Raw genomic sequence first — 144,179 nt, forward strand, 5'->3', positions numbered from 1 at the left:
ACATGTACCCTTGTAAGATGCACTGCAGGTGTGGTCCCACCAATTACCCTCCCTCCACTCCTCCTTCCTCCTCCCCGTCCCTCCCCTCTCTTTCCCCTTTCCCCATTCAGGCTATAATTGGGTAATAGCTTGCATATGAAAGCTATAAATTAGTTTCATAGTAGAGCTGAGTACATTGGATACTTTTCCTTCCATTCTTGAGATACTTTGCTAAGAAGAATATGTTCCGGCTCCATCCATGAAAACATGACTAAGACTTAGGTTTATGGGAGAGTGTACTTGGACTATTGCTTTATGTGTCGTAGTGATTTCTATATTGAATAAAATATCAATTCTGGAAAAAATACGAATTGCAACACTATTAGTTAAAACACAAGAGGTCTAAAATTTGGGATAATGTTCAACAGATATTTACTATTAGAGTTACCTGAAAACAAGTTGCAAAATGAGTGTTTGAAAAGAATGTATCTTCTTCCCTATGACTTTTTCTTTTCTTATATACCAGAAGGCCAATTATGTGACAGCACCTGCATTAGGACACAGATACGCAAAATTGTTCAATTAGCTAAGTGTTCTACTTATCACAATAAGGGGTCTTGGGATAAGTTTTATTTCTTTAACCAACAACACATCAAAGAATCCTTAAACCTGTCTGTAAGTTGTAAGGCCCCACTGTGATTTGGCCTGCATTTTTGTGCCAAACCAATGTATACCCTTCATGTACTGACTTAGGGAAGTGTAATTCTTGTCTTCATGAATGTAGAAAATGAAACTATAACCAGCGGCTGTGGGCCCAATGTTTTCAGGACCTCTTAAGGCTCCAGATAATCACACACATTTGGCTCAGAATAAACCTCTTCAAATTATTTTACAGTGTTTGTGTATCTTTTGCTGTTGTTGTTGTTGTTGTTGGTGTTAACAAGTACCACACAAAGAATAAAAATATCTTGTGTAGTAACAAAGCTCCTTTCTTGATCTTTTGCCAAGCTATCTTTCAAATTTGAAATGAGATCCCGGTATATTTCCCGTCTAATAAAGATCTCATTGTACTGGGGGAAAAAAAAGCTGGATTTGTCTTTCCAGGAGATCAAAAACGTGGAGATCGATTGACTGATATCTCTCTCTCTCTCTCTGCACTTTCCCAAAGACTAAGACTTCAAAGCAAACACAAAGGGCTACTATGGGCATTATTATTTACACTCCTTAAATGCCACCACAAGAACCCTCTAATGCCTTATAACCCCCTCTTGTGTTACTGGTAGAAATGAGAATGTAAAATGCACATGCATGCTCAGAGCAGCACTCTTTGTAATAGCCCCGAAGAGGAAACAACTCAGATGTATATCAATTGATAAACGGATAAACAAAATGTGGTATATCCACACCATAGACATTATCCAGAAATGAAAAGGAATAAAGTACCCATACCTGCAACAGCCTGGGTAAACTTTGAAAACCTTACTCCAAGTAAAAGAAACCAGATGCAGATGGACAAATATTGTCTGATTCTGTTTGTATAAAATGTTCAGAATAGACAAATTCATAAACATAGAAAGTAAATTACTGGTTGCAAGAATAAGGGGAGAGGAGAGTGGCAAGGCGAGTGACAACTAACAAGTATATAATTTCTTTTTGGGGTGAGGAAATGTTCTGGAATTAGATAGTGGTGAGGATTGCATAATTTTGTCAATGTACTAGAAAACACTGAATTGTATGTTTTAAAAATGTTGACTCTTATGGTGTGTGAATTACACATCTGCGAAAAAATCCTACGTTAGCTAGCTTAGGTAGAAATTCATAAAATAGATTAGTGATTCACTGAAATTACACAAGGGCTAGAGAGTTAGGATGGCAGGCTATGTGGCTAATTACCTTGTGGGAGATTCTGCTGCTCTGCCTTTAGCACCCATCTGTCAGCTTATGCCCCAGTACTGAACGTAGGATACCACCATGCTTGTCCCTGCTGCCTCTTATACATGCTGTGTCTCTAACATCCTGGATTCCACATACCACCTCCTTCTCCATGCTTACTTTCAGATCTAAATAGCTCACAGGCATATCTGATTGGCCACACCCAGTCCATGTGCCTCCACCTTGGCTAAAAGGGAGACTGTGAAAGGGAATTTCCAGTTGCTTCTTTTGGAAGACAGAATTCTCAAGCTAAGAAAGAAATTCTTTAAGTTAAATATAATAGGAGTTATTGAAAGGTACTGAGCCATCAAACACACGACAAACATCCACTAGAGGTATCTTGTCACACGTAGTTTCTGTTTTAACAGTAACTCACTTATTTAGAAAACTGGGTAGAAATGCTTATTCGAATTAATGAGTTATGCCAAGAGAACTTTTGAGGACAAAAATAGAAAGGAACAATTTGGTGAACCAAGAGCTATTCCTTGTTTTATTTACTTATTGAACAAATAGCTATACATTTTAAAATATCTATTCATATTTGGAGGAATGAAGAAGATGGACAAGACTTTAGTTCTTGAACCCTTAGGCTGCCAGGACAGACAAGGAAGCATAATATAATGTGACAAACAGGGACACAGAGGTGGGATGATTATGAGAAGACAAAAAACCACACCTTCTTTTATAAACAAATGGAGCTTTCTCCTGTGTCACAGGGAGAGCAAGGTCCCTTTTATGGTCTGTCAGAAAATGCACTCCCCTCCTCCAGTTGCTGTCAACTTTATAGCTCCATAAATCAATTGTGGCAGGAGTTGTCTACCTGGACCCAGTCACCTTTGCTCAGTGTTCCTTATGGGTCACTGAGAGAGACACAGCAAAGAAAAAGACCAGGCTATGAGGTGAGTACTGTTCCCCTTGCAAGTGGCATCTCTTTCTCGTCACAAGTTTTCCTCTCTCCTGCTCTGCTAACTGGTCTGGATGCCCCTACTTTCCTTTGGCATCTGATATTTTTTCCCCTTTCTGTAGAGGATGAGGAATGAGAATGAGATAGTGCATGAAGAGAACAGAGGGGTGTGTGTGTGTTTGTGTGTATCAGTGTTTGGAGGACAGGTGGGAAGGATTTAGTGTGAGATGCTCCTCTCTCACTGGGAGAAACCAAGGACGATGAATGATGACTATGTCCAGGAAAAGTTAATATGTCCCAGCTTGAAGCAGGGGGGTTTCTAAGGGGAAGAATTTCTACCTTCAGGAATACCTACTCTTCTGTCTGAATGGCATAGCTCTTATGGCAGGAAAATGCATGAGGTTGTCCCCAGAGTGTTACTGAACTTCCTGAGTTATGGTGTTGGACCTGCTCCCTCAGGAGGGTTAAGGAGCTGTAAAAGAGGTGCCTACTTCTGATTTGTGGAGTCTGGAAAAAAAAAGTTTCCCTGTGGAGAGAAACAATACTTGGAGAAGGAGGCTAATTGATGGAAAAAGTGTTTGCTGTGGCCTTGAGCCATGGCTGCATGAAGAAGAAACGAAGTCTTGTACATACGTACATACATACACAGACCATTCCAGGCCTGGAGTGGGCCACTCACACTTCTTTCACTACCTGAAATTCTACCATTGGAAATTTATCCTCTCGGTCTTTAATCTTTGCAGTCTAGGAGATGTGTTAGAGAGAAGACTCTAGTACCAGCTTAAAAAGTAGTGGCTATTATTGTTTGCCTCAGTCTCACCACTAACCATGGTTAAACAAAATCCCTTAATATTCATCTATAAAATGGGGTCACAGCTCAGAGCAACCTCCAGCTCTCGGGCTTAGGTGATTCTCTTGCCTCAGCCTCCTAAGTAGCTGGGACTACAGGCGCCCTGCTATTTTTTTTTTATTGCAGTTTGGCTGGGGCTGGGTTTGAACTCACCACCGTTGGCATATGGGGCTAGCGCCCTACTCACTGAGCCATAGGCACCGACCTTCATCTATAAAATGGGAACCATGAGCTCTGATCAAATTTGATGCAAAGATGTTATGAGAATATAGTAATATGATATATATTTTATGGGTCGAGTAAACCTTTTAAATAATTAACTGTAAGACAGACATATGATAGATTTAAGTAAATAGGAAAGAGTAGCCAACAGACCCCAATTTCAATCCCAAACCCTTGTTTCTCCAAGGGTGAAGGGTTCTTCCTAAACCCCTCTTGGGAAATTATCTATAAATCCTTGTTCCTTACCCCTATTTCAACATTAAAGTATAAAGTCTTTCTTTTCTTTAATTATTACATAGTCCTAAAGGCTGTCTCAATTAAAATTGAAGCTATATACCTATATAAAATGTTTGTAGAAATAGTCATGGCATTGAGGAAGAGTCGAGAAGAGCAGAAATGCAGAAAAATGTAAAATAATAGGAGAAGCAAAATAAACATTAAAAACAAAAGAAGGTACTTTGGTTGACTTTACATCTTTGCAGTCATGAATTGTGCTGCAATAAACATTTGAGTGCGTATATATTTTTGATTAAAAGTTATCTTTTCCTTTGGGTAAATCTTCCCAATAGGAAGATTGCTGGATTGAATGATGGGTCTAATTTTAGTTCTTTGAGGAATCTCCATATTGTTTTCCATAAGGGTTTTACTAATTTGCAGTCCCACCAATAGTGGACAAGCATTCCTTTCTCTCTGCATCAACATTGGCATTTACTGTTTTTAGACTTTTAATAAAAGCCACTCTAAGTGGGGTTAGGTGATATCTCACTGTGGTTTTAATTATCATTTTCTTGATGATTAATGACACTGAACATTTTTTCATATGTTTATTGGGCACTTGTCTTTATTCTTTTGAGAATCTTCTGTTTACGTCTTTTGCTTGCTTTTTAATATGATTGTTTAGTATTTTTCCTTGCTGATTTTCTTCATTTCTTTGTAAATTTTGAATATTAGCCCTTTATCAAATGTAAAGCTTGAGAATATCTTCTCTTATTCTGTAGGTTGTTTATTTGCTCTGTAGATTGTTTCCTTCGCTGTGCAGAAGCTTTTTAGTTTGATCAAATTTCATTGATTCAATTTTGTCATTGTCATGATTGCTATTGGGGTCATAGCCATAAATTCTTTGCCTATGCCATTATCTAGAGGAATTTTTTCTACATTTTCTCTAGAATTCTTATGGTTTCATGCCTTAGATTTAAGTCTTTTATCTGTCTTGAATTAATTTCAGGGAGTGGTGTGAGGTAGTGGCTCATGTTTTATTTTTCTCCATGTGGCTATCAATCTAAGTGCCCATCAATTCATGAGTGGATTAATAAAATGTGATATACCATGGAGTACTATTCGGTCACAAAAAGATGAATCAATACCTTTTGCAATAATCAGGATGGAATTCAAGAATGGAAAAACAAATACCACTCACTGCTAAAGTGGAAGTGACTAATGAGCTTGCGTGTTCACAGAAGGAAGTAAAACCCGGTTGAAAATCACCGGGGGTGGGGGGGTGGGGAGAGGAAGTGACAGGCAAAAACCTACCTAATGGGTATGGTGAACACTATTTGGGTGATGGGTGCACCTATAGCTGGGACTAAAGCACTACAAAAACAACCCATGTAACCTAAAACATTTGTACCCCTTTAATATTTTGAAATTTTAAAAATGGCAAAAAAAAAACTAATGAATAAGAAAATTGTGATATAATTATACATGGGAATAATATTTGTCAATAGAAAGATACAACCTACCAATATAGTCAATAACATGCATGAACCTTAAAAACACTGTGTTGAACAAAAGAAGTAAGAAAATAAAGAGTATATATTTTAGGATTCCATTTATATCAAGTTCAAGAATAGGCAAAACTAATTTATGGTGATAGGAATCTGAATACTAGTTGCCTCTAGGGCAGGGGTAGAGCAGGAATTGACTGGAAACAGTTAGGAAAACTTTTTGGAATAAGGGAAATAGTTTGTATCTTGACTGGGGTAGTTATTGAATTGTTATATGCATTTGTTAAACTGTAAACTTAAGATCTGTGCATTTTATGTAAATTTTAATCCAAAAATTTTAAATCACAATCTGGGAAAAATATTTGCAATATATACAAAAATGAAGAATTAATATCCCTAATGTATAAAGAACTTTTATGAAACAATTAAAAATGTGTAAGCCAGTAGAAAAATTAAGCCATGAATAGACAAAAAAAAGAGGGAAAATCATTTGTCCACTTCTAGTTTGTTGCTGCATTCATGTTGGTTTAGTATGGCAGGAATGTTAGTATGGCAGGAATATGGGGAATAGGGAAGGCTGAGCAGCTGGGCTTAGGAAGTATCACAAAACTTACAGGTTCAGGGATTATTTAGAGTTTCATTAAAGATTTGATTATAGGAGATCCAAGTGACCCTGTTGGTGCTGGGCCATTTGGAAAATAATGCAAAGATACCAGGAAAGTAGTCTGAACTGGAAACTGGCTGTGAGGACTGAAGAGAACAAATGAGTCAAAAAAGATTCCTAAGGTGATGGCTATGTTAATCAGTTTGATTTAAGCACTCCACATTGTGTATCAAATCATCATATTGTAGCCCGTAAGTGTATACAGTTATGATTTTAATTAAAAATTAAATTTAAAAAGTAAATAAATATTTATATGATTAAAAAAAAGATTCCTGGGATTATATTTTTAATTGTGTCTATCTCCCCAAGGTAGTAATTACTTAAGGAGCAGATAATTGGGTGGGATTGGCACAAGTAGGGATAGGGCTATGAGGAGAGATAATTTTATGTTGCATTTAGATGTCCATGGGACATTTGATAGGTAGTTAAACATATAAATCTCAATCTCTGGCCTAGAAATACAGGCTGGATTATTGTCAGGTGTTATATAAAGTCACATGAGTAAGTGGAAATAAGTGGAAATTGCTTAAGGAGAGTGTACAGTTTAAAAAGAGAGCCTACCTATATGAGGAATATCCACTTTGGCCGAATTAAGATACTACAAAGAAAAGTGAAGAGAAACTAGGAACGTAAGTGAAAAACCAAGACTGAATGTTATCAAGGAATTCACAGGTAGAAAGTTTCAAGGAGCAGGGAGTGGCTGATAGTGCTAGATGATTAGGTCGGTGTCCATAGTGTTCAGCCACAAAGTCACTGATGGCCTTGGCAGAAGCCATGCTAGTGGAGTATAGGCCATATAATCCATGCCAATAATAAATGAGGAAGGGAATACAGATGGTGTGGAGTCCGCTTTGTGGAAGGTTAGCTATGAAGGGGAAAAAGAAATTATAATGATACCTAGAGAAGCACACAGGGTCATCAACAGAGTCTGGGGTGACTTGGGACATATTTACGAGGGGGAAAATACATTCAGAGGGACAGATTAGCAACACAAAAAACAGGAGAAATAATTGGTGGACAAGATTTTTGAGAAATTCAATGGCTGTGAGATCCAGAGAACAGATGCAAAGATTATGTTTAGACAAGAAGAGGAAAAACTCTTTCACTGACAGCAGAGGGGGAAATACAAGAATTTACCTAGATAGGAAGAGCTTGCAAGATCCTCAATCACCTTGCAGGCCCAGTTTATTTGGGAGGTTATGGGCCCTGGTGACATCTACATTGAGTGGGTGCATAAGCACAGAAGGCAGATATTTGGCTGAATGGTTTCATCGTATATGTTCTGTTATTAGATAAGGGGCCAAGGAAGATGGGAGCATGGCAAATTAAATCAAAATTACTGAGGCCTGAGGATAACAGCTCAGAGGGGCTAAGAGATTAAACATGAATGGAAAAATAACAGAAGGCTTCAGGTCATCAAAGAATAAGAAAAAATGAAGCAAGACAATGAGAGTACAAAAAATAAATAAATAAATAAGCTTATGACCAGTAAATGAGAAGTACAGATTAAGATGTAAAAAGTGGAACAATTATGAAAGATGATAAATCCAGGATATGCCTGACAGATGAGGGAGATAGGAAATAGCAATGAAGATCACTGAAGTTGAGGGGGGTCATGCAACTGCGAGGCATGTGATAATGCTAGATTCACTATAATTAGTGAATATTATAATTAGGGCTGGAATCTTTTATAGGTTGTTCCATTCCCTTTCTCCCTCCAATGCTTTATGTCTGATATTTTTTCCTTGCACATTACTCAGTTTTTTCTTTCTTTTTTTTTTTTTTTTTGTTGTCCTCGGTATAGTGCCGTGGCGTCACACAGCTCACAGCAACCTCCAACTCCTGGGCTTAGGGGATTCTCTTGCCTCAGCCTCCTAAGTAGCTGGGACTATAGGCGCCCGCCGTAATGCCCGGCTATTTTTTTTTTGTTGTTGTTGCAGTCTGGCCGGGGCCAGGTTTGAACCCGCCACCCTCGGCATATGGGGCCAGTGCCCTACCCACTGAGCCACAGGCGCTACCCTACTCAGTTGTTTCTGTAGACAAAAAAGGCAAGAGCCCAAGAGGTGTTGGAGGTACAGACTGGAGTTAATTAGAGACATGTGATGAGTGGAAACAAATGTTCTCTGGATAAGTAAAAAGGAATGTTGATAATCAAGGTTATCTTGCAAACAAGTCCACATTTTAGTCACAGTTACTACCTGTCATCTTAGACTGGTGGGGCCTTGTGTTTTGCTTTAATCCACTTACCTTTGTGCATCCAGATGGCGAGGAGGTTCAGTGTATTGGAAATCCTTCTGCTCGTCTTCTTTGTAATTGTGCTGCTCATGGATATCTCCTTGCTGTTTCTTGTGTTGGAGAAAACTTCAGGTAAGAGAGATGCCTGTAGCTGCTGGCTTGGAAGCCTGGGTAGAGGAACTCCCTCTGGATGCCAAAGAAATCATTTTATTCTTTCAAACTTCAGCTTTCCACCATATTGCTGTATTCACAGTCTATATCCACAATTAGTTTAAGTCAATCTCAAAAAAATGTCTTCTTTTTCTGCAACAAAACCTTGAGTGTTAGTGATGCTCAGGGTCTCTCAAGCCCCTTGTGGTTCATTTTTTAAAAGATGCAAAGTTAAGGTCACCAGATGCCTGCCCTTACACCAGAGTCATGAAGCAATATAGCCATCAAAGCAAAAGAATAGTCATAGGTAACAGTGCTCAACCCCCATTACTCTATGGAAAAGGAAACGAAGTTACAAGGGAAGTTGAGGACTGATTAAGCTGGTCTAACTGTATCGATTACAAATACCTTCCAGCCCATATCATGGCTGACATGACTATACTGCCTTTGAAACTGTTCCCCCTTCTCGTTCTCTCTCTTTTTCACAGATGCTCAGACACGTCAAACAGAATACTTTCTCTTCCATGCACACATTCCATTCTATGTAGCAAAATAACATTGCAATACAAAAATCTATTTTTAATTAAAACTGAAATTTGGATTCGTTCTGCTTGATAAAGCTCATTTAAGATTAAACATACTGTGAAAAGAAGCTGCACTAATTTCAGAACCCTGCCTGCCCTGTCCCTTTTCACCTGTCTTCACAGCAAGCATTAAGGCCATTTCTAAGGACTACTATAATTATGAAAGATGATTTGACAATTATTGATATAAACAATTTTGAGCCTATTCCCACTTCTCTAGAAAACTTTTCCTAGGTAAAAAGAATTGTGAAATTATCATCCAGTGTACATAAAGAGAGCAATGTTTTTTACTTGATATAAATCTAGATCATTGTGACCGGCTTATTTTGCTCAGCCTAATATATCTTCAAGCTTCATCCATGTTTCTGGTTACTAAGGAATTTCTTCTTTTTTCTGTCTGAATGGTATTCTACTGTATGTACATACCACATTTTCTTTAAACACTCATCCTTCAAATGACATTTAAGCTGCTCCCGCGTGTTGATTATTATGAATAGTTAACATGAGGGTAACAAACACCTCTGTGAGACTCTGATCTCAATTTTCTTAGATAAATAGCCAGAAGTGGGATTTCTGGATCATATGGTATTGTATTTTACTTTTTGAGGAACTTCCTCACTGTTTTCTATAGTTGCTGCACTATTTTGCATTGCCATCAGCACTATACAAGGGTTCCGATTTCTCTACATCCTTGCCAACACTTGTCTTTTTTTATTTTTTTTTAAGTAGTAGCCTTTATTTATTTATTTATTTACTTATTTATTTGGGACAGAATCTCTGTCACCCTGGATAGAGTGGCAGTGGCATCATCATAGCTCACAGCAACCTCAAAATCTTTTGCTCAAGTGATCCTCTTGCCTCAGCCTCCCTAGGCAGCTGCCACAGTCAGCTAGCTTTTCTAGTTTTAGTAGGGATGGGGTCTCAGACTCCTGAGTTTGAGACCCACGTCAGCCTCCCAGAGTGCTAGGATTACAGGTGTGAGCTACCACCCATGCTGGTCATAGCCATTCTAGCCGATGTGAGGCATTAGCTTATTGTGGTTTGGATTTGCAATTCCTGAGGATTCATGAAGATGGGAATCTTTGCACATATCTGCAGGCTATTTGTTTATTTTCTTTAGAGAAACGTCTGTTCAAGTCTTTAGCACATTTTAATGTCAAGTTGGTTTTCTTGCTATTGAGTTCTGAGTTCCTTATGTATTTTGGAAACCGACTTCTTGTCAAATATACGGCTTCAAATATTTTCTCCCCTTCCATAGATTGCCTTATTATTCTGTTGATTATTTTCTTTCCTATGTAGGAATGTTTTAGTTTGCTGTAGTCCCAACTTGTCTTTTTTTGATTTTGTTGCCTCTGCTTTGGGTGTTAAATTTGTGAAATCATTGGCAAGACCAACGCCGTGAAGCTATTCCTCTGTTTTCTTCTAGAAGTTTTGCTATTTCAGCTCTTACATTTAAACCTTTAATCCAGTGTTAAAAACAAATTTGTATTTAAATATATACATATGTCCATAAACAAGTGTGGAGCCATAAAGGTAGTAGAGATACTTTGAGATCTTTTTTTGGATGAAAACAAAGGTATTATGCCCACAGCGGCTGCTGCCTCAACCTTCACCTGAGACCCTGACTTTCAGATGGCTCCTGGGAGCCCACTGAACCACTCTGCCTTTTACTGTTGTTATGTGGGGGAAGGTTCCACAAAGTTGATAAAGGCAAAGGTAAAATGGCCAATCTTGAATGAAGGTGTGTTTTTCAAACAGGGCCAATAGTATCTTCCTAGTCTACAGTAGAGGTTGTTGCAAGTGAATGGAACAACTCAAAACAAACAAACAAATAAACGAAAAGAAATGTGTGGGACAATGGATATCTACATGTAATAGGATAATGTTGGATTTCTACTTGACAACTTATATGGAAATGAACTTAAAATTGATCAAAGATTTAAATGTAAGAGCTAAAACTATAAAAGTTTAAGAAGAAAACTTCAGCATAAATAAATGTGACTTTGGATTAAATAATGGTTTTCTAGATGATACTCAAAAGCACAGCAAACAAAAAAAGGATCAAATTAGATTTCACTGAACTGGAAAACATTTGTACTTCAATGATATCAAGAAAGTGAAAACCAACCCACAAATGGGCCACATATCTGCAAGGGACAAATCTGATTAGAGCCTAGAATCTAGGATATATAAAAAATTATAATGAAAAAAACACCTTGATTCTTAAAAGAGCAAAGAGTTTAAACAGTCATTCCACCATAGAAGATCTAAAAAGGTCAGTAAATCCGTGAAAGGATATTCAACCTCATGTTATTTGGGAAATGAAAGTCAAAACACCAAGCTACCACTTCACTTCCTTTAGGATGATTATAATAAAAAAGACAGATAATAAGTGCTGTTGAGGATATGGAGAAATTGGAATTCTCACACATTGAGACATTGTTAGTGGGACATAATTGGTGTAGTCACTTGGAAGAAAGTTTGGCAAGTCCTCAAAAGTTAAAGATGGAGTTAACCATGTTAATTAGCAATTCCGTTTGTAGGTAGATAGCAAGATAATTCTCTTGTATGAACCTATGTTCACAGAAAAATTTCTAAGTAAATATATAACCAAGAGTATATATGTTTGCCAAAAAATTTTATGTGAACGTTCATAGTAGAATTATTTACAATAACCAAAAAGTGGGTTGGTATTACACTTTGTAAAAAGTTGGTATTACCACTTTGTAAACAACCAAAAGTTGTAATACAATTGTAATTATATTTGTTATTGTAATTGTCCAAATGTGCATCAATGAATGAAAAGGTAAAGTAAAATGTGTTCTATCCATACAATGGAATATGATTTAGCTATTAAAAGGAATAAAAACACTGACATGAGCTTCAACATGGATGGACTTTGAGAAAATATTATGCCTCCCAACACGAACAACCACATATTTTATGATTCTGTTTATATTAAATGTTTAGAATAGATAAATCCACAGGGATAGAAAATAGATTAGTGTTTATCAGGGATTAGGAGAAAAGGAAAATAGGAAGTGACTGCTAATGGGTATATAATATTTGGGGGAAAGTGATGAAATTGTTCTGTAATGAGATGGTGGTGACTGGTTGCATAGCTTTGTAAAATACTAAAAGGCACTGAATCATACATTTTAAAAGGATGAATTTTTATCTTCTGTGAATTATATGCATTTAAAAAGAAAACCAATAAAAAGCAAATATGTGTAACACTTGAGAAAGTGTTCCACATAGTATGTGAACGTAGATACCAGTTACCGGTGATATGCTGATTCTAGAATTGGCTTCCTTCCTGGAACTGTGATTACACTACAAACTTTCAACTTTATCCATTCATTCCTATGCAGATACTTCGTTTACTCCAGAGTGCCCTGAGATCCCCCAGTCAGAAAGGATAGACTGCATACCTGGCCAACTGGTGACAGAGGTAAGAGAAATGGAGTCCCTATTGGTGGCCTACTGGGTTTAAAACCAGTAGGTGAAGTAGGGAGAGGGTGGTGGTGTGGTTGATGGGCCTCTGCTTTGTTTGGAGTTATTTCTTTGTTTCTTGCCTTATTGAAATAAACAACAATACAATTATAGAAGTGAGGGAAGCGAGATAGAAAAAAGGAAGAGTAATAGGTGCTAGTAAGAGTGTTGAGCTAAAAAACTTAATGTCCAAGTGGAGCGTGATTATAGATATCACTAACCATATGTTAAGTGTGATTCCAAGGATAGCCATGGATAGGTCAAATGTTTGTGGGCTGGACTATGCATTAGAGGCCACCAAGCACATGTAGATGACAGAGCCACAGGTAGAACTCGGAATGCTTATTATAAAAGGAGACCTCTGGAACTATGTTATTGGCAACAGAGATCTCAATGAACACATGCTAAAAACACAAGTTTTCTCCCTAAGTTGCTTTCCTAAGAATATCAGCTATTTAGCCCTGCTTAGTTGTAACTTATAACTTTTTCATGATGTTGTATATGTTTATATATTCATTTTTATTTATTTACCCCAAAGTCTACATTCTATAACTTATTATGATGATAATAAGGGTTACGTTGAATTTTAGTTTAAATTTTAAACATTATTGAGCTCTTGGTAATGTTGAACCTTCCTATTTGAAAAATATAGAAGTCTGTTTCAATTCTCTCTTTATATGTGTATGTGTAAGTATGTAATTTATTAGCTGATTTTTATGTTTCTCATATATTTTATTGCATATGAATTATGACATTTTCTCCTAGGTATTTCATATCCTTTGTTTCTCTCATAAATATAATCCATTATATTTTCTACCTGGTGCTGCTTTTATTGCAATGCTTCTTTTCTTATGAATTATTAACTTATATTGATTATTTTATTTTATATTTATACAGTACATTTATATTATATTTATTATTTAACTGGCCAACCGAAATATCCTATTATTTCTAATAAAGGAGTTTTTAGTTCTTTGTCTTGAGTTATTAAGTACATAGAGTTACATCTAGGCAAATAATGATAATTTTGGTTTATATTAATCTCATTCATTCACATATTCAGTTGCATTATCTAGTTCTTCCAGAATAAAATAAACGAAATGATGGTTGGCCACACTTATTTGTGCCTGGTGTTAATGGAATTTCTTCATTTATAAAGTAATAAGCACTTTGTCAACTTCTGGTGGCTTGAGAATTGTTTTCTTTATATTAGGGACCATGTTTATATCCCTATTTCGAAGAGTTTTGTTTTTTTTTTTAAAGAAGTGGAAAGTGTATTTTTCCACCAGAAATTTAGTATTTAACTTTTTATACATACAGAAAAGTTGACAGAATTTTAGAGTAATCCTTGCTAGCTACCTCTTAAATTTCACTGTCAATATTTTGCCCTGTTTTCTCATATGTATCAGTTTATCCATCCATCAATCCATCATATTTTCATGTGTTTTAAAGTAAATTCCAGAAACCAGTTCACATTTCTATAAGTTCCTCACCATGTATATCACTAGAGTTCAATATTTGATTATAGCTGTTTATCTTGAGATATTAGACTTACATGCAATGAAAATTCAGAGTTGTATATTTTGCATAACTCTAAGGAGTACATTTGTCAAACTGTGGCAAATGACATCTGTGTAACCAAAATCTCTATCAAGCTACGAAATGTTACCATCACTACAGACAGTTCCCTTGTGGCATTTTCCAAGTTATTCCCACTTGTACCCCTTAAAAGATAATCACTGATGTGATTTCTCTCCACCATAGTTTACTTTTGTTTTTGCAGAACTTCATATAAAGAAATCATATAGTATAGTGTAAAGACTCTTTAACTCAACACATTCTTGAGATTCATCTATATTATTGCATATGTTATTCTTTGCCTTGTTGAGTAATATTTCATTTTATGAACATACAACAGTTTAGCCATTCTTACGCGTATACCAGAATGTTCACAGCAACACTACTCACAGTTTCAGAGAAAACTGTACACTTCATCCATGTTTTTAAATTTATGAACTTGAAGTTATACTAAATATACCTTAAATGCAATATTATTTTTGTGGGACTTATTCTATTGTTAGGTGTGGTTTTAGATCACTCATCCTTTTTTCTATATCCACTCTACTTTTGATAGGCATTTCTGAGTTTTCATCTAAGATGTTTTTTAAATCATGCTGCTATGAACAGTATAGCATATGTCCTTTAGTGAACATATGAAGGAATTTTTATTAGTTCTATACCCAAGAATGGAATTTCCAGTTCATAGGATATGTACATTTTATCTTTAGCTGATACTACTACAAAATAGTTTTATGAAGTATTTGTACCAATTTACATTTCCTTTAACAGTATGTATAGTTACTTTACATCCTAACCAACTGTTGATACTTTCTACAGTTTTAATTTTCATGTCCCTCATGATTAATGAAGTTAAACACCTTTACATATATTTCTTTGCTAGTTAAATTATCATACTTGTGAAGCACACTTCCATGTTTTATCCAGTTCTTTTCTGTTGGGTTGTTCACCTTTTTAAAAATTGCTTTGTAGTAGGTATGTATATATTCTGAGTATAAGTCTTTTGTTAGATACATACATTTGAAACACATAATCTCAGTCTGTGGTTTACCTTTTAACTTTCTTAATTGTGACTTATGATGATAAGTAGTTCTTAATTTTAATATAGTTCACTTTATCATTTTTTCAATGGTTAGTGCATTTGGTGTTCTATTTAAGAATCCTTGCTTACTCCAAGGACAGAAAAATACATTCTTATTGTTCCTCTAAAACCATGATTGTTTAATTTTTCAAATTTAGGTATTTAGTCACTATAGTATTGATTTTTGTGTATGGAATCAGGAAAGACTCCAGAAACGTTTTTCTTCTTGAATTTTCAGTAGATTCATTACCACCTACTGAAATAACCATCATTTTCCTTCTGTATTACTTTCACATTAACTTGACATAGTCATATGTTCTATATGTGTAGATCTGCTTCTGAAATCCATTTTGTTCAACTCTAGTTTGCTCTTTTGCCAGCACCACCCTGCCTTAATTACTTTTGCTTTATAATAGGTCTTAATAAGTCTTCCATATCTTTCTTATTTTTCTTCAAGATTGTTTAGCTTATTCTTTGCCCTTTGGATTTCTCAATAAATCTCAGAATCAGCCTGCCAGTTTCCTCACAAAACCTGCAGTAAAAATGATTGTGATTGCATAAAATTTACAGGTTAAACTTGGGAAAATTACTATATTCTTAAGAGTGACCATTCCAATTCATAGATATTGAATCTCGTCCATTTATGAGGGCTTTTATTTTTGAAATTTTTGGTGTAGAGATCTTGCACATTTTTATGCTAAGTTTCCTATGTTTGATATTTGATTCTATTTAAATATTTTTTTTAAATTTTATTTGTTTATCTGTGTTGATAATATGAATTTAAAATTTATTTTTGAATATTGGTTTTATAACCAGAAATCTTCTTAAATTTATTTATTCATTATCACAATTTGTCTATAGAGTTTTTTTGTTTTTTCTGAAATGGTATGGCACATAATGACAATGTAAAGGTTTTTTTATTTTTATTTTTTTGCCATTTTTGGCTGGGGCTGGGCTTGAACCCACCACCTCCGGCATATGGGGCCAGCACCCTACTCCTTTGAGCCACAGGCTCAAAACCCCAATGTAAAGTTTTTTTCAATATGCATATTATTTCTTCCTCGATTTGTGACATTGTTCCTTTTTCATTATAAGGTTTTAATATAGTTTGAGACAGTTTATCTAAAAGGCAAGATACAGCTATAGGAGATGTTAGAAAATGGAACTTTTTGGAGACTTGTTTTGACCAAATGTAAAAAATAAAAATTATAATAAAATACAAACTATTAAAGTGAAATTTCACATTTTTGGAATAAGTTGACTATACATCATTTACAGAATTTAAGCATATATCAGAGACGATATTGAAGAAATCTCTGCATGAAATAGAAATTGCACTGAATAATTTCCAAGTTGATTTTCAATTCTTTTTTTTTTTTTTTTTTTGTAGAGACAGAGTCTCACTTTATGGCCCTCGGTAGAGCGCCGTGGCCTCACACAGCTCACATCAACCTCCAACTCCTGGGCTTAAGCGATTCTCTTGCCTCAGCCTCCCGAGTAGCTGGGACTACAGGCGCCCGCCACAATGCCCGGCTATTTTTTGGTTGCAGTTTGGCCGGGGCTGGGTTTGAACCCGCCTCCCTCAGTATATGGGGCTGGCGCCTTACCGACTGAGCCACAGGCGCCGCCTGATTTTCAATTCTTAAACTGTATTAGTCAGTAATTTCTTATTTTTAAAAAATGACATAAATCTATTTTCAAGATAACTGGAGAATACTTTTTAGAAAAGTTTGGTGTTAAAATAGAATAGAGACGGGGAGTCTTGTTGTGAGTTAACACTGTAGTTTAGGCCTGAGTTTATGAGTGTCTGTGTCATGGTGGTGGCAATCAAAATGAAAGGAAGGAAAAAAGATTACTTTTATTTATTTATTTATTATTTCAGATTAGTATGAGCATACAAATTATTAGGTTATGTTGTTTGCATTTGTTAAGTAAAGTTCAAGTTGTAGTTGAGCCCTTCACCCAGGGAGTGTGCTGAATACCTTTACATTGTGCCCATAAGGTGAGAGCTTACCAATCCCCCTCCCTCCTTCCCTCTCTCCTTTTTTACCTCTCCCCTCCCCCCAACTTGATTTGAATTATGTTTTTCTCTCATGTGCGGATATAGTTGTTCATCTATGGGCTTCATATTAGTATTGAGTGTATCAAATACTTGCTTTTAACATAGGCTATGTTAACCACTGTGATAAAAATGTGTCAAATGGTTTATGAAGCGAGTGTATGATGCCCCATGATCATATCAATGTATACAGTTATGATTTAATAAAAAATATATATAAATAAAAAAAATAAGAAATAAATAAAAAGAAAACAAATACTTGCTTTTGCATTCTTTAATACTTTACTAAGAAGAATGATCTTCAACTCCAGGTAAATACAAAAGATGTAAAGTTTCCATCTTTTTAATGGTTGACTAGGACTCCTTGGTATATGGATACCACAGTTTATTAATCCATTTATGATCTGATAGGGACTTGGGTTGATTCCTTGTCTTGGTGGTTGTAAATTGAGCTGCATTTCCATTGTCACCACTATAATACAGACCCTCATTAACTCAGGCCTAGATTATACTACACAGCAGGTGATTGACAGCAAGTCTCCCTGTCCCCATGCTATGTGGGAGAGAGAGGGATTGAAGAATTAGGGAGTAATTGCCTCTAGGCTTTGACCTTTAGCATGTGGGATACTGGTAATGACTTAAAATTAAAATAGGAATGTTAGAACAGACCACATATCTCTTTGTTTATTACTTTTTATTGAGGTCTGTAGACTTTGAAACAATTTATGGCAATGAAACTTCCCTTTTGGACTTTAATGATGTCAGCTTGAAAGGTAGCAGAGGTACTTAATGTTTGCTTTGGCCTTAGGAAAATCAGTTATCTGGAGGCCTTGTAGAACCCCAAATTCTTTCTCCACTGATTCCTTCTAGGTTTTTTTTGTTATCTAAAGAAAATGAGACAGTAATGTCAATTAGATCTATGAAGAATAAGTATTTATTATTATTATTAATATAGTATAATTATTTTTTATAATAAGTAAAACATTGGTTTAAGTTATAATCATATCGTGACTTTTCAGGGAAATTACATCAGATTAACATCTAAAATACTTTTCAGTACTATACATTTTCAAATGAGTAATGTCGTGACATGTTCTTTTTTTTTTTTTGGTTTTTTGGCCGGGGCTAGGTTTGAACCCGCCACCTCCGGCATATGGGACTGGCGCCCTACACCTTGAGCCACAGGCGCCGCTGTGACATGTTCTTTTTTTGTCCCGCAATCTATATTGAATACATTCTTTTAATAAGAAAAATTCAGACATTATGCTTATGCACAGAATAAAATGAGGAAGTGCTTCTTCATGTTTTCTCTCTGTCTCCAAAATTCCACCCTTAGAATCAAGTCAATCAAACCCTGCCCTTCATCTTTCAATGCTTTGCTCATATATATGCACATAGTATACTTTTACCTCAAATTGGATTATACTATATTTTTGATTACACTATATTTTTAAACTTGAATTTAAATTTATTACATTATTATATTTTAAAAATAGTTTGCTTCTGTTCAGATAATCATATGAATAAAGATTTCTTAATTTTGACCATTCTAGCTTTTACTTGATAAAGCCCTGCTTGAATATTACACAATTCTTTTAATACACTAATGAATTAAATTGCTAAACTTTTTCACATCTATGCTCTTTGAGTGAAATTACCCTAGTATTTTTGTTTGCTTGTTAATTTGGACTATCCTATTCAGTTTATTACCAGAATTATTTGGTTTCATCAAATGAATCAGGAAAATTTCCATTTTTTCCCTATGATCTGAGTATATGGTATGTATAATGTGAGCATATTTTATTCTCTAAACCATCTGGGCATAATACCATTTTTTTCTCCTTTTTTTTAGAGACAGAGTCTCACTTTATCACCCTCGGTAGAGTGCTGTGGCGTCACAGCTCACACCAACCTCCAACTCCTGGGCTTAGGTGATTTTCTTGTTTCAGCCTCCAGAATAGCTGGGACTACAGGCGCCCGCCACAACTCCCGGCTATATTTTTTGTTGCAGTTTGGCTGGGACTGGGTTCGAACCCACCACCCTCGGTAAATGGGGCTAATGCCCTATCCACTGAGCCACAGGCACCACCCCCAAGATAACGTTTTTTAGGGAAAATATCTTTCACTATTTCTTACAGTTTTTCATGATTATTAGTCATTCTAAGTTTTCTATTTTATCCATCTTTGATTATTTAAAATTTGACTATGTGAATATTAATTTAGAGTTTCACTTTTATTGGCAAATATTTGTACAAATAATTTTCTTATAATTCTTACTTATGTTTAAATATTCTGTCTGTTGTCATTTTCCAGTTTTCTTTTTAACCTTGTTTGCCTTCCTCTCTTTTTGTCAAAATAGGACTCAATATTTTTATTTCCTTGTTCTGTCAGGGAGTCTTCTTCAGATTGATTGATCTTCAAAACTAATATCAAAACATATCCTGATACTATAGTAATAATCAGTGTGGAATGACAGCAGGAATTGATATACAGCCATTCGAATAGAATAGGGTGCCTAAAAATATATATTCATATTTGTGCACTTAAATTTAGTTTATAATAAAAATGACATTTTACATCAGTGGTAGAAACAAGGTCAACTTAATTAATGATGTCTGTCTCCCCTGTGCTTGCTGACTGCACTGTGCCATTCAAATCTAGTTGAGTTCACAGAACAAAGCACTCCGTGTCTTGAAATGATGAATGTAGGTTCTTGCTTCTTTTCTCTTTAATTATTTTTTTATTATTTAATCTACTTTTTATGAGTTTATTTTGTTGGTTTCTAGTTTCTTTCTTTCTTTTGTATTTTGAGACAGAGTCTCAAGCTGTCCCCCCTGGGTAGAGTGCCGTGGCGTCACAGCTGAAACTCTTGGGTTTACGTGATTCTCTTGACTCAGCCTCCTAAGTAGCTGGGTTTGAACTCAGCCCCTGCACCTGCCACGATGCCTGGCTATTTTTTTTTTTTTTCTTGCATTTGTCATTGTTGTTTTAGCTGGCCGGGGCTGAGTTCGAATCCACCCGTCTTGGTGTATGTGGCCGGCACTTTACCTACTGAGCTACGGGTGCCGCCTTGGTTTCTAACTTCTTGGTTGGTGCACTGAGTTGTTCATCATCTGTTGTCTATCATTCCTTTCTCTCTATCTTTGATTCCCCCTTTTCTCACTGTCCTTTTTCTCCTCTGGAGTCTTAGTTGAGTGTTGCTGTCAGAGCCTGTTGGTCACTTCGCTTACTCTTTCTTACATATTTTCCATTTTTTAATCTTTTTGCATTATATTCTGGAATAATCTTAAACTTGATTTTAAAAGTTCTTTTCTCCTTAACACTTCTCTTTCGCTGTTTTCTTCCTGTTATTCGTTTTAAATATTGAGTTTTAAATCTTGTTCAAAATCTTATTTTACATTCCTTGTTCCTGTTTTGAATGGAAGCAATACATGCATGCCTCTTTGTGAAGATAATAATTATACTTGATTACCTTTATTTCGAAATTTTATATTGTTTTCTCTATTAAATGTTTCCTCTATTCTTTCTCTTCTGTTTGTTAAGTTTGGTGACTATCACGGTGTTGGATTCTTGCAAATGTTTGGTGACTGTTGACTATTATCTTTGCACTTGGTTATCTATGACTGGCTGTCCTACATACCTTGGCTCATACTGGGTATTTAAGAGCGAAGGAAAGATTTCTGAAGAGAATGTGGATACTTACCTGAAGTTGGTGACAGTGGGGCTTTAACTGGCACATTGCCACACACTCTGGCTCCCAGCATCTGTCCTCACTCCCTTAGCCTATGAACAAATACTATGGGATTTCCACCAATCTGCAAAAGCCCAGAAATAGCTACAAGGAATGTTGGGTTGGGCTTCCCAACTAAGTATTCAAAATTGTTCTTGAGCTCTCTTCTGGTACCACACACTGGCTCCGGAACAGTTATCTTCCTCCTCTTGTATTTTAGGCTATGAATGTATTTTTCTTCATAGCTCATAAAGTCTATTTCCCATGTTTCAGGAGTTTTATAAAACTCTTGATTGTTATATTGTATTATATTGTACCATTTTATAATGGATTTGTGTTTTTTATTTCACTTTCCTCCTTTCAGTTAGTGGTGTGAGGAGGTGGATGCCTGTGTTTATTCCAACATATTGATTCTATTTTCCATCTATTTTATCTATCATAACAACACAATTTTTTTATTATTAAATCATAGCTGTGTACATTAGTGCAGTCAAGGGGTAAAATGTGCTGGTTTCATATACAATCTGAAATATTTTCATCAAACTGTTTAACATAGCCTTCATGGCATTTTCTTCGTTATTGTATGAAGACATTTGTATTCTGCATTTAGTTAAATTTCGCCTGTACCCATTCTAAGATGCACCGTAGGTGTGGCCCCAGCCATTACCTTCCCTCCAACCCCCCCTCCCTTGGCCCTTTCCCCATATTCTTGCGCTATAGTTGGGTTATAGCCTTCAAATGAAAGTTATAAATTAGCTTCATAACAACATAATTTTGTATAATCTTAAAATTATAGGACCTTTAGAAAATAAAACTTGCTAAATAATAATACAAGAATATCTATAATCAAGCCACTCTAAAAAACCAGATGTGATTTGTTACCTTATAGACATTGTGGATTTTTAATGTCACCCCCCTCACCGTTTTAGTCTTACCTTAATTGTCTCTATTGTCCTTTGCTTTATCTTTCTTTCTTTTTGAAAATGCATTTCTTTTTGCTCTGTTCTTGGCCACTTTTATAACTCTTCCTCATGAGAAAATCCAAACCACTTGGATTGGCATCCAGCCTCATTTCTCCTACTCAGCGTTTTTGGTGCAACAAATTTTTGTTGTTTATTTGAACCTGTCATGCATTTCTGATCTCTCTGCCTGAAAGGCTGCTATGCTGTTCACCTGTCTAACCTCTGCTGGTGTTCTAGGACTGGCATTGCCTTTCCACTATCTGCAAGACCTCCAACCCCACTCCCAGCCTCCCAGGCTGAGTACAATGTTGTGTATGTTCCCTCACTCCTGGGCACTCTTTTTAGGAGCACTTGTCTCATCATCCTGTACATAATTGCTTTCTTAGTATCTGGATTTACTGTTAGACTGTTAAGTTTGCTGAAAGCACAAGCTATGTCTTATTTATCTGTGTTTCTGTTTCTTTGCCCGGTAGATAATAAATGCATATTGGATGGTTGGATAAATGTATAAATATAGAGTGAATAAATTAATAAATGTAATAATTATCTGTCTTAAATTCTCCTTGTAATAAAATGGGTTATAAATAAATAATTCTTTTCTTCGCTCATCTCACGTAACGCTAACTCTGCCATTGTTACAGTATATGTGCAGATGGCAGCTTAAGTGCTGCTGGAATCCTGTGGCAGATCCCAATATCCCTAGGTGCTTCTTTCCTAGGAACTGGGGCTATGAAGTCAGCAGTGGCCGTACAAATACAAGCACAGGTGAGTACTGCCCTCATGTTGCCCCAGGTAATAACGCCTATGGCTCAGATAAGTTAGATTAAGTTCACTGCAAAATAAAAGCTGAAGGTCTCACTTTCTCTCCCTATCCCTCTCCTTCTCTCTCTCTCCCCTCCCCACCTCCAGGGTTTACTGCCCGGTTGAAAAGGTTGCCATCTCCATCTCTGTTTGGAAATGATGTTACCAGTACCCTCTTCACAGCTGAATATCAGACATCCAATCGGTTCCATTTTAAGGTTGGTTTGGGGGTTACCGCTACATACATCTCTGAAGAATGCAGTGTCCCCACACTGCGTTAGAGGTCCAGAGGTGGAAGTTATCTCTCTTCTTCTCTACTCGAATTTCTGGATGGGATGTGCAGGTTCATTTTTATTTGATGGGGCACATGTGATTGCATCATTTCAAATCAGAAACCATTGGGTCAAGAAGTAAAAGCTATTCTGATGGGGAGCTATTTTTGAGGTAGCATCTTTTATAGCTCTACAAGGAAGTGGTCTTATGTCTTTCATGTTTTCTTTGGACAGATCACTGATTTCAATAACATACGCTATGAAGTCCCCCATGAAAATGTGAAGCTGCTTAATGAGACTGCTAAGATCTCCAACATGAGCTATTATATAGAAGTCATCAGTAAACCCTTCAGCTTCAAAATATTGAGGACGAGCAACAAGAGAGTCTTGTGAGCTTTTTAATGCTTTTTGTACATCTTTGAAGTCCCATGATCACTCATTCTGACTTACTGTGGGACGACTTGGGAAAATGTCTGAACCTCAGACAAATGTCAAAGCTTCTACTGTCAATTAACAGTGGTAATCTGTCATGACTATAAAGCAAAGGATACTAAAATATAATGTACTAGTTTGTTAAGTTATGTAATACATAGAATATAATAATATGTATTATAACAAATATCCTATATAATACATTATATAGTATAAACTATTATATAATATAAATATATTTCACACACATATACAAATATACTTGTAGTTCACAAGTATATTTAAATGATCATTCATACTAGAAGTCAAACTTCTCTATTTATCATTCCAAATTTTATTTCCTGTGAACCTTAACATCAAGCATTCAACACAGTTTGAGCTTATTTCATGGACTATACTGGAGAAATACAAGCATGAATATCAACAAAATATGTATTCAAATCCCATCAATGTCAGCTATGTGATATTAGACAAAGTACTTCACTCATCAGCATCGATTTCCTTGTCCATCAAATGGGGATCAAAGTATCTACTTTTGTTAGGGCAATGAGATTCTGTTCACAAAGCATCCAGAATGGTGCCTGGCCTGCAGTGAATGCACAGCAAATATGAGTTCATGTCTGCTGTCTTTCCCTAACCATCCAAGCTGAGCTCCTGCTGTCCCATCACTAGTGCTGTGTTCCTCTAGAAAAGCCTTCAAAGGTGGCATGAAAGCTCACGATGACACGTGAAAGAACTGATCTTTGTACATGGAAAGGAGCAGATAACTACCTGGCAGAGAAAAGGGCCTTGTTGGGTGACTCCTGCTCTTTTCCCATGGCCTAGGCTGGACACGAGCATCGGGCCCCTCCTGTTCGCCCAGCAGTACTTGCAGCTGTCTTTCCGACTGCTCAGTGCCAATGTGTACGGGCTGGGAGAACATGTGCACCAGCAGTACCGCCACAACATGTCCTGGAAGACTTGGCCCATCTTCACCCGGGACGCCACCCCCACGGAGGTGAGGCCTTCCTCCTGTTTGGTCCTCACAGCGAGGAACATGCTCCCTTCTTTCTCAAACTAGTCTGCCATGATACATCTGTTTCTTATTTTGCTCCCTTCACATGTGTTGGTGTTGAGGAATACTTGTTCTCAAGGTGTAGAAACTCAAAAGTATAGCAGTATTAGAAAGAGAATATTTTGATAAAACTATCAATTTTCTAGCATTTTGAAATACAGCATTTTTAAAAATCTCACTTTTAATTAGGAAAATAAAATTTCATGATTACAATAGAGCCTAGTATACATATAGTTTAGAAGCTATTTCTGCAAAATTACTATGTCTGGCTTTGCTAATGGAGAGTGCAGCAGGGGCTGCTCTGCAGAACTTTGTGGGATAGAAGTGTCTCTTTTGACAGTTTTTATTTTGTCCTAGAGGTCTTTCCTAGTCAAACTATGTTTTAGAGACAGCAGTATTGGAATCACCTGAAGGGTATTACAAGTGCAGAATCTCGCTCAGGCCTTAGCCCAGACCAACCAAATCCAAATCCAAGTTTTCACAAGGTTCCCAGGTGTGTCACGTGTTAAATCGGGAGAAGAGCCGCCCTGGACAAGTGCCTCTCAGCTTGTGTGCTGGGAAGGATTAGTTTCTTTGATTAGTCCATGGACAGTATTTTTGTAAACTACAATTAAAACATTTGTATTACTGTGAAAATAAAATTAAAAACACCCAAAGGCATGCAAAATATAGGCCCAGATTTGAAACTGACAAGGCATAAAATTACCCTTTTAAGTTGCGAGGAAAGAATTTCTAACTCTTCTGATTTTTGTATTTATCATTTTCTGACTGAAAACAGAGGATTTGGGGAGGTGTCATCCACAGACAGCGCTGAATAGCATTGGGCTGCAGCGCATATCCTGAAGGCTGCAGTGTGCTGTTTCTCAGAGCTGTGCAGGAGCTGCACGCTGATGTACAGAGCCAGCAGGGAAGGGACTGACTTTGTGATTCATGTTCTGTGGGAGATGAACAAAACAAGTAGGACACTAACTTGTAGCCCACCTACCGGCATCTGCTGTAATGTAGGGAGTGCGCTCACTGAACTGAACAAAGAGAAAAAAGCACTGGTCAGCATACTCACTAACATCACGGTCAAGAATCTTGATAAGTATGGAATAGAAAACATTACGTTTGACTTTCTGCAGCTCAAATTCCAGCTGTGTAGTCACAGATTCTATTAAATACCTGCCTAATCTATTTTCTGTCTCCTTAGATTTGTCCTTTTCATTGCAGACACTTCATATAAATGGAATCATGCAATATGTAGTATAGTACATGGTCTTTCGTGTCTGTTTCTTTCATTTAGTGTAATCCTTTTGAGGTTTATTGATGTTATAGCGTGTATAAGTATTTCACTTCTGATTGTTGCTGAATCAAATTTTATTGTATGAAAATGCATATTTTGTTTGTTCATTTGCTGGTTAATGATATCATTCAATAGTCTTTTGGTACAATATCAACCTACATCAAATGTTGAACAAGTACATCTGATAGATGGCTTTTGATTTTAGAGTGAATAAAAAAATCTCAAACACCTAATACTGTTCGTTTTCCTTTTTGCTGATAGGGCGTGATTAATCTGTATGGTGCTCATACGTTCTTCTTGTGCCTTGAAGACACCAGCGGCTCCTCTTTTGGAGTTTTTCTGTTGAACAGTAATGCCATGGGTAGGAAGCATCTTATTATCTTCTATGGGTAGGAATAATGTTTTGGGATTCTGCTTTTATAAAAAATACTTTTATGGTGAGATAATTGTCTAATAAAAGGCAGGGACCTAAACCACTTTTATTGAAATTGGGACTGGAAAGTAGGTTAACCCAGTGGTCCCCAACTTTTTTGGTACCAGGGACCACTTTTGTGGAAGACAATTTTTCCACATTCCAGGGCAGGGGAAGCATTAGATTCTTCTAAAGAGCATGCAACTTAGATCCCTCACATGCACTGTTTATAGAGGGTTCATGATCCTATGACAACCTAATGCTGCTGCTGATGTGATGGGAGGTGGAGCTCAGGAGGTGATGAGAGCAATGGGGAGCAGTTGTAAATACAGGTGAGGCTTTGCTTGCTCACGGGCTGCACAGCAGGAGTTCCTAACAGTCCAGGGACCACTACAGTTCTGCGGCCCAGTGTTGGGGGACCACAGGTTTGACCTGTTTAAATATCTAGTTCATACTTAAAGCTGTTTTTATTGAAAACTTCAGGATTCTCCTTTGGTGTAAGGTTTCTCCTAATATTCTGTAAAGAATGAGATTCATTGGTGGACATAGTTCCAAAGACATCTGTAGATTTAAACATGTAACCCATCCTGTCTGTCTATCTATAGGCTGTGTGTTGTAGACTGTTTCTCAGAGCCTTCCCTTTCTCCACTCCAGCATCCTCCTCCTCCAGCTTCTGTATTAATGGTATCTTAATAAATATTTTAAATTTTATTTTTAATTTGTAGTCCAACTCACCTAATATGGTCTTAAAAATGTTATTTAAGGTCAAATAACTCATTAAATTCAAATATTTATTTTTTTACATGGCCAGCTAAAGATAAAATGTCTTTTTCCTCTTGACAATATAAATTTAATTTTTCTTTGGTGTTTTATCCACTCACTATTTTAATAAACTTCAATGATCCTCTGATAAAAGGAATATGTGTAATTTTCATCCCTTTCAAAATGAGACTGAGGTTGTTTGGAATGGGTTAGCTAGTCATACTCGAGGGATAAGTCTATTTTCAACACTGTGATTCTAATAACTTTAATTTGAATCTTTTCAGAGGTCACCCTTCAGCCTGCTCCTGCAATCACTTACCGCACAATTGGGGGTATTCTTGATTTTTATGTATTCCTGGGAAACACTCCAGAACAAGTGGTTCAGGAATACTTGGAGGTACGGCTTAACATTTAGATAGTCATTATTTATTGCTATTATCTCACACATTATAAAACAAAATAATATATAATATATTAATACTCATAAATGTAGGAGAGAAATAAAGTTATTAGCAAACCATGTGGTTTATAAATGCTGGGATTGTGACCATTTTCATCTACTGTTCATTTACTTTGATCACATTTATTGGACACTTTCTGGATGCTGAAGATGCCTGCACAAGGCTGGGGAAATGCAAAACAAGTCAGACATCATCCTGTTTGCAAGAAACTCATAGTCCATCCATGTATGATCATTCCAAAGACCTAAGGCCACAAAACAGCAAGGTTTATTTATTCATTTATTTATTCATTCAATAAATTAAAATTCAATGAAAGGGGACTATGTGAAAGGAACTTTGCTATTTATTTGTGATTCAAACTGTAGGACAGGAAGGAATTTCAGACACGATTTAGCTTAAACTTCCCACTTTACAGGTGAGAAAACTTGAGGACAGAAAGATGAAGTGGTTTGTTTAGAATGACATGTGAAGACATGTGAAATGTGGTCCCAGATGCTAGTGAATTTATGACCAAATAGGAGAAATATGACAGAGCCTATAATAATTGCAGGAGGAAGTACCTTCTAATAAAACGTCATGGCTGAGGTACAGATAAATGGTATGAGACTTCTGAGGCCTGAGGGGAAGTACCCTCCCATCAGAGGGGAGCACTCTTAGGGACAACGTTAAGACTCTGTCTTGAGCCTTCTGGGAGTGTTGGCTTGAAAAAACTTGGAAAACTGGATTTTCAACTTTCCTGTATTTTGTCACTCATTCCTCTCCTAATCCCATCAGCCTTTATTTCTTTGTCTTGAGCACATGACACTATCTGAGATTAGATTAGACATTTATTCCCTTTAAGATGTGTGAGGGCAGGAACTGCATTTGCTCTGTGCCACTGGGTACTAAGTGCCCGCAGCAGCCCTTGCCATGTTGTAAACACTCAGAAAAATACTTTCTAAATAATGAACATTTCTTCTCCCCTCCTCCAAGATGACACCATTATTGAAGTATTTTCTGTAAATTTTATCATCTCTTGATAGTGCAGTTCTTGGAATTACCTTTTGGTACTTGGTGAAGAAAGATGTGATTGTGGAATTTCCCAAAGTAGCCCAGAAGCTGACTTTTGACTCTGACATTTTAAACTCTGAGAACTCATAGAAAATAAAACAGAGCTAATGTTTCCAGTGCTGGGCACAGTGTTACAGACAGCATTTATGCTAGAAGCTTAGGCATTTCTTTACTTGTCTTTTCAGGTTGTTGGACGACCATTCTTGCCTTCCTACTGGAGTCTTGGGTTCCAGCTTAGTCGCAGGGATTATGGTGGCCTGGATGGATTAAAAGAGGTTGTAAACCGCAACCGTTTAGCCAAGATCCCATATGTATGTTGAAACTTCTCTTATCATGCCTTCAACACCATTTTCCACCTTATGTCTTTTGAATCAAATTCAATTTATTAGGAAAAATATAGACAGACTGATGGGTCAACACACGGTCAGACACCTGCATGCTAAATTACATATCTGGTCATGGAAAGTGTACAGTTTGTGGAATCAAATAGATATGGCTTTGAATTTTAGCTTCATACGTCTAAGCTAGTTAATTTAACACATCTGAGTCTTAACTGCTACCTTTATAAAATAAGAATGTAAGACTTTGATGAGCGAGTAGTAAAGCACACTTCATGCTATGCCTGCAAAGCATCTAGCACAGAGAATGGAATCCATAAAGTTAGCTATTTTATAAGAGACAGCAGCACCTGGGGACACATGATGAACAAGACCTGATGATTCCAATAATGACTTATATTAGTAAATGAGTTTATTATGGTGACCTTGTAGTCTCCTCCCAGATCTGGCAGACTCTCTAATTTTGAAGTATTATGGTTCCAAAGTATTTATGGTAGTCAATGTCCATCAGCAAAACAAAAGATAATTAAGTGTAATATTTGATAAGCTTCTCCAGGAAATGTATCATGTAGTTAAGGAAGTTACTCTTTGGGACTTTAGTGTAAACATGTACGTGTTAACATCTAAAGAAATACTGTGCAGGTGACTTGAGTTTGGTATTTTTTTTCCTCAGTTGTAATTCTTTTTATTTTTTTGACATTTTGTCAGATTTTTTAAATTTTTATTAATTTTTTATGAAAATCATAACTATATACATTTATGAGATACCATGTGATGATTTGATATGCAATGTGGAATGCTTAAATCAAACTGATTAACATTACCATCATCTCACTTATTTATTTTTTGTGCTAAGACATTTAAAATTTACTCTTAGTTATGTTGAAATACATCCTTGCATTGTGCACATAGGTGAGATCCCACCAAATGCCCTCCCTCCTCCTACCAATTGCCTGTCCCCCTTCCTCTCTCTGAGTAATTATGACAGCAGGCAGGGGCATTAATTTTTCCTGTGATAAAATGTATGCCTTGTTGTTAAAGGGATATTCATTGTGTTTAATTTTACTTCTCCCATATCTGATATTTGCAAATACCCAATTCCAGGTGGAATCAGATCAAATGTTGTCATCCTATTATTTTACAAAGGGCTTTCAGGTTCATGATTATTCTCCATTTATCATTATTTCATAATTGAAGGTCTGGAGTTACTATGTGGTTAATAGCTTTCACAGCGTCAGGCAACTAGCTAAATGGTAGAACCAAAATTCAAATATAGTTCTTTGGTTCTATATGTGGTATTGGTTTCTCTGGCTCTGATAGGAAGGGCTTTATTGAGGTGTTGACAGTTCAGAAACAAATTTTTCTTCCATGGATGGGATTTCTCCCTAAATATGTCGTGAAGGACAGCTGGGTTCTACATGCCTGTGCAGTATCAGAACAGAGGATGCCACATTGAGCAACAGGCCACAAGTCACATTTTCCCTCAGGTCTGTAAGCAGACTTTTAATGCATGATACCCGAGAAACACTTGGAAGACTTTTGGATGTCTTCGAGGTGTGTAGCAGACTGAGAAGAACGGAGCACCTGGAGCCAAAGAACCTGACCCCAAAGCCCCATTCAGCTACCTGCCTCCCATACATGCGACTTGCCCCTCAACCTACTCTAATCCCTTCCCTCCGCCCCTGTAGGTTGGTGTGCAAACACAAGCAACAATATGTGCATGAGAGTCTTGGTTAATTAAAGCTCTATCCCTTTGTTATTGATCTTTGTTAATCATTACTTTAGAAGTTTTACAGTGCAAAAAGACCATTTTCTCCTCCTATGATAAATTCTGGCTTGATATTTGGGTTAAGTTAGTAAATGGTTATAACATTACTATTATATTTATTCAAATAAATGTTTAGAGAACACCTGTTCTAGGTCAAGCTTCCAAGCTCTTAAGTTGAAGAGATGAACAAGAAGCAGTTTCTACCCTCCAGTTCCTCCCAATATCTTATTTTTTTGCATCTTTTAGGACAAGGAGGTAAAACTGCAGCCTAAGAGAACTTCATCTTTCAAAGAGGGCTTATTTATTCCTAAGGAAGCTGAGCCCTGGAAGTTCCAGGATCATTAAGAAATATGGCCTCCATTTCAATGATCAGAGCTGTGATACTTTGGACCAGCATGGTGGTATTTCCTAGCCTCTAATTGGCCAGAGCTGTCTTTCAGGATGTCCAGTACTCTGACATAGACTACATGGATGGAAAGAAGGATTTCACCACTGACCAACAGGCTTACTCTGGTCTCCCAGATTTTGTCAAGGAATTACATGACTATGGACAGAAATATGTGATTATTATGGTATGTCCAAATATTTACCCTATTGCCATTTTTTCATAGTGATAAAGAAGTTTATAAAAATAATATTTATATCATTTTTTAATTAGAATCCTGGCATCGTCAATGACTCTGAATACAAGCCCTATAATAATGGAAGCAGAATGAGAATATGGATCTTGAGCAACAATGGGAGCTCTGCTATTGGGGAGGTAATTTCTCAAGAAAATCAGGATAAATTACTGTCATTGTGGGAAGTTTTTAGTTTTGGTATAAAGATGGGGGAAAGGCAAATTACATATTATTATTGTTTTAATAGTTTTATAGGTTTCTTTTCTCACAATTTTTGAACCAGTAGATGTAATAATAGAATGATTAAATTTTGAAGAATTTATAATAAAAAGTTAGGCCCCATCCCTTACTACTACAGATAATTGAGAATCAGTATATAATTAGAAAAAAATTAATGACTTAAAGCTCTCCTGCCTCCAAATTTCTATCTTTTCCCCCAAACAATATATTCAACTACAATAATAGTGAGATGCTAATATATTGATGTGGAACCGTCAGCTAATTTATTTTTAATTTACACAAGATTTATAGACACAGCCCAGCCTTTATTCTAAGGTAGAAGTTTTAGACATTGAAATAGTATGTTCTTCCATTTGTTAATGTCTTCTGCTACTTCCTTTCTTAGGGTTTCATAAATCTCTTTGTAGAGGTCCTTCACCCCTTTTGTTAGGTATATTCCTAGATCTTTCATTTTCCTTGAAGCTATCATGAAGAGAATTGTCTTTGATTAGCTTCTTGATTTGCTATTATTGGCTTATGCCAAGATTACTGATTTGTGGACATCGATATTATACTCTGAGACATTACTGTATTTCTTGATCACTTTCAGGAATCTTATGGTTGAGTCTCTGGGGTTTTCGAAGTATAAGATTATATCATCAGCAAAGAGCAAGAGTTTGACCTCCTCTGCCCTCATTTGGATGCCCTTTATATCTTACTCTTACCTGATCAGTTTGTCTAGAACGTCCAAAACTATGCTGAATATAGCAGTGGTAATAGATGACATCCTTATCTGGTTCCAGTTTTTTTTTTTTTATTGTTAAATCATAGCTGTGTACATTAATGCGATCATGGGGCACCATACACTGGTTTTATAAACAGTTTGACACATTTTCATCACACTGGTGAACATAGCCTTCCTGGCATTTTTTTAGTTATTGCGTTAAGACATTTATATTCTACATTTACTAAGTTTCACATGTACCCTTGTAAGATGCACCGCAGGTGTAATCCCACCAATCACCCTCCCTCCGCCCATCCTCCCCCCTCCTTCCCCTCCGTCTCCCCCTTCCCCATATTCATAGGTTATAACTGGGTTATAGCTTTTATATGAAAGCCATAAATTAGTTTCATAGTAGGGTTGAGTACATTGGATACTTTTTCTTCCATGTTTGAGATACTTTACTAAGAAGAATATGTTCCAGCTCCATCCATGTAAACATGAAAGAGGTAAAGTCTCCATCTTTCTTTAAGGCTGCATAATATTCCATGATGTACATATACCACAATTTATTAATCCATTTGTGGATCGATGGGCACTTGGGCTTTTTCCATGACTTAGCAATTATGAATTGGGCTGCAACAAACATTCTGGTACAAATATCTTTGTTATAATGTGATTTTTGGTCTTCTGGGTATAAACCTAGTAGAGGAATTATAGGATTGAATGGCAGATCTATTTTTAGATCTCTAAGTGTTCTCCAAACATCTTTCCAAAAGAAATGTATTAATTTGCATTTCCACCAGCAGTGTAGAAGTGATCCCTTTTCTCCACATCCACGCCAACATCTCTGGCCTTGGGACTTTGTGATTTGGGCTAATCTTACTGGAGTTAGATGGTATCTCAAGGTAGTTTTGATTTGCATTTCTCTGATGATTAAAGATGTTGAGCACTTATTCATATGTCTGTAGGGCATGCGCCTGTCTTCTTCAGAGAAGTTTCTCTTCAAGTCCCTTGCCCAGCCTGCAATGGGATCACTTGTTCTTTTCTTGCTTATAGGTTTGAGTTCTCTGTGAATTCTGGTTATTAAACCTTTGTCAGAGACATAACCTGCAAATATCTTCTCCCATTCTGAGGGCTGTCTGATGGCTTTATTTACTGTGTTCTTGGCTGTGCAGAATCTTTTTAGTTTGATCAGATCCCAGTAGTGTATTTTTGAAGCTGCTTCAATGGCCTGGGGGTCCTCCTCATGAAATACTCGCCCAGCCTGATTTCTTCAAGGGCTTTCCCTGCACTCCCCTCTAGTATTTTTATAATTTCATGTTTTAAGTTTAAATCTTTAATCCAATGAGAGTCTATCTTAGTTAATGGTGAAAGGTGTGGGTCCAGTTTCAGTCTTCTACAGGTTGCCAGCCAGTTCACCCAGCACCATTTGTTAAATAGGAAATCTTTTCCCCACTGAATGTTTTAGATTGGCTTGTCAAAGATCAAATAACGGTAAGTAGCTGGACTTGTATCTTGGTTCTCTATTCTGTTCCAGACATCTACTTCTCTGTTTTTGTGCCAGTACCATACTGTTTTGATCACTATCGATTTATAGTATAGTCTGAGTCAGGTAGCGTGATTCCTCCTGCTTTGTTTTTATTTCTGAGTAATGTCTTGGCTATTTGAGGTTTTTTTCTGGTTTCATATAAAATGAAGTATTATTTTTTCAAGAACTTTAAAGTGTGACAGTGGAGCTTTAATAGGGATTGCATTAAAATTGTATATTGCTTTGAGTAGTATGGACATTTTAACAATGTTGATTCTTCCCAGCCATGAGCATGGTATGTTTTTCCATTTGTTAACATTTTCAGCTATTTCTTTTCTTAGAGTTTCATAGTTCTCTTTATAGAGATCTTTCATGTCCTTTGTTAGATAAACTCCCAAATATTTCATCTTCTTTGGCACTACTGTGAACAGAATACTGTCCTTAACTGTTTTTCAGCTTGACTATTGTTGGTATATATAAAGGCTACTGATTTATGAATGTTGATTTTGTAAGATGAGACATTGCTATATTCCTTGATCACTTCTAAGAGTTTTGTAGTAGAATCCCTGCTGTTTTCCAGATATACAATCACATCATCTGTGAAGAGCTAAAGTTTGATATCTTCTGACCCTATATGGATACCTTTGATCTCCTTTTCTTCCCTAATTGCGATGGCTAAAACTTCCATTACAATGTTAAAGAGCAGTGGGGACCATGGGCAGCCTTGTCTGGTTCCTGATCTGAGTGGAAATAATTTCAATTTAACTTCATTCAATACGATATTGGCTGTGAGTTTGCTGTAAATGGCCTCTATCAGTTTCAGAAATGTTTCTTCTATACCAATTTTCTTAAGTGTTCTGATTGTGAAGGGATGCTGGATATTATCAAAAGCTTTTTCTGCATCAATTGAGACAATCAAATGGTCTTTGTTTTTTAATTTGTTTATGCGCTGAATTTTACTTATAGATTTACGTATATTGAACCAGCCTTGAGACCCGGGGATAAAACCGACTTGGTCATGATGTATAATTTATTCGATATATTGCTGGATTCTGTTTGTTAGGATCTTGTTGAATATTTTTACATCTATATTCATTAGTGATATTGGTCTATAATTTTCTTTTCTTGTTGGGTCATTTCCTGGTTTGGGGATCAGGGTGATATTTGCTTCATAGAATGTGTTGGGTAGTTTTCCTTCTTTTTCTACATTTTGGAACAGGTTGAGTAATATAGGTACTAGTTTCTCTTTAAAGGTTTGGTAGAATTCTGATGTGAAGCTATCTGGTCCCAGGCTTATCTTTTTTAGGGAGATTTTGTATGGTTGATGCTATTTCAGAACTTGATATTGGCCTGTTCAACATTTCCACTTGATTCTGGCTAAGTCTTGGAAGATTACGTGCTGCCAAGTATCAGTCAATTTCCTTCAGATTTTCATATTTCTGAGAATAAAGTTTCTTGTAATGTTCATTAAGGATTTTTTTAATTTCTGAGGAGTCTGTTGTTATTTCATCTTTTTCGTTTCTGATTGATGAAATTATAGATTTTACTACTTTTTCTGATTAAGTTAGCCAGATGTTTATTTATTTTATTGACCTTTTCAAAAAACCAAAATTTTGATTTATTGATCTGTTGTGTGATTCTTTTGTTTTCATAAGAATTTGGCATTTTCCTTCTTAATCTCATCTCTGACCCAGCTATCATTCAACATAAGATTATTTAACTTCTATGTTTTTGTATGAGTAGGCAGATTCCTGTTGCTACTGAGTTCAATTTTTATTCCATGGTGTTCCAAGAAGATGCAAGGAATAATTTCTATTCCTTTAAATTTACTCAGGTTAGACTTGTGACCTAAGATGTGATCGATTTTGGAGTATGTTCCATGATCTGACGAGAAGTATGTGTGTTCAGTTTTGTTGGGATGAAATGTTCTGTAGATGTCTGCTAAATCCAAATGTTGGATGGTTAGGTTTAAATCTAAAATTTCTTTGCTCAGCTTCTTATTGGAGGATCGATCCAACACTGCCAAAAGAGTGTTGAAATCTCCGACTATTATGGAGCTGGAGGAAATCAAGTTGCTCATGTCTGTTAGAGTTTCTCTTATAAATTGAGGCTCATTCTGGTTGGGTGCATAAATATTCATAATTGAAATCTCATCATATTGAGTATTACCCTTAACAAATATGAAGTGACCATTTTTATCCTTCATTACTTTTGTTGGTTTAAAGCCTATCATGTCTGCAAATAGAATTGCAACACCTGCTTTGTTCTGATTACCATTTGCCAGAAATATGGACAACCATCCTTTCACCGTGAGTCTATATTTATCTTTTAAGGTAAGATGTGACTCTTGTATGCAGCAAATACGTGGCCTAAGTTTTTGTATCCGGTCAGCTAACCTGTGCCTCTTTAGAGGACAGGTTAAGCCATTCACATTAATGGAGAATATTGATAAATCTGGTAAAATTTTGGGTATCGAGTTTTTCGAAAGTCCAGTGGACTTTTTTAATCCTTTCGCCACTGTGGAAGTTGGAGTTTGATCAAAAGTTTCTGAGTGAGTTTACTTTTGTGGTAGAGGATTGGGCTGGTCATTATGGAGGATAGGTCTGAGAATATCCTAAAGAGCTGATTTGGTTATGGCAAATTTCTTCAACATATGAATGTCATTAAAGTATTTAATTTCTCCATCATAAATGAAACTCAGTTTAGCTGGATACAGGATCCAGGGTTGAAAGTTATTTGTTTTAGGAGATTAAAAGTCGATGACCACCCTCTTCTGGCTTGAAAAGTTTCAGCAGAGAGATCTGCAGTCATACTAATATTCTTCCCTTTGTAGGTAATGGATTTCTTACGTCTGGCTGCTTTCAGAATTTTCTCCTTCATATTAACTTTAGTGAAGTTAATTATGATAGGCCTGGGGAATATCTTATTCGGATTGAGTTGTGCTGGGGTTCTGAAACTGTCTTTTATCTGAATTTTGGAATCTCTTGGCATGTCTGGAATATTCTCTTTCATAATTTCATGGAGAAGGGCCTCTGTGCCTTGCAAGACCACTTCATCATTTTCAGGGATTCCAGTGAGGTGGATATTAGCCTTGTTCGAATTATCCCAGAGCTCTCTGAGAGAATGATCCATTTTTGCTCTCCATTTCTCTTCCTCTTTGTGAGTTTGGGAGCGTTCAAAAGCTTTGTCTTCAATGTCAGAAATCCTTTCTTCTGCTTGCTCCACTCTGTTACTGGGGGATTTTACTGTATTTTTTAGATCTTTGAGGGCTGCAAATTATTGCTTCAGTGTGTCAAAGTCTTTGTTGGTTTTGTCTTTAAATTCATTAAATTCTTGAGACAACTTTTGGATTTCTCCTCATATTTGTAATTCCGGCTTTTGAATTAGAGGGACCTATGTCTTTTCATCTATGTACCCAGTTGTTTTTTCTTTTCTTTTTTCATCCTTTTGTTCCTTGCATACATGTTACTGCTAGTTTTTGTTAGGGGGATATAAAAAATTGTTTTTAAAACGTAGGTGCTTCTAGCAGAAGAAATTGTAGTCATTGGTAAAGGAATTACTGATCTTTAGAACAAACTAATTGTGCCAGCCTTCCTCTTTGTTCTCCAGGGCTACCCTGGGCTAACAGTCTTTCCTGACTTCAGCAACCCAGAGTGTACTCAGTGGTGGACAGGCCAGTTTGCTGAATTTCATGATTACCTGGAGTTTGATGGAGTGTGGATTGTAAGTTATTATTCTAGCATCAAATTTTCTTTAGAAATAGATATGACACATTTTCCAATGAATGTTGGCCTTGATCTATAATCAAATAATTTGCTTGATATAATAGTATTTAAAATTATTTTACTTAATGTTGAGTTTATACACAGTGAATCATGCTCCTATAAAAACTGGGGTTCTTACTCTGAATCTTACACTAACTGGTTATTTCATTCCAATAAACTCTTTTGCTTTCTCTAATGATCTCAGATTTTTCCTTGATTAATTTTCTTTTAGCTTAAAAATGCTGCTTTATGAAAAGCTACAATTGCTACTTTTTTAGCATTGATTTATACAAATTTCAAGTTATCATTAGAGAATCATTTAATGAGGACTTTGTGTTATCTGTGGGTGAACAATAAAGGGTTTCTTTGAAATTTGATAAAATTCTTTGTTAGCAGGATTAGATATGACTTATTTTTAATTCATTTTAAAGAAATTGATTTGATAGTAATTACATTCTCTTATTGTTCCTCACTTGGAGGAATTATAAAATAGAAATGTTACTCTATCTTAGGTTCTTTTGAATAATACTGAAACAGCAACACTGATAATAAAATCTTCACAATTTGTAAGGCAAGGGTCAACTTTTTAAACGATACTACTTAATTAACTGATTGAAATCAACTGATAAAAGTTAAAATGTGTCCACTGTCATTTAGATATAGAACATACCTTAGATATAACCTAATCCAAAACAATTTTATAAAAACATAAAACAGACAAAAAATAATAAAGAGGGGAAGAAAAGTTAAAGAGATTCTTTAATACCCCCCAAAAAAAACAGTTAATAAGAGATCTCAGGTTGCCTGGCTTCTAGATCAATGGCATTTTACATTATGTGTGTTTTGTGTCTTTGAAGGAAATGGATGAAGTATCTAGCTTCCTTCAAGGTGCTGCCCATGAGTGTGAATCAAACAACCTGAACTATCCTCCTTTCACTCCTAGTAAGTGCTTCCCTGTTTGCTAACTATGTTGACACAGACCTGCTTAAAACAACCTCAATAGTACTCAGTGCATCAAGATCAATTTCCCTTTTCAGGCCAAGGTGCCCCCAGACATGCTGAATGTTCCTCTATTTGAGTCTGTTGTGTTGTTTGGTCTCTGATTACCTTTCTGCTGCCATAATCCAAGGGTAAATAAATGTGTGGTGAAAATCATTAGTCTGAGCCTGGCTCCCTCCTCTGGATGAACTTTCTGTCTCCAGTTTCAAATACTTTCATGCTTTTTAGTTCGTTCAATTAAGGGTGATGTTCTCAATGTACCAACATTCCTTTGCCAGAATCAGTCACATAGACTCAGTTTAGTAACTTCAAGGGACAGTGTAACCTTCAAGTCTGATCTTTTTATATTCCCTGGAAGAGAAAACTGGGTTGGTGGGCATCTGGATAGTCTCTGCCAGTCTTTTCTCATTTGTTCACTTTGTTTACACTTTTGAGACTAAGGTTTAGCTGTTTCTTTACCCTCTTTTGGTTGCTGAACCATTTAACTTCTTGTAAAATCTACTAGTTTTCTTCTTCAACTTATGCTTTGTTCTCTTCTTTGTCTGTATTCCTCCCCTTTTTTCTCATTCCAGATCAATTTATCATGTTTTATTCTTAATCTTCTTCTTGGCCAAAACTATGTTTTATTTTTGACTTTATGCTTTGTTCTGTTTTTTTTTTTTGTTTGTTTGTTTGTTTGTTTTTGTTTTTTCCCTACAGAAAACCTCAATCCTATCACCACTGCATGCTTCTAGCTAGCCCTTCTCACTAGGACCAGCTTCTTTCTTTTCTAGCTGGAAAGTCTCTCAGCCTTCCAAGATTGAATAGTACATATTAGCATGATAGAGATCCTTGAAGTGGTCATGAATGTCATCCCATAAACCAACCAGGGAAAGAAATATAATTTTCTTGATGTTATATAACCCAACTTAATTTCTGACTCCGAACTTTGATCTTGTTAGGGTGGTGGGGAAAAACTCAATCTCAGTTTTCCCTGGTTCTACCATTTTCTAGAATTGTGCCTTATAATTAGGTCCTGGGAATGGACAAGGCTTCATGAACAAAAGCAGGTATGGCCCAGGTATGGGTCCACAGGGAGAGAAAGAGGCAGAAAAGGTGACTATTTTAGGCTTGAGAAAGGGAAAATATGATAACAAAACAGAAGCAGGATCAGAATTCTTATTTATAAAACTACCCAATTGGGTGGCACCTATGGCTCAGTGAGTAGGGTGCTGGCCCCATATACCAAGGGTGACAGTTTCAAACCCAGCCCCGGCCAAACTGCAACAAAAAAATAACCAGGCGTTGTGACAGGCGCCTGTAGTCCCAGCTTCTTGGGAGGCTGAGGCAAGAGAATTGCCTAAACCCAAAAGCTGGAGGTTACTTTGAGCTGTGACACCACAGCACTCTACCAGGGTGACAAAGTGAAATTCTGTTCCCCTCCCCCCTTAAAAAAACCCCATCCAATTCTCATATCTTATTTTTTTAAAAAAGTGTGGTGAAGTATTATAAAATTATTCCATTTTACTACCCTCATACAGTACATTGTATACTCACTTCTTCTTGATTAACAAATAAAAACATGTTCTTCATATTTAATCTCAGATTAACTGCCCATTGCTCTGAGTGCGTTTATCAATTGCTGCCACTCTCCACCATTCTTGGCAAGCTTCAGGGAATGCAAATTAATTTTAGTGATCCATCTCCCCAGGGGCTCACTGCAGATCTCAGGTAGAATTTGACATTTTGGATAGAATTTAAAATCTGGAAAGGTTTTCTCAGGTTTCCTCAATCTCAAAGATTGGTGAGGAAGTTGCAGTAATCAGGAAGAAAATAATCAGGTGGCCACTTTGTGAGATGAGAAGTTCCTCACTGATGGGTGTTTCCCTCCAGGTGTGCTAAACAACTTACTTTTTGCAAGAACCCTCTGCATGGACACAGAGTTTCACCAGGGCCTTCACTATGACGTCCACAGCTTATATGGATACTCCATGGCAAGAGCCACAGACTCGTAAGGACTTGGTTTTTCTCAGATTCCAGATTTAGAAAGGTGGGAGGTGAAGGGTCTCTCTTTTCTTCTTTAAATATGATGTTCAAGTATTTTTTTCCATTACTAGGGATATAGAAATGCTATTCTTACAGAGCATTTAGAAGGTCCTCTCATACAAATCCTTCATTTCTATGTAAGATTATATTTGGTTCACTTATGGCAAAAGGGCTTCATTAGCTCAAGTAGGCAATAATATGTAAGACATTTAGAGCCCCCTACTGGAAGAAGAGCCTTTCTGGGTCCTTTTACTGAATGTGCCATGTTCACTACAGTAGAGTGCTTGATTTTAGCAAATAAGAGCCCAAGACACCAAGTTAAATTCGCACAGGACATACTTATACTAGAAATTATTCATTGTTTATTTGAAATTCAAATTTACCTGGATGCCTTGTATTTGTTTGGCAATGATACATCACACCCTACTATCTTCCCTCCCAATATTTTATTCTTTTCTCTCTCAATTCTGCCCTCTGCCTACATATGTGCACATACATGTGCACTCACACAAACACAGCCATTGTTACCACCACCCATTATGAAAGTCTAACAAAGGGACATAGGTGTCCTGCAAAGAATTGCATACTTTCCATATTTTGTCACACGGACTTTTTTTTTTAACTTATGACTTTATAGTTTAAGGAATGGCTGTCCCCCTCAGTGCCAAGTTTCTTTTTAGGAGATAATAAAATATGATCACTATATTGGACCTTGCCTCCTTTGGTCTGTGCAACAGACTCTCCCTGGCTCCTACTTTCTCTCTGGCTGTCCCTTCTCACCTCTGGGTCTGGATCTTTTCTTCTGTTTCACTATTGACAAGTCTTAAGGCTCAATCCTCGTACTTCTCTTCATTCTATGGCAACACATAGGTAATATTCCTTTCCATGGTTTTGACTATAATTTGTTCTAGTGATTTTTAACACCTAGTTGATGTCTTTCTTTGATTTTGGACACAAAGATTCAAAACTATTTCCTGATATTTTTCTCTTGGATGTTTAGTAGCACCTCAAACACCATCTGCCTTGCTCACTTACCTACTTTTAGGTAACCTCCACATCTTGGCTAGTTATTGAAACTCATGACTCGCCTGTTGTGGTTGGTAGTAGCATTATCCTTAGCTCTCAGACTCCCAAATGAGAACCCTGGCACCGTCCTTTCTTTCTGTCACACCCTCAAATGCAGTCAGTCCTTGATCCTTTGGTTCTACTTTTGAAACATTTCTACAATTCTCTCTCATTTTCCTCCTTACCTGTGGTCATCATCATCTCACACATAAATTGTTACATGAGGCCCACCACTGGTCTCCTGGACTTAGCCTTATCTCCCAGTAATCCACCCTCCACCCTTTCTACTCCCAGTGTGGTCCATGGACTAGCAGTTCCGCATTGCCAGGAGACACATTACAAGAACAGCATCTTGGGCCTCAACCCAAAGCTTGGGAATCAAAATATGCATTTTAACTATATTTCTGGCTATATTGAGTGTGTTGAACACGTATTAAAGTTTAGAAAGTTGTCATCTACACTGCCAACAAAGGGATCTTTCTAAGGCATGGGGTTGCTAATTTCTCTTCTCGATGTAAAATTATTTGTTGCTTGCCATTTTCTCTACAATAAAATCCAATTGCCTTAGCACAACTCTATGTTACTTTGTAGTCTTGCCCTTTCTTGCTATTTTTCTCTCATCTTTGCTGTGTTTCTCATGCTTTATGCTCTGACAATACATAATTACTTGTTTCTGATTCCAAAAGCTATTCATTCTTCCACATCTTCCACGTGCTGTGTGCCTTTCACAAGACAGCCTTCCTTGCCCTTTTTTGCAAACATATAATTACTTATAAAATCTCACCTCAGATTTCAATTCTAAAAACTTTCCTAACAGTTCTAGGAAAAGATCATTTTCCCTTTTTGTGTGTTATATTTGTTTCTTTCCAATATGTTCAATATGCAAAAATATTATATTATAACAATTTTGGGATGCTCATTTTTTTCTCTTGCTAGACTGTAAGTTCCGTGATGGGAAAATCACCCTCAAATTCTTAGCCTTGTGAATGATGTGTATACTGAAGACATTTTATTTGGTTAATACCTGCCTGAGAGGGTGGGCACATAGGGCCCTGAAGACTTAGAGATTGTCTGAATTTGCTTTGTTTTCTAGCATTATTTTGCCCTTGTGGCTTTTCATTATGTTGGGTTGTCCAGATGAAAGAGAGTTCTTGTTCAGGTAAAGGTAAAAATTTGTATTTAAGTAAAAGAAAAGGTCTAAGAAAGAGGACACACATTATTTATTTATTTAACTTCTATTTTCTGAGTTCTTCCTCCATCTCCTTTCTCTTGTTCTGTATTTTCTGGGAAATAAAATAGATGAATAAGACTCAGTTTTGTCATCTCTGAAATGAGAGTCTTGGATTGATGCTACCATAGACTGTTCCTGTTCTGATGTATTTTGATTATTGGATACTTACCATCTGAGAATGGGGTGTGAGAGAGAGAGTGAATAAATGATCAGGGTAAAAAAAAAAGAATAAGGAAGGGTTGAAAGAGGGAAAGAGGGTTTCAAATTGATTTATTAGCTAATATCTCTACTCCACAAAAGTGTTATAAAGTCATGACTCATGAATAGGTTGGTTCATATTCTAATAGTTACGGTTAATAGCTAAAGGTATCCATGACTGAATAAGCTTCAGGTACCTTCCCACTTCTCCGGGTCAGGCAGATCAGCTTAAGTTTACAAAGAACAGTAGAGATGAGTGGAACTCGGCCTTTGGGCATGAGGAAGAATTGGGTTAAAAAGCAGATAATGGTTTTATTCAGTGAGATCTGGACATCAGGAGAACTGAAGCCATAGGTCTGATGAATATTTGGCTCTACCTTAACTGGAAATATAGTTTGGGGACAGTGGTTACTGGGATAACAAGGGAATAACCTTTACCTCTCTATAGGCTAAAAGCAGATGCGATTATATCCTGTCAGAGATTTTGACCTGATCATAAATTAGCCAGATCTGGGGTATGTAAAAGAGAAACATAAGGGTCTGTGAGAAAGACTTTTCCTTTCAGTTGGAAAAAAACCTGACAGTTATCTAATCTGTTTTACCCTGATGGCCTCTCAGTGAACTGTAATTACAGGTATCTTCATCCCTGTTTTGGTTTCATGTTATATAAAATGAATGTTTTTATGACTGATAATTGCAGAATGCAATAAAGCTCCAGGCTCTGGCAATAAAATGACAGTGTCTTAGTCTATGTCAAAGGAGAACTGAGGATAAATGAGGAGTGAATTCTCCCCTCCAACTTGTCCTGTTTTGTTTTTTTTTTCTTTTTTGTCAATGAAGTGTCAGATGGAGAACTTCACTCTCTTAAACCAGTCTTCTACTTTAGAATTTTCTCTCTGCCATTATAAGGGGAAGGGCAGAGAGTTTGAAGACTGTGTTTGTAGAGTTCTACATTTATAGATTCCTAACATCTCCTAGGAATATGAAATGGGGAAGAATTCATGGCTGTGATAGTGTCTTGAGGAACTGCTTTGTGTATGCTGATAAAAATTTGCACAGAGAGTTTTTAGGAACAGATATACTTGTCTCCAACCATGTATTAGAAGGAAAGAAAGAAGAGCTTGCCTGCAAAGTGCTAGCAGCAAAGGTGACTGAGGTCTTACTGTACTGTAGTTGTGTTATTGTTCTATTTTTAGACCTGGGCTGGAAGGCGTGAATTGTTTAGCATAAGAGGAGAAGGGATAGAGAGGCATTTCACTAAAGTTCCTATAGAAAGGAATGTTTAGAACAAAAGCTAGGAAAACAGCTTGGGTCCAACCATATGTCATCACACCTTACATTCCTTGCCTGCCCTCAAAGTAATTATTATCCTAATTTTATGTTTTTAATTCCTTTGCTTTCATGTCTGTATAGTTTGACTTGATAGTTCATATTTTATTGCTACTTGTTTTTAACTTTAAAAGGTTTCATATACTATCATTGAGACTAATTCTTTTTAATTGTTATTTTGCATAGATTATATTTTGCTAACAATGAGAATTACTAAGAATAAGCCTGAAGTTTCAGAGGAAACTAGGAATAAGTTCTTCAGTCTCAAAGGTATACCAGCTGGTGTACGAACTCTTCTCTTAGTCAAGCAGAGGGTATAGAGTTCCAATATCATCTTGTGCCATGCTAAACAGGATTGTGCATGACAGCAGGCATGAAACCAAGGGACATTAGGAAAACTTTATCTAGAGAGAGAAAATAGGCCAAAAACCCAAGACATGGTTTCAATATATTGTCAACCCACAATTAGATCTGATCAGATGGAGAAAACATAATCAGGAGGCTATGGAGGCTGGAATAAACATAATCTATGGGGGCTGGAATTTAGTGGTTTGTGCTGTCTTTTATGAGATCCCAAAAGTGAGAAAGAAGCTCATAAAAATGCTTGGCAGTCAGTGGTTCTCAACCTTCCTAATGCCACGATATATTTTCATTGTTACAAAGGGGTTACAACCCACAGGTTGAGAACTGCTGGCTTAGCTTGTTTGCACACCTGGTTTATGAAACCTTGATATTTTTTCTCAACTTGTTGGAGAACTGTGAAATGAGTCCTAGATGTTCACAGCTCACCTCTCATTCAACTGTCTGTATTTTCTTTCAGAGCCTTGGAGACTGTCTTTGTCGATAAAAGGAACTTCATCTTATCTCGCTCTACTTTTGCTGGATCTGGTAAATTTGCTGCTCATTGGTTGGGGGACAATGCAGCCACATGGGATGACCTCCGGTGGTCCATCCCTAGTATCCTTGAGTTCAACTTGTTTGGCATCCCTATGGTAAGCTTCATTCTACCCAAAGAATTCAACTCTTTGTACTTTGACATTCTTTCCATTACCAGTCTTGGAAGGTGTCTGAAAAACCAAGGAGCATATGTCCCATTGTGATATGTTTTGAAAAAAATCAACGTTATGTATGATGTGAGCTGCCTTCTGAAGATAGAATGGTAGTACCCTTATCATTAAGCTGTTGTCCGTGCGGTCTCCAGAGATAGGAAGGAGACACTATGTGTAAAATGTATTACTATCACAGGAGAATTGCATCAGGAGAGCATCAGTGAATGGGAAAATATGAAATTGGGAACTGAATATTGAGGTAGAACCCTTAGGTATGAACCATGGAGTCTTCCCCACCTCAGTTTGTCTTGGGATGCATGCTAGCTCATTTTTCTCATTTGGCCTGGGGCACGCTCTGGGACTCTGGGATCTCCTAAAGCATGGAATGAAGTGAATAAGAGATTTTCTTTGTCCCTACCATTTAAGTACACATTCCATGACTTTGCTCCATCAGTGACCACTGTATTTTATGTGTTCTAATTCTCTAGGTAGGTGCCAACATCTGTGGTTATACAAAAAATGTCACAGAGGAGCTTTGCAGAAGGTGGATGCAGCTTGGAGCATTTTATCCTCTATCAAGGAATCACAATGGCCCTGGGTTTAGGGTAAGGTCGCCAAGAGAAGGGATGGAAACTTCTTGGATTAACTAATCTATTTCTTCTTAAAGAGGGGTTGAGGATAATCCTACAGGTTGGCCCTAACTGCAGAAGAAAGAGAAGTATAATAAATCTTAAGTGATAACCTTAAAAAGCAGAGTAAAGAGTTGAGGATTGGTGGCAAGTAGTTTGTATATATTGAATAATTTTATTGTTGGAAATTCACCAACAAAGGTGAGAAGATCTGGAAAAGTTTCTATGGTACTACTGTCATTTCTGTAACCACCTTACATAAGATGCAGCAATTAGAGGTTAACAATATTTTATTTCAATTAATATAAGGTAAACCAGTTATGATATGAAGGAGCAAGGTGATAGAATCTTGAGAGGTGCAGGCCAATGATCTGAAAAACATTTCACCCTGTTACAGCATTCTATTTTTCTCTGCATAGTGTGGGAGACTCCTAGACTAATTCTCCTGACTCATCCTACTTTTATCCTCTTCCATCAAAAAAAAAATTTCTTTTGGTAGGAAAGTATGTAGAAGTGGATTTAAAGTGCTTCCTAAGGAGGTATGTTTAGGGACAACAGGAACAAGAAAGGTGGGATGTCCTTTTATTGAATGAAGCAATCTGCAATTGAAATATTTCAAATGAAGTGGCTCAGCTCTTAAAAAGCTCATTAGAGTAACTTCCTGATGATCATTTTAGTTCTAGCTCTACGCTTTGTCTTTAATCCAGGATTAACAGACAAACCTTCTAAGTACTGTACTCCTGAGTTTTCCCAGATGCTTGTGATTGAGAGAGAAATGAATTATTTCTGAATGTCCAAGTAGGACAGGGCTGGGAGCAGATAGGACAGGTGCTCTTTAGGAAGAGAATAATGTCCTAGGAGGAAATTATATAGTAAGGGCACTCATATCTCCCAAGCAACCAGGTTAAAGGGCTTATTTTCTTTTCTCTAAACTAGTTCTTTTTGACAGAATTGTGAGAGCCATATATGTCACTTTAAATTTAAATTTAAAAAGCGAAAAGAGACAGAAGACATTATTTTAAATATATTTCATGTGACTCTATATATATCCATAACATTATCACTTCAACCTGTGTTTAACACAAAATATTATTTATGAGCTATTTTATATTGTTTTCATTCTACCAAGTCTTCAACATTCAGGGTGCTTTTTATAAGTACTGAACCTCTCAATTTGCTTTGCTAAATTTTTAGCAGTTGACATACAATGTAATCCTAGCAAAACAACAAAGTTGTGTTTAGTGGAAAAATATTTTACATTGACTCAGTTTTCAGATATATATTTAAATTAACTATAGGCAAATAAACTTAAAAATTCAGATTCTCAGTCTACTCAATACATTACAGATGTCCAATAGCTTCACGGGGTTCATGCTGTCAGAGAGGGCAGCTCTGCTCTAGGCCAGTGTGAAGGAGGCTGTGGGGTGTTATTTTCTTTGGTGTGTGGCTTTAGGGTTTTCATGAGCCTATACTGGGAGCATAGAGTGGTCTTCTGGAACACTTCTATTTAGAGGGAAAGAAAGGGTCTCTTAGGGAGCAAAAGAAAGGAATAGATTCAGGTAACTTTATCCCAAGTTCAGTCTCAATAGTATAATACAGGATGACATGTCTAAATATGACATGAGTATCATTCACATCTTCCAAATTACATGAAAAATAAACCAAATGAGTGTTGACCATTGATGGGAAATTTTCATCTGTGTTTTAGGAAAATAAGATTTCTCCCCCAAAAGTTTCTTTCTTTGCTCTTGGATAAAAATCTTCTATTATAAAAACCACCTTCATGATTTCTTTGCCCATTGTGCATCAAAGAACAAGTCAAAGTTGCTATCTTTGGGACAGAAAAAAAAAATAAAACAAATTTTGATGGTGAAAACATTATAGATAACATTGGACATAAAATTTTTAAATTGTGAATTCATATAAGTACCTGTAAATGAAAAGATGGATTATAGGCCATCATGGTAGGCAATGTAGCTTATAAGGTAAATAATTTAAATACCTTTTCAGTAGTAGTACAGCTTAGCATTATTTTCCAAATAAAATATTATGAGAAACTACAATATATAAAACTAATTAGAGGACGTCTTGAGGGAGCAGGGTCCACTTTTTGGCTCTGGAGACCCTCATGGGACTGGCCTAAATGGCCAACTTTACAACCAGTTGCTTGCCCACAATTCTACATTGGGAAAATTGTATAATCTTTGGTAGTGTTTTCTCTTCTATAAAATGAAGAAGGTCCAAGAGCCTTTCATTTTAGGAGATACTTTGACATTCTCCAACTTCATCTGGGAGAGCTTCTTATCATAGAAAACTTTAAAAAAAGTTTATATTAATGTAAGAATACATATGATGATTGGGTCACATTGTTTACATGTGTTAGGTAGCATCTGAGTTGTAATTGAATTCTTCACCCAAGAGGTGTGCCTTACATTGTACCTCTTGGGTGGGAGCTTACGGAGCCCCTCTCTCCTTCCCACTCCCTCCTACTTGAATTTAATTGTTTTTCTGTCATGTGGCCTGTAGTTTTAATCTACTAGTTTCAAATTAGTACTGAGGACATAGGATGCTCGCTGTTCCATTCTTTTTTTTTTTTATTACTGTTTTTTTTTTATTTTTATTAAACCATAGCTGTGTACATTAGTATGATCATGGGGCACCATACACTTGGTTCATAGATCGTTTGACACATTTTCATCACATTAGTTAACATAGCTTTTGTAGCATTTTCTTAGTTATTTTGCTAAGACCTTTACATTCCACATTTACTAGGATTCACATATCCCCTTGTAAGATGCACCGCAGGTGTAATCCCATTAATCCGCCTCCTTCCCCCTCCCTCCCCCCTCCCTCCCCTCCCTTTCCCCTTTCTGCCTATTCTTAGGTTGTAACTGGGTTATAGCTTTCATGTGAAGGTCCTACATTAGTTTCATAATAAGGGTGAGTACATTGGGTACTTTTTCTTCCATTCTTGAGACACTTTACTAAGAAGAATATGTTCCAGCTCCATCCATGTAAACATGAAAGAGGTAAAGTCTCCATCTTTCTTTAAGGCTGCATAATATTCCATGGTGTACATATACCACAATTTATTAATCCATTCGTGGGTCGATGGGCACTTGGGCTTTTTCCATGACTTAGCAATTATGAAAAAATGCTCATCATCTTTAATCATCAGAGAAATGCAAATCGCTTTTCCATTCTTGAGATACTTTATTGAGGAGAAAATTCTTCAACTCCATCCAGATAAATATAAAAGATGTAACATCACTATCTTTTTATAGCTGAATAATATTCCATGGTATACATATACTGCAATTTTAAACCATGATGGGAAGAAATATTCATCAATTGCTTCTATTTCCTCCCAGGACCAGGATCCTGCTGCCTTTGGTGCTGACTCCCTGCTGCTGAATTCCTCCAGACACTGTCTGAACATCCGCTACACCTTGCTGCCCTACTTATATACCCTCTTCTACTATGCTCACACCCGGGGGGACACGGTGGCGAGGCCCCTCATCCATGAGTGAGTTTTCTGATCCTAAAAGACTCCCTTTCATGTGGTAGTTTCACTTTACGTTGTTTGGGGTAATAAGATTAGTTAGGATCTTGTTGCTACATAATGTGCTATTGTCCTGTTGTGGGGGGGCTCCACTTGCCTCACTGGGCTCACCCTGTTTTCTAGGTTCTATCAGGACTCAGCCACGTGGGAGGTGCATGAGCAGTTCTTATGGGGGCCTGGACTCCTCATCACACCTGTTCTGTATGAAGTATGTCTATAATAGTGGTGTTGGATATTGCCCTTGTTCTCATGGCTTGATAGCTGAATAAGATGGACCCTGAATATCTGTGGCTGCATTTAAATCTAAATATGAACATAAATGAAAGAGATCATGAAAGTTTGAAAACTGGAAAAGTAGTAGTTCTTGGTCTTGCTGTCCCTGAAAGAAATGGTCTTTCTGTCCCGGCAGGCAAAACATTTTCCATCTTACAAAATTGCCTTAAAATTAAAACCTATGTCTTCAGGCACATGGCTGTCGCATTGACAGGGCTTTAAATGCCTTGTTGTTGGGGTGCTCACCATTTTTCTGTGTTTCTTATTGTCCAGGTGGGCTGTGCTTTTGGGTTGGACTGGGGAAAGAGAATGCCTGTAAAGAAAAGAAGAGAGGGAAAGAGGGGTTCTGGGTAAGAGAAGGATGTTGCTCTGAAGTCGTTTATGAAGGTCCATGTGTATCCTACCTAAGTGTGATTTGGGGTAGAGGTGATCCGGCAAGTGTGAGGGAAGGGTCAGGGTCATGCCAACCCACTTGTAAACATGAACATTGCCAACATAGTCATGTTCTAGGCCCTTTGAGCTGGTGTTTCATCCACACCATCCTATTACAGGTCCCACTAACCAGCCAGTGGCCGTGCTGGAAAGCCTTTCCCAGGGCCTTGGCTGGCTGGTTCTCCTCCCAACTATTAGATTATATGACTAATTCAGTAAGTGGACTTTCTTTGCTTCTCTTAGACACTGCAGCAACAGTGAAGCAAAAAAAATTTTATCCTTAACTATGCTCAGCTTTGGATAAACTGCTCAACCTGAGTATTTTCGTTTGTTGACTGAGATTTCCCAACAGTCAATCAGGATTGTTGAGATGAGCTCATGCCATGACACCTGAATATGCTTTGCAAACTGTAAAGGGATGTATTACTGTTACTCTTTGTTGTTCCCCTAGGGCAGGGAGCACGTGGAAGCATACATACCGGATGCCACCTGGTATGACTACGAGACAGTAAGTGAGGCAGCCCTGGCTGCCCTAGAGATCTGCCTCTAGCAAACAGCAATTCTAAAGCAGCAGGCATGGGTTCCTGGGGCAGGATAATAATACAAGGTTTTGTATTTAGTTGTTTTTGGGTGCTTTTCTATGAGAAAAGTGTCTTAGTCCACTCAGGATGGTATAACAAAATACCTTATAGAGGGTAACTTATAAACAACAGAAATTTATTGCTCACAGTTCTGGAGGCTCCAGCACATTCAGTATGTGGTGAGGACTTCATTAATGGGGCCTTCTTGCTCCACCCTCAAGGCTTAATCACTTATCCCAAAGGCCTCACCTTTTAACACTATTGAGTATTGAGTATTAGGTTCCAACATACAGACTTTGGTAGTACAGCAGCATTCAGACTATAGCAGAAGGCCTTTCCAAATGTCCAATGAAACAATAATTGGGGTAGGTTTATGGAATAATTGGGGTAGGTTTATGGAAACTTATTATATCTGTGCAGCTATCAGGAGTCTGCTGCCTTTGGCTGTGATAACATAGAGAACGAAAACTCAGTTGTGGAACTGCAGCATGGTGTAATGTAAAGAAACGGGAGTGGTCTGGTGTCTCAGCTCTGCTCTGTATTACCTTTATGCCTTGGGCAAGTCACATAACTTTTGGGTTCTTCATTTTTCTCTTCTTTAATGTGAGGCAAATGAACTAGATGATCACTAAAGTCTCTCCTAGCCCAAGCAGTCCATTGTCTGATCTATTTCCCCCTTGTTGATTAGGGAGTGGCCATCCCATGGAGGAAACAGTTGGTGAATATACCACTCCCACCTGATAGGATAGGACTTCACCTTCGCGGGGGCTACATATTTCCCACCCAGAAGCCAAACACAACTACTGAGGCCAGGTGAGTTCCTCACTCTTATAAAGATGTGACTGCCCTGGTGCTCTAAGGGGGCAGAACATGATGGGCGAGACAAACAGAGACTGAGTGTAGATATGCCAAGGGAAAGGGAAGAGTCAGCAGTCAGTAATCTTCCTCCTCTTCTTCCAGAGTTGTCCAAAATAGGCATCTTAATCTTTGTTTTATAGGGAGTAAATATTCCATTATATTTTTATAGTACTTAGCTTTTGGATCGAATCAGAATAGAGAAAAAGTCAAAATAATCACTGATAAGACTTCCTTATGGCAGAGATTATCCTCAGATAAATCTCCAAACGTGTGGGAGAATGCAAGTTAAATGCAAGTTATCCTGGGAACGTCAGCCTAGCTTGGGGGTCAAGTGCTGAGACCCTGGAGACAGATAGTTTGGGTTCACATCTTGTCTCTGCTACTCAGTAGATGTATTTACCTTGGGCAGATACTTCTCTCTGCTTCTTCATAGTATGGGTATAGTGGGGTTGATGATAGCTTGACTTCTCAGAAATATTAGGAAGGTTAAGTAGATTAATGTTAATGATAATTCTAGGTAGAACACTTGAAAGAGGGCCCAATGCATGGTAAGCACCTAATGGTAAGTGCTAATTGTTAGTGCTCTATATTGCAGCCTGAATGGTTTTCAGCAGAACTCTTTCCATCCACCCTTCTCAAACCCACTCATTCGTACCCTCTGCGGCCTGCCCACATTCAACTCTCAGGTTTCCACACAGTGTCAGATTCTGCTCAGTTCCTGGGATAGACTCTAGCAGGGGTCCTCAAACTGCGGCCCGCGGGCCACATGAGGCGGTGTGATTGTATTTGTTCCTGTTTTGTTTTTTTACTTCAAAATAAGATATGTGCAGTGTGCATAGGAATTTGTTCATAGTTTTATTTTTTAAACTATAGTCCGGCCCTCCAATGGTCTGAGGGACAGTGAATTGGCCCCCTGTGTAAAAAGTTTGAGGACGCCTGCTCTAAAGTTATCTGTTCCTGTAGCATGAAGGGGGCTGGTTTCATATAGTCCGACCTCTTCATTCTGTGGTGCTGAGAACTGCTCTTTTACAGCCGGAAGAATTCTTTGGGACTCATTATTGCCTTGGACTATAAAAGAGAAGCCAAGGGGGAGCTGTACTGGGATGATGGCATATCTAAAGGTGGGTTTCTTATGGCACCATTGCTGTGGTTCTCCTCGTGAATCAGTTATCATAGACTGTCCACTATGGCAGTACCCCCATTATCATTGTTGTTTATTTCCTTAGCTTGTGATCAATGGCTTAAGACTCATTCTAAAAGTTCTGTTAGCCAAGCACAGTGCACTAAATTAGACTTCAGACATGCAACTTGTGTGTTATTGACTTTACCAAAGCAACAGATGTTATTGCATGGGCTTAATTATTTTCTCTGGAGATCATTATTAATAACAAATAATATACAGGGTGGCCATAAAGTGGATATGCTTTATGGACACGCTATATTTTGTTAATAGCTTTGCAAAATACTGTTTTGGTTATTATTATGGGAGCAGTATCCACTTCGTGTAGTGTTTCTTTCTCCATTGTAAGATTTCCATAAAAATATCTCACATAAGGGCGGCGCCTGTGGCTCAGTCGGTAAGGCGCCGGCCCCATATGCCGAGGGTGGCGGGTTCAAACCCGGCCCCGGCCAAACTGCAACCAAAAAATAGCCGGGCGTTGTGGCGCGCGCCTGTAGTCCCAGCTGCTCGGGAGGCTGAGGCAAGAGAATCGCTTAAACCCAGGAGTTGTAGGTTGCTGTGAGCTGTGTGAGGCCACGGCACTCTACTGAGGGCCATAAAGTGAGACTCTGTCTCTACAAAAAAAAAAAAAAAAAAAAAAAATCTCACATAAGCTTATGCTTTATAAGCTTACATATAAAAATCCTGCCCTGCAGAGAATTAGTATGTATGGATATTTATTTGCTATTTATTAGTACACTACACACATGGGATACGAAGGTGGATAAGACATAAGCATTACCCTCAAGGAACTCATGGTCCAACAGGATAGACATAGTGCGCGAAGTTATCTGTAGTGTTTAAGTCAAAAATGTTTTAAGAGCCAATAAAATAGCTCCTCCCACCATGGAGGGCTGTGGGAGTTCCGAGGAAGTAGTTGGGGGAACCTATGCCGTAGTTTGACGAAAATGGACAGGACTCAATGGAACTTGCTGATAAAGGTGCTGGTTCCCTGCGGAAGAGAAGAGCATGACTGTCCGGTTTCTCTGCTTCCCCTAGTAATGGGAGTTCCTCTCCCTTTCTCTTTCAGATGCTGTAACTAAGAAGAAATACATTCTGTACGATTTTTCTGTTACCTCTGTAAGTAACGTTTTTGAGGAATGCACAGTGTATGCACCTTGGTGTGGCTGCTTTTTGAGTTATTGGTCTGCTGTACCTGCATGGTCACATGTAATAGGTTCAGCATTTGAGTGTAATGGACTCAGAAAGGATTCAAGTGAACACTCAAGTGGTTACTGTGTCAGATTGTATGCCTATAAATCTTCAGTATGCATCTTGTGCAGAACTCCTTTCTTTCTGGGAAATAAAAAACATTGCCTTTGAGCAATATTATTAGTCCTGGCTTCCAAGACGTGCCCTTTCATAAGGGGCATGTGTGTGAGGTGGGGGTGCAGGTAGGGAGTGGTATAGTGCCTTTTAGAGGTTCTTCCGTCACAGCTTTGCTTTCTCCTCCCTACATCTTGGTCTTGGGTGCAGGCATCAAAGGGTGGCTTTTGAAGACTGTCAGAGACAGAATATCCTTGCTTCATCTTTGTCTCCAGAGGATCCTAAGAAGACCAGAAGCAGCAGGGCCAACAGAGCATAGGAGGGTTCTGCTTGGTCTTCTTATAAGTCTGATAATGTATGGCCAGAACTTTCTTTTGTGGGAATCTCTTTCATTTATTTATTTTTCTTTTAAATGCATATTTTTAATTAACATTTTTATTTTGAATTAAAGATCCTCATGCAGTTGTAGGAAATCATACAGAATTGCCATATGTCTTTTACTTGTATCAGTTTCCCCTAATGGTAGCATGTTATAAACCTATTGTATGATTTCATGGCCAGGAGGATATTGGCATTGATGCTCTCAAGATATAGAACATTTTTTTGAGGAAGGACAAATGAACATCTCTGTGCTAGGATGAGCCACCACCCATGGACACCAAAGTTAAAATTGTTACTTTTCAGCTTCTTTGGGTTTACTTATATCATTTCTTATTAAGATGCTTCTGAAAGAACTGTGGGGAACAGGAGAAAGAGGGAGCAAGGAGGGGTTTTGGGGGGTCACAGTGTATGGCACACTCCTGAGGGTGGGACACAATTGTAAGAGGAACTTTACCTAACAAATGCAATCCGTGTAACCGTTCCCTCAATGAACCCCAAGCAATAAAAAAATACAGTTCCAACACACTGTGAACTCAGCTCACCCAGATCGTTTAGGTGAAATAAGATAAATAGCCATTGTTAAGTAAATGAGAGAAGAGTGGTTAATAGTCATGGTCATAGAATTCATGGGGCTGACTTACTTTTCTTGCAACACAGCAACTTCATTAACTAAGAGTCCTCCTACCTAAAAACACCTGGAAATGATGGACAAAATAGAATAAACATCTTTTTATTAAAAAAAAAAAAGATATAGAACATTTTCATTGAATGCAAGGATCCTTCTCATTTTCTTTTTATAGCCCTGCTCCCACCCTTTGGCAACCAATAATCTATTTTCTATTTCTGTAATTTTGTCTTTTCAAGAATGTTATGTCATTGGAATTCAGCAGTATGCAACCTTGGGGATTGGCTTTGCTTTTTCAATCAGCATAATTCGGGCCAGTCATGGTGGCTCCTGCCTGTAATCCTAGAACTCTGGGAGGCTGAGGTAGGTGGACTGCCTGAGCTCATGAGTTCAAGACCAGCCTGAGCCAGAGTGAGACCCTGTCTCTAAAAATAGCTAGGCATTATGGCAGGTGCCTGTCGTCTCAGCTACTCGGGAGACTGAGGCAAGAGGATCACTTGAGCTCAAGAGTTTGAAGTTGCTGTAAGCTGTGACAACATAGCACTCTATCGGGGGTGACAAAGTGAGACGGTCTCAAAAAAAAAATCACCGTAATTCTGTCAAAATTCATCTAAGCTATTGTATGTAACATCAGTTTGTTCCTTTTTATTGTTGAATATCATTCCAAGGTGTAGACAGACGATTTTTTCAAAAATCATTCACCTGCTAGAGAGCCTCTGGGCTGTTTCCAGTCCTGGGCTATTGCAAATAAAACCTCTGTGGGCATTCATGCGCAGGTTGTGGTGTGAACAAAAGTTTTCTTTTCTCTAGGATAAATACCCAAGAGTGCAGTTGCTGGGTCGTATGCTAGTGCATGTTTAGTTTTATAAAAACTTCTGAACTGTGTTCCAGAGTTGCTGCACCATCTTTCATTTCCACCTGCAATATCCGAGTGATGGAGTTTCTCTGCATCATGGCCATGCATTCGGTGCTGTCCCTATTTTTTGTGTTAGCTATTCTGATTGGTGTGTATTTATAGCTAACTGTGGTTTCGATTTGTATTCTCTGATGTCTCCTGGCGTAGAATATCTTTTCATATGCCTATTTGCCATCTGTATATTTGCCATCAGCAAAAGGTTATATTTTAATGGATTTAATTTATCAATATTTTATTTTATGGCTTGTGCTTTTTGGTGCCAAGCTTAAGACCACTTTGCCTCACCCTATGTGTTGAATTTTTTCTCCTATTATTTTTTCCAGAAATATGTCTACGCTCAACATATGGCCTGTGTACCTCCAGTTGTTCTGTACTGTTTATAGAAAAGTGTTCCCTTTTTCCATTGCTTTTTCATCTTTGTAAAAAATAAATAAAAAGTAAACTGGGTATATTTTCTTGAGAATTCCAATCTTTCTAATCATCAAGCTCTCCTTTTTTTCTTCAATCTTCACTTGTACCCTCTTCTTTGTCATAATTCAACTTTATCACTTTTGAACTGTAGATACTTAAGTAAGTTGTCTAATTTTCAGTGCTTTCATCTCCTTATCTTCAAGATGGGAATAATTATAATTTCAACCTCATAGTTTGCTGTGAGATTTGAATGAAATGTACAGTGATTAGCACAGTGCCTGGCAGACAGTGAACATTCAAAAATTATTAGCTCTCAACTACAACTTGAACTTTACCTTAGAAATGAAAACAATGTAAGCTAAACACCCTTATATGAATCGGAAATTTAAAAAAATTATTAGCTCTTGGGCAGCACCTGTGGCTCAATGAGTAGGGTGCTGGTCCCATATGCCGGAGGTGGCGAGTTCAAACACAGCCCTGGCCAAAAACCAAAACAAAAAAAAAAGTTATTAGCTCTTATCATCATTATAATTAAAATAAAAGAAAAATTATTTGGGCACTTTTTTGTGGATGTGTATGTCCTTATGTGCCAATGAACTTGCGTGTCCTTTTGTTTGCTTTGTCAGCACCCTGCTTGTGGGCTGGAAAATTCTATGATGTCAGAGACATATTTTCTGAGTAACAGAATCAACAAAGAACCAGTGAACCAAAGTAAATATGAAATATTACGTGTTTTAGGATTGTTAAGATCTGAGTTAGTGAATCCCCTTTGGACAATTAAATACCTGGCAGCATTTGGAAATGCAGAAGAAAAAGGAAACACCTTAAATCTCAGAAAATGAGATCTTGAATGGTGTTTGGGGACAACAGAGCATGAAGTACCTGGTTTCTAATCTGACTTTTTTTTTTTTTTTTTCAGAACCGTCTACAGGCAATGATTACAAATAATAATTACAAGGACCCTGACAACCTCACGTTTAAAGATATCAGAATCTTGGGAATGGACAAGCAGCCAATTGATTTTACTGTCTTTGTGAACAATGTTTCCACCTCCCATCTGAGCGTTGTCTATAATCCTTCCACAAAGGTAGGAGAGGGTTCCATCCTGCAGGATTCTTTCCAATGGGCTGGGATTCTGGACACCCAGCTTGTTCTTCTGACTGTGGGCAGTCACAGAGACAAGTGGTTTACTGGGAGATGCTTCCCACCCCCCGCAATGAGAGTGCAGGAGACACCTGTTGATACTAAATACTCCACTGTGTTCGTGTTAGGGCTCTGAAGAGGATGGTGGCAGTTGGGATCTTGAAAGAAGACACTTCTTCTCTGGGCAAATTTAAAACTAGACAGGCTTCCCCTCAGTGCAACATAATGATAATGTCATTCAATACGTTGGCCTAGTCTGGAGCGTATTTACACCTTCATCCTTTCGTGGAAGTTAAAGGCTCTTTTTGAGGCATATTCCAATATTATTCTTTAGTGTTTAAAGCTATTTCTATATCATTACAGAAATAAGAGTGAAAAGGGGCCAGCTGAATTTTGTCTTACTGAATGATTCCCTTATGTTTTTGGTTGAATGTTTTAAGTGCTGTAAATTCATTATCTCTTAGGATGCCCCTCCCTCCCATTGTGACACATATAGCATAGGGTAAGAGTCAGTTTCTTGACTCAGGAAGAATAGGGTTCTGATCCTAGTTGTAAGATTCTGGCAAGTTATTAAATGGTCTTTGTGTCCCAGTTTTCTGTTCTGTAAAATGGAGATAGCCTTAGGATTCACAGGATAGGATTGCTTTCTAGAAATAATGGAGACCATACTTGTAAAGTGGTTATAGCAGTGACTGGCCCATATGAATGCTCTGTAAGTTCAGCTGTTGTTGTTATTACTGTCATTATTAAACTGATAAAGCATCACACCCAGAGAACAATCTGTCTGACAACCACGGCACTCCCTGTGATCTGCACTTCTTAACATGGTCAAAGTTCTTCTCATTTGATACTTCCACAGTGACTCCAGGAGGCGAGAAAGGTCAGGAATAGGCCAAGTTCCAAGTATCTCACATCAATGTGGTTTGAAGGAAGGATTAGATCACTGGTCCTGACTTCCAGAATGCCAGGCCAGGACTTTAACTAGGTGGCTCTCCCTCAGCCCTGTTTCTGTGGCCTTCTTTCTCCCTTCCCAGGTGTTGACCATCACTGATCTCCAGGGACTGGTGCTCGGACAAGAATTCTCTATAGAGTGGAACCTTCCAGTCAGTGACCTGGAGAAGTTCAACTGTTACCCTGAAGATCCTGCTGCCTCTGAGGATAGTTGCAGACAGCGGGGGTGCCTTTGGGAGGTAATGACTAGGAGAGGATTCTATAATGATCAGGAATTTGTAAAAACTGTCCCACAACTAACTAGGCACCTGGAAAACACTTTTCAAATGTTGAAGGCTTGAATGGTAATTGTGACCCTGTGCGTCATGCACTCTGCTGAATCTGCATGTGTGATGGCGTGGTCAGCATTTTCCTGAGATATCCTGAATCAGAATAAACTATTTGCCACTGTCATTACCACTCTAACCTATGACTTAACTCCATTTAACACCATAAAAGGCATTGAGTATGCATTGTTCATTGAGTATTTTAAGTGAATTTAAAATTTTCACTTTGCTATTGGACAGCCCAAGCAAAAAGGGTAAAATACCGCTACTTCTCTCTATATGAGCAATACAAAGACTGGAAACCAAAATAAATGCAAGAAGTTATTTCTCTGGATTATGCTGAAGACAGCAAGGACACTGAGAGAAGGGCCCTGAGTCCAGACCAGGCTTCCTTTTACTCTATCTCTGCTCACTCATTATAGAACGCCTGTGTGTGTGTGTGTGTGTGTGTGTATGTCTGTGTGTGCGCCTGCACACGCACATTTGTTTGCTGAGGCTGCCATAACAGAGTACCATAAACGGAGTAACTTGGAACCACAGAAATTCATTCTCTCACAGTTCCAGAGTTTGGAGCCCTAAGATCCTGGCGTCAGCAGGGTTGGTTCCTTCAGAGGGCTTTGACCCGGGAGCATCTGTTCCATAATCTTCCCCTTACTGTTGCTGGTTATTTGGTATTTCTTAGCTTGTAGATGCCTGACCATGATCTCCACCTTCAGGTTGCCATGGCATTCTCTCTGTGTATGCCCATCTCTGTGTCCAAAGCTTGCTTCTTAATAACAACACTAGTCCTGTTGAATTAGGGCTCATTCTAATGACCTCATCTTAACTTGTTCATCTGCAAAGACCCTATTTCTAAATGCTCACATTCAGAGGTATCAAGGACTAGGGCTTGGCATCTTTTTGTGCATATGGGGGGAAACACAGTTCAATCTGTAACAATGTGCATGCTGGCAGAAATTTAGTCTGTGTTAACCAACTTTTTCAGCAATTAAAGCCTCAAAGTGTTGTGTTAGAGACTGACTGAGAATTCATCCTATTGTTTCAGCACACAACAACTCCTGGTGTGCCCACTTGTTACTATGACACCATCCCTGATTATGCTGCCAGTAAAATTCAGTACCTGTCCACGAGCATCACTGCAGACCTTACTCTCCTGAGGGCCCCTGAGTTGGCACGGGCAGCGGAGTCCTCACGGGCAGCAGAGGTACCACCACTGCCATCGAAGGATGCTCTACCCCCACCCTCATCAGCAGCAGATGCTGCTGCCTCTGGTTTTCTCTCTGCAAAGATCAACTCCCTCCGCCTGAGTGTGACCTATCACACAGAAAACATGCTGCAGGTCAAGGTAAATCCCATGTTGAGGATTCTGGTTCTGAGAAAAAGAGTCTTTTAACTTATAGCTCTGTATGGATGGAAGTCATTGAAACAGCTTTTAGTCCAAATCTCTCAATTTACAGATAAGGAAGCTGAGGACTCTAAAGAGATGAAGGTCAGAAAGTAGATAGTAGACCCAGGATGTGCCCTTAGATTTCCCAGGATTGTGAACTTCCTATGATGACATGCGTACTAGGTCAAAAACACCTTGGCCTTGAAGAAAATGTGTGCTTTCTGGTAAACCCATTTGTGAGGCATTAACTCATTTCCAATATTAAGAGTTATTTCTCTAGCATTGGTTTCCAAACTTCAGCATTCAGAATCACCTGCAGATCTTGTTAAAATCCATCCTCATCCTCCGGGTTTTCAATTCAGTAGGTGTGAGCTGAGAGCTAGCTTGAGAATTTGCATTTCTAACAAGTTCGTGGGTGACACTGATGTTGCAGTCAAGGGGCCACACGTTGAGAACCAGTGCCTTGTCTTGACAGCTACAATTTGGACTTTACCTAGCAAATACAAACAATGTAACCTAATGGTTTGTACCCTTATATCAGTCTGAAATTAAAAAAAAAAAAAGAAGAATGAAATATACATGAATGCTCAAGATACAAAACACAAATCATATAATTTTGATGATTTTGCATATGAATTAAATATCCTTATATTTGCATTAAAACTGGCATTGTAAAATAAAAAAAAAAAAGAACAATGTGAGCTACCTGTGTTTTCTAGTAGGCATATTTTAAAATGTGCATTTGAAAAATCTTAAGTAAGATTAACTTTAATAATATTTTATTTAACCAATATTCTAAAATATCATACTATTGTTTCACTTTGAAATCAAAATAACATAAAAGTGTTGCAATTATTTAATAATACTAAGTCTTCAAAATCTGGTGCACCTTTGCACTTACAGTTAATCTCAATCCAAACTAGCATACATGGGGCACTTCCTGGCCACATATGCCTTGTGGGCACCACATTGGGCAGCCCACTGCTCTGCACACTTTAATGTAACAGGAACCACCCAGGCATCTTATGAAAATGAAAGTTTTGATTAGGAAGTCTGGGGATCCTGGGATTCTGCATTCCTAACAAGCTCCCTGGTAGTGCTTCTCCCTAGGTTACTGACAGGGAATGAACTTCTGCGGCTTTGGGTCTGCAAAATGCAATTTTGAGAAGCAGGGCATTAGAAAACTTTCACCCAACTACAAGCTGTGGGCTCATAATACAAAGAAGAGGGTAGTTGCTCACAGTGGCAATTCTTACCATCCGGCAGAACACTTTTCATTCCTTTCATTTTTCCCACACATCCATCCTATTAGTTAAGTAGGAACCAAGTCATGGGCACACAGCAGAAACCTTAGGAATGTAAAGGCTGTGCAACATCTGGAAACCCTAACAGCAAGGCGACCTTAGTGTCCATGTTAAACTCAGTTCTCTGGTTCCTAACATCACATTCTAAGACAGTCTTACTGAGTCCTGTGCCCACATGTTCACATGCACACACTCTGTTTACGAGAATCTATACCGCTTAATCACAGGTTCTTTGGATTTTACTGAGGCCTTTTGAAATATAGGCTCTGTATCGGGCACAGTGGGTAGCCAGGGCAAATATCTGTATGTTTGGGGGTATCTGATGCTTCTTAATATAATGCAAACTGACTAGAAAACATGAGGACTGAATTATGGGGGCTACCCTGGGGGGCTTTAGGTCTGAGATGCCCTCAGAAAGTGTTCTTCCCTCCTCTTGCAGATCTATGATGCCATTGATAAAAGGTATGAGGTCCCAGTACCTCTGAATACCCCTCCCTCTCCAGTCAGCTCCCCCGAACACTGTCTGTATAATGTTAACATTCAGAACAATCCTTTTGGAATCCAGATTCAGCGCAAAAGCTCTGGCACTGTGATGTAAGTACTGTTTATTTGGTTTTAATCAGAGTGCTTCCAGATTTAATGACAGTGGTTCTAATTAATTCAAGTGAAATATTAATCTCAGAGACTCTATGCAAATATGTATGTGTTTGTTAAAGAGTATATCATTTACCCCTACTTCAATAGGGAATTTTTTTTCTATCAATCATTAATTCAAAAGAAAATAAAGATTAAAAAAACTAAAATGTTATTTGATTCCAAAGAAAGAAAAATATATGCTATACTCATTTTTCTTGATAAGCAGAGTAGAAACCTTTATTTAATGAGTATAACAGATAACCTAAGATTTAAATCCATTCCATATTATGCTTTATTAAGAAATAGTAAATAAAGACGTACAAGATAGAGGCACAGGTTTTTTTTTTTTGTTTTTGGCTGGGGCTGGGTTTGAACCCTCTACCAGCAAATGGGGCCGGCGCCCTACTCCTTTGAGACACAGGCACCACCCATGGGGCACAGGTTAATGAGAGGGAAAAGGCATTTTGTAGTCTTCACTTCTGTTGACAGCCAAAAGATTTCAAGCCTTTTCACAGTGTTAGGCATGAAAAGAATCATCATCTCTTATCCTTTGTCCTGTTGCTGATGGAACAAAATGAAGGTCTGGATTTTGCATGGGGCGAGGCTCCCCATCCCAGAAGAAGCTGTCACCTGTGTGTGCACGCCTGTGCCTTCCTGTGTATGGCTTCTGCTCTCTTTAACTATGTGTCTGATTTTTCTCTCTGCTGCTTTTTTTTTTGATAAGAAGTTCTTTGGCCAATCCAGAGCAGTTGATCCAAGAATTTTATACTTTTTTTCTGGAAAATTTGCTTAGACCCTATTCATTTATTCATAATTGGTTCAAGCTGATATACCAGGCATTGAGATCTAGAGATAAAGAGGTGAATGAGACATAGTCTTTGCCCTCCAGGCACCTGTGACCCAGAAAAGGAGCTCTGTTTTGTTCTTGTAAATCACACACACACACAAAAAAAATGCAAACGTAGAACCTTAGAACCAAGTCGTGGCTGTTATAACATGGGTCATTTCGTAGTATAGCAGAACCTCTGTAAGGTGACCACCCAAGGGACTATAATGAACTGGTCAACATACAGAGGTAGTCAACTTAAGGAACTGGTACATACATAGGGTGCATGTCTGGTCTATGAAAATTGGGTCAACTTAATGGATGTGGTCAACCATGGAGGTTCTACTGTATCTAAACCTGGATCCAGATGTGCAATAATTCAGGAGGCTTCTGAATCAACTAGCTTTTCCAGATGTGTTCCATGTTTGCTGTGACCAGCTCGGCATGGTCTGCCTTTGCATTGCAGCTGGGACTCGCAACTGCCTGGCTTTACCTTCAATGATATGTTCCTCTCCATTTCTACTCGTCTCCCATCTCAGTTCATCTATGGCTTTGGGGAAACTGAGCATATGGCTTTCAAAAGAAACATGAGTTGGAACACATGGGGAATGTTTGCTCGCGATGAACCACCAGCGGTGAGGACAAAGAGATGAGACTCATTTCTCTCAATGTATTTTAATTCTTGTGCCCATAGATGATGCCCTGTTCATCAGCTTCATCTCACACTGCTAAAGTCTGCTTTCAATTGTAATAGCCCACATACAGACTCTTTGTCCCTAAAAGACATATAAATATTTTTTCCTGTCAACTATGAATATTAGTTATTTCGCAAACTTTTATTTAACATAAAAGTTATATTTTACATGAACATACACTGCTGAGTTCTTAGCTACAAATGAGACACTGACTTTGCTCTCCTAAGTCTTAGAGACTAGTGAGAGAAAAAGATGCAGGAATAATGATAGCACAGTGTAATTACTGAATTATATAATAACACATAATAGAATTATGCAATAATATTCAACACAGACACAGACTAGGGAAGACACAGCTTTGTACTTGGGGTGGAGAGGAAGGTCAAAAAGATTCTGCAATCTTTTGAGCTGAATCTTTAATGCTGAGTAAGAGTTTGCTGTTTGAGTTATAATGTAGAAATAACTTACTGAGTTTTCTCTTTTTTTTATTATACTCCTGACTCTCCCAGTACAAGAAGAATTCCTACGGTGTCCACCCTTACTACATGGCACTGGAGGAGGATGGAAGTGCCCATGGGGTGTTCCTGCTGAACAGCAACGCCATGGGTGAGACAGTCACATTCCCCATGCACCGTCACCACCAGCTGCGACCAACCACATGGTTGGTCTATTTCAACAGAAATAGAGGCATTCAGGGGCAAGGGAAATAGGACAAATAAACGTGATTTTCCATTTATCCATCTATTTATTTAAGATTTACTACTATCTCTAGATATTGGGTGTACAGTTTTGACTAACCATGGTCCTTTAGCAGCCCATGGCCCTCTGGCTCCTTTTTACAGGGTGATGTGAGTTGTTAAGGTTGCATAGTATGTTTGGGGTATCTGCAAATCCATCTCTGATTCTCCTGTATGAGAAAAGACTTTCTAGAAAAGGCAGGCATTAAAAAAAGAATGAAAATAGCTCATTTTAGTGCAGAGTCCCTATCTGGCTGACTATGTCATGATTCAAAAAATAACATTGTTGGGGGAAACTGGATCATTCATCCACTCAAATATCCAAGATGCTCTTCATCTTTTTTTTTTTTTCTTTCAGATGTAACTTTACAGCCCACTCCTGCCCTGACATACCGCACAATAGGAGGGATTTGGGATTTTTATATGGTTTTGGGGCCAACCCCTGAACTTGTAACTCAGCAATACACCAAGGTTAGAAGCCATTCTATTGATAAATCATCAGATATTGATTGGGTGTTACCACATCATTAGCACTTAGCAGGCCATTTTTTAAATGATTTTGGAGCATCTCCAATGGATTATTCTCATCTTTCCTAAATGTGGGATTTTATTGTTATGGGCTATAAAGTTAGATTTACATCCCATGTGTCTCTTGGTTGCTAAATAGCCTATCTAAGAATCTCTAATCAATAATAAGTAGCAAGTTTTCGGGTTTCCTAAAATGGAAGCTCTGGAATATAGAAAAGATTTAATTAAAAATGATTGTATAATTCTGCATGGCCATACTTGTTCCACATTTACTGGACTTTTTATTTTTCTTGAGAGAAGGCTTTTAGATTAGACAGTACTTAGTAGAAATGTTGATGCTAATTCAAGTGTAAGTCAACCATCTTTTCTTCCCTGTGAAGTCTACCTGTATCCATTTTTCTTTTTATTTTAGCTGATTGGTCGGCCAGCGATGATTCCGTACTGGGCCTTGGGATTCCAGCTGAGTCGCTATGGATACCAGGATGATGCTGAAATCTCCAATTTGTATGATGCAATGGTGGCAGCCCAGATTCCCTATGTATGAAACTGTTGCTCAGCTAATGGTCTACATAGTTATAGACATTTGCAGCTGATTATACAGGTAGTCCCCATGTCATGAATGAGATAGGTTCTCTAGGTTTGTTCATAATTTGAATTTGTATGTAAATCGGAACAGGTACATTTACCTATTACCTGTATAAGCCTCTGTTCATAAGTGCAAGTCATATGTCAGTCAAATGTTTGTAATAAGCAGACTGCCTATATATCAAAAACAGCTTCACAGAAATTACTGCTATGACTATGTTGGTATACAAAATGTAGCTGTGGAGCTAGTCCCATGTAAAGAACATTGCTTTTTAAATGTATTTTGTGCTACCCTTCTACATCAAGGTTCAAAACTGAAAGTTGCATAAATCCTTTAGCAGTTCGTGGTGTGACTGGAGGATAATAGTGCTCATTACCTCTTACATGGAATTATCGTGCAAGTAGCCGGGGCTGGCTACTCTTTTTCATATTAAAAAAAAAGCATCTTTCTTTTCTCACCTGAATATTAACCACTTTTGTTATCATTCAAAAATCATGGATCAAGTGCATTTTATGTATAGAAACCTGGGTTGGTACTGTGTGGAGAGATACAGATGTTCTAGAAATCTATAAAATAATGTAGTTCTAAAAGTGATTAAATTTGGTCAGGTTTACTATGGGAAGAGACAGATATACTATCTCTCTTGTTTCTTAGGGAGGTCCCACTTTCTACCTTTGAACATTCCAACTCGCACTTTGATAGACTCACCAAGTTTGAGATTTGAATAGTGAAAAAGACATAAATTGAGGGAAGGAAAGGAGAGAGAGTTCAATTTGGGGAAACAGAAACCGTGGGCATAGGCGAGAAAACAATTTCAATCAGCAGAATTGCAAAGTCTATGTAGGTGAATAATGAGATGAGGAAGGAAAAGGGGCCTGGGCTAGGGCCAGCAAGCTACAGGGCCTGGACATGGCAGGACTGTCAGTGTGCCCAGCAGGGTCACTGAGTGGGACCCCAGCATCTTGCTTGCTCCTTTCTGTAGGACGTCCAGCATGTAGACATCGATTACATGGACCGAAAGCTGGACTTCACCCTCAGCCCCAGCTTTCAAAACCTGAGTCTCCTGATTGATCAAATGAAGAAAAATGGCATGAGGTTTATTCTCATTTTGGTAGGTTCGAGACAGATCAAATCTCATTTTCTTTTCCTATAGTCATGATTCAAAAAATAACATTGTTGGGGGAAACTGGATCATTCATCCACTCAAATATTTATTGAACACTGGCTATTTGAAAATCACTGTTCTAGAATCTCTATATGTGGATATAGCCATGTATATTCTAAATTAGTGAATAAGATGATATTATTTTTCTTGTAAGGTTATTATTCTAGTGCAGGCAGACAGACAGTAAACAAACATTTAAAAAGGTAATTTCAGAGATGATTTGTATGGCACTTGTGAAGCTGCATAATATTATAAAGAATAATGGGGGCAGGTATGAGATGGAGTTAACAAGGAAGGACACGCTTGATAGACACATCAGGCCACAGAAGAGAATAAAGAAGGTTCATGTTCATGCTGTTATACTCCTGAAGCACAAGAAATTGGCTATTTCTGCTTCAGAGCAACATCACCAGTTAACCTGATTTATCTCCAGGAGTTGTTTTCAAACATTAGCACACTTTTATTTTTTCTCAATAATTTTATGGAGAAACACCAATATATTTTTTTTATCTCTCAACTCTTTTTTCTTTATAGATTTCTATGTCATTGAAAAAAATCACTCATGTAATATCTTAATTTCTATAAGTTTTTTTCATTTTATTAGTTATCTCTTTGGGTGGTTACTTTCTGTACTATGGAAAATCTCCTCCATTTATTGAGACAGATTCTCACACCCTTCGAAAGAGATTGTCTTTCATAAAGGTGTATGAGGTTGGTCAATTACTTTTGTGGATTTACCCTTCAAAGTATTCCCCTTAGCCAGCTGGTGACTACGATGATATTCAGCAATGAGATTATGTCACACTTTTTCTAGGATGAGTTCCTGAACTTAATTTCTGACCTCATATATCTTACTTCTGGTATCTGTGGCATCCTCTCATTTCCATCGGTTATGGTTATGTATCTAGCACACAGAAGGAAATTTACCAGTGGGCTTTTATTTTCTTTAATTTTATTTTTTGGTATTGAGGTTCACCATTTCTTTTTGCACTATGAACTATTGTATTTTTGGAGAGAATTCTTCTTGGAGATGTTTTTCTCATGTTTGCTGTTTTGAATACTTTAACTGCAGGACCCAGCCATTTCTGGAAATGAGACGCAGTATCTCACATTCACTAGAGGACAAGAAAACAATGTGTACATCAAGTGGCCTGACACCAATGACATTGTCTGGGGAAAGGTCAGACTTGGGGAAAGTGCCTATAGTTAATCAACATCACAATGTCTTGATTAAAAGAAGCTCTCTAAATCTTGAAAAAATATATTGAAAAAATTAATAAATTATGAGTCACTAGAAGTTTTTCTGATGCTAATTAGCTCAATAAACATTGACAAGACCAAAGTTACAAGTCTAATTCCCTAAAATATTATTGAGTGCTATTCTTTTTTTATTGCCTGGAAATATTCTGATGGCCACATCCTTTATGTGTTCCAGTTGGTCTTTGAGCAAACATTAAGAATCCTTTTGAGACTGAATCTGAAATATCTCTCCTAGCACCCCCCCTCAAAAATGTGCATTCATCTTTGACCTATGGTGTTTAATTTGCCTCTTTGAATAAAACACTAAGTCATATAGAGTCTCCTCTTTCTCTTATCTCCTTTCATTCCTTCAATCTTCATCCCCATATGTCTGATTTAGAGCAATAGTATTTTAGGTAGACTTCCTGACTGCAGCTGATGGTACTCTAAGCCTGGATCCAAATTCTGTTCCTTAATTATATTTGTCCTATGCTATTTACTATTGCTCTGGGTACATGCTGTGCTAATTTTGAATATTCTCAGCTTATCTAAATGATATCTTCATTTTAAGATCAACTCAAACTTTTGCCTCTTACGAAGCATTTGATAACTATTTCAGGACTCCCTATCAATCTCTTTTCTATATAATTGCCCTTGGAGAATATAGCAAGCAATGTAGTCCTTACATACCATCTGCCAACTCTTGGAAAAAAAGCTTTATGTCTTCCTTAAATCTCAGTAGATACAGATCCAAGGAGAGTATCTATCACATTGGAAGGGTCAATATGTGTGTGCTAATTGAATTAATTAAGCAATTAAGTTGATGTTCTGCTAGTTACAGGTAAAATTGGTTGATAGTACAGATATATATATATATCTATATATGTTTTTATTATTGGGGATTCATTGAGGGTACAAGAAACCAGGTTACACTGATTGCATTTGTTGGGTAAAGTCCCTCTTACAATTGTGTCCTACCCCCCAAAAGTGTGTCACACACCAAGATTCCACCCCCTCCCTCCCTCTCTCTGCTCTTCCTTTCCACAATTCCTCCCTTCTTCTTTCAGTCTCTGCTCTCCCCTTCCCCCCCACTGTGTCATTAATTGTCACTAATTGTTCTCATATCAAAATTGAGTACATAGGATTCATGCTTCTCCATTCTTGTGATGCTTTACTAAGAATAAGGTGTTCCACTTTCATCCAAATACAAAGAATACTACAGATATTTTTAATGCTGTATATCTTTGAAGTCCCCAATAAGTCGTAATGCTTTAATATATTGAGGTTAGCTTTGTGGGTTATGAATGGAAATCAGTTTTATTTCTTTAGAGTCACACTTCACATTTCTTATTTATAAATATAATTTTTATATGTTTCTGACAAGCAGATCAGTGAGCTAAGTAATTGAAAGTTGATTATACAGAGAGTATATCTAAAACAAATTTAGTTTATTGTTAAGGTCAAAAGTAAAATTTTTAATGCTTATGAAGTGAATCAAGAGAGAACTCAACCTACTTTTACCTAATGTAATTTAATATATTCAGCCTTTATAGTTTGATTAATTCATGGCAAAGATACTCAAACATTTTATGGAGATGCATGTCAGTAAAGTTTAACCTGTCAAACATCCCATAGTCTGTTCCAAAGGTTTTCATTTTTCTTCTTTTCCTCTAGGTTTGGCCAGAGCTGCCCAATGTACATGTGGATGAATCTCTTGACCATGAAACTCAGGTTGAGGTACAGTTGTTCTTAAATTTTTGTCAACATTGCCCTAAACATCTGGATATTTGTGTGTTTCATCTTGGTAGATGAGTACCTTACCCTTTAGTTAAGTAGCTCTAACTTGGATGTGCTTGTCTGCTGTAGCCTTGTGACAAAAGATTCTCAAATAGAAAACAAAGAGCTAAAACAGAAATGTATGCATCATCAATGAAATCTTACACATGTGTTTTTAAGGAGCCATGATTTGTTTGAATATAATATAGTTTAAGAAATAATGAGCTGAAGTCTAGAATATTTTCACTAGAGGGGTATCCATTATTAAAAGACTGGATTCTAATAAATTACCTACATACAAAAGAAAATACAAGTCATCTGATGGGAGAAATGGCCTCAGTCTCAGCCTGGACATCTAGCCTCCCCACTTCTCTGGAGCTCACTTTTCCCTGCATGGAGGACCTTCCTTCATTTGACCAGTCTAGAAAAAGCATTTGCATCTCTAAAGTTTAACTGTATAGGCACTAAATTTTCCAGTTCCCATGATGACTAAATGTAGAGTTATGAAATAAATTGTTATTTAAAAGAGACTTTAGAGCTATGTCATTTTCTTCTAAGAATGAAAACAGCCTTCTCCAATCTCTGTGTCCACTGTAAACTCCAGGAAGGTGCAGAGGATCTGTGTTTAAATAAGAGACTGAGATAGGAAGGCATAAACCCCTGCTTGTCTCCCTCTCTTGGTGCCCTGACTTTCCTTCCTGGACAGGCTGGGTCTCCACCGTGACAGTGTTACCTTTGCAGCTGTACAGGGCCTATGTCGCTTTTCCTGACTTCTTGCGCAATAGCACAGCTGTGTGGTGGAAGAAAGAGATAGAAGAGCTCTATGTAAACCCCCGGGAGCCAGAGAAGAGCTTGAAGTTTGATGGACTTTGGCTGGTAAGTTCACCTATGATAGTTTTTCTTTGGAAAGGTTAGCAATCAATACACAGGGAGGCAATTGAGAGATTAGCAAAGCAGGGAGATAAAACTGGAGGGATGAAAGGAAGAGACGTCATTACAGAATCTAGATGCTGGGACCAGGAGAAGCAGAGATTATTGCTGGTCTGCGCAGTCTGGTCTAGTGTCTGGTAAAAGTTAGAGCTTGTGGGGGCTGGAGATGCCAGAGGATGAGAGAAAGGGGGAAATACCCCAGTTTCTCTTATTTCCTACCTTCCAGTCTCTTGCCAGTACCTCCCATTGGCCAGACCAGATATCCCTGGAACCCAAAGATAAGGGAGGCTAAGAGATGGTCCTGTGATACAGGCAGAACTGGGGTGGGTGAGGCATAAAGCTGAGAACAAGCAGACATTCACTACAGTGATGGTATGAGCTGCTCTGATTGGGTGACATAAAAGATGTTTGTTATACACATCAGAGAGTTTCCTGAGATATCTCTGAGACATGTGTGTGTGTTTTCTAGGGATGGGGAAAAATCAGTGTCCTGATTTCCTTTCTTACTATCTAGTGGCCTGAAATCTTAGGCAAGTTCTAGATCAGCTCTGAAGAGTTGCTCAGGTCTGGTGCAGGCTGGAAGAAGTTTGTGATTTACCCAGAGACAAATTTGTATGGCCACTGGCAGTCCTGAGGCCTCCCTGGCCATTTGCACTTTCAGGATAGGTAGGTACAGAGTAGGCATTTAAGAGGACAAATTAACCCAATCACGCAAAGAAGACAGTGAAAATATGTGGGTAGCATCAAGGAAGGCTAGAGACTGACAGTTCTGGGGTATTTTTTCCAATGGAGAGAAAGCTGTAGGTGGGTAATTCAAAATGATGAATTATGTCCAAAATGCTGGCTTTTGCCTTTAATTTATCCTATTTAAGGTAGGCCAATATACACAATTTTAACTTTTCTATTGATGTTGTGGGCAATGAATCTTCTTTCAGAAGCCCTTACTTACACTTAATTAATGAATTTCTCAGAGCATGATTTTATTTTCAAGCTTATTTCTGGGTTATGTACAACTTTTCAGAAACACACCTATGGCAAAAATTGAGATATCTTTCCTATGTTTAGTCTATGTTGATATCGGAATTAGTCCCAGCTGTTGGACTAAGGAACTTAGGGAAAGATAACAGTAACCACTGGTGCATACTAAAAGTAAATAATTCATGCATAGAAAGACAAAGATAGGCCTCTTTTGTGGGGGAGATGAATTAAGGGATTTTCTTAGGTCCTGGATCCAGGATTATCTCAGTATCGTTGCCACCACAAAACAATCCTCATAAATTTAAAAGGGGCAAGTAAGTGAAAAGGAGGCTAACAGTCTATTTAAGCCAACTCAAATTCTTAGAGTCCATTTTGGTCCATACCAAGAATTAAATAGAATAAATGCTGACACCAGCTGAGGTGAGGCTTCAATATGATATGGTCATTTCCCTGAGTTTAGTGACCTCAGTGGCAAAGGCCACACTGGCCCTGACATGATGGAATCTTTTTTTCTAACTCATTTCAGGACATGAATGAGCCATCGAACTTTGTAGATGGATCTGTCAGGGGCTGCAGCGATGAAATTCTCAATAATCCACCCTATATGCCATGTATGTAAAAGGGTTACTTCGTCAAATTACTTCCCTGCTTAAAAATCCTGTGAATTTTACTTTGACTGTTAATGTGAAGCCTAATTTTGGCGATAGAGCACAATCTGAAACATGATACAAAATCTCAAATAGAATAACCTTGAATAAGTACAGATAAATAAATTACTAATTGGGCTCAGAAATAATGACATGATGTGGTGTGAAAGAAACTAAACAATAGCTAGTGCCTTTGATTACATTGATAACTATGAACTGATCATTTTAAATAACTTCCTACTGAGAGAGAGAGAAAAAGAGATAGAGAGAGAGAGGAGAAGGAAGAAGAAGATTAGGAGGAGGAGGAGGGGATTCTTTTGATTAGAGAATGAAAATCTAGTTCTTGAACCCTCCCTGCCCAAGTTCATAGATACTTCATCACTTCCTAAAGGATACTCCCTAGTTATACTGTGGTACAAACAGAAATAGGATTTGGGATCAAAGGAATATAAGAAAGTTGAACCTGCTTATCTTAGAGAAGCCCAAGGAAGGAAGTGACTCAGTTCCTAAGAGCACTGTACCAGTAATCTAGAGTCCAAGTTTCTTGACATCTGTGTCACTGCTACATTGCTTGTTGCTCACTAAATCATTCATTAAATTATTCATTCGTTCATTCATTCATTATTTTCTCCTTCTTCCCTTAATTTATTGCAGATGGTCCCCAGCTTACAATGGACTTAGGACTTTTCAGCTTTAGAGTGGTGTAAAAGTTATATGCATTTTGTAGAAACTGTTCTTTAAGTACCGATACAATTGTCCTATTTTTGACTTTCATATAATGGTCAAAAAATTACATGAGATTTTCAATACTTTATTACATTAATATAATAGGCTTTATGTTCAATGATTTTATCCAATTGTAGGCTAATGTAAGTGTTCTGAGTACATTTAAAGTAGGCTAGATATAGCAAATTCATTTTCAACTTGGAACAGTTTCAACCTATATTAGGTTTATTGGAATATAACCCTATTATAAGTTGAGGACCATCTATATTTATGTGTCAGGCAATTGATGATGAATCAGAAAGATTTAGTGACACTAATACAAAATAGTGAAACAAGATTTATTCCCTTGAGAATATTACCATCTAGTGGAAGAAACACTCCTAACAATGATGGAGTTTATTATGTTGACAAATGGGCTATGACAGTGGGCTACAAATTAGGTCAGAGTTAGAGCAAAAGGAAGGGGGCTGCTTTTCTCACCTCCATACTCTGCCCTTGGCCTTTATGAATTATAAAGACACATGATGTTGATTTTGTAGACTGAAAATTGGACCCGTTACTGGTAACAAAATTGTTGATTAAAATACAGAAATACCGAATGATAGACATTGCTAGTGAACGTGTTAATCATGTTCTTTACGGAATAACTCAACATGTCCCTACAGATCTGGAGTCCAGGGACAGTGGCCTGAGCAGCAAGACCCTGTGCATGGAGAGCCAGCAGGTCCTGGCGGACGGCTCCACGGTGCGGCATTATGACGTGCACAGCCTGTACGGGTGGTCCCAGACCAGACCCACGTACGAGTGAGTGTGTTCTCATCACGGGCAGCAAGGACAATTTCCCACATTATTACTTTTTCCTTTCCTTATTTGCATCATGCATGTGCCTTCATGATACCAGTTAAATGGATGAATGTCAAAAAATATCAGGCATTGCCCAAGCAACTACAGCACCTGTGAGTGGATTCATCAAGAAGGTTGCTAAATTCACTTACTTAAAGTGTGTGGTTAGGTGGTGTTTAGTATATTCAGAGTTGTGCAGCCATCATTAAGATAGAATTGTAGAACGCTTTCAGTGCACCAAAAGAAAAACCTTTACCCATTAGCAGTCATTCCGACAATGAACCTACCTCCTGAGCTCCAGCCATCGATAACCTACTTTCTGTCTACACAGACTGTCTTTTGGCTGGTTCATATGAATGAGTCATATGCTGGCTTCCTTCCTTTGACATAATGTTTTTAAGGTTCATCTATGTGGTAGTATATACCTCTACTTCATTTCTTTTTACTTATGGATAATGTTCCATTGTTTACATCTATACTATATTTTGTTTATTCATCACTCAGTGAAAATTTAGTTTATGTCCATTTTTTGGTTGTTGTGAATAATAATGCCATGAACATTGATGTGCGGGGTTTTAAGAAGACTTTTTTTTTCTTAATTAAATCATAGCTGCATACAGTAATGCAATCATGGGGTACAATGTGCTGGTTTTATATACAATTTGAAATGTTTTCATCACACTGGTTAACATAGCCTTCACAGCATTTTCTTAGTTATTGTGTTAAGACATTTATATTCTACACCTAGTAAATTTCACACATACTCTTGTAAGATGCACGGTAGGCGTGATGCTACCAATTACTCTCCTTCCACCCATCCTCCCACCTTCCCTTCCTTCCCTCTCCCTTTTCCCCTTTTTCTTGGGCTATAATTGGTTTCGTAGTAAGACTGAGTTAAGAAGACATTTTAAGAGGACTTGATGTTTCCTTTCTCTTGGTTCTATACCCAGGAGTGGAACTTCTGAATCATATACTAACTGTATATTTGATATTTTGAAGAAACGTTAAACTGTTTTTTAAAGAGGCTATATCATTTTACATTCCCACCAGCAATGCATGAGGACTACAATTTTTCTACATCCTTGTCAACACTTGCTATTGTTAATCTTTTTCATTATAGACATTCTAATGGGTGGGAAGTGGTATCTTATTATTGTCTTGACTTTATTTCTCTATTAACTAATGCTATTTAAGCATCTTTTAATATACTTCTGGCCATTTGTATATCTTTTATGAAGAAAAGTCTATTCAAATCTTTTACTCATTTTTAACAGGGTTATTTGTGTTTTCATTGTTAAGTTGTAAGGATTCTTTATATGTTCGGAATACAAGTCCCTTGTGAGGCATACGATTCACAAATATTTTCTCTTATTTTGTAGACTATCTTCTCACTTTCATGATGCCATTTTTAATTTTTGTGAAGTCTTATTTGTGCATTAATTTCCTTACTTTCTAGACAAGCTGTTTTTGCCCCCAATCACAGCCGTAGCATCTTTGATGTTGCCAGCACAGGGCTGTTGCTTCAGTAGTTCCCTGAAGGTGGAGATTTTTATTTTCCTCCCTGCTGAGCTGAGCCCTAAGTCAAATCAGATGGCTATGGCACCTTGAAAATAGAGATTTTCTAGGGAACTAGATGTTTAACAAAATATTTACTGTGTTCTAGGAATGGTAGTTTAACAGAGCATCAAAGAAGGTCATATCTCTCAGTTTGCTGAAAGGCTTTGGTTATTGTGAGGCAGAACTACAGGGGTGAAGGGAGGTTAGACCAGCCGCAAGTTAAAATGCCATAGACCTTACCCTTTTGCCAAGATTTAGAAATTTCTCTTGGGTAGATGACTTTCAATTCTTTCTACAGCTGGTTAATTTCTAGAGTTTTGAAATGGTTGGCTAATTGTTTCTACCCACATGAAGAGCTAAGTCCACAGGTGTCTTCCTTCATTCTGCCATTCAAAGATTTCCATAGTTCTTATTTGAAGACAGTTATTTATTATTAAATAGTTTTAGTTAGTTTTTTGGTGGATGTTCTCTTATGTAAAAAAGAAAATTAGTACTTATCATGTGCAAGAACCTCCTCTGGGGTCAAGTGTGACGGTGGTGAGGTAGGTACTGTTTTCCAGAGTTGTGAAGAAAGAAATTTCAGCCATGGGCCCATGTCTGCTCAGAGGATCTGAGCTTTCTGCCTTTGGTTCCCAGGACTTGTAAGCATCTAAGACTGTCTGATTTGGGGTTATCCACAAGTGATGGGTCAAGGTGGCATTCCCTGCTCAGGGACAGCATGGTCTTCCTCACAGAAACGCTCCTCCTCTTCCCCACATTGTTTACGTCTCCATCCTTCACTCAGTTGTTCTTTCCACCTTCACTCAGCCCACCCACCTTCCTCTCCAGGGCTGACTTCCCCACTAATGATCCTGCCCACAGTTGTTTATTTCCTTATAAATTATTTTTACCTCCATCCTCTATGCTGGTATATTGGTTTAGAAATTAGGCTGTGAAATTAGATGGATGCTTCATAATTCCACTCCACTTACTAGGTGATCTTTTTTATCTTTCAGACTGGGAAAATCATAGCACTTACTGTTCTCATAAAAACTAAATAATGTCATGAATCCACGAGCACTTGGCATATTGCAAGTACTCAATAAATATCGGGATATTTTTCTTATGTCTTTTCATCAACATTTGACAATATGCCAGTCTTTCTGACTTTAACCCATATATTCAGTCATTTAATTTCCCTATTCTCCTCTTATCCAACCTGTTCATTTTTTATTGCCTAGACACCTTTATGTTTCTCACTTTACTAACGCATGTTCTGCTCATTCTGATGTTTACTGGTCATTCTCACTTGTATCCCTTTCTCGTACCTCCATGGACATAACTAATTAAATAGATTTTTCAAAAATGAAACTCACATTCTAAGTATATCACTAGTCCTCCTGGGAAGTTTGTTGGGATTCTTAGTGCCACTTTCAGACAGCAAGTTCTTTGTGGGAAGAAGTTCTCTGACTCAGAATGGAACATCATTGCCACCCCGTGCTCCACGCATAGCTACTCTCTATAATGAAGTTCTGTGCCTGTCCAACTTGTAATTCACCTCCAATTCACCTCCTTGTTTTCCCCCAACTAGAGCCATGCAGGAGGTGACAGGGCAGCGAGGGGTCGTCATCACCCGCTCCACATTCCCCTCTTCTGGCCGCTGGGGAGGACACTGGCTGGGAGACAACACAGCTGCCTGGGACCAACTGGGAAAATCTATCATTGGTGTGTATTTCTGGGGGGCCATTGACAGCAGGAAGGGGACCAAAAGCTCTGGTTCTGTCTAGATCACCATCTAGGTGGAGAGTGAAGTCAATATGAGTTGAGTTCTCTATGCATGGGGATTTTAATTTATACCCATCATTCGATGTTGTCATCATGGATGACCTAGGGCTTTCTAGTAGAGTAAGGAAAATTTAGGCCAAACCATTCTTCTCCTCCTAAAGTCCCCTTCATCCCACACAGTCATATTTTCTCTTTTCAGGCATGATGGAGTTTAGTCTCTTTGGAATACCATATGTAAGTCATATTGAGGCCATTATTAATTATGCAGATTTCAGTATGTCTGCAACCCACTAAAGTCTGACCTCACAAGCTGCTTCTGTGCCTTCTCAGACAGGAGCAGATATTTGTGGGTTCTTTGGAGATGCTGACTATGAGATGTGTGTTCGCTGGATGCAACTTGGGGCATTTTATCCATTTGCCAGGAACCACAACAACCATGGGACAAGGGTGAGGCAACAGTTTATGCTGTGGGTATTCTGTATTCTCAAATCATAAATTATTTTTAGCCCTTAAGAATATCACATTTGGGTGGCACCTGTGGCTCAAAGGAGTAGGGCGCCAGCCCCATATGCTAGACATGGTGGGTTCAAACCCAGCCCCGGCCAAAAACTGCAAAAAAAAAGAATATCAGATTTATTTCCTGAGAAAAAATCATAAAAATAACCATAAGCTTTATTTCTTACAAAATCTACCATTTTCTCCCCAGAGTTATGAATAATTCTTAAGAATATACTTTATCTTCTGGGAGATTAGAACCTAGAAATTATTATGGCTCTGCATGGGCCTCAAATAAGCTACATTTACCTTTAAGAATATTGGATTTCAGGCAAGAGAATCGCTTAAGCCCAGGAGTTGGAGGTTGCTGTGAGCTGTGTGAGGCCACGGCACTCTACCAAGGGCCATAAAGTGAGACTCTGTCTCTACAAAAAAAAAAAAAGAATATTGGATTTCAGCTCGGCGCCCATAGCACAGTGGTTACAGTGCCAGTCACATATACCAAAGGTGGCAGGTTCAAACCTGGCCTGGGCCAGCTAAACAACAATGACAACTGCAATTGCCAGGCATTGTGGCAGGCACCTGTAGTCCTACTCCTACTTGGGAGGCTGAGGCAAGAGAATTGCTTGAGCCCAAGAGTTTGAGGTTGCTGTGAACTGTGATGCCGTGGCACTCTAGGGTGGCATAGTGAGACTCTGTCTTGAAAAGAAAAAAAATACATATTGGATTTAGGTTTTATTCAAAAACCTAAATTCTTTACTCGAGGCTACATAGAGAATTATTTCTTAAAAGACGTGCAGGGTCAAAGCTTGACCAGTTCAGGAGACTTAGGAATCAGTACCAAAGGGAAGAAGCAAGAAATTCTAGTTTTGTAGGATAGCAAAATGGCCAAATGGATAGACCAGGAATAGACGAAGAAGTGGCTTGTTACCTATATGCGGAGTAAATGCCCGCTGACCCTTTTCTGATGCCTCAAGGATGGAGTGAAGGAGAGGTGATCTGTTATATGCTTCTTTATCCCTACAGAGACAAGATCCTGTGGCCTGGAATTCAACCTTTGAGATGTTCTCCAGAAAAGTCCTCCATACCAGATACACCCTGCTGCCTTATCTCTATACACTGATGCACAAAGCTCACGTGGAGGGCAGCACGGTCGTCCGGCCCCTTTTGCATGAGTGAGCGCAGCCTCTTTTCCTGGACGTCAGGTCTGGCATGTCTTGTAAATTACCTGCTGCAGCAGGGAAAAGAGTAATGGTGAATTTTTCACATTTATTTTTTAAGGTTTACAGATGACAGCACAACGTGGGATATAGACTGTCAGTTCCTGCTGGGCCCTGCCATCCTAATCAGCCCTGTGCTGGAAAGTGTGAGTTTTTCATCATAGATCAGAAACCCTGCAATCACGTAATCTAAAAATCACAAGAAAAGCATTTTAAACATCACCTTGTCTTGTCCGGCTCCCTATTTTTAGGCAAGGGAAGGAGATTTTTATCTTTTTTTTTCTAGGTTGCTGTTAATGAAAAAGTTCACAAAACTGAGTTCCCATTTTAGATTTTTGCCACTTTGTGTACCCTTTTACAAATTATACTTTTAAAAATTTATTTTTTCTGGGTATTTGAGGAAGAAGTTTCCAGGATCTTTCTTAATAAAATCTCTCAAATTCTTAAAATCATTAGTAAAATTCCAATTTTTTAATCTTAATTCTCCAGAAAGTGTTTTAAAAATTAACATTAGGCCCATGTGCCACCTCCCATGGCTCAATCTCACCACTTTTGGAGTCTGAGGAGAGAGGATTACTTGAAGCCAAGAGTTTGAGACCCAGCTGGGGTAACAGTGAAACCCCATCTGTACAAAATCTTTTGAAAAAATTTGCCAAGTATGGTGGTATACACCTGTGTCCCTATTACTTGGGAGGCTGAGGCAGGAGGATGACTTCAACCAAGGAGTTTGAGGTTGTAGGGAGCTGTGGTGACACTGCTGTACTCCAGCCCAGACAACGAGACAGACCCTGTCTCAGGAAAAAAAAAATTAAAATTATTTCCTTATTGAAATATTCATAATGACATGTTGATTTTATGTTTCAGAACACCTTTGAGATCCAGGCTTATTTTCCCAGAGCTCTTTGGTATGACTATAGCACGGTAAGAGCTAAAATATTTTGTGAACAACCAGATTAGTCTTTGCAGGCCAGAAAGGTGAAGAGGGCCTTCTTCTAACTTCCTAGCATATATTTTTTAAGGCAATCATTTCCAACCTTTTCAGTCTTAGCAAGTTTTGTCTAAATGGAAGTTGCATCAAGACATAAATAGATACGAATCTGAGCACCTCAATCATACTGATGCTCTGCCATATCCCTCCTTCCCACCCCTTGCTGCCACCTCTTACTTTTTCTGGAGATAAAGAGAAAAGACTAGATTTTCAGTCTTAAGCAACAATGAAAAAATCAGAAATTTTTCCCTTAGGTTTACAGAGTTTTGCTGAATTTCTAACATGCTTCCTTGGAAAGGAAGGACTAGTAATAAAACAAGCACACAAGTGTTCTCTGTATCTCCCATCCATTTTGGCCTACATTCTCCCTTGTAGGCATCTGGCATCAAATCTTCAGGTGAGTGGAGAACCCTGGAGGCTCCCCTCGACCATATCAACCTTCACCTCAGGGGAGGCCACATCTTGCCTTGGCAAGAGCCTGCAGAGAACACTCACTCCAGGTAAGGAGGACAGGCCATACTCAACAGCCTCACCTGATAATACTGTGGCCTTGCAAGTGCCTATGCCACTTTTACCAGGGCTCTGAGGACACCGAATCAAATTGTAGATACGTTTTGTTGGTTGGATTCTGTGAGTGCCTTCTGAGTGGGATCTGAAGGAGTATGAGTTCGTGAATTCAGTCTAGGGGAGTGAATTCATCCGCAGTGCTATGTCAAAGGCAATTTTATTTTTAAGGGCAGAAACATGTTTTTCTTTTTACGTTATTAAAATAAAATAGGGAATATTAATGGACTCTTTGACTTGGGATGGCTACCCAGAGATTTAGGGCTCATTCTCAGGTCTACTTTGCTCAACCCAAGGAGATAATTTATTTTTAATAAATGTATATACCATACATTGCATATACATACATACACATATATATTTAATGTGTGTGTATATGAACATATATATTTTTGCACGTGTGTATAGATATATAAAATCACTCACTAACTAGAATATGTCCTATTGAGGTAAGCACATAAACACAATAACAACTCAATAAGAAATAAAGTAACTTTCAACTGTACATGTAAAGCATGTTTATGTTTGAAAAAGAGCTTTCAGCTAGGTCTTGCATAATAGGATTTGAATATCTGAAGACAAGGGAGAAAGAGGTTCTGGTAGGTAAAAACTGAGTTTGGTTTGGGAGATAGTAAATGACTTTGTTTAACTGGAGCACAGCTAGGAGAGGAAATAAAATAAATGAAAATACAAACAGATTAGGATCAGATCAGAGAGGGTTATAAATGGCAAGCTCAGTACTTTGGATTTTATTCCGTAGCATCCTGAAAGCTGAACGTTCTTTTTTGAGATATTCTCTTCCTGAGGAATTAATATTTCATTATATTACTTATGTATATATGTATAAAGTATGTTTGGCTTTTGAAAGTTGAAATTAAACCAAATATTTCATTAAATTTTAAATATTTTTCCAATAACTTTTTAAGTATCTTAAATTTTATCCCTTTGACCTATTTTTAGAACTTTATGTGCATGTTCATTGTATTACTTTATATCTGGACAAGTAGTATTTCCAACAACAGCTGTTCTTCATCTTACAACCTATAGCCTAGCGAAAAATGACTTATTTTTTTATAGTCGTCAAAAATTTATGGGATTGACTGTTGCTTTGGATGACAATGGGGAAGCTGAAGGCCAGCTGTTCTGGGACGATGGACAAAGCATTGGTGAGTGAACTTCCCAGGATTCCTGTGTATCATTCAGAAAAACCATACCATAGGGATCAGCATGTAATTTGTGGGAACTGGAAACCTGTCTCTTGTTTCTGCTACTGTTAATAAGGCAATAGAGTTTGGAGAATTTCTTTCCCTGCTCATAGATTAATATATTATAATATATTATAACTACTATAGACCAGGTATGGTCCCCAGCGTTGTAGGTTTAGGAACCTGATACTATGAATTTATGATCTATCTCTGTATAATTCTATCACTCTGATTTTTAAAAAAGTGAAGGCAGATATGAGGATGTTAGTTAATTTGTTCTCAGGGGTCCACTGGCAGACATGTCTCTATTATTTAGACTGGCCATCTGAACCAGGCATCCTCTTTCTCAGAAGTAGGACCACTCAGGAGACAATTTAGAGCCTAAAAAATTTCTTGATGACTCATAAATTGAGAATTATGCATTGTCAAAAGGATAAATATATCAACAAAATATTACTTTGGATGCTTTCTTTGCCCAGTAGAGGTAGAATATGCTAGTTCTACCACAGATAAGTGGGATTTGTCATTGTATCAGAACAGCCTCTTTCCCGGACATTCCTATAGAAATTCTAACCCAGTGTTACCAACTGCCTTTCATTCTTCAACGCTTTTATTGTGGACAGGAATATTGTAATCTTGCAACATACCACTTTTTTGGAAATTATAGGTTGTTTTTCACTGCTAGCAATTCTGAACGTTTTCTTCGTCTCAGTTTTCTTCCTGATAAGGGTAAAAATTCTCATTAACAGATAAGTATTCTCTTTATTGTACCTCATGATTGCATTATTATACTCAGCTATCATTTAATACAAAAATAAATAAATAAAACATTTTAAAGATAGAAAATTACAAAAAAAAATGGCTTTGCATCTGTAGCTCAAGTGGCTAAGAAGCCAGCCACATACACCAGAGCTGGAAGGTTCAAATCCAGCCCTGGCCTGCCAAACAACAACGACAACTATAACCAAAATATAGCCAGGCATTGTAGTGGGGGCCTGTAGTCCCAGCTACTTGGAAGGCTGAGGCAAGAAAATTGCTTAAGACCAAGAGTTTGAGGTTGCTGTGAGCTGTGATGTCAGGGCATTCTACCTAGGGCTCTGTCTCAAAGAAAGACAGAAAGAAAATTAGAAAAAACCAACCACTTTTAATAGTTTTTTGTATTACCTTTGCTTTTATATTACTTAAGAAAATGCTGGGCTCAGTGCCCATAACACAGGGGTTACGGCGATGGCTACATACACCGAGGCTGGTGGGTTCAAACCCAGCCTGGGCCAGCTAAGCAACAATGACAACTGCAAGAAAAAAAGAGCTAGGTGTTGTGGCGGGCACTGTAGTCCCAGCTACTTGGAAGCCTGAGGCAAAAGAATCGCTTAAGCCCAAGAGTTTGAGGTTGCTGTGAGCTGTGTTGCCACGGCATTCTACCAAGGGTGAACACGGTGAAACTCTGTCTTAAAAAAAAAAAAAACTGAAAAAAAGGAAAATGTTTAATGTTTTATATAGCTAAAAACATACTACATATTTAATTTTTGAATCCTATTTATTTTTACTGAACATAATAATAGAAATATGTCTAGATGTCGTTATATACTCCTTGTAATCACAGTGATGACTATCATAATATGTTGAGAGGATATAATTCATGTTACTTTCTATAATTAATCTCCAAACTGAATGTTTTCATGCATTTACTAAACATTTATTTATTGTAAACTTCCCTTCCTCCACCACTAATTTTACTGCTCTTCAGAGGGTGATGATTATTAGTGTCACACATGATAACTTTTCTGATTGCACACGAGATTATTTGCTACACTTGAAGCAGTGAATAGTTGCTTATTCTTCTCTTTTTCTTCTGTGCAGATACCTATGAAAATGGAAATTATTTCTTGGCAAACTTTACAGCATCACAGGTAAAATTCTTTTTTTTTTTTTTTTACAGGTAGAATTCTTTTACTGAATTTTACGAATCCTTTTCCAGTTAGCTACAGAGTAAACATTATCAGTTAACTATACAAATACAATATCTCACATATTAATACGAGGTCCTTCTTGCCTTTTCTTTTATAATCCAGGTCTGTTGAAAATAAAATAAGTAAGAAATGTCTTATTTTGGTAATTATCCCATAAGCCGTAACTCTATAAAAAGTCAGAATCCATATAATGCTGGGGAAAAAAGGGGGCCTTAAATATATATCTTTTTTTTTTTTCAAAAAAGGAAATGTTATGGCCAATAAAAGGTATCTGTTACACAGTAATGCTGCTTTATAGACAACCTCAAAACCTCAATGACATGTAACAATGAACACTTACTTTGCTCGTAAGTTTGCAGGGTTCAGATGATCTGGGTTGCTCTTGGCTGATGTTGGCTTGTCACTTATGTCAGCACCCAGCCATGAGTCTGTTGAGCTACTTGGAGAATTTTGGCTGTACTTACTGATATATCTTGGGGGTCAGATAACTCTCAGATAATCTTAGATGGCCTTGTGGGAAGATCTGAGCATAGCCTTTCCATGTTATGGAAGAGGGCAAAAATAAAAGTAGAAATGCCTGAGTATTTAAAAAAATCTACATCAAGTTGGATAATTGTCCATTAGCAAAGCCAAGTCACGTGGCCAAGCTCAGAGGCAGAGTAGGAGCAGAATGCCTCATCCAGAGAGGTAGGGCATTGCAAAACTGCCTATGGGTAGGGGTGAATAATTGGATACAATAATATAGTTAACATACCTTGCATATGAAATGATTCCATGGATAATCTATACAATTCTAATTAGAATATGAAGGGGATTATTCTTTGGGAAATTTGGAATCTTCTCTTCTACAGTTTTTGCCTGCTGACTTTATCTAAGGAATAATATAGCACAAATCTATTTTCTGTTTTCTATAACAGTGCTACAAATATTGGAAGGTGTCTCTCATGTACTCCTTCCATTTTCTCTCCTTAGAATATCACCAGGCTAACTTTATATTTCTTCTGCTTTGTGCTTATCCTGGCTTCTATATTTGGTTACTCTGGACTCCAGTAAACCTAAATTTCTCTTAAAACATGGCACCCAAGATTAAGAGCATGTTAGAGGTGTGCTATCTGCTATGATAGCCACTAGCCACACGTGGCTCTTGAATACCCCAAATATGACTAACTTGAAATTTTCAACAGCTTAGCTTGAAAAAAGATTGTAAAATATCTCATGAGTGTTGAACATATATTAAATACATGTTATAATAATATTTTAAATATATTGGGTCAAATAAAATATGTTTTGAAATTATTTTTTCTTTTAAAAAGTTTGGCTACTAGAAAATTTCAAATCATATGGATGGTTTGCATTATATTTTTATAGGACAGAAAGCATTGATTTCCATATTGCCTACTACCTCTTTTTAGCTAGACTCTGTATTGTTTTTACTGTTGCTACACTGTATTATTTTAAAAACAGGTATCATATGTTTGGCACATATAAATAAATCTCATGATCAACTAAGACCTTCCAATTATATTCATTGTCATTATTATCAGGTCATTCTGCCTTCATCCTGCATTTGCCACTTTTAAACCAATACTTTTTATACCAATGAAACATGTATATTCTGTTCTTGATTTAAGAATAGTTGAGTTAAAGACTTTACATGTATCTTTTTCTTCTCAAAATATTATTTTTAATGAAGACATTGATCTGAAGTTCTTTATTTTATTTTTACTTTCACTACTAACTAGTTGTTTAACTTATAAAAATTACCTGTTTAATCTGTATTCAAATTATAAAACATTAAATAACTTCTGACTCTAAAATTCCATTCATCCATTATTCCAAAGTAGTGATCAATGGGTTTCTATTTCTGCCATGTTTGATGGATTCTTCTCTAAGAATAAGGGCCTATATTGAAAGAAAACTTCTAACTTTCCCTAGGAGTAATTGTTATCTGTGCTGTCCTGCCTGGTGACAGCTGCTTTGCAGCTGATTTCTGGAGTGTAAATATTCTCACCACCTACACCAATTGGAAGCTATCAGCTGGTTTATAAAATTCTAGGAAATTTGACAATGAGCTCTCCCAAATAAATAAAAACTAGCTTTAGTGTACCCATTTACTTCAAGTTATATCCCTTTTCTTATTTTTCCCTTGATCCTGTCTGCCCGTCTACCACAGAAGTCTTACTCATTCTTCACAATGCCAACTGAACATATTTCCTTCTCTTTTTATGGCTGTCATCAGAATAGAGGAGTTCATGACTTCAATCTACTACAGCCATCCCCTCAATTTATTGCATAGAAACTTCATTATCTTATCTTACATGCTTAGCCAGCCTCATTTCTCCATTTACTCAGCACCACTGACAGTAGCCCACTCAGTGAGTGTCCCTGTCCTCCCATTCCCTTTCCTAATCATATCACCATGATAACTCCTATGCATCCTTCCAGGACTTCAGAGTCTTCCACATCCTTCCCAAGTCTTCCCTGGAGGAACCTGTTTCCATAGTAACTTTTCTTTCTCTTCACATACGTAACAAATATTCACTAAGATTTTCATTCAGCCCTTAATTGTGTACCACCTCTTGCTTTATCTCATGTTATTCTAACCCTTGTATTCATAACAGTTTACGATTTAGGTAACTTCCTATGTTTCTTACAAAATATTCCTTAGTGTTGAGACTGTTTGCAGTACACCTTTGTCCACCCTGTGTTAACCCATGCAGTATTGTGCCGTGGGCCCCTGGTGGCTCCAACTCATCCGTGTCATCCAGCTATGTGCCCTTGGGCTACTCTCTGTATCTCCCAGAGCCTCAGAATCCTCATCTGTAATACAGGGGTAGTGATACTTTCTTTTCAGAATTATTGTAAGGATACTAATAATATAGGTAAAATAATTTTCATATGCTGGTATGTGAACCCATTTTTGGCATCATCAAATTTATTAAAGTAAGTACTCAGGAAGTATGTCTTCATGAAATATTTAGAAAGTAGAGTGATGGTTATCAAAGGCTGGGAAGGGTGATATAGGGGTGTACAAATAGAGGTTGGTTAATGCGTACAAACATATACTTAGATAGCAAAACTAAGCTCTAGTGCTTGATAGCACAGTAGGGTGACTATAATTAACAACTATTTATAGTATATTTCAAAATAACTAGAAGAGAAAATTTAGAATGTTTTGAGCACCAAATAATGTTATGTGTTTGAAGTAATGGATGTCCTAAATACTATGATTTAGTCATTATGCCTTATATGCATGTACCAAGATATCATATAGACCCCATAACAATGTACAATTTTATGTATCAATAAATTTAAAAATAGCAAATCAATACAACCAAAATAATTTGAGGTTTCTTTATATTTTAATGTGGAGCATGGTCTATCAACAATCTATTATGTATTTTTCTCTTCATAAATTTTTATAGAACATCTTGAAAATCCAGACCATACATAACAAGTATTTGAGTGACTCAAATCCATTAAAAGTTGGATATATTAGAATCTGGGGTATAAACGCTACTAATGTGAGACAAGTCAGTTTCACCTATGACAACCAGCAATTTATGGAGATGAATTTCAAGAGTGACCCTTATAGACAGGTATGTCTGAAAGGAATATTACCATACATTTGTTTTATTATATTGAAAAAGTATCACCAATAGTTTTGATAATAGTTAAAATTATTACCATTGTTATATTTACATTTATTAGATGTGCAACAGTTACGTTCCTAAAAAGTTGCAAATGTTGAATTTTAGTATAAAATTTATAACATTAGCGCTCCCCCCAGGGTAGTCTAGGCACCAACAATCACTAGTCTGAGGGGACGTCTCTGTGTTTACCAAGGAAGTTGTGTCATGTTATAATAGGTTGGTCCCTGGGGCAGCATAGAAAACTTAATTACTTCTGCTGACAAGGCTACAAGAAAGGAAAGAGCAGTTTCCTAAAGTTGTTGAAAGCTTTCCCCCTCCTTCCCACAGTTATTTACATCCCTGGTGAAATTGTTGACCCTTACAGGTTAAAAGGAAGTAAGCTGTGGTACTCATTAAATGAGCAGATCCCATCTTGGTAGAAGATAAAGGTTAACAAGTCAGAGTAACATAAATAGCAAAGCCCACTAGAAGCTGCCAGAACAAGCACAAATAGAAGATGACGCACAAGTTACTAAGGGCAACCACAAAGGGGATAGTACCCCACTGTAGAACATAAAACTCATCATAAATATGGATCCAGTAACCTGGAGGGGATGCCTCAGAAAGGCAAAGATGAATAGCTATAGTTCCTGTTTGCTAAAAGGTGAAAACTGTGCCCTAATGGTATTTGGATTTTACCAAATGACCCATCTGAACAGCCTTTCTATAAGATCTTCTAGGTATTTACTTTATTTTTTTTTATTTTTTTTTTATTAAATCATAACTGTATACAATGATATGGTTATGGGGCATCATACACTCACTTCATAAACCATTTGACACATTTTTATCACAGTGGTATTTACTTTAAAACGTTTCTCTTAGACTATTGGGTTCAAAACCACTCTTTATAAGTAATTTCTTCTAGTTAAGACTGGTAGAAAATCCCTGAGTATCTTCTTTTTGTAAAACTCTATAGCATATCAGATGCCTATTTTGTGCCAGGCACTATACTGGGTGTTGGAGGTGGTGAAAACGTTAAAACAAGCATGCCACCAGGAAGCTTAAAACCCAATGGCAAAGCAAAGCTATTTTAATAAACATTGGTTTTAATTACAGCTGTAAATATTTGTGAATAATGTGATTCTGACTAAATGAAGTGGAAGAAAGGCATTGTAAGCATGGGGATCAGGCGCACAGAGCGTCTCTCCGCAGTATCTGACTGAAATCCGTGTGACCGGAAAAGGAATGTGTATAGCCTATTGCTCTCTTGGAAAATAATGAATATATTATTTTTGTTAAATCATAATTTAACAAAAGACTTAAATATGATATTTAAGAAGTTCTAAAATAACTGCTTTATCTTTTCTTTTCTGGCAGACACTATTTATTGAATTGACTGACAAGATTATCAGCCTGGAAAGGTTAACTGAGATTATTTGGATTCATGGTGATCCTGTAGTTACTACTCCAGCTATGACAAGCACCTTCCCAATGAGTCCTCATCCTTCTCTGGCTACTCCGAAGGCTACCAGTCCTGAGACCACCATCACTAGTGTTGCTACTACAAGTACTACTTCCACCACTAGTTCTACTACTCCTAGGACAACCACTCCTCCAATGAGTACTACTGATGGTATAACTAGTAGTACTGTTCCTGATGCAACCACTCCTTCCCCTACAAGCACTGCTACTACTAGCACTAGTATAACTCTCCCCCAAACAACTTCCACAAAAAGTTCCACTGTTGTTACAACTAGTACTACTGACATTACAACTAGGACTACTGACATTGCCACTAGTAGTACTGTTCCTGATGCAACCACTCCTTCCCCTACAAGTACTAATACTACTAGCACTAGTGCAACTAGTCTGAAAACAACCACTGCTTCCACAAAAAGTTCCACTAGTGTTATAACTAGTACTACTGACATTGCAACTAGTGCTACTGTTCTTGATGCAACCACTCCTTCCCCTACAAGCCCTACTGATGTGACAATCACTGCTATTGATCCTGAGGTAACTACCTTCTCTACAAGTACTGGCACTGGTAGCAATAGTACTGCCACTCCTGTCTCAGCCACTCCTTCCCCAACAAGTACTACTGACATTATAATCACTTCTGCTCTCCCTGGTGTAACTACTACTTTCTCTGGTACTGGTAGCATTAGTGCTATGATTCCTGTCCCAGCCACTCCTTCCCCAACAAATAAGACTGACATTACAATCAGTGCTACTGTTCCTGATGTAACTACTGTCTCTACAAGTTCTGGTACTGATAGCACCAGTGCTGCCACTCCTGTCCCAACCACTCCTTCCCCAACAAGCAAGACTGATGTTACAATCAGTGCTACTGTTCCTGATGTAACTACTACTTCCTCTACAAGTTCTGGTATTGGTAGCACCAGTGCTGCCACTCCTGTCCCAGACACTCTTTCCCCAGCAAGCAAGACTGATGTTACAATCAGTGCTACTGTTCCTGATGTAACTACTACTTCCTCTACAAGTTCTGGTACTGGTAGCACCAGTGCTGCCACTCCTGTCCCAGACACTCTTTCCCCAGCAAGCAAGACTGATGTTACAATCAGTGCTACTGTTCCTGATGTAACTACTACTTCCTCTACAAGTTCTGGTATTGGTAGCACCAGTGCTGCCACTCCTGTCCCAGACACTCTTTCCCCAGCAAGCAAGACTGATGTTACAATCAGTGCTACTGTTCCTGATGTAACTACTACTTCCTCTACAAGTTCTGGTACTGGTAGCACCAGTGCTGCCACTCCTGTCCCAGACACTCTTTCCCCAGCAAGCAAGACTGATGTTACAATCAGTGCTACTGTTCCTGATGTAACTACTACTTCCTCTACAAGTTCTGGTATTGGTAGCACCAGTGCTGCCACTCCTGTCCCAGACACTCTTTCCCCAGCAAGCAAGACTGATGTTACAATCAGTGCTACTGTTCCTGATGTAACTACTACTTCCTCTACAAGTTCTGGTACTGATAGCACCAGTGCTGCCACTCCTGTCCCAGCCACTCCTTCCCCAACAAGCAAGACTGATGTTACAATCAGTGCTACTGTTCCTGATGTAACTACTACTTCCTCTACAAGTTCTGGTATTGGTAGCACTAGTGCTGCCACTCCTGTCCCAGACACTCTTTCCCCAGCAAGCAAGACTGATGTTACAATCAGTGCTACTGTTCCTGATGTAACTACTACTTCCTCTACAAGTTCTGGTACTGATAGCACTAGTTCTGAGACTTCTGTCCCAGCTACTCCTTCCCCAACAAGCAAGACTGATGTTACAATCAGTGCTACTGTTCCTGATGTAACTACTACTTCCTCTACAAGTTCTGGTATTGGTAGCACTAGTGCTGCCACTCCTGTCCCAGACACTCTTTCCCCAACAAGCAAGACTGATGTTACAATCAGTGCTACTGTTCCTGATGTAACTACTACTTCCTCTACAAGTTCTGGTATTGGTAGCACTAGTGCTGCCACTCCTGTCCCAGACACTCTTTCCCCAACAAGCAAGACTGATGTTACAATCAGTGCTACTGTTCCTGATGTAACTACTACTTCCTCTACAAGTTCTGGTACTGATAGCACTAGTTCTGAGACTCCTGTCCCAGCTTCTCCTTACCCAACAAGCAAGACTGATGTTACAATCAGCGCTACTGTTCCTGATGTAACTACTACTTCCTCTACAAGTTCTGGTATTGGTAGCACTAGTGCTGTAACTCCTGTCCCAGACACTCTTTCCCCAACAAGCAAGACTGATGGCACAACTAGTACTACTGTTCCTGATGCAACTACTCCTCTCTCAATAAACAATAGCAGTGCTAACACTGGTGCTACTGTTTATCCTACAGCCACACTTTCTCCTACTGCTATTCCTAATACAACTGTACCATCCCCTGAAAGTATTACTGCCTCTATTTCAACCACTTCTTTTCTGACAAGTATTACTGGCACTAGAATTAGTACTACTGATATTAACACTACCTCTTCTCTACCAAGTCCTGGTACCCCTATTTCTAATATAACTCCTCCTCCTTCAACAAAGAATACTTACACCAGCACTAGTACTAATGTTTCTTTTATTACCACTTCCTCTCTTACAAGTAATGATGATATTAGCACTAATACTGTTCAAATTACAACTGCTCCTTCTCTTAAAAATACTGATACTCATTCTACTAGCAATAGTTTTTCTTCTATTACTAATTCATCTGGAAGTACTAATGCAAATATTTCTACAAATACTGTTGTCTCTGGCACTAGCAATGATGGTTCCGTAACAAATCCTCTTTCACCTACAATGACTGGTGGGGACATCACTAGTAATAGTATTTCTATAAAGACTACTCCTTTTTCTACAAATGCTCTTGCTACGACATCCACTAGTATGAATCCAATTACTACAAATGTGAATATTACCACTTTAGGGAATGAAAATATAACTACAGGAGTCACCACAGTCAATGTGATTACACAGGGTACAAAGGCTACTTCTGTGGAGACTCAAGTCATTTCAACCCCACCTCCTGCAGGTACCCCTGCTGATACCACCACAGGTAATGTATCTCCAACTGCACTTACCACAAATACGAACACAGCTTATCCTTCAGATAGTCCAACCCATAATTTAAATACCACCTCCACAGCTACTGGAGATTCCACTATACCAGATTCCACCAGTACAAATATCACCAGCACGATACCGGTTGTTACAGATGTAGCAGGTACTTCTACTAAGGACGGCCTAACTATGGTTAATGTTAGTCTCACAACTGCTGCTGTTGTGAATGCTGCTCCTACTTCTACAAGCACCATAATTGCTAGTACCCAAAACTTTGCTACTTCCTCACGTGCAATCAACACAAGTATTACATCTACGACAGAAGTCACTGGAGATGCCATTACAGCATATACTACCACGATAGCTGCACATTTTTTCAACACAAAAACTACAAAATCAATTGTAACTTCTAATGCAGTCCATACAGATACTTACATCCCGAGTACCACAGCTGTTCCCACCACCAATACTATAAACACTACCAGACATTCAGTACATGTTACTGATGCAGATAACTCCAGCAGTGTTACGGATAACACTACACACATTTCTATTCCAAATATCACAACAGCACCCAGTGCTACTACAGACATTATGAATGATACCACACATGCTTTAAATAACACAACCCCTGGTGGAGCGACAGCAGATACTTCTACCACTGCATCTGTTTATGCTGCCTTAAATTCTACTCTAGTTCCATGATTACCATTCAAGGCAAGATAATTGCCTCAGATAACTCTTTAAGACAACTATTACAGATTGGAATATCAGTTAACAGATGTTCTATCTTACGCTACCTAAGTTTTCACAAATATTATTCCTCTAGCCACACGAGATGGCTACTCCAAGAACTGTAGGCACTGAAGATATGGTTAGGGATGCATCCTTTATAAACTGTGGATATTTCGTAGCCAGAATAAGTACTATTGTTCATTAAATTATGATTTTCCTCTAACCCCATCATTTATAGACAATTTATATGTACTTGCTACAGATGTCAGAAGTTATCTTGGTATGTTTGACAACACCATGTTAAGCCCGGTAAATACTATTTCTTTAGATGTTGTTATTTTGAAATACACCAACTTGTTTCTTGGGTTATAAGACATAATACCATAACCAAGACCACTGGATGTACTCCTGGCATTCAAATGACCTCTGTAACAAGTATTACAGTACAGTATTTAATTAGTAATGCTAACAACTGCACTTTATTTTCCTGTGAACTTTTTAAAATACCATGACTACCAACATAGTCATTTACTATTACACATACTGAAAGCGTTATTGCTTTTGAAGAGATCCTAGCTCTAGCTACAAATATAGATTTTGCTACCATTGAAGATTTTGTATATACCTTTACTTCAGACACTAAAATAATTAAATTAGAAATAATACTTGTTATTTTTACTATCATACAAAATAAAATATGATTATAGATGCTAAAAACATAAATTCTAAAACTTTGCAGCCATTATTCCCATAGGTACTACCTACACCCTTACTAGTACTACTATTTATAGACATTAAAGTGCTTCCAGAGAATTAGAATTAATCCTAATTCTGAGGCAGTGCAGGCCCTTGCTGTTACCGTGAGTGATTGGCTGTGATGCTAGTATAAACTAGAAATCATCCAGAGATGAGATTGTAGAGATGGCTTAGAAGACATGATCTCTGCCCTGGCATCAGAACTCATAATCTTATTTGCTTTTTCTTTTTATCTAACAGTATTTCCTTTATTATTTTACTGGCAAGACTCTCGTTTGGAGTGTTAGGGCTTTCAGTATGCTCTTGGTCTTTCATATCCAAATTCACCATCTATCCTTGACCTACTACTTTCTTAGGTCATTCAGCCCTCCATGAGGTAGATTCATGGCCATTACCAAATCTATCCAGTTGGGTGCTGTTGAAGGCTTAACCCTGGAACAATATTCTCAAAGTTTAGTTCAGGGGTCCAGTGAGTTGATCTTTTGGGGGCACTTAAGTTCATATCTATTTTCATGATAATACTAAATTGTTCTGGTTTTCAACTCTCATTTTCTCATTAGTATACAGTGGCATTTTTCACAGACTCTATTCCATGTGGTATCACAATAGAGGAATATAGAAACTAAGAATCTAGCTGTCTTCTATTAAACCAGACATTAAAAAGATTTATAAAACGTAAAATAACACCATTCTTACTGATTTGTTTTTTTTTTTTTTTTGCTTTGGAAAGTCAGTTATTTTTCATAAAATATGTATTATTTATGTTAGCACATAGTGGATATGTTATTTTTTATGAATAAAAATAAATATTTAGAAAATATTTTATAAATGACCCAATTTCTAACACAGTAAATATCAGCAGATACAATTCACATTGTCAAAGCACATTGCTCTCCTTAATTTTGAATTTAAAGGGGTTCTGAGGCCAAAGAGTTTCCACTGGGCAATGTTATCTTGTTTCTTCTCTCAGATCCTGGTGATGTATACCACATAGGTACTCCAGCATCTGTGACTTGCTCCATGCGACTGATTACTGCCTTCTGCAAACATATCTGCCTAGCTTTCTCACTGGCCACCACAGCTGCCCCATTGTTTGGTCAATTTCATGATGTCCATCCATATTAGGAACACAGATTTCTCAGTCAGATGCATTTGACTTTTGGAATCTGCTCACAAGCCATCATCCTCTAAACAAAGCTAATAGATCATATGCTAGTGTGTACAGGGTGGACATAAAGTTCGTGTGCAATTTAAAGTTATAACTACAACTATTTTAAATTGTACACGAACTTTATGTCCACCTTCTATATGACTCTTAAGTTGTCCTCCCAACTCAAAACTTGTAGTTCAGTAGACTTGGTCATAGACTTCCTCACATGTATCTTACTGAGCAAAAACTGGTACTTTCATCTTCCTAGCACCACAAACTCCGAAATAGGACAAAATGCTCTGTGTCCTTAGGCACCACTGAATCCTGCTGCCAGCCCACCACCCTAGCCCTGATGGGTTGGCCAGAGGCTTTGCTTAAAACACCTTGGAATTAGAACACTAAAGATGTTGGGGCCTTGGTGTATGTCACACTTTATGGGGGCAAGACATGATTGCAAGAGGGACCTAACAATTGCAATCAGTGTAACCTGGCTTATTGTACCCTCAATGAATCCCCAACAATAAAAAAAAAGAACACTAAAGATGAACTTTCTTTTTTTTTTTTTTGTGGTTTTTGGCCGGGGCTGGGTTTGAACCCGCCACCTCTGGCATATGGGACCGGCGCCCTACTCCTTGAGCCACAGTCACCGCCCAAGATGAGCTTTCTTGAACAAGCAGAGTGCTAAAGTTCCTGAAATCTATCCCCTTGGATATATAAATGGAGTGAAAGTATGAAATTTTGAAAATGTAAGAAGTAATCTGAAAAAACAAAATCAACAAAAGGCTGGACTTAGTTCATCTATTTGGAGAGACTTGAGAATTAAAACTTGAGAGTCAATACTCAAAGAGTGTTCCTGGAACCAGGCTCAGAAAATCTGGGGTCAGTGTTGACATGCATATATGACAATGGCAACACTGATAAAACTTGTGCCTGATTTATAAGATCTAGGGAAAACCTAAGCCCCATAATGACTTGGAAACTGGTCTCATGGGACTACCCATATGGATGACATTAATTCTGAACTAAGTATTGTGACTCATGTTCTAAATACAGAAGAATCTCCATAGGTGACCTTCTCCCTACATTGACCACCTCCTTAAGTTGACCTAATTTTCATAGAGCAGATATGTACCACATGTACGTATCAGTACTATAGGCCTAGTTGCTTATGACGACCACCTATGTGTGTTGACCAGTTTGTCACAGTCTCTTGCATGTTTTATCTACAGAGGTTCTTCTGATACTTGAGACATTTCTATCCACACCATTACCACTGGACATAACTATTTTTACACCTGAAATTTCTAGTTTTTCTATTTCATTTTATATGATATTCTAAGCATCATCATGAAAACACTATTTACAAACCAATTAAGAGTCATCACACATAGCATATTATTAATTTTCCAATGAGGGGTATATATGAAAGATGTTTTGAATTAGCAGGAAATTCACTGGAGGCTGGGGTACTTAGAAATGCTTTGAGGGACAGGGTAAGCTGGGATGTGCCTTATGGCATAGAAAATAGTTGGGAAAGCATTTCAGGTGGAGAATAAGTTGGACAAATAGTGCAACTTTACATAGTATAATTAGAAGATACAAAAAGGCTACTCTTTCTATAGCAGGAACATTGTGAGGGGAGAAAAGGTTTAAAGTTTATCAGTTTTCACCACTAAACTTCAGTGTATCTGAGATTAGACTTTCATATGAGAGTTGGAAGAATGTTCATTTCAGCAAAGGAATTTATAGGGGTAGAGAATGCTTTGCTTTTCACACCCCCTCTCCCATGGGGGTGGAGGGTCCTTTGTATGACGGGCACTGCAGAAGGCTAGGACTGCTCATGGAGACTGGCAGTATCTGTTAGAAGCTCTGACTAGCATCTCACTCCCAGATGAGCACTTGCTGAGCTGTACAAACTCTTAGCCTGCCAGGTAACACAGTGGAGCAAGGAGCATGAACAAAGCTCACAGAAACCTCTTAATATATCTCCCAGAGTGTGGAAGTCAATGAAATCACAGAGATTGGGGCCAAGGTCTTTCTTGGAGAATTCCAAGGTTGGCAGGGATTGGAGACCCTACGGTGGTGATATGGAGCCAGAGTAGCAGTGGTGCAACCTGGGGGATTGACAGGCAAGAAGCTGAAGCTCCCCAGGGACATGAGGTAGGAGATGGCTGGGACAGAGTTGTCATGAAGATGCTTGTCTAAGGGATAGAGGATGAGAGGTTGCAGATGGACCACCAAGAATAGAAACCAACTGTATAGTGGGGAGAGATCAAATAGGTCATGCAGATTGCATCTCATGCCATGTTAGATGATTCACAAAGGCCTCTGAAGAACTCACTAGAGTGCCCACAAGAAGAAACAAAATCTAGGGCTCTGTCACACCGAGGGTACCAATGAATGCCTTGCCATAGCCATAGCATCAATCCCATGAGATACATTGCCTTTTTCTCTAATGCCCATCTGACCACAGAGAAGACCCCAAAACAGCCAAGGGAGAGGAGGAGAAGGCAGAAATGTGAAAGCAGATTGCAATATCCTTTCCCAAAGCTAGAGGAAGCCATTGAGGGAAAGAGAAAAGTTGACATGGAAGTAAGGCTGGCATACTGATTTAGACTACGCCAACTCTTCAAGACTGGTAAACAACCAGAATGTTATAAGGAGTAAGAAAAGGATTTCAACTCAACATTGAGGGAGAGGGGCTAAGATTCAGAAAAACATTATAAACCAGAGAATGAGAAAAGGCATAGTACTATCTCACTTCACAGTTACCTTGTTAGAATGGTGGATAGTGAATAATTACCCTTAACATTGTAATATTTTATCAACTACTCATTTCAGAGAAAAACTGAGAACAAGTTAGGGTTAGATCTGGGCCCCTCATGAACTTTGAGGTTTTCTCACTTTAGCCAATCTCTAAGACCTTTAGAGAAGGTGGCTTTGGAAGTTCTTTAATTGAGGATTGAGAAAAGTTTAGCTCAGGACAGGGAGTAAAAGGGTCTATAGGATCTATGGGACTTGTTACACAATAACTCTTTATATTTGCATCATAACTCATAATTTGCAAAGGATTTCCCATAAATGATTTATTTGCTGTACCCCTGCTGTGGGGTACAGAGGGAAGGAGCCTTTAGGCCCTTGTTTCAGAGACAAAAGGGAAGAGATGTCTAGAAAGATGTCAAAATGTCCAGTGACTTTCTCAGTGCAACAGAGTTTTTAAAAACATGGTAGGGTTTGACCATTTTTTTTTTCTTAATTTTTACTTATTTATTTATTTTTATTTTTTTCTTAGCCTTCTTATTCACTTCCTATTACCTGCTTCAGCATCCTATCTCCTGAAGAAAAAATAAAATAAAATCAACAAGAGCCGGACAAGTCCTGGCTTGGAATCTTGATTTCATCCCTATCTACTTAATGTGACCTGGAGCAATTTTTCTAATCTCTCTGAGCCTTACTTTCTTCTCTAGGAACATGCCTACTGCAGCAAAAATCTATAATTGTCTATATTCTCCCACTTATCACAACACATGGTGTTGAATAAACACAATTTTTGTTTGTCAATTATACCTCAGGAAAGCTGGGTGTGTGTGTGTGTGTGTGAAAAATTATACCCTCTTTACCTTATAATTAACACACCAAAAAGATATCTCTGAGTTCCTGAGAGTGCTCTCAAAAAAAAACTTCCTTTTTAATAATAATAAAAAAAGACCAACAATAAACAAATGTGATGAAGATGCCAATGTGTTAAAGAGTTTGCATGGAACGGATTAAAGAGCATTCCTCATGAAAGTTATAAGATTCAAAATGGAATTACTTGTGTTGAACCCTGGTAAACCAAGACAGGAAAGGCTGTGAAGAGAGGGTCCCCGTGTGTGGTTTGCCTGATAACAGGAACTACTACAAGATATCTTTCCAAAATGCAGCTTACTATATGAGTCACACAGGACAGCTAGCTGCTTATATAAGAACACTGGCCTAACACACTCCCTTACAAACCCAATACGAACTGCAAGGGCCCAAACATAACTGCAAGCTTACAAGTCTTACCTGGCAACTATTGACACTTGCCATTGAAAACTTGCCATCTCCTGGAAGCTGTCACCAGCGCCAATGAACTTCCTTTCAAAACAATTTTCCTAAACTCCTTTTTCTCCAATAAAAGCCTAACCTCTTGACATACTCAACACCACCTCCCTTTGTGCACGTGTCCCAAGTTGTATTCTCACATTTTATTCCCAAATAAAAATCTTTATTTTTTTAAATTGGTCTCTATAGTTTTTCTTGTGTGACCATTTTTAATTCTGCCTTTGCTTTCCTTCTTATCCTTGTTTCCCTGGGCTTGGAGTAGCTAAGTGGATATATGGAGTAAGCCAGAAATAATAGTGAGTTGACACAATGCCCAAGCCCTAGAGGTGGAGCCCAGGAGGAGGTCTGCACACAGGAAGCAGAAGATGTGGGCAGAGGGGGCTCTGTAGTGAGCTTCCATTCAAGAGTGTAGCTTAATGTGTATTATACTCATCATACACCATTTTTTTCATCTCACTTATTCAATTGCCTCTGATAACACTGATAACGCTTAGGCAGTTTTTGAAGGAGAGATTCATGTTGATTGCCCACAGCAAAAGAATTTTCATCTTCCTTAATCAAAGCAAAATCCATATGCTTGAAGGTGAGCCACACAAAAAGTCTCCATGGCCTGTGTGTTAGGACATAAAGGAGGTGGTGGAGGATGAACAGACAGACCTTGTGGTCCCTAATTTTGCCTTGTTGCGTTAATTTTTCCTTGGTGGTCTTTCACAAATGGTACCTCCCTATGCTGACCTCAGGCAGGAGAAGTGGAGTGCTGCTTTTATTGTAATACTCTGTCCAATATAGATGATCATCTTTTCCTTATTTTAGAACACAGCTGAGAAAAGGTAGAACCACTGAAAGTTTTAGGGAAGGATAGTAGACAGGAAACTAAGAACAATGATCACTTTCTCTGTGAGATAAAAACCCATCTTTCTTCCTTCCCAGAAAAAGGATATCCAGGGTATGTCCATTTTTCTCTTCTTTACGTCCTGAATTTCCCCTTCTGTCTTTGCAGAGGTGGCACCTAACAATATGACAATTAGTTTTTGAATAAAGGAGAATTTTCTTAAACCTAGTAAATGATAGATCTTGTGCTGAGCATTTTTAATTCTGCAGGCATGTGTGATAGATTATAAAAAAAGAAAAGAAACTATTGTTCAGAAGCAATTTTTGTGATGCTATGTAGCAGGTTAAGCTTCAGAGAGACTCTTGCAATCCAGATCTGCCTGGCTGTAAATACCATAATGATTTTAAACTTACCCTGCGTAGGAACACCTCAGCTTCTTAGAAGGTGCATTAGGGTGCAGAAAGGCCAAACTCCTCCTTCCCAGTTGTGTCAGAATTGCTTTGTTTTCTAGTTTGCATTTTTTTTTATAACATAACAGAAAGAGCATCACCACTTAAAAAATAGTTTGAGGGGAGGCAGAGCATGATGGCGGACGGGACGAACATGTAGCCCACCTCTCCCAAGTCATCAGGTGAGAGGAAAGGGGGGTCTGGATCTTTTCCCCATGTGGATTATTGGTGTGGACAGACAGCTGGAGATGTGCAGTGAATTGGCGGATTGCTGTATAAGAGGTGTAAGTTAAAACCACAGACTCGGTTGTAGAGATTTTCCTTGCTTCGTCGTGCTGGCCAGCAGGCCCCTCCCTCATGGAGGATAGCAGCTTGCAATTCCTGGCAAAACGCAATTGACAAAAATTTATTCCTGTGCCGAATTTAGTGACCCTAAAGGGGTCCCGCTCAGAGCCACAAGGGGCTAAGCAACCCAACGGAAAATTGAAGGGAAGGGATCCTGCCCAGGAAACAGACATTTTGAATTGTCCGAAATGGCAGACACCTTCCCCCAGAACAACAGGAGTGATTAAATAGACTGGACCATTCCTGATGGGGAATATTGGTGTGGGCTGGCAGTTCAGGCTGTGTGGTGAACTGGCAGGTGGCTGGACTCAAAAGTCCAGATTCAAAAGTGAGACTCTGAGCCACAAAAACTGAGGATAAGGTCTCCTTGCGCCATGGGACCTGGCAGCAGCTAAAGCCAGAGGCAGCCAGCACCCTCCCCCCCCAGACGATTGCAGTTGCCAGTTTACAGGAGAATGTGGGAGCGGAGTGGAAAGATTTGTGAAGCATGGACTCCTGCACTGAGGTGGGAGGTCAGATAGGAGTGCTGTCTGGAACAGAGCAGCTGAGGTTGGACAATAATTAGGTAATAAACTTTTACAGAAACTCCAAAACGGCAATAGGCCAAGTAGGGTGGTTACCATGGTAACAGTGTAAACTGTGAACCAGGTATAAGCCAAGGAACCATTCACAGCGCCACCTGGTGTCCAGAAAGTATATTGCACTATAAATATATTCCTATGAAAGTTGATCCCTATCTCATACATATAGATGTGTATTTCTACATATGTATAAGAATAATATTTTTGTTATTGGTGCCTTTTTTTCTTTTCCTCATCATTTTCTTGGAGAAGCTATTTTTTTTTACTATTTTTTATATAAATATATTTTTATTTTTATTTTTTTAATTTTTAATTTTTTCTTTCTTTTTTTTAACTTTTTTTATGAACACCACTTTTTTTTTTCTCCTTTTCCCCTTCTCTATTCCACTTATTCCCTTCTTATAGTTTCTGAGAGTGCTTACATCAGATTTTTAGAGGTTTTTTTGTTTGTTCATTTTTTTTTTTTTACCTTTTTTCAATTATTTTATGATTATCATTATTTTTATTGTAGTTGTTTTTTTGTTATTGTCTGTATATCTATGTGTTTCTGATTGTTTGTGTATCTGTGGCCTTGTGTGTCTGGTAGCCTTCTTATCTGTCTATTTGCTCATTTGGTCTCAATGAGTTTGGTGTTTTGCTAAATCCTCGGGTTGGCTATTTTCCCTAACTCCAATTTTCACATTCAACAAGAACAAGGGGGAACGGGAGATGACGGCTGATTGGAACCAGCTCTCAATAGAAGCCCCAGTCCAGAGGGAGAGATAATGACCAGAAAGAACCCACCAAAGCTGCAGGAGGGGAGCCGAGCTGAGAGATGGGATAGATAATTGCTCGTCTTCCCTGCTGAGACCAGCTTTGATGCCAAAGAAACTATTTTCAGAGTCAGAGACAAGATGGCTGACCAAAGCCAGCTTTCCACAGAGGCTCCCGTCCAGAAGAAGAGTTAAAGGACAGAAATTTAGCAAGTAACCTGGTGTATTAGAGCTGCACCAAGAGAGACGGTTGAAGAATGCACAATAACCCCTCTGAGACTAGCTGTGACCCCAAGGATACAAACAAAAGGTACAAAATCTATCACCAAGCAGACAGGAGTTCCCTTCTGCATGAGAATGGCTCAGAGTGCCCCACAAACAAATGAGAAGAGTTCAAAGGTCCTCCAATCACACTCCACGGGACAGACCCTCTAAAAACTGGACCTACCTCCCCTACGAGGGTGACACGGCATTCTCATGCCAGGCATAAAACTGTATAAAACTGTATATGTTCTCTACCTGCAATTCTGAGCTCCTAGCACAGCACTCCACTCTAACTCTGAGGTCTGTAGGCCTATCCACAAGGAGTCCAGATTCTTGCATGATTTCTTGAAGGGTGTGGACAGGGCCTGGACTGCAGCTGGTCAGGGCTGATTCTGCAGCACAGGAGTGAGGAGAGGATGCTCAGCTGAGAGGGAATCATGCCAGAGCGGCAGTGGCCCGAGGCGCAGAGCAGAAGCCGTTTTTGGCAACAATAGGGCTCACCCCTGGATATTTTAAAGCCACACCCTCTGTCTCCCTGGACAAACAGAGGAAGCCAGGCAACTTCTCAGCTGGCAATCACTGCGGAACACATCTGGGAATGAAGCGCAGGCCCCGTGAGTAAGAGGTTTGTCTGAGGCAGTACCGGACTGGGTGGAGCACGGGGACTAGAAAACGCACAAACAGAGCCTAGAAATTCCCAGGGTGGGGCTGACCCAGAGGAATGCTTTACCGAGCTAAAGATGCACCCGGCCTGCAGGGGATTGTCAGCCTACAGACAAAGGAAGGCAGGAGGCTAGAGCTGACAGCTAACCATGCTGCAAATAAACCTGCAGGACTAAAGACAGGGCCTGAGGCACAGGTTCTGGGAACTCAGCTTCTCTTCTGCAGGGGAATTTAGCAGGAACAGAAACAAATTCCCACAAAGTTTTTCTGTTCTGTCAGTAACATCAATCAGGGGCAGGGTTAGAACTGAGTGAACACCCCCCAGCCTCCATCAAGAGCCCGCGGTTGTCAGGCCTCACTTCTCCCTGCTAGATAGAGACAGAGAGCAGCAGCCTGGCTGAGCAGATATAGATTTCCTTGTGATTCAGGCAGGTGCAAACCCCTGGAGTATCTATTCACTGGAGGCAACCAGGTCACAGCCCCGCATGGCTATCAGTGACTGGGTGTGACAGAGGTTCAAGGTGGGGAAGAGGCATCAACCTTCCCAGACTAATCTATCAGTTGTGTGGGTCCTCCTGACATCACAGAGCACTGGAGCAAATCATATTTGAGTTGTCAACAGACCCCTGTGATCCAGTTGCCAGAGACCTTTTAAGCTCTCCCACCTGAGAAAGGTGATGACTGAGACAATTGATTTAGACCTTTTGAACTGAGCCACTTGCCTGAGGACTATTCAAGTGGTGTCCTGGGTGTGTTGTTGTAGGAAGGTTTGATTTTCCTTTTCCAATTGTTGCCTGTGTGTGTGTGGTGACTTAATGGCTGGTATTTATCCACAGCTGAAACTTCAACCCAGAGTAACTGTTTCACTAGAGTCGGACAGAGACCAACTGAAAACAAGACAGAACCACTTAGCCCCACCACACCAAACAGGTCCCCAGTTTCTCAGGCTGTGGCACTGTATGGGTCCTCAACAAAGCTCCAGGGGAAAAGTCAAATGGTGTAAAATAAACATGGGGTGGAATCAGTGGAAAAACTCTGGTAACATGAACAACCAGAATAGATAAACCCCCTCAAGGAAAGATATGGCAGATGTAACTGAAGATCCCATTCATAAACAGCTGGCCGAGATGTCAGAAATCAAATTCAGAATTTGGATTGCAAACAAGATTAATAAAGTGGAGGAAAATTTGGAATTAGAAATTCTAAGAGCAATTCAAAAGTCAGAACTAGAAATTCGAGGAAAAATTCAAAAGTTGTCTCAAGAATTTAATGAATTTAAAGACAAAACCACCAAAGATTTTGATGCACTGAAGCAAGAATTTGCAGCCCTCAAAGATCTGAAAAATACAGTAGAATCCCTCAGTAACAGAGTGGAGTAAGCAGAAGAAAGGATCTCTGACATTGAAGAGAAAGCTTTTGAACACTCCCAAACTCTCAAAGAGGAAGAGAAATGGAGAACAAAAACGGATAGTTCTCTAAGAGAGCTCTGGGATAATTCACAGAAGGCTAATATCTGCCTGATTGGAATCCCTGAAAGTGATGAAGTGGCCTCACAAGGCACAGAGGTCCTTCTCCATGAAATCATGAAAGAATTTTCCAGATATGGCAAGAGATCCTGAAATGCAGACAGCAGACAGTTTCAGAACCCCACCAAGACTCAATCCGAATAAGACATCCCTCAGGTATATCATAATTAACTTCACTAAAGTTAATAAACAGGAGAAAATTCTGACAGCAGCCAGATGTAAGAAATCCATTATCTACACAGGGAAGAATATTAGAATGACTGCAGATCTCTCTGCTGAAATTTTTCAAGCCAGAAGAAGGTGGTGATCAACTTTTAATCCCCTAAAACAAAATAACTTTCAACCCCGGATCCTGTATCCAGCTAAACTGAGTTTCATATGAAGGAGAAATTAAATACTTTAATGACATTCATATGTTGAAGAAATTTGCCATAACAAAACCAGCTCTTCAGGATATTCTCAGACCTATCCTCCATAATGACCACCCCAATCCTCTACCACAAAAGTAAACTCACTCAGAAACTTTTGATCAAACTCCAACTTCCACAATGGCAAAAAGATTAAAAATGTCCACTGGACTTTCAAGAAACTCGATACCCAAAATTTTACCAGACTTATCAATATTCTCTATTAATGTGAATGGCTTTAACTGTCCTCTAAAGAGGCATAGGTTAGCTGACTGGATACAAAAACTCAGGCCAGATATTTGCAGCATACAAGAGTCACATCTTACCTTAAAAGATAAATATAGACTCAGGGTGAAAGGATGGTCCTCCATATTCCAGGCAAATGGTAATCAGAAAAAAGCAGGTGTTGCAATTCTATTTGCAGACACAATAGGCTTTAAAACAACAAAGTAAGGAAGGATAAGAATGGACACTTCATATTTGTTAAGGGTAATACTCAATATGATAAGATTTCAATTATGAATATATATGTACCCAACCAGAATGCACTTAAATTTATAAGAGAAATTCTAGCAGACATGAGCAACATGATTTCCTCCAGCTCCATAATAGTCAGAGATTTCAACACTCCTTTGGCAGTGTTGGATAGATCCTCCAATAAGAAGCTGAGCAAAGAAATTTTAGATTTAAACCTAACCATCCAACATTTGGATTTAGCAGACATCTACAGAACATTTCATCCCCCCAAAACTGAATACACATACTTCTCATCAGCCCACAGAACATGCTCCAAAATTGATCACATCTTAGGTCACAAGTCTAACTTCAGTAAATTTAAAGGAATATAAATTATTTCTTGCTACTTCTCGGACCACCATGGAATAAAAGTTGAACTCAGTAACAACAGGAATCTGCATACTCTGCATATAGAAGGGACATTTCTTAAACTGATACAGGCCATCTACAGCAAACCCACAGCCAACATTGTATTGAATGGAGTTAAATTGAAATCATTTCCACTCAGATCAGGAACAGAGAAGGCTTCCCATTGTCTCCACTGCTTTTTAACATTGTAATGGAAGTTTTAGCCATGGCAATTAGGGAAGAAAAGGTGATTAAGTGTATCCATATAGGGTCAGAAGAGATCAAACTTTCATTCTTCGCAGATGATATGATTGTATATCTGTAAAAACACCAGGAATTCTACTACAAAACTCTTAGAAGTGATCAAGGAATACAGCAGCATCTCAGGTTACAAAATCAACATTCATAAATCAGTAGCCTTTATATATACCAACAATAGTCAAGCTGAAAAAACAGTTAAGGACACTATTCCATTCACAGTAGTGCCAAAGAAGATGAAATATTTGGGAGTTTATCTAATAAAGGACTTGAAAGATCTCTATAAAGAGAACTCTGAAACCCTAAGAAAAGAAATAGCTGAAAATGTTAACAAATGGAAAAACATAACACGCTCATGGCTGGGAAGCATCAACATTGTTAAAATGTCCATACTATTCAAAGCAATATACAATTTTAATGCAATCCCTATTAAAGCTCCACTGTCATACTTTAAAGATCTTGAGAAAATAATACTTCCTTTTATATGGAATCAGATAAAACCTCGAATAGCCAAGACATTACTCAGAAATAAAAACAAAGCAGAAGGAATCATGCTACCTGACCTCAGACTATACTATAAATCGATAGTGATCAAAACAGCATGGTACTGGCACAAAAATAAAGAGGTAGATGTCTGGAACAGAATAGAGAACCAAGAGATGAGTCCAGCTACTTACTGTTACTTGATCTTTGACAAGCCAATTAGAAACATTCAGTAGGGAAAAGATTCCCTATTTAACAAATGGTGCTGGGTGAACTGGCTGGCAACCTGTAGAAGACTGAAACTGGACCCACGCCTTTCACCAGTAACTAAGATACACTCTCACTGGATTAAAGATTTAAACTTAAGACATGAAACTATAAAAATACTAGATGAGAGTGCAGGGAAAACCCTTGAAGAAATCGGTCTGGTGGAATATTTTATGAGGAGGACCCCCAGGGCAATTGAAGCAGCTTTAAAAATACACTACTGGGACCTGATCAAACTAAAAAGCTTCTGCACAGCCAAGAACACATTAAATAAAGCAAGCAGACAGCCCTCAGAATGGAGGAAGATATTTGCAGATTATGTCTCTGAAAAGTGTTTAATAACCAGAATCCACAGAGAACTCAAACATATAAGCAAGAAAAGAACAAGTGATCCCATCACAGTCTGGGGAAGGGACTTGAAGAGAAACTTCCCTGAAGAAGACAGGTGCATGACCTACAGATATATAAAAAAATGCTCATCATCTTTAATCATCAGAGAAATGCAAATCAAAACAACCTTGAGATACCATCTAACTCCAGTAAGATTAGCCCAAATCACAAAGTCCCAAGACCAGAGATGTTGGCTTGGATGTGGAGAAAAGGGAATACTTCTACACTGCTGGTGGGAATGCAATACATTCTTTCTTTTGGAAAGATGTTTTGAGAACACTTAGAGATCTAAAAATAGATCTGCCATTCAATCCTATAATTCCTCTACTAGGTATATACCCAGGAGCCCCCAAATCACATTATAATGAAGATATTTATACCAGAATGTTTATTGCAGCCCTGTTCATAATTGCTAAGTCATGGAAAAAGCCCAGTGCCCATTGATCCATGAACGGATTCATAAATTGTGGTATATGTACACCATGGAATATTATGCAGCCTTAAAGAAAGATGGAGACTTTACCTCTTTCATGTTTACATGGATGGAGCTGGAACATATTCTTCTTAGTAAAGTATCTCAAGAATGGAAGAAAAAGCATCCAATGTACTCAGCCCTACTATGAAACTAATTTATGGCTTTCATATGAAAGCTATAACCCAGTTATAACCTAAGAATATGGGGAAGGGGAGAGGGAGGGGAGGGAGGGGGAAAGATGGGCAGAGGGTGATTGGTGGAATTACACCTATGGTGTATCTTACCAGGGTACATGTGAAACTTAGTAAATGTAGAATATAAATATCTTAACACAATAACTAAGAAAATGCCAGGAAGGCTGTTAACCAGTGTGATGAAAATGTGTCAAACTGTTTATAAAACCAGTGTATGGTGCCCCATGATCACATTAATGGACACAGCTATGATTTAATAATAATAAAAAAATTAGGGCACTGGCCCCATATGCCAGAGGTGGCGGGTTCAAACCCAGCCCTGGCCAAAAACTGCAAAAAATAAAAATAAAATAAAATAAACAAAAAAATAAATAAAAATAAATAAATAAATAAAAGTTTCAGGAAAACCAGTTCTGAATGACACTATGCTAATTTTTGTAATTTCTCTAATGAGTTTGATAGGATTTTGTGGGCCATCTCAGTAACCTAACCAACACACATTGGTTGAAAGTATATTACCTGTGAATAGACTTTCAGAACAAAATCTCCATGTGAGTTGAGAACTTGACATAGGAATACAAAGCTGGCCAAATTGAAGAACTTCTTAATGCAAATGTTGGGGGACTAGGAGAGGTGAGCAAAAGCCTCTGCCTCATAGTGGTGGGATGCATCTGCCTCTCCGGGGAGGGAAAAAGACAGAGCCCACCTGGGACCCCGGCTGTCTTGGTCTGTATGGCTCAGACATCTGTTGGGTACGAGGATAGGTGACAGTAACAACTCTGTTGCCTTTTGATGACCTTCTTGCCGGGATCTGCTGCTCTTCTGTCATGGTAGCCCAGGTAAGTGTGGAAGTTTTGGACTTGTCCATGAACTTGTCAATACAGGAAATTGATCACTTTGTGTGAGAAATGATGTCTGAGGCAAAAACCAGCCTGATAGCTATGATTTATATTATTTAGTGGCAATTTGCTAAATGTCTTACAAGTGGTATCTAAGTAAATATGCAAAATAATCCTGTTGGAATATAAAGAACTGCTATTTAATTTCCATGATATAAATGAGGAAGTTAAAGTTTAGAGAAGTTTAAATAATTAGTTCAAGGTGACAAGCCAGTAACTAGTAAAGATAAGATTTGAACCCATGTCATCTGATGGCAGACCAATCACTATTAAACGCAGTGCTAAAGAATTTTCCCTTCTATCTGGTAAAATTTCATAAAAGCCAACCAAGCCCAAGGAAGTGATAAGATCCCTGACATGCAATGGAGCAGATAGAGATTCAATGTCCGACTCAGCTTTCAGCAATCCTGTGACTGGGAGAGTTGTTGAAGAGAGCTGATCTTATTTCTCACTTCTGCTCATGGCCACTCTTTCTCATCTCTATTTCTCCCTTATTTCTTTATAAAAGTGTACCTGGCCTTCCAGGAAACCCAGGTCCTCTTGTATTTGAAGTGACCCCATTTCTCCTCACACCACAACTCCTACTTGTAGTCCCAGATTTGTATGAAAATTAGATTGTTCATGTAACAACTGATGGAACTGAAAAGATGGATGAAGACCATGGTCCTCAAGAGAGGAGGGTACCTCATATTGGGATTAAACAGATCCTGGAAAGGAGGATGTGGGGATGGAACAAATTGTGTCTCCACTAGGAGGAAAGCTGATATTACCGAGCATGTTAGGATAAGGGAACAAAAGCGGCTGGATGTGAAGAGGAGAAAGAAGAGGCCACTAACACTGTCACCTTAAGGCATGAGCAGGGGATGGACCCTCTGCATGCTGCTGACAAGGGAATTTAGATAAAGCAAGTATCAGCTGCCAGTTCTGAGTATTGAGCTTAGCTAGTTCCTGGGTTAAATCCCAATACATTTAGCCAACTCCACCAGACCAGCTCTCAGAGCGCCACCTGCAAGGGCTTTATTGATTGCTTCAGGTGGACACCCTTTCCTTACTTTGCCTCAGTTTCTTTGCCTATAAGGCAAGGTAAAGGCCCAGACTACAATAATATTCATGGAAGTGCATTTTCAATCTGTAAAATTCTATACAAATTATTGTTCTATAATCCTTTAATATTCTGATGTCTATTTAAACTTTCTTTTCCTTCTCCTTCCCTTTGGATCTCCTGGAAGCAGAGATGTTTCTCCTTAGTGATAGAACTTTATAATAAGTTCCCTCTGAGCCTCTTTTTTCAAATTAAAGTTTTTAAAATAAAAGTAATCTCCACAGGTATCTCTACTGTGCCTCAAATGTGGGTAAAATAGACTTTTTTTCAGCCAGAACAAAATATTTCCCTGCTATATTAAATCATGTGCATCTTTCCTTAGTTTATAAAAGAGTTAATGGATATAATTATCCCAATTTTATGTTATTTTTCAAATTTCTTTTTTTGATGTGATTATGTTTGCTGTTATTCGCATGTTGCCTTTCTAGGGAGCTCTAGATGACAACAAAATGTACAAACAAATAACAGGCAAGAAAGATTTTGAAATACTCAATGGAGTCTGTATTGACTATGTGTGCATGTGGGTGTGTGTTTATGGACATTATTTTATGTGGCAAATGTCATATTTCCTGCCAGGAAGATCTTCTTTGGTTTGTGTGATGTAATTAAACACAGTTTTTTTTGTTTTTTTTTTTTTAATGCTCTCCAGAGAGCACTGTTATTTCATGATGGTCCACTGAACGATTAAGCATTATTGCCTAGAGCAGCCTTGGTTTGTCTCCCAACCTAGCAGGAAGCTGTTGATCATAATGATTTTCCAAAGCTGACTGTGGTCAGCCTCAGCCCTGATGTGTACACAGGGTACTGGTTGTTTCCTAACTTGTCTGCATGTGGTTATATTTCTACTCACTTATGTCTTCTCAAGGTATGATATTAATATTTAAATATTTGTTGAAATAAATCATAAATGGTTTATAATCTATAAAAATAATTCACTTCTGAAGTATGAAGAACTAAGAAGTAAAACATCTTGGTCTTATTCAACATTTCATATTTAATGTTCAAATTTTAATTATATTCAAATTATAATCATTCATGATGCAATCTGACCCTATTCATAAAGTCATTTTTGAATTCATAATTTAAAACCACAGGAAATTTTGCAGTTGATTTTATAGAATTATTTAATTTTACTGATGTGGAAAGTGAGGTTCACAATGATTAAATGACTGACACAATCTGCAGGGGCAGTTCTTGGTCTGATGTTCCTCCCACCGCATGATCCAGAGCTGTGTTTAAAATCACTCCTGAAAACTCAGTGGTCACCTCCTCCTGTGCACCAGGCCTGACCTAAGCAGTGGTAGAGAAGTCAGTCCCATCATCCGTGAAGACTGCATTCTAGCGGGAATGGCCAACCATGAATAGGTAAACAACCACATATTGACAAGAGTCCAAGAGTCCAGCTTTTATGAGCAAAGAGATAAGGCTGAATAAAGTGAGTGACCAGAGCGTTAGCTAGGGTATTTGGAAGCCACTCTAAAGAGATGATATTTGATCTGAGAAAGGAATGAAGAGAAGGAAGTAAGCACTGGATAGTCTAGGGGTACCATCTTTTTTTTTTTTTTTTATTAAATCATAGCTGTGTACATTGATATGATCATGGGGCATCATTCACTAGCTTCACAGACCATTTACCAAGTTTCACATATACCCTTGTAAGATGCACTGCTGGTGTAATCCCCCCAATCCCCTTCCCTCTACCCACCGCCCACCCCCTCCTAGGGGTACCATCTTGAACAAAAGGAAATGCTAGTTCACACCCATAAATTGAGGGCAGACTAGGCCCATGTAGGACACAGACAGTGTGGGAGGAGTAAAGAGAACAAGATTGGGATGAGAGACTGCTGAGGTCAGAGAAGTAAGCAAGGGCCATATCAAGCAGGGCACTGTAGGCCAAATGGTAGAGAGTGGGTTTTGATTTTAAATGCTCTGGGAAGCCATGCAGGCAGGGATAGAGATTTTCAGCCAGGGAATGTGGCCTGATCTTTCCCATGTTATTTTGTTGTTATATGAAGGACACACTGTAGGAGACACAGACCAATCAAGAGGCCTCTACCATCGTCCTGTTGAGAAGGAAAAGCAGTCTGGGCTGTAATATAGGACTGGCTATGACAAGAATGCCAGACACAGGACATTTTGGATCTTAGTGCAAACAGGGCTTGCCAACTGATTGGTTTAGGACACAAGAAAAAGAGAAGAATTCAGGATGCCTCCTAGATATTTTTTCCTGAGAACCCAGGGAGATAGTGACACCATTTGTTGAGATGGGTGTTGCCACCATCTGGGTGTGAAGGAAGCTTTGTTTCCTAACCAAGGATTATAAGATTGGACAGATTTGCTAGAAGCCTTTTTAAATGGTTAGGATTTCTTAATCTTTGGGTTCCTCATCTGTGACACTAGCCCAGTGTGTGAGCCATGTCTGCATCACCCCCATGGATCATGGAGCAAGGGGCCTGATCCACTGGGAAGCTCGTGCACCCTGCAGTGCTTTTAGCATAACGTCCTATGTCTGACTCAGGAGTTGCAGGGCCTACTCCAGCATCTATGAAACAGGGGCGAGTTCACTCATCATATGCAAGTAGGGTCAAATTGCAAACAATTTGCAAACAATTGCAAGTAGGGTTAAGTTGCAGTTCTTAATAGGGTAGGACATGGGTGACAGTGAATGTGGGTGTGAGAACAGAGAGTCCACTTTGGCCATGTGAAATTTGAAACAACTTGTAGGCATCTAAGAGTAGCTATTAAATAGATAGTTTGATGTATCTCAGGGCAGGAGGATTCTGGCTGGAGATAAATTTGTAATCCATTAGCACAGAGCTAGTAGTTGAGCCATAGGACTAGATTATAAATTTGGGAGAGAATATACATAAAGTTATAGCATATACACAGAATGAGAAGTCAGCCCTGTGATACCCAACATTTAAACATCTAGAAGAAGAGAGGCCAGAAAAGAAGGCAGATAATAAGTGGCCAGCAGCAAGGTGCAAAGAAAACCAGTTGTGAGTGCCAGTGAGCATGGGATACTGGAAGGCAAGAAACAAAGTGTTTCAGGAAGGCAGAAAGGGTTGGCTGTGCCAAATCTGCTGAAATAGTGAGTACTATATGGGAGAAAAATCACTGAGAAAGGTAGGAGATGAAATCCAGGTCAAATTGAGGGGGTTTGCCTTTGAAACAGGGGTTCTTTTCCCATTCCAATGTAAGAGACAGAATGACATGTAGGTTAGTGAAATTGAAGGAAGTATCATGAGGTAATTGTCATATTGCTTGATTATTTATTGTCTCTATAAAGTGGATGATGAGCCCATCAATTGTGAATCAGGGGTATTATTAAAGAGGTTGTTGGAAGCTGGAGAAGGGTGAAATAACCCATCCTGCAGAACAGAAAGGCTAAAGGAGAGGGGGCCTACACTAGCCCATGCAGCTGGCTGTGCTTCTATGTCTATGTCTATGTCTATGTCTCTGACTCAGGAGTTGCAGGTCTTACTCTAGCATCTATGAAACATGGCCATTTCACTTCCTGAAACATGTTGTTTCTTGCCTTCTGGTATCCCATGCTCACTAGCACTCACAACTGGTTTTCTTTGCACCTTGCTGCTGGCCACTCATTGATGGCTGTGTCCTGAGTTAGTTTGACCTAAGCACACACAGTGCTATTTCTTTTGCAATGGTCAGCTATGTGGGTGCAGCTGGGGAAAGAAAGCAGTTAGAAAATTTGGCCAGAGTTGAGATGTTGCTATGCAAATGTAATTAAAACAGAGAGAGGGTTAAGAAAAGTGAAAGCTCTTGTAAGGAAGTAGATTAGTTCTGGTGCTTGGGATCTAGCTTGGGAAAAGGGAGATAAAAGCACAATAAGAGTCAGTTCAAGAAATGGGGAGGCTGATGGGCTGGGCATAGCCAGTCTGTGGATGTTTATGTCTCCACAAAGGCACAAGACTAGAGGTGGAGGAAGAGACAGCTGGTTGTGCTCATCAGTGCATGAGGAGCTTGACCTAGAGAGACCATCAGACGAGAGCAACAAGCAGTGATGAGGAAAATAAAGTCCTAGTACTAACTTTTCAAAGGAGCTGGTGTTTGAAAGAAAAAGGAGAACAGTTGGAGAGGGGAGCAGTAAGTGCAAGAAGGTGGTAATTGAGTTTGTAGATTGCTGAAGGGTTTGGGATGAGGCAGATGGGGCCTGTGTAGGGCAGTGATAGATGCCCCCAGGATGGCAAGTTCTCTTCCCAGAAGCTTATTTTTGTAGAAGCTGATTTATTAAACAGAGTTGCAAGGCAGGATGGGATTGGTCCTATAGCAGAAGAACAAGCAGTGACTTCCTGTGGCTAGAGGTGTTTCTCAGATGGCAGGGAACAGGGGAAAACCTCAGGAAAGTTGATTTCAGCCCAGGCAGGGGCTCACCCCAGCGTCACAGATGCCTAAAGATCTCTGGGCAATTGCTTTCACCCAAGGCAAGATGTTTTATCATGTGATAATTGTAAGAGTAATTCAAGATATTCTAATTTTAAATTAAACTGTACATTATATTTTTCTTCCTGGTAAATTATCATTTATGATTATAACAATTTTGTGACCTTTATGAAAATACAACTTTCTAATTTCAACTTGAGAAAAATTTAGACTTCTATTAAACTATTTAAATAGACGACTAGTCGAAGAGAAAGTTGGCAGTATAATTGCCAAAAAAAAAGAAAAAAAATTGTTTCCAATATATGGCCAGATAAGAGCATGCCTGAGTAGGCATACACTTTAGGACCTAAAGTGAGGTTTAAAATTTCTACATTATAAAACAGTTTCTTCCACACTATATTGTCAGAGTCCCACCCCGGGAGCAGGGTCCGCTAAGACCTGTGGAAACCGGCAGTGATAGACCGAAGAAATACAGAGTTAGAAACAATGGCAAAGAAACAGACACGGTGGGCCTAGAGAATGGAGGGCTCCCTGTCTTTCCATTCAGGTGGAATCCTGTATCAGCATCACATCTCACAGCAACCTCCAGCTCTTGGGCTTAATAAACTTTTTACTTAAATGAAAAGAAAAAAAAAAAAAGGGAGCTCAGAAGTCCATTGCCCATTTATGGGATTCCAACAATGACCCAGAGTGCTTGCTCCACTTTGATTTTATTGAAGTCTATTTGCCCAGAGAGTAAGAGGAAGGAAACAAAGACGTCAGCAGTTTCTCAGATTGATCCTATTAGCTCCTATTGTTATTATTATTAATCTTCAGGAATCTGAAATCTGAGCCTTGTATTGGGAGAGCCTCCTGCTTGAGATCACACACAGATTTTCTAGGGAGATGTTAAATTCCGCTAGTTCTCTGTGGAGTAAAAAGCCACCAGTGTTAATCTCCTCTGAGGGATGGGTGGGAGGGAGGCATTTTCCTCCCACCACCACAACAGAGGATCTTCCTCTGCTATAAGAGATATAAATTCTTCTGCCCATATCTCAGGGCTCGAGCTACTCCCTTGATCTCTGTCCCATGCAAATGCAAATCTCCACAATGGATATCTGTTTTGCTTGTTTAATGAGCAGGAAACACCCTAGAAGACGTATCTTTTGCTAGGACATGCCACGGTCTCTATGGCCATTATTTTCCTCAGAGTGCTCACAGACCCAGCAGGGTGTTTGTAATCTGTATCCCTAACAGGCTAGAAAGCTTGCTAGCAATGGTTAGCTTAAATGTAAACTAGCTGACTTTTCTTTGTTCCAACTCACTTGGCTTACTTTTAATTTTCCTCTTTTTCTGGGGGTTCTTTCCCTTGCCAAGAATGGGGTCTTTGGTCCCCATTCTCCCAGCCTGATATCATTCTTTCTCAAAAGGTTGTTCCTTGAATTTGGGAGCAGCAGTAATTTTAAAAACCTTTTGGGGAGTACTGAGATAAAGTTTGGTTCCTTAGAGATTTAGCAATGAGCTTTAGTTTTTCATCTTAAACCACCTGTCTCATAGTCTTTCACTTTTTAGTTTGCTATTTTTCTACCAATCATCCAGATGAAATCTCCCTTTACTCCTGTCATGAACTGTAGGTACACAAACAAACAAAAAAACCTGTTTACTTTCATTTAATTGTCATCGTCTTGTGGTTGTTTAAAAAATTGTTTATACAGTCCTGAGTGTTTGTAGCCCTAAAACACACACATTATTACTGACAGCTATAATTAATACAAGGGTCTGTGAGTACACTATAGTTTATAGCTGAATAATCATTCTCTGCTCAGAGCAAAAACTGGTCAAAAACTCTTGCGTGGGAAAACATTTATCTGCCTTATTTCTGTTTTTGTATTTTCTCCATTTTTATACTGTTTTTGTAACAGCCCATGATCATTTCTTTGTTCTAACTAATATTTATTTTCTTCTTTCTTTCTTTCTTTCTTCATTTCTCACTTTCTTCAGTCTCACTTTGTTACCCTTGGGAGAGTGCCATGGCATCATAGCTCACAGCAACCTCAAGCTCTTGGGCTTAGGCAATTCTCTTGCCTCAGCCTCCTGCGTAGCTGGGACCACAGGTGCCCGCCACAATACCCGGCTATAACATTTATTTTCAAATAAGCTCAACCCTGGAGAAATGCTGTTTGTCCAATGGTGATTTTGTCACTCCCTATTCCTTCTGCATTTATTCCTTGGCTTGGGAAGTGCTTTTCTTTCTTTGCTATTTATTTATTGAGTGATGTTTGGTAATAGCCACTTCCCGAGCCCTCTAAATGTGCCCCTTCTCTAAGATTCCCACACTTCCTCATAATCCAGCAAATAAAATTCTACCTACAGGTTATAGGAGGCTCCCAGGACTCTGGCCCATGTCATTGCTACGGCTTAAACATGTGAAGTCACAAAGGGATTCCTGTCCCCTCTAAGAAATAGACTAGTCAAGAACATCTGTACTTCTAGTTCAATCTTGAGTGCCTATTGGAAACACTTGGAGGATTTAATAAGCCCCAAATACCTGGGGGTGACCTTCATCACCAGGTGATTCTAACATGCATCTGGGGCTGAAAGCCCCCAGTCAGTGGAACCAAGGAGCTGTCTTGCTCAGTCTCAGCTAACTAAGTAGTAGCAGCAATGTAGACAGTGAGGGCACCTCCAGTGAACCGGGGGAAGGAACTAAGTTGTTAGCCTCATGAACTAGGGACGAGAGAAAGGAGGAGGGAAAGAGGAAGGATAATGAGGAGGAGAAGAGAAAGAAAAGAAGAGGGGAAGAAGAGAGGGAGCAGGAGGGAGAAATGAAGCAAAACGCAGATAGTGGTTAGAACTGGGGAAAGGGGAAATGAGAATTTATGGGAAATATTCCCATAAATTTGAAATTGTATCTTCTTAATCCACAGGAAAAGAGCCACTGTGATCATTTGTCCTTGGTTCCTCTTGCTCACATAGAAGCACAGAAAAAAATAACTATTTACCCTCCAAATTTAATATAGCATTTTGAGTAGGGGTGGGGTGGGGTGGAAAGGGGTAGAGTCACTTGGAGCCAGTGTAATGTCAGAGACCCCTCAAGGACGAGGCATGACAGGCAAGCATGAGTGACAGGAGCTCTTCTTACAACATTTCAGTAGGTGGTTAGGAGACTGCACAGAGCATTTAAATTGGAAAGGATCAGGGGTCCTCAAACTTTTTAAACAGGGGACCAGTTCACTGTCCCTGAGACTGTTGGAGGGCCAGACTATAGTTTAAAAAAAAAAAACTATGAACAAATTCCTATGCACACTGCACATATCTTAATTTGAAGAAAAAATCCAAAACAGGAACAAATACGATCACACCGCCTCACGTGGCCCGCGGGCTGCAGTTTGAGGACCTCTGATCTAGATCGAAGTCAAGTAATTCAGGTTCTCACCATCTGTGGGAATATTTTAAAATAATTTCCCAGCAGTATTCATCTGAGCCCTCAGTTCAATGCATGTATAACATGAATGCATCCCTCTTAAGTACAGGAATGAGTCATTGTCTATAGGTTAATATAAATATAGTTCTTTTCTAGAGGCAGTCAAGAGAGGAAACAACTAGGTGAAACTGGGAAAGGCCCAGAGGTGGACAGTGACAGCCAAAGGAGAAGATGGCTGTTGGAGGGTTCATAGGCACCTGCCTGGAGCTGCTCGTGGGCAGAGGGTCACTGGTCCCCTTTTCTGTTCATTTCAACAGTACCTGCTGCTGACCTCATGTCGAGCACAAGGTTAGTAGATTAATATGTGCAAGTGATAATAATAATTGTGAGACCAGCAGATGGAGAGAAAGATAAAATGAAAGGGATGAGGCTAAATAGAAATGTAAAGTGTATGAGGAGAACCAGGGAGTTAGAGCCATATTGGGCCACCACCTGGCAAAGGGACCCAGTGGAAGGTTCTGGCCACAGAGCCCAGGGTGTCTTCCAGCTTGTTTGAATTTGTCAGAGAAGGCCCAGGAGTGAGGCTGTAGCACAGATTAAGAGATGGCATCTGGAACCCCCAGAAAGAGTATTTTTACCTAAAAGATTGAGGCCAAAAGAATTTGCTGGGGAGCCCTCTTGTCATACAGTTTAGAATAGAAATGTTAGATTTGCTCATTCATCAGATAATGCAAAAGGGGAGAAATGGCTTGTTGTGGTTAAGTTTTTATCTAGATATCACATCTATGTGTGTTTCCCCATGCATGCTGTAGAAAGTACAGTCACTTCTGGAGACACACAAGGCATTGGTTCCAGGACGCGAGGCAAATGTATGGTGTGCTTATTCAAATCAGAGCTGGCCCCATGAGATCCTTGCATACAAAAGTCTTCCATATATGCAGGTTTTGAATTCAATGAATATTGTATTTTTAATCCATGTTTGGTTGAAAAAATTCACATGCAAATGGACCTGTGAGGTCCACACCCCTATTGTTCAAGAGTCAGCTATATTTTGTTTCCCTCAAATAGCTGGAAGATGCTTATTACTTATTTTTTAAAAGAAAAATCTCTATTTCCCTTGAATGGTGACAAAAGACTGACAGTGAACACAGCCCATGTTTTTTCATAATCCTGAACTTTGAAAAGCCTCTTGGATTTTCAAATCCAAGGAAGGGTCAATACTGTGACCTCAGGACCTAAGCGTGAACACAGGAGTCTGCAGGATCTCAGAAATCTCAGAGTGGGGCATCCAGAACCCTCTGGGGCAGTACCCATTGCACACCACCAATCCCAGGGCAAGGCTCTTACTCTGGTGGGAAGCAGGCTCTGCTGTTAGACCATGGTACCGCCCCTGGAGCAGTGCCATGGCATTTACTGAGGCCATATCCCTGCTCTTTGGGGGATTAAAATCCCTCTAAATACCTCCTGCAGTCTAAGATAGGTGTCTCCCCGCTAGAGGACACAAAGAATGAGCAGCTCATAAACCAGCCTGGTAACTCTACATCCCAAAGGGAGAGGGTAGTACTGAACACTTTAAGCTTAGAATACAGAAAGGTATTTTCAAGCTTAGAATAAATACAGAAGCTCTCAGGGCAGCCACCTTCACTGGCCTTTCCTGAAAACTATGGTTGCAAACTGCAGCCTGACTCTATGAACCACCAGTAAACCCCCTGAGCCTGCCCTGGCTCTTGGGCTAAGGACGGTCTCTCTCCCCCAAGCCCTGACCTGCTCTCTGAGCTTACTCCAGGCTGCCTGCCCAGGTAGGGTCATAACACCTTGTGTCCTGAGTGTTGACAAGGTGACACTGGGGGAATAAACAAAGATCATCTGACAGCGGACAGACACATGGGTGAAGAGAGCAAGGACATGCATTAAATGTTGCATTTAGGTAACCAGGTCTTCCAGTGCCCTTGGGATGTCTTATACTGAGCAATTCAAGAGAATGCCCAGCCGCTTCTCCTGACCGAAGGCTCAAGGGAAAGAGATGGCAACAGGAAGCAAGTCGAGTTTTATTTAATCTGCTGTCTTGAGCTTTGTCCCTTATAAGAAGAGCTCCTCCCCTTACCACAAATCACCCTTGGCTTCCCACCACCTGTGTGATGAGGTTTGCTGCCTCTGCCCCACAAGAAGGGCTGGGCAAAAATGTCAGAAGAAAAGAAACCCAGAAGCTCCCTCCAGGGCCAGGAGTCTGCGGAGGAAGGTTTACAGGGCGCTCTGTCTGCATTCAAGCCCCTTCCTCCTTTTGGCACCCTCTTAAGGGAGCTGGGGCACCAGAATTTTCAGAGAGTGGATCTGTTACCTCACCCTCAGCCTTGGAGCCAGACCATGTCAGGAAATACATAGTCCCACTGGTGGTTCTAAAGATGACTTGCATTCCTCGTGGAGGAACCCTATGGAATACATGCAGTGCCCAGGCCTGTCATGTTGTGGCTGGGTGATGAGAAGAGGCAGAAAGAGTGGACATTTGGGGACCCAAAACAAGGAGGAGTTTCTGATTTTGCTGGTAGGTGGAGGGCTGAGAAGAGGGAGGCCCCATGTATGCATAAAAGGAGGCAGAGTCAGCCTCCAGTCCTCAGGATGGCGAGGAGCCAGGAGAGGACGACCTGCACCAGCAGGTGGGCTGCCAGAGGAAGGCGCCTCAGAGACACAGTGCTGGAGCCAGAAAGGGCCACTGGGGCAGCCTTGAAGCCTGCAGGGGTCTTGTCCTGGGGCTCCACTTTGCCTCCAGAGGACTCCAAGCAGGGTCCCCGAGGAGTAGGGATGATGTCTGGAATCCAGCCTGTAGTGTTTTCCACCACCTCCTGCAGGAGAGAGAGAAAAACAAGGCAAAGGTAGAAGCATCCACTTTGCTTGGTCATCCTCACCCCTCATGGAGACTGCAGGCTACCTGTGAGGCTCCATGACACCCACAACCCACCCAGAGCAGCAGAAACCCACTTTTCTGCCTTCAGCCCCTCTGTCCCTGGCCCAGTGTTTCTGCCACTGTCCTTCAAGTCCTTGATTCCTTCATGCCCCTGCTTCTGCCCAACACCATCCCTAACTCCAGAGGGTGGCATCTCTTAGGACACTTACGTCAATGGTCTTTATTATCACTGTCTGCCTGGCCTCTTTGCAGGCTCTCTCAGCCTTCTTAATGCTCTCTGGGGTCCACTCTACGTTGTTCATGGCCATCATGCCCTCCATGGAGCTGCCGTGGGAGGGAGAATTGGGGCGGGGGGAATAGACAGCAGCTTAGGAATGGCATCCAACAAAATGTGTCCCCTTGTATGTGTTAACATCAGTTCCATGTCAGCCTAAACCATAAGAAATGCCTCACAACTCAATGGGACAATCAATGAATTTGACAGAAAAAGAAATATCAGAACTCGAGATGAGAATTGTAAAAACTGAAAGTAGAGGAGCTTTTGACTCTTTAAGAAAGGCGTTTGTATCTGGGTGTGATAGAGTCCAAGAAGGTTGATGGAGTGATTTCAAGGAAACTGTAAAGGCTCTGAAATGACGTGTGAAATAGGGCGGATCTGCACAGATGTGCAATGTTTCTCCAAAAGCGGTTTCAGAGCTCTCACGAGAGTGTTGGAAAGGAACCTTATACCCAAATGATGGAGGTCATGACTTGGCAGTAAATCCTGTCTTTGACTGAGACAGATAGTACATGCAGAAAAGGCAAAGAGTTTGTATGTAAGTGATCTGGCTTTGAGGGACGGGTTCTTATCTGCTCCTCTGAATGACCTTGCTGATATGGGGAAAATCTCACAAAATTCCTGTCCTGTGTCAGAGCTTTGAGAGTCACACCCTGATGGGGCAGGGCTGAGGCAGGTACGGGCTGGTCAGGCAGCCCGTGAGGAACCCTAGCTCACTAGCCTGGGTGGGACCTGGTGGGTGTCCTTGTCCTCCTTTCCCCAGTAATCCCCCAAGACACACACACAGACACACAGAGAGAGGGTTCTATCTTCCAGGATGACTCACTCTGATGCCTCCTCCCCAAGCTCCTGTGCCACGTAGATGATGTCAGGATACCCCATGCAGCTGGAGATGTTATTTCGAGGATAGTAGAAGAGGAAGATGAGGCACATCTCATTGATGGTGCTGGGACCACCCTGGGGAACAGGAGAGAGGCAGGGATGGGGACACAAAGATACAAAGGCACACAGAGAAAAGAGACAAGGCAGCTAGACAGTAGTTGGGGTGGTTGTTCTGGCAGTGACACTGTGTTCCTTTCCCCCTAATGTAGAGCCAGCTTGCTGCTGTGTGTTCTCTTCTATTTTGTCCAAACGTTGGACAAAGAAGTGTGCCAGTATCTGCCCTGCTGTTAACACTTCCACTGCTGCTGCCTGGTGTGGGCCTGACTATCGTCCTCCCAGCTGGTGTCCATCGCCCACTTGCTGCAACTGCAGTCTGAGTTCCGTAAGGCTGCTGGTTGTTTACAATACATCTTGCACCTTGACACCTGCCATTTCAGAAACCTCCAGTGGATTTCAACAGTCCACTAAATAATAATTGATTATTATTTAACAAATTATTTGATCTTATATCATAAATTCATTCATTCCATTATTTGCCTGGTGAATATTCACAGAGCTACAGTGCTAGCCCTGCCATCCGGGACATGTAGGTAGGACAGGCTCAGCCCTGCCCAAAGGGTTCTTTCCCCCCTCCTCCTCCTTCCCAGTCCATCCCTTCAGATGTCTCTTCCCATTCCTTAATTTCTAACCAAGCTCACTGTTTTTCATGCACAGCTCAGCTTTCTTTACACTCATGGCTTTCTCAGTCTCTCCCTTCTCCAGAATTCCCCACCTCTAGACCTCTACAACTCACTCACATCTGAGACTTGAATATTAAGTTTTCAAACTTATCCTAAAAAAAGTGTTACATCCCTCATTGCTGAAGGTCACTATGGTCACCTTTAGAGCACTCCTCCCCATGGGAAGCTATTCACTGATGCCCGTGTCTAGTTCCACCTTTAAAGCACCATCCCTAGCATGAGTTGGTGAACTTAATTGTCAGACCTCATATGTTAATTGCTCTGAGGGCCATTCCAGAAGAAGAGCTCCAAAATTGCTTTGAAGAGTAGACTAAGTGCTGGTGTCTGTTCAAAGCTTCCCCAGGGGAATACTTTGAAGGTGACTGTAGGGATACTCAGCAATGAGCTGTGTAGCATTTTTCCAGGATGAGTTTGCAAACTCATTTGTCAGACCTCACATATTACATGTTCAGTTTGCTACACCAGAATCTTTTTATTTTTCCCATGAATTTCCCTAATGCATTATCCTCATTGTTTTCATATGATACACAGCACTTTCTAATTTGTGTTATAATCATTTCTGGACTATCATTTTCCTCAACAGTGTGCAGCCCCTTTTGAATCCCACAAGCACAGAATTATTCCTGACACATGGGCAAGGTTCCCTGTGACCATAATAACCATAGCTAACTCTATCTGAGCCTCCACTACAAGGTAGATACTGACCTAAGTCCTTTGCACATGTTATTCAACTCTCCCAATAGCTGTGGGGGATGCAAAGTGGTATTAATCTTAGTGAATAATCATGTTCCTAAGGTGAGAAAGCTACTAAATGATGGTGCTGACACTGAAACCCAGGCAGGGGTTTGCAGAGTCCCTGTGCTTAGCCGCTGTGACATACTCCCTTTCCCTGGTTTTAGGGGGTCACTGACACAGAATGTACCAGGTCCCTGCACCCAGCCTAGATACATAGGAGTGTGAGAGCATGAAAGGGCCTGTGTGAGTGGGTAATGCCACTGGCGGGAGGAAGGAAGGGGCTTCGCTGGAATTGTCTGGGTCACTGGAAAGGGCTGGGCTCTCTTCTGGGGCTGTGGTACTGGTTTCCAGGTGTGGAAAGAGGCACTCACAAAAGTTAAGAAGTCACGGTCCAGGGTCTGGTAGTGACATTCTACCAGCAACTCATCTCCCTGTTTGAAACGAACATGAAGGCTGCGAGTAAGACACGGAGAATGGCCTTGGCTGACACTAATGAGCTCTGATTCTGCCTGCTACGCCCCCACCGGGCCTCCCCCAGACTCCCACCGGTTTGATCGCCACTCGGGCAGGGAGATCGCGAGTCTCCTGCAGGTTGAAGTCATAGGAATCATCTTTACAGATGGTTTGGAGTTGTGTTCCATTTCTAGAGGGAGACAAGGGGCAAAGACAGACAGAAGGAGGTGATGTAGGGAGGGTCAGCCAATGACACAGCATGTGGGGTCGTTCTGTGAGTGGATTGCCCCCACAGTGAACAAAAACTCTCCTTCCTCCAAAGCCTTGTTCCAGTCACCTCTACTCTGAGGATGGTTTTAGTTCCTCCTTACTCTCAACCCAGTGCAACTTTCCACTGCAGAATCAATGGCTCTTCCAAAAATGTATTCCCACCTACAGAAGGGAAAGCTTCAAATCAAGGTCCTCCCTTACCTGTACTGCACGGCCTGCAGAGCCCGCCCGGCCAGGTGGGTGTGCAGCAGGTAGCCGTATACCTGTATGTCAGGGACCGGAGCCCCGTTCATCTGGAAGGGGAGGAGGCACACCTGGGCTGTTAAGAGCGCTCATCTAGACCTGCTTCTGATCTTCTGTACTTGGAATTTGACACCTTCCTTTATGACTGGCACCCCCTTATTCTTATTGAGCCCCCCCCCACTGGCTCCTCTTCCCGCCCTATTCCCCTTGCCCCCAAAGCCCTGACTTTTCCTCTCCCATGAGTGAGTCATGTTAACGATTTCCTGAGCACCAAGCTGAGTTCATTCTCCACCTCTATGGCTCAGACCCCATCTGTGACCGGGAGCACGGAGGGTTGGCTCCCTCCTCAGGAGGGGAGTGCTCCCAGCCGCACCTCTTCAAACTTCTCTGTCTTACACAGCCCGTAGGACATGAAGGACTCGGCGCCCGGGGGTATGAAGTGGATGGGGAATGTGAAGAAGCCGAGCTGCAGGACGCCCATGTCGTATTTGCGCAGGTGACTGGTGTAGTACACGCGGATGCCTGAGGAGTCGTACACACCTGGTGCGGAAAGGACCCGTCAGGGAGGGTAGGAGAGCGCGGCTCAGCGGGGGGGGAAGCAGGCCCGGGAAAGCCGGAGCGGCGCTGTGACCATAAGAAGTCCGCTTGCGTCCTGGAACACGTTTCCAGAGCCCAAGGGAAGCGGCCGGCCCTACCAGCTGCCCTTCCGCAAACCCTCTGGACGCTCACCAGGAAGGTTGTAAAAGTTGCTGTAATGAACCTCCAGTCGGATCCACTGAGGGTCCAAGGGGGTCCCAATAGAGATGCCCACGTCGTCGGGAAACTGGTAACTCTTTCAGGGAGGGAGATGTGGTAGCGGGAGAGGCTGAGGACTAGGCTCAAGGATCCAGGGCTCCTGCCCGGGTTTCCTAGCCGCATCCCAGACCTCCCTGTTCCCCGGTCTTTGACCAGCTCAGCGATCCCCATTGCCTGACAACATGCACCCACTTAGCTGGTCCCCACCGCAGGACTCACAGTGCCCCCAACAGCCCAGCCCACGATGACCTGTGAGCAGAGGGAGAAGGCAGGGTCGGCCCCGTAGCAGTCGCTGATGCCCGTGGGGAGGGCGCTGGCGTTGCCGCAGGCGTACACCAGGATGTGATGCACCATCGTCTCACTGTGCTTGACCAACTTGGGTTCAAACTGGGCAGAGAAAGCAGAGCAGAGCACGGCCAAGGCCACAGTGTCAGGTCTGTGTTCCCCCAAGTAAAACTGTGCCCATTCCTTGTTTCTCCCTTTCTTTGTCTTTCATTCCCTCTCTCTGTTCTTGTCCCCCACGCTTCATTTTCCCATCCGCCCTTTCAACTCTCTTCTAAACTCCCACTACACGTCTTCCTGGAGAGCAGAGCTGGGGATACCCCAAACCCCTGGCTTTCCGTGATACCCCCAGTCAGTACTGTGCATTTGAGCAGCTACTATGCCTTTTTGGATTCTCTTTCTAAAGAACAAACAGCTCCCACACACCTGCTACTCTCTGTGAGATTATATTTTTATTTATTTGATCAAACTTGAAATCCCTCAAATGTGAATTAGGGTGATCAAGTCTGAGTTCACTGGGGCCAACTTGGATGTTTTCCCTCCCTGCCTCATTCCCTCCTGGGCAGAGAGGGAACAATCCTACAGCCAGAGTGGGGCTTCTGTTTTGTTCTTTACAAACCCTTATTGATTTGTAACCTTAATAAACATGTCTGTTGCACTCCGGGACTTAAATAAAACAGTGCTGGAAGTTATGGCTGTGGGCTCAGGAGGTTATATATAACTACCATGTTCACCAACCCGCCTCCACCCCACCACATTTTCCCACTATTTCTCTACAGCTTCCCGTTAGCAGTTTTCCAGACACCATCCTGTGGAGTTGACCTGACCAAGCCCATTGCTCTCTGCTCAGACTCCTTCCCCGGCCTTGACAATGCCCCTGCCTGGTTCACTGTACCTTGTAGATGTGATGCTTCTTGCTAACAATGGGCAGAGGGAGGAAGGTGCAGGCGTATGTGGTGTCATCCTCTGGAATGAGGAACTGGGGAGGGTATACAGACTCTGAGCAGGGTAGCAGTGAGGTTCCCAAAGAAACAGGGGAGGGGCCAACAAGGGAAGGGGGTTCGCATAGGGTCAGACTGGCAGTCCTTGAGGCACTGAGGGAGTCCAAGTAACCTCCATCTAGGGAACGTCCTGAATGTTGGGTGCAAGAGAAGGGCTCTGGATTGCGTGAGGAGTTCGAAGGGCAGAGGGAACTGATTACATCAGTGATCTCCAAGTCGTGGATGATGGTGTCCTCAGGGACTTCCAGATCATCGGGATGGACCACTTGTAGCAGAAAGATGGACTTGACAAAAGTACGGTTCCAATCCAGTTTCAGGGTGTCATCCAGGCCATAGGCAACCAGCACCCTCACAGTGTCACCCTAGGGATTCCATAAACATTGAAGGGGTGCTACCCCTGGGCAGTGCCTCACACATATGTGCATCCAAGGACCTACACAAGCCACTTGTTCATATCTACACAGTGGAATGGAAGGAGCCTCAAACCAGGAGTGAGAACTAGCCAGGTTCTATTTCTGCCTCTGAAGCGAACTTGCTGGTGACCTTGGGCAGGTCACTGGCCCTCCTGCATCCCCTCTCTATGCCTGCGTTCTCATCTGTGAGCTCAAAGGCTGGAGCTCAACTGTAAAATCCTAACGCTCGGAAGTTCAGTGAAATTGGGTAGGGTTCTTCAAGAGGAGAGCCCTGGGGAGGATGGGGAGGAATGGTTCAGTGTGCAGTCACCCTGCTGCGAGATTGTGGGTTTCTACTGGGGCACAGTCAGGGCAGCACCTGGGGAGGCTGAGAGGGACAGAAGTCTTGGGGACTGTAACTGGCTGCCTGACTGGGGGTGACTACTCCTCCCCAGGAGAGCAGCTGCCTGTGCTGGAATGCTTTTCTCCCTTCCCTGTTTTACCGTGATGTCCTGGTCATGAGGGTCGCAGGAGCGGAAGGGTCTGGAGAAGCTCATGGTGGTGTAAATGGCACCTTCTGTCAGCCCATGCAGCTCAGCATCCTGGCTGCCGTCTTCCATCAGGGTGTCTTCGTCCACCAGGTGCTGATCCTGAGGCCCAGTGAAGATCAAGGAGTAAGAACCAGGGACCCCAAATGTCACCCATTAGCTCCCCCAAGATATTGAGGTAGTGGTACCCTGGTCTTCTCCATTACGGGGTTTTCCCCGCAGGGTAAGGCAGAGCACCAAGCAGTGGGTTCTCCAGGAGGAGGGATGGAGCACGGCTGATGGAGTTTTGCCACCTGACTTCCATTCACTTCTCCCATTTCAAATCCCTCCTTCATAGATCCTAATATTCCTGCATCACTAACCCTTGAAATCTGGTGTGTTCTCTAAACCATCTATGCTCTTCCTCCTCTCTCAGGTAGCTCTTAATAGACATTGCCTTGTCCTGTGAACTGACACTTCCCTACATAAGTGCACTTTGGAAGAATGATGGAGAGTTTGGAATAGGTGAGATTGGGAGATGAGTGAGCTACTTCTCCATCTATAAAATTGGGATAATAATCCACCTTATAGCAGTGATGCTAGTTTGAAATGCAAAGAATTCAGAAGAATGCTTGGGTAAGCAAAAGTATATGATAATTGGAGCTATTGCTTTTGCTGCTGCTATTATTGAATTATTTTATGCTGTGGTCCACCTGATTGTACTTAAAGGAAATTGAGGACAGAGACTGTGTCTCAAACAGCTTTGAATTTTCCCCAGTCACCTGGATTTAGTGGGCTATTAGAAAGAAAGTGGTGCAGGACTCCCTCTCACAATCTAATAGTTTCATTCTCCTGACAGTCTTGGAGATGTGCCATCTAGAAGACCTCATTTGCAAACTCTGCAGTGGACCATTTTTGGAGGGAGAGTTCAGCATTCAACTGGAGTTCTAGGTGTGCACTTGGATGTCTTTGGAAAATGTGGATCCTTTCTCAACCCAACACAGACTCCCATCCTTAAAAGAGATTGATCCCCTGGACTTACCGAAAAATAGACATTGCCATCAGGTAAGACTCCTCCAACAACCAGGTCACTGCCTGCTCTGGTGTAGCGATTTGTGACACCCAAGCCTACCCAGCCAGCTGTGCGGACTTGGAGTTCAAAAGTGATGAATTCAGCTTTAAGGTCAAAGTCCCAACGCAGGAACACGACATTGGAAGAATCTAGGAACCTAGAATAACGGAAGCGAGATGTGGGACTGAAGCAGTTGCCCAGGAAGGGGACTTCCAGGGCTAGAAGCAGAAAAAGACAGAAAAGAAGGGCACCGGCCATGTCTCCCAGGGAGCATCTCCCCTACAGACAGACACCTGAGAGCCCTGGATTTATATTTCCCTCCACCTGAGCCAGGCACCACGCCATGGGGGAGGGGTAGGCTGGGGTGCTTCTGATCTGATTATCCTCTGGGTTCTGAATGGTGCCCCTTGCATAACTCTGGAGGTGAGAGGTACACAGAGGAGGGACAAGAGGAAGGACTTCTATGAAGTTCTCAGGAGTGAATGGTTCAGACTTTCCACCCCACCCCTATGCCAGTATACTGCCAATGGGGGCTTGCAGAATTAAAGAGGCTTAGTTTCTCCCTCCCTCTCTCTCTCTCTCACCCATCTCTCTCTCCCTCTCCTCTCCTTTCCTGCCCCACACCTCATCTTCCTATCTTGTGTCCATGGGTGTTCTTTCTGAACATGCTTCATCTGGCATATGTGCTGCTCCCTGCCCCCCGCGTTTTTATGGGCACTTTCTATTTTGTTTGTGTATAGAACAGAGGTCAGGCAGGGGGTGGGAACATGTGTGAACCTGACCTTTCAGCGTTCCTGTACCAGGCAAGAAGGAGGGAAGTTTCTGAGAGAGGTTTGGGGGAAGTTGTGATTTCTACCTCCTGGAGGAGTCTTTGCTACTAATCCCTGGAAGGACATTCAGAGGTGAGGGAACCATAATCAGCTTTCCAGATGGAAACATCTGCGGCAGCTTTGATTTTCTGTACATTTGCAGGGAGGAGCAAGAAGGAGGTGAAGGGGAAAGAATGATGGGAAATAAACATGAATTTGCACTCACGGGGCTTTGTGTTGTACCCCTCCTGCCACAAGTCGCCTTTCAGAGAAATCACACTTCAGTGGCTTTCCCCTTGGGCAGGCTTAGCCCAACCTCTCCAAGTGCAGGTACACTGGTATGCAAACAGTAGAACAGCCATTTCTTTTTTTCTTTTCTTTTCTTTCTTTTTTTTTTTTTTTGGCCAGGGCTGGGTTTGAACCCACCACCTCCGGTATACAGGTCTGGCACCCTACTCCTTTGAGCCACAGGTGCCACCCCAGAAGAGTGTTTTCAACCTTTTATTTTTTTCATGGCACATTCGAACCTATAGTTAAACAATGGCAGTATGCTTAAATTATATTGATCAAAAAAAGTAAAAACAAGAATGTATTACTGTGCTTTGAACTTCTTTCAAAAATAATTTAATTAATGATCTTTAAAAACAATGTGTGGCACACCTAAGATCTTCTCATGGTACACTGGCTGAAAATCACTGCAGTAAAGCACCAGACCTGGGTGGAGTTGAAAAACATTCTCCTTAGTAATGTTTTTAGTATCACAAGGTATCTTAGTATCACAAGAATGGAAAAGCAAGTATCCAATGTGCTCAATACTATTATGAAACCACTAGATGAACAACTACATGCCCACACAAGAGAAAAACAATTAAATTTAAGGTGGTGAAAGAAAGGGGAGAGAGTAGTAGGGAGGAGGGTTGGTAAGCTCTCATCTCATATGCACAATGTGAGGGTATAAAGCACCCAGCCTGGGTAAAGGGCTCAGCTACAACTTGGACTTTACCTAACGAATGCAAGCAATGTAACCTAATCATTTGTACCTTCATATTAACATGAATTTAAAAAAAAAAAAAAAACCCTCACCAGAATAGAAAGGAACTTTAGACCCACTTAGTTTTCCTAAAATTCCAATCCAGTTAACTTTGGATAAGGAGACAAGAGCAGGGAAGGGTAGCATGAGTGTGCTTGACCCACCGTCAAGTCATCAGTGGAGCCAGCACAGGAATTCAGGCTTCTGCTCTTTTTATTACTTCCTTAGGTCACAGACACTCACAGGTGCCAGACTCTAGCCATGAAATTGCACCATGGCTTGTCCTGGTGGAGGGAGATGGTGTCATTTGATGGCTGGTTCTGAGGGAAGGGACCAAAGTTTGACTCTTATGTCAAGAGTAATTTCCTTCTGGAGACCAAAATAGCCAATGCTGAGCTGGAAACCTGGTTGCCCACCTTCCCTTTGACAATGGAGAGGACATGGGCCCTGGGCCTCCTCCACACAGACTGAACCACACATCAACATACAGGAGCTCAACTCAAGTGGGGGTGGGTCGATGCTGGCACCATCTGCTTATAGCTTCCTTCAGTGCATGCACAGACTTCGTATTATCTATGGAGCTCATCAAAGCTGGTGAGGACCAGCTAACCTTGAGCACTCAAATGTAACCGGGATGAGGTGGGGGAGAAAACAAATGTCCCGAGGAGGCAGCCACAACCCCCCACTATGATCCTGGCAGAGGAGGCAGCGGAGCTGGGCAGTCATCTGGAAGAAAGAGGTTTACCTCGGCTCAGGACCGGAGATGGGCCAAGATAAAAGGCCAAGGCACAGCCTGGGGAGGCACTGACCTTGAGCAGGAATACCAGGGAGGGAGATAACGGGCGTGGAGACACTCTGATCCCAATCTCATTTGAGGATTAAGGCTGAGGGAGGAGGCAGTAGGGAGGCAGGACGGCCAGTCCTGTAAACTGAGATGGCCCCAGATCCCTATCCAGCAATCTGTCCTTCCCACTGTCCTTGGGGAAGAAGTAGGATCCTCATCGAGAATCTGGGAGCAGGGAGAGCAGACTCAAGGGTCTCCTCTCCTTGGCCCTCCTCTGGCTTCCACCCCAGGACATCAGCCATTGCTGTCTCCTTATGTGGGTATTCACCGGGAAGATGGGGCTGGGGGATGGCCCCACCTCCCTTCTGCATTTCCTGAACCACAGCTGGAACACCAGCTTGAGTTCAGAGCAGTCCTGGATCTTGAAATCCCTCTATGTCTCCATGTTGCCTGTAAAATGCTGTGCCTGGAGAGATGGTAGATACAGGGCCTTCTAAATCTAACTTCCCAGATTATTGATTTTCAAGGTTTCTGAAAAACATAACCTGTTATCAATGTTAAAAAGTTGTGAGACTCTATGCTTTCAATCTCACTTGAGTACTGAGGCAATTAAAAACAAACATTACCATTAATCCTGTCGTATTTTAGTTGAACTTATAATTTATCATTCCAATAATGGAAGTCAGCCCTGGTTAAATGCTTAGTCTGTGCCAAGCTCTATTCTAAGAATTTTTCATGTGCTGATCCATTTGGTCCAGTTTTCATCATATCTTTGTCTTACAGAAGAAGCTGCCAAGGCCAATGGTCACTCTAGTGGGTAGTGGCAGCACTATGAGTTGTTAGGAAAACAGAATTAAATATGTAATTAAATGTAGCTGAAATAGCAAACTATTATATAATGTTATATAATTATATATTAATATAAACTAACAAAATATGGTTCGGCGCTTGTAGCACAGTGGTTACAGCATTAGCCACATGCACCGAGGCTGGTGGGTTTGAACCCAGCCCAGGCCAGCTAAACAACAATGACAACTGCAACAAAAAAATAGCTGGGTATTATGGCTGGTGCCTGTAGTCCCAGCTACTTGGGAGGTTGAGGCAAGAGAATTGCTTAAGCCCAAGAGTTTGAGGTTGCTGTGAGCTGTGACACCATGGCACTCTGCCTAGGGCAACATAGTAAGACTCTGTCTCAAAGAAATAAATAAATAAAAATAAAAATAAATGAACAAAATATAGTTAAGCTCTTTTTGAGGAAGAGATTTCAGGAATTTAAAGATGGAAAGAGCCTTATTTAGCTTTCTAAAAGACTTAGACACATTTCAAAGAAATAAAAAAAAGAACTTAAAATTACCAGTTTGCTAAAGGAATGCTCTAGGAACATGGTGAGGAGGAGAAAGAGGCCTTTCACTTATTTCAACAAGAAGCATGAGGCCCCTCCTTTTTAATTTGCCTTTGCCCCCCCAACCCCTGGAGTCAAGCCATGAGTGTCCCTTGTTGCATTGCCTGACAATGCCTGGCAGCAGCCTCTATGTGCATGAGGAGCAGGTGGGCTTTGTTCAATTCTGTAAGTGTTGCCGGGTTGCGCTGAGGTATTTTAATCCTTCACAAAGACTGGAGGTGCAGATTCAGGCCACTCTTCTAGAAAGGGACACAGTGGAGAGGGTGCACAGCCAAGTACCCTACTGAGGTGCTCAGTGCACGTAGAGCAGGCAGGGATCCCAGGGGAGAGCACATGGCCCCTTGGGACGCAGGAAATTCCCACGCCTTCAGGTTGAGTTGAGCTTCAAGAAGATGAGACAAGATGTTTAGTTTAATGAGAAAGCCACGCCCTCTGGAACTGCCAGGCCCTGATTGCCGCCTTACAGGCCTGGGTCCTGCTCTCCTGCCAGCTGGTCTCATCTCATGGCCTTGTTGGAGAGAGCCCACAGGGCCTTGAGAAGTGTGGCGAGGTGCTCATGGCTGTTGTGAGTACCAGTCTGATGATGAGCAGAGGAAGCCACTCAGGGGATTTGAGAGATAATGGAAAGAAGGACTCATTCACCAAAGCATAGGCAGAGAAACTGCATCCCTAGTCCTAGCTGTGCTACCATAATCCCAGGCATAGTCCCTCTACCTAAGGAGGAATCCCCTCAGCTCCCCAGTCTCCTATCAGCATCATTCATGGGTCCTCCTTTCAAGGAGGTTAGCCAAGGTAGGTACTCCTGGGGGTGACCCACTCTGTCCACGTTAAGCCTAGCCTACCTGCAAGCCTGGTGGAGCAAAGGCCAGGCAAGTCTTGGTAACACGTGAACAGGCTGAGGTCTTGCACTGTACCCTGAGGAATTCCCAGTACCCATGTAATAGGGTGCTATCCACATGACTACAAGGGCTGGCTATTCTGCAGAGTCCTGGGGGTAAGGAAGTCATGTTCCTTCCTATAGTGGACTACTAGGCCATATGGGTGAAATGGAGCTTAGGCTGCACATGGCCAATGTGACCCAGGGCAGGCCCCTGCACTGAACCTCAGCCGAGACACAGTGTGAAGCCTCCTTGGGCATATGAATCCAAGGCACATACAGACGCCCCTGGTTCCCACACATAGGCCTTTCCCCTCCTCCTCAGCCCACCCAGATACCCCCTTCTTGCCTGATAATCACAAGCAGACCCACGTGCTGGCCTCCCACGTCCCTTTCCATGAACACTTTGTCTCAATAGCGCAAAGACTTATCCACAGGCTCTGGAGGGCTTGGATGCAATTGTGACTTCTGGGGAAGTCTCTTAGTCTCCCTGAACCTCAGTTTCTGTGTCTAAGGGGAAAGGGACGGGAGGGAGGGGGGAGGGAGGCGGAAGAAGGGTGACTAATGGGATTACACCTGCGGTGCATCTTACAAGGGTATATGTGAATCCTAGTAAATGTGGAATGTAAAGGTCTTAGCAAAATAACTAAGAAAATGCTACAAAAGCTATGTTAACTAATGTGATGAAAATGTGTCAAACGATATATGAACCAAGTGTATGGTGTCCCATGATCATACTAATGTACACAGCTATGGTTTAATAAAAAAAAAAATAAAATAAAATGCAGATTGCATCTCTATCCATCTCTGAGGACTGCTGCAAGGGTAGGACAAAGTAATTCAAGTGAAGCCTTTAGAACAGTGGTTCTCAACCTTCCTAATGCTGCAACCCTTTAATGCAGTTCCTCATGTTTTGGTGACCCCCAACCATAAAATGATTTTCGTTGCTACTTCGTAACTGTAATTTTGCTACTGCTATGAAATGTAATGTAAATATGTGATATGCAGGATGGTCTTAGGTGACCCCAGTGAAAGGGTCATTTGATCCCCCAAAGGGGTCACAACCCACAGGTTGAGAACCGCTGCTTTAGAATAATGCGAAGGAACATGGAAAGCAATCAGAATGCTAGTTCTTCTCTGCACACTCATATAAAAAGCTTGTTGCATTTTAATGTCAGTTTCCACCCCCAGAGGGATGCTGGGAGCTCCGAAAAGGGGTGGGCTGAATCTCTTAACCAGTTAATGTCCCCTAAACACACACACTTAGAATACATGCTTATTTTTCCAATTAGATCCCCATTCTCAAAACCCACCCCCCCAAACTTCTCAAACCCCAATCTCTAGCTGATCTTTAAGACCTTCAGAAAGAACCAGGGTTTGGATCTGTGATGTAGGGCACACCAGATGTTAAACTGGCAAGTTCTAAGTCAGAACTCGACCTGCAGCCCCAGCAAGGACACACACAGAATGAGGTACTGGACAAGGAGGCTCAGACCCCAGCCAGATGACCCCAACTACCCGGGAGGTGCAAGAGAATGACGAAGTGGCCTCGACCCCAAGGCTCCAGCTGAGGTGGGAGACAGGAAGGCTACTCTAGCTGAGCCACCCACTCTGCTTGCAGCTCATGCCTCTATCCCAGAGGGCCCAGACCTGGGAAGCAGGCAACTGGGACGCAGGCGGGAGGGAGACGCTAAGGAGGCCTGTCGAAGGTCCCTGCTCCATCTCCAGGGCTGTGTGGGTGGTGGGGGGCACAGACACTCACTGGCAGGGCTGTTCCCTCAGTGCTTGTAGTGAATGAGAAGTTTTTGTCATCAGGAGACATGGTCTGCCCAGGAATCTCCATCACCATCACCTGCTTGGTGTTAGTCTGGGAGACCCAGAATGCCTGGCAGGGCTGTGGTCTCCGTTATTCTCCACTCCATGTGCTAGCCTGCCATCTGCCATCCTGTCTCTGCTGTCCTACACGAGGGGCTCCAAAAGTGAGGGCTGCCTGGCTGCAACGCCTCCCTCATCCATGGTTTCATGTTCTTGACCTATCCTAGAACATTGCAAACTACTGAGAAAGATGGCTTTTCCACACAAACCTCAGACTTTCTTCCCAGAGTGTTCTTCATGTCTAAAGGGAGGGATTCCTTCCCCATAGCTGTGGGTCTAGGCCACAGAACAGAGCAGGCAGAAACTCAGGACCGATGGAGGGCCTTCCTAGGTGTCTGAAAACAGAATGAGTTTTCCCACATATATGGTCTTGGCTGCACTTGGTGGTCCCTTCCTGGCTTCTCCTTGACTTAATGACACTTTCTCTGCTTTCCTGTAACTTCATTCTGCTTCATTCTGGCTTTCAGTCATTCTCTCCCTTTCTCTCTCTCTCTCACACACACACACACACACATATGCACAGCTCACACACATATACATGCAAGCACACACATGCATATGTACATGGGCACACAGGTACATACACATATGCATGTATACACACATGTGCACACACATGCACTGCATGCACACACTCGCACAAATATAGCAGCAAACTAAAATGATGGAAAGAATGTCCTTCTCCATGTCTACATGGGTCCTCTACCCCTCTACCCTACCAGGACTTCAGACTCACAGCCCTCATACCCTGTCTTCAAGGATAGAATGAAAATGTAGGGCAGATAGACCGGTTTGGGGCTTGATAAAATCACACAGTCTTGACAGAGGCTTGCTTATTTGGGGTTCACTCAGAAGCACCAGGCAGAGTATAGAGTCTGGGGGGAAATGGGTAGTTGGTTGATAGTGAATCAAGGATGAATCACTGACAGGAGCCTAGGAATGGAGGATCCTGCAATACAATAAAAGAGACGGTGAGATGCGTAGTTGCAAAAATGGTCCAAGTAGTTCAGCTGTCCCTGGTGACATCTGGCATCTAGTTCAGGTCATTACAGACTTGGGTACAGATACCTTCAGTTTTTATTTGTCTTTCTTTGTTAGTTACCCCCCCCACACACACCTCACATCTGCTTATTGCAGACTGTGGGGCCACCTTAGTCATCCAACTGATGAGTGCGCAAAGGCCAGAAACCATACCTTGCTGCCATGTCCCTGGGCCTACTGTCTCAGCTTCTCACCCTAGAGGATCAGGACTCCTGGATTCTGGGGAGGAGCATGGCAGGGTGGCAGTCCCCAGACTGCTGAACACCTCAGACATCTTCCTTCTCCTCTGTCTCCATCCCCACTTCTCTCATTGCTGGCTTCCGTTAGCCTTTCAGGGAACACTTTTTGTCTGGATAGCAGTGATTTATCCACAAGCTCTGGAAGGCTGGGATGCAGGTTCTGCTACTGTAAGCTCTGGGTAAGTTTCCTCCCTGAACTTCAGTTTCACTGTCTACAGAATTCCAGCAGGAACTCTGTCCCTCTCAGAGAAGAGTGTCCTCCCAGACCGGTGTTGGTCTTCTGTCAACACTGTTGGGTGTTGTGGGGGCAGCAGCTCTGCCCAGCTCCAAAGCACACGATGAAGAGAAGGTCTCAGCCTCGTGGTGACTGAGGAGCCCAGGGGACATTTGGATACCTCTTAGCTCCCTTTTGTCCAAGACATCATCTCTGAGGGATCCTTGGTCAGGGCTGTTAAATACAGAGGAGATGGCAGGACAGATGCCCTCTGCTGGCAGCTCTTAGAACTACAGCCTCTCTACAGCTGGAGCTGGGAGCTCTGAGATGTTCCCTTGGACAGCAGACCCTGAGAGCTCCCTAGAGACTTCCCAGTACAATTCTGCTCAGTTGAACCAAGAACCATTGCCTAAATTCTTGCATGACTATTAAATCAGCCCTCCTATGCTTGCCACACTGTAGATATGGAAACAATGCTTTTAGATCTAATGGATTATGTTATCTCCTGTTCAGATAGGAAGTGCTGATGTGAATCTTCTGTCTTCAGGTGAGTAAAAGTTTATTTAGCTTTATTTTTTCATTCGATGTTTTCAAATGCTTTATAAGGCAACTATCACCTGTTTTTTCTTTTTAATTAAGGAAATGGATGCTCAAGACTTGAATGACTTACCTGAAATCACATAGCTAATAGTAATGAAAGAGCCAGGTCTCAAATGCAGGATGAAAGCCCAAGAATATCAATATCTCATTAGGCTGTTTCTTTGCACAGTGAATACTCCTGGGATGAGCAATGGGGACAGAGGAGAGTTCCCTGGCAGGCATCTTTACCAGACAGAGAATTCTCTTTCCAGAAAGCCAGTGCATTTCATGTTTCTCATAACCATCAAGTGAAGCAGACAGGGTCAGACAGCACACAAACGTCTACCTACGCAGTATTTTGCAGTAGTAAAGGTGATCATCATGGAAAGTAAAGGGTAATAGGGCCCAAGCTAATCACCCTGCAGACTTGTCTTGGACTTCACCAGGGTCAGAGGAGAATAGGTGTCCCATCAGTCTACTAGGAAAAATGACTGGGGCTTTTCTGGGGGAGAGGGGATGAGGGATAAGCATGCTTTCCCCATCATGATTTGAGGCCTTATCCCCAGCTACTTTCCCTACCTTTCTATTATCACATTTAGAATCCCATTGCTATTTGTGTTGCAGTTCTATCAATTATTGAATCAGAAATATACCCAGGGAAGTAATTCTACAGATTCATTGAACTAGTTACTAATATTTACCTTTCACTATCTGAATGCAGGAAGGCAGGATCAACCTCATGGGAATTGAAAATAGAACTTGAATGTTTGAATAATTATGACGGAAGTTGGGGAAGCAGATCTTTTGCATGGGGTCACTCTGGCTGGGAAGCAGCTTACGTAAGAATGGTAGGACACGTGTGCATGAGGAACAGGGAACTAAAAGTAGGAGGATATCCCCAAAGACAGGCTTTCTCTACCACCTCGCTTTGCATTTCACCTTGGCTGAGCTTTTTCTGAGTCCCTTAATTACCATTAAAGGCTAAATGTAGGTTCTCAGTAGATACATGTTGAATTAGTGGATAATAACTTGTCTACAAAACCACACTGGCTCTCCTTTTCCACACCATCCATCCTCTGCTGTCTCAGCCACTGGCAATTGGGTTCAGGTGCAGCAAATTCCTACAGCAGGCCAGGTGCCTTCACAACCAGACTAGCACAGTGACAGATACCTCTTGATGTGGGTCTACCTTCTCTCACGAAGACAGGCATTTATTGAGTCAACCGTCACTTAAGAATTGCATTTCTAAGTTGTTTTATGGTTTGCATATCAAGTCTAAAGTATCTTTATTTGTTCCACAATCCAGACTCCAACTATAGATTCTTCTTTTTTTTTTCCCCCCCCCTGGTAACCTATGATGGTTAACCTGAACACAGTTAAATCACTCACTCTGCATGAGATTTGCATGTGCACACCTCAAGTTTACTAGATATTCATCATCATACTTCAAAAGTGTGCCATTCCTGTCTCTGTTTTGTCTTTCTCATGAGACTGGAGGTTCTCAACTATAAGTAGGCTGTAGTTCTCTCTTGATTCCAGGATTCTCCATTTGAAATCCTGCCTATTCCTCGGTGTGCAGGCATGATGTCCTATGTCCCACCATAGAAAAAAACACATTTAATAGGCAAGTGGAGTTAGTTCTCTCAGAAGAGTAAGAGTTTTCCAAGCATATAGAATTTGTTTTCCCCTATGGATCAATATTACCTTCCCAAACTTACACCTTCACCAACCATCTACCCAGACTCAGGCCTCATTCAAAATGTTATCTCATTCAAGCCCATCATGAGTATAATCAGAGGGTAGTTTCATGCAATTATGTGGTTATTAACAGACAGCTTAATAGACATGACATTGTTGTCAATAGCTGAGCTGATGAAGTTGCAGTATAGGATAAATTTGGCCACCAGGATGAGCTGCCCTAATGGATACTTTTGTGGCTCCCCTCCTCTTGCCCAGAGGCCACTGAAGGAGAAAGGAGATTATTAAGAACTCTATTTTTTTTAGGACCTCTCTATCCTGATCTTCCTGGGTCTTATTCCCAGTTCATATGCTTTTTATTTGTTGATAATCTATTTATTTTAGGAAAGATTACTCTGTCTTTTTAGTTATCTTTTCAATTCTAGCCTAGTTGGAGATCTCTGAGGCTGATCTGAGATAAGGATGATGTCCTATTGATCATACGGGAGCTCCTGGGAAGTAAAGTCCTGACTTCTTTCCTTATACTTCCCCAAGAGCTCCCCACTTAATGTTTATTGTAGAGTGAAGAGGTCCGTGCTGAGGGCATCTTCTGGCTGTGGTTCCACCCTCGGGATGGCTGAGCCTCTCAGAAGGACATGCCTGGGCTGAGGTGGCCACAGAGTCTATCTCATTCCTGTATCCTGAAGTTCTTCCTCATGCTTCTGAATGCTTGTATGATGGCTTTACAAAGTGAACAGATGGAGCCTCTGCACGGCTGAATAGCATGAACTTCTCACAAGTCTGTTCTGGCGACCAGGACTGTTAAAGACACACTTTGCCAGTGTCACAATCAAACTCAGCCCAATATAGTACCCATACACTGCTGTACCCCAGACATCCCATCAGCAGGTGTTGGTGGATGGGCCCCTTCCATGATGGAGGCAATATTTATTAGTCTTTTTTTTATTATTATTATTTTTTTATTGTTGGGGATTCATTGAGGGCACAATAAGCCAGTTACACTGATTACAATTGTTAGGTAAAGTCCCTCTTGCAATCATGTCTTGCCCCCATAAAGTGTGACACACACTAAGGCCCGACCTCCCTCCCTCCATCCCTCTTTCTGCTTCCCCCCCCATAACCTTAATTGTCATTAATTGTCCTCATATCAAGATTGAGTACATAGGATTCATGCTTTTCCATTCTTGTGATGCTTTACTAAGAATAATGTCTTCCACGTCCATCCAGGTTAATACGAAGGATGTAAAGTCTCCATTTTTTTTAATGGCTGAATAGTATTCCATGGTATACATATACCACAGCTTGTTAATCCTTTCCTGGGTTGGTGGGCATTTAGGCTGTTTCCACATTTTGGCGATTGTAAATTGAGCTGCAATAAACAGTCTAGTACAAGTGTCCTTATGATAAAAGGATTTTTTTCCTTCTGGGTAGATGCCCAGTAATGGGATTGCAGGATCGAATGGGAGGTCTAGGTTGAGTGCTTTGAGGTTTCTCCATACTTCCTTCCAGAAAGGTTGTACTAGTTTGCAGTCCCACCAGCAGTGTAAAAGTGTTCCCTTCTCTCCACATCCATGCCAGCATCTGCAGTTTTGAGATTTTGTGATGTGGGCCATTCTCACTGGGGTTAGATGATATCTCAGGGTTGTTTTGATTTGCATTTCTCTAATATATAGAGATGATGAACATTTTTTCATGTGTTTGTTAGCCATTCGTCTGTCGTCTTTAGAGAAAGTTCTATTCATGTCTCTTGCCCATTGATATAAGGGATTGTTGGCTTTTTCATGTGGATTAATTTGAGTTCTCTATAGATCCTGGTTATCAAGCTTTTGTCCAATTGAAAATATGCAAATATCCTTTCCCATTGTGTAGGTTGTCTCTTTGCTTTGGTTATTGTCTCCTTAGCTGTACAGAAACTTTTCAGTTTAATGAAGTCCCATTTGTTTATTTTTGTTGTTGTTGCAATTGCCATGGCAGTCTTCTTCATGAAGTCTTCCCCCAGGCCAATATCTTCCAGTGTTTTTCCTATGCTTTCTTTGAGGATTTTTATTGTTTCATGCCTTAAATTTAAGTCCTTTATCCATCTTGAATCAATTTTTGTGAGTGGGGAAAGGTGTGGGTCCAGTTTCAGTCTTTTACATTTAGACATCCAGTTCTCCAAACACCATTTATTGAATAGGGAGTCTTTCCCCCAAGGTAAGTTCTTGTTTGGTTTATCGAAGATTAGGTGGTTGTAAGATATTAGTTTCATTTCTTGGTGTTCAATTCGATTCCAAGTGTCTATGTCTCTGTTTTTGTGCCAGTACCATGCTGTCTTGACCACTATGGCTTTGTAGTACAGACTAAAATCTGGTATGCTGATGCCCCCAGCTTTATTTTTGTTACTAAGAATTGCCTTAGCTATACGGGGTTTTTTCCGGTTCCATACAAAACGCAGAATCATTTTTTCCAAATCTTGAAAGTATGATGTAGGTACTTTGATAGGAATGGCATTGAATAGGTAGATTGCTTTGGGAAGTATAGACATTTTAACAATGTTGATTCTTCCCATCCATGAGCATGGTATGTTCTTCCATTTGTTAATATACTCTGCTATTTCCTTTCTGAGGATTTCATAGTTTTCTTTATAGAGGTCCTTCACCTCCTTTGTTAGGTATACTCCTAGGTATTTCATTTTCTTTGAAACTATGGTGAAGGGAGTTGTGTCCTTAATTAGCTTCTCATCTTGACTGTTATTGGTGTACACAAAGGCTACTGACTTGTGGACATTGATTTTATATCCTGAAACATTACTGTATTTTTTGATGACTTCTAGGAGTCTTGTGGTTGAGTCTTTGGGGTTCTCTAAGTATAAGATCATGTCGTCAGCAAAGAGGGAGAGTTTGACCTCCTCTGCTCCCATTTGGATTCCCTTTATTTCCTTGTCTTGCCTAATTGTATTGGCTAGAACTTCCAGCACTATGTTGAATAGTAAAGGTGACAGAGGACAACCTTGTCTGGTTCCAGTTCTAAGAGGAAAAGCTTTCAGTTTTACTCCATTCAGTAAAATATTGGCTGTGGGTTTGTCATAGATAGCTTCAATCAGTTTTAGAAATGTGCCACCTATGCCTATACTCTTCAGTGTTCTAATTAGAAAAGGATGCTGGATTTTATCAAATGCTTTTTCTGCATCTATTGAGAGGATCATGTGATCTTTATTTTTGCCTCTGTTGATATGGTGGATAACGTTTATGGACTTGCGTATGTTAAACCAGCCTTGCATCCCTAATATTTATTTGTCTTAATTGAAAATTACATATTCTGGATTTGAAATTTCTTTCTCCCATAGTCATCACTGTCCTAGCACCACATTCCTTGAATTACCTGAGTGCCTTACGTATTCCACAAAGAATGTGTTTTCTAAGCAAGGATGTCATCTTGGTGCTAGTGGTGGACCCCATGATTAGTGCTGTACATTGAATTCAATGCCTTTATGCACCACTCTCTAGAATCAGTTGGCCCTTTACAATATCAGAATGACCAATTAAAATCTGAGCACCAGCTCAAACGAGGAGACATCTTTACAGGCTGAAGTGCTGAAAAATTAGCTCAAAACTACTTGTTTGTCTACAAAAGAAAATTTTAGTTAATATGATATGTGAAGGTGAAGTTGTCACAATTGCACTTAATAGTTCATACTCCCTAGCTCAGCCATGAGGCTCCCCAGGTACCCCTGTAGCAGCCATTGACCAAACTCTCTAAAACTGTTCTCATTTTTGTTTTGCTAACCCTCAATCAGCTGGCCAAAGCAAACTGCTCATAAAAGGTATCAGTTAAAGCTGGCAGGTGCTAACCGAAGCAGTAGAAGTGAGATGAAATGAAATTAAAGGAAGAAAAGAGGGTGATCAAGTGTGGTTTTAGGGCAGTTGGCATACTATGAAGGGTGAACACATATCAGGAAGTTTCCCTGGGTTTCCTGCTTATCTGCTATATCATGGCCACAGTATTTTTGTATTAACTCCTCAGGTCTCAAGTAAACATTCAGAATCCTGCAAAACTGATGACCAGAATCTATCTACGAGAAGCTGAGAGTTGGGCAAGGAGAAGCTAAGTGCAATGCCTCCCTCTGCTTTCCCCTCTCCTGTACTACTATTTAGTCACTCTTCATCTGACTTCCTTCTACTTACTCAAAGCATGTGTTGTCTACTTCAGTGTGTTTGGTAGGGATTTTGGTGCCCCAAATGGCTATGAAATGGCCAATGGATAATAAGTCAATTATCAATTTCATAGACAGAACATAATCCCCATGTCATAAACTCCAACAGCCTAAGGAATTTTGAAACTTTCTTCTTCATCTATAAGGGAAGAACGTTGTTGTGAATAGTCACGGTGAAGATATGTATAAAAAAAACTGCTCAAGCACTCTTTCTGTTTCACAGCAGTGAGACAGGTAAGCATGGCACGCAATGTGGGGAGTCACCTTGAATTTAATTCTGATGCTGGGCTGGGAACCTGCTGTGTCACAGGGTCCAGAATTCCCGCTGTGGGCACTCAATTGTTTTGGATTGTATTCTCAATCCAAATTACGTGTGTAAAGATTTTGGCATAGATGCCAACATCAGCTCTCAAAACACATCCATCTGCAAAAGACAGGATTCCTTGAAGTGTCCCATTGCATACTGCCACGGCTGCTGAGACTTCCTGCCAGAGAAAAGGAAACTTGGTTATCTTTCTGGAAAGAATAGGGAATAAAATGGGGAAATGAAGGCGTTGAGAGTATGATACCTTGCAGGGCTGCCTCCTTCCTGGCACGATGCCCATGCACAGCATGCTTTCCTTAATTTCATGGGTTTTATAGGCATTCTGGCATTCAGCCTTGGAGAGTACAGAGATATCCACATTCTGCAGTGTGTCAGGCTCCTTTGCTAAAGACAAAAGAGAAGTCACACTTCTTTAAGTGTTCTTTTGAATATCAAGCCTTCTTTCTTTCCTTTCCCTCTTGCTTTCTTTTCTTTTTTTCTTAAGTCATATACACATAGATCATGAATACATTTATGCATATGTGGGGTACAATGTGTTGATTTTTTTAATTTTTATTTTTACATATACACGTGTTTATTAAGTTTCCATTTTTTGCCTTCACAAAATTAAAGAGGCTTAAAATTTAATAACAATAACAATGTTTAAGATAAGGACGAGAAATAAAAACCTTGTAAAGAATGAACAGACATAAATGCATTCAGAAAAGAAATCAGAGAATTGCTGCATCAAAATACTAAGCAACAACAATAATAATAATAATGCAAAGAAAGTAACATTCACATTGTCAAATAAGAGTATGTCTATTATAGAATGCTTTGACTCTGAGATTCAGTATGGAGTCATCAGTTAACTTTTTCTTCTTATATTTTTTCAAGTCTCAAAAAATAGACAACTAATATTTATAAATAAAAGTAAAAGATAAATTCAAAAAATAGATCATGCCAAATTTTATAGACAATAGAAAAAGAAGATACTTCAAAATCATTCTACTTGTTCTGGGTACACCTGATATTAAAATTGGAGAGAATATATTATTATAAAGGGGAAATTACAAACATATTTTACTTATAAATGAGGATGCAATATCCCAAACAATGTATTAACAAGTTGAATTAAAAATTAATGTTTAAGTAATGTACTTTGGTCAAAATTAAATCCAATTTATGTGAGAATTAG

The 144,179-nt window shown here is 39.8% G+C and overlaps 3 protein-coding genes across 3 annotated transcripts in view; 1 reads left to right on the top strand and 2 right to left on the bottom strand.

The window, feature by feature from the left end:
• The first annotated feature begins 2,791 nt into the window (after window positions 1-2,791).
• On the top strand, window positions 2,792-97,808 carry MGAM2 (maltase-glucoamylase 2 (putative)). Its single transcript, XM_053608733.1, has 48 exons — window positions 2,792-2,810; window positions 8,537-8,642; window positions 12,616-12,695; window positions 22,788-22,911; window positions 23,056-23,165; window positions 23,454-23,608; window positions 24,477-24,648; window positions 26,252-26,351; window positions 27,449-27,561; window positions 28,861-28,986; window positions 31,222-31,353; window positions 31,440-31,541; window positions 37,482-37,595; window positions 38,494-38,578; window positions 40,508-40,625; window positions 45,304-45,475; window positions 46,021-46,137; window positions 49,533-49,687; window positions 49,847-49,931; window positions 50,880-50,936; window positions 51,698-51,822; window positions 52,900-52,988; window positions 54,117-54,166; window positions 57,605-57,772; window positions 58,863-59,018; window positions 60,151-60,450; window positions 62,236-62,390; window positions 63,725-63,893; window positions 64,463-64,559; window positions 65,049-65,161; window positions 65,631-65,756; window positions 66,787-66,915; window positions 68,042-68,149; window positions 69,883-69,945; window positions 70,726-70,860; window positions 72,419-72,503; window positions 73,931-74,069; window positions 77,236-77,369; window positions 77,629-77,663; window positions 77,760-77,876; window positions 78,951-79,099; window positions 79,206-79,290; window positions 80,009-80,065; window positions 80,508-80,632; window positions 81,774-81,862; window positions 83,762-83,811; window positions 87,297-87,470; window positions 88,884-97,808. The coding sequence occupies exons 2-48, from the start codon at window positions 8,537-8,539 to the stop codon at window positions 92,784-92,786; spliced, it is 9,348 nt and encodes a 3,115-aa protein (XP_053464708.1). The 5' UTR covers window positions 2,792-2,810; the 3' UTR covers window positions 92,787-97,808.
• A 21,594-nt stretch (window positions 97,809-119,402) lies between these two features.
• LOC128560395 (putative DBH-like monooxygenase protein 2) lies at window positions 119,403-128,195 on the bottom strand. Its single transcript, XM_053553985.1, has 13 exons — window positions 127,908-128,195; window positions 126,842-126,988; window positions 126,147-126,308; window positions 125,841-125,924; window positions 124,883-125,050; window positions 124,598-124,700; window positions 124,242-124,408; window positions 123,827-123,918; window positions 123,449-123,545; window positions 123,274-123,333; window positions 121,372-121,502; window positions 120,478-120,592; window positions 119,403-120,206 (listed from the first exon to the last, which is right to left on the bottom strand). The coding sequence occupies exons 1-13, from the start codon at window positions 128,193-128,195 to the stop codon at window positions 119,964-119,966; spliced, it is 1,857 nt and encodes a 618-aa protein (XP_053409960.1). The 3' UTR covers window positions 119,403-119,963.
• Window positions 128,196-143,012: 14,817 nt separating this feature from the next.
• The window catches only part of PRSS58 (serine protease 58), a 10,101-nt gene continuing 8,934 nt past the window's right edge, over window positions 143,013-144,179 (bottom strand). Inside the window, exons 4-5 of the mRNA XM_053608474.1 lie at window positions 143,247-143,386; window positions 143,013-143,162 (exon numbers count right to left, since the gene is read on the bottom strand). Of these exons, the coding sequence (XP_053464449.1) occupies window positions 143,013-143,162; window positions 143,247-143,386 (290 nt within the window). The remainder of the gene's footprint in view (window positions 143,163-143,246; window positions 143,387-144,179) is intronic.

Source organism: Nycticebus coucang, chromosome 11, assembly GCF_027406575.1.
Source record: "Nycticebus coucang isolate mNycCou1 chromosome 11, mNycCou1.pri, whole genome shotgun sequence".
Taxonomy (NCBI): domain Eukaryota; kingdom Metazoa; phylum Chordata; class Mammalia; order Primates; family Lorisidae; genus Nycticebus; species Nycticebus coucang.

Excerpts from the sequence above, each read along its gene's own strand:
- MGAM2 (XM_053608733.1), top strand. The coding sequence starts at position 8,537 with ATGGCGAGGAGGTTCAGTGTATTGGAAATCCTTCTGCTCGTCTTCTTT. Across the intron at positions 28,987-31,221 it reads GTTTAGCCAAGATCCCATAT|GATGTCCAGTACTCTGACAT; the intron begins GTATGTTGAAAC and ends GCTGTCTTTCAG. Across the intron at positions 74,070-77,235 it reads CAGACCAGACCCACGTACGA|AGCCATGCAGGAGGTGACAG; the intron begins GTGAGTGTGTTC and ends TCCCCCAACTAG.
- LOC128560395 (XM_053553985.1), bottom strand. The coding sequence starts at position 128,195 with ATGGCCGGTGCCCTTCTTTTCTGTCTTTTTCTGCTTCTAGCCCTGGAA. Across the intron at positions 125,051-125,840 it reads AGAAGCATCACATCTACAAG|TTTGAACCCAAGTTGGTCAA; the intron begins GTACAGTGAACC and ends TTCTCTGCCCAG. Across the intron at positions 123,546-123,826 it reads CTGCAGGCCGTGCAGTACAG|AAATGGAACACAACTCCAAA; the intron begins GTAAGGGAGGAC and ends GTCTCCCTCTAG.